The following is a 136078-nucleotide window of genomic DNA, read 5'->3' on the forward strand; positions in this document are numbered from 1 at the left end:
CCAAAGCCGGGCGTGTTCGACGTTGCCGAGCGGACGGATCGTTCCCCTCCGAAACCTCGAATCATCCTTCCTCTCACCTGCTCGCTCGTAAAACCATCCTTTTCAACGTGACTCTCGGATTAACTTTTTAAGCCTTTAACACGCTCGCAAAAAGCGAATCGGCTCTCTCTCACACTCCCTCACGGGCCCGCTGCGCGCCGCGCCATCGCCCGGCAACGCGCGCCGTGAAATCGACGGAGAACCGTCATGTGATATTCTAATTTATTTAATTGAATAACAGCGCTGTACGCGAGGCGGAGGGCGGGGTATAAATTACGGGCGATGTTGACATATACCCGTTTGCGCCGGCGGGAGAAGCTTGCCCCGCGCGCCTTACCTTTACCTGAGAGCTTTCTCTGAAAATTATCGCCACATTATATTTCGCCTTGGAAAAACAAGCCAGATCTGCCGAGGCGATACGCGTCGTAAATCTACGAGGAAGTCGACCGCTGGAAATTGTATTTCTCGATCGAAAAACCCGTTTTGCAATTCAGCGCCTCGTATTTGTTTTCCGCACTTTTCTCGCTTTGCCTTGCTCTCGCGTGACGTAACGAACGCGCGCGTAAATCTACACCGAGTCGCTTCTCTCTCTCTCTCTCTCTCTCTCTCTCTCTCTCTCTCTCTCTCTCTCTCTCTCTCTCTCCCTCTCTCTCTCTCTCATCCTCATCCTCTCGATATTCTTCTCCGTCTCTCAACTTGTGCTCCAACGTTTGCTGATGAGTTTTCGACTTATCGTTTGCGCGACATCGCCGATACTACACGCCTGCGTTTTCCGTTTAATCTCCTCTACCTCGACCAACCGTCCGCGGGTAACCACGTTATATTCCACTCACGCTAATGCGTTGCATCCCTTCCCCCCTTCTCTCTCTCTCTCTCTCTCTCTCTCTCTCTCTCTCTCTCCCCCCCTCCGCCGAGCATTTTTATCTTTCGTATTTCCTCTCCTCGCGCGCTCGAGAATGTCTTCTCCCGGCACGCGGAATAAATATATCCATCCGTCAATCTACCTCTCCCGCTCCCCCCCCCCTGGCCGCGATTACTCTCGGCAAAGGAATCGAATCGCATTCCCGCGGGGAACCGCGCGTTTCGACACGAGAAAAGCGGCCGCGCGTTACGCAAAGAGCGCCTTAGCGCCGACTTGTTAATATGCGTGTCGTACACGCGCGTGTCTCGTTGCTCTCTTTCTCCCCTCGCTGCGCCGCCAGACTCATTAATAATGCCTACTTAACTAATTCCCCGTCACGCCCCGCTGCTCCGGGGCCGCGGCCGGCGCTTGGCCCCCGCCGGCTTGAGGCTCTTGCAAACGCGCGCGCGCGCGCGCGCGGCCGCCGTTTATTTCCACCTCCTCGCTTTTTTATCCTCACCGCGCGGCTGTGGTCAATCGGAACGAAATGTCTCTTATCCTTATAGAGCCGCCGCCAGTACCGTTCGCGCAATTGCTACTTTCGCGCGCTCGCGCGATCTGTGTTCTCCTGACGCGTGATTCTGCTCCCCTCCCCCTTTCCCATCCTCCCTCGCGGAGGCTCGTTTTTCAGAAGATTCACGTAACATATTTGAATTTCGTCGCGGAAGCACCGGTAACGCCGACCGATACCGAGGGGAATCCCTCCACTCGCTCCACTCCCCCCTCCCTCCCCCAATGGGCGCATCGCCAACGCGCAATTGGCAGCGTGCAAACGCGAAACGGGAGCTCCTGTTTGTCGGCGTCAGTATCAATTAATTAGCCGATACGACTACGGGAACGCGCCACATTGTCAATTATCCCGCTAATTACGATCGTCCTAATTAACCATCCGAGATATCCGTTATCCGGACGACGGACGGACGGGCGGATGTTATCGTCGCGCGGCCGCGCGGTCGTTTTCTCGAAAATAACGCTCTGTGTGAGCGCGATCCGCGAAGATCCTCAAGCGTCGCGACTACCGGCGAAGCCGCTCCTCCGCGCCCGCGGAGGAGTCCGCGAGAACGCCCTCGTAAGTCCCCGGTGAGCTCCGTCATCCGTCAAGAGCCGTCCCGGCCGTTTGCGCCGCAGGGCCGCGCGTTTGATCACGTTTCAAAGCCGCGTCGCGGACCTTTGATAAAGAACGACGAACCGGCGTCGTCATGGAGAATGTTATTTCCGGTACACGACGACGACGACGACGGCGACGACGACGACGACGACGACGACGACGACGACGACGACGACGACGACGACGACGACGACGACGACGACGATGACGACGACGGCGACGACGACGACGACGACGATGACGACGACGGCGACGACGACGACGACGACGGTGACGACGACGACGCCGTCGTCGTTAAGCCGCGATCCTGACCTCGGCGGCGCGCCTCGACCGACGTTTTCATTCCCGGCCCTCTGCCGCGCACGGAAACGGCGTAACCAAGCGCAATACGATCGAGATGAAGACGAAGCATACTCGTAAAGACCGTATCACACTAGCGACTCGCGACTGCGATAGCGATTTCTTCTTTTCCAATCACACTTGCGATTGGCGATCGCGGCTGCGGCTAAATGCTGCCAATACATACAATCCCACACCGAAAAAATTATATTCTTAATATAAGAGAATTTTATACTTTTTAAGCTTTCTTAACAGATATTCTTAATCTATAAGAATATTTTCTTCTTTTTATCGATATGTCTAGAATACATACTAAAATTAAGAATATACTTTTTTAGAATAACTGCCTAGGGAAGAAACAAGTCGTCGATCGGTCATTAAGAATTGTTAAAAAAAAAAGGCATAATACACAATAAGGAAAGGAACCAATCAGAATCCTCATTTTTATTGCCACGTTTGAAATGAAAGACTGATTAGTTCATTTCCTTATGCGTTGTGCATTATGCCTTTATGCAAAAGTCAGTGCTTCTTTTTTTATCTCAAAAACAGCTTTCGCAGTATAATTATATGCAAAAGATTAAAGGCAAATAAAAATCAACATTGAAATCGGATTGCAACTTTAAAATTGCATTAAAAAATGTAGCATTACAAGAGGATTAATAGTGCAAGAGGTTAATTAATTAAATATTACAAATTGGGAATTAGAATCAGTTCGACGCAGAAAGTGTATACACTTTCCGCGTCGAACAGACTCTGATTCCTAATTTTTAATATTGAATTAATTAACCCCCTTTAATTTTTTACGACACTATATTTTTTAATTTCATTTTGAAGTTGCGATCTGATAACAGCGTTGGCTTTTACTTACTTTCATCTATCGTATATGGTTGTATTAATATTTATATACATTAAGAATATCCGTTAAGATTATTTCTTAAGAATATCTAGTACCAACACATTCTTGAAAAGATTCTCCTCTTAAGCTAAGAAAATGTTCCTGGTGCCTATTTTAGAAGAAATTATCCTAAACACAAGTGGGAAATTCTTAAAATGAAAATACAATTTTTTCGGTGTGCAGAGAAAACGGGTTTACGATTCTACGAGATTTACTAAATAACAATCTGTCTCCTTATTAAATTGTTTTGACATTAAACAAAAAAATATGTAACACATAATACAACACTAGACATAACCTTATTCTAATGATCACCGACTTCTACGTACTATTAAATAAAAAAGCTGCGACTCGAAAAATGGACAGCCGTCCAAACGACAGTCGTGAGTCGCAGCCGCGAGTCGCTGCTTTCTGATTGGTCGAGGAAGAATCGCAGTCGCTAGTCGCTGATACACGCATAAGCGGAAGTGTTTTACGTAGCTGGCAGCGAGCGCGTTCTTGGCGCGAAACGAGTGTCAAACGCGTAAAGAGGCAACGCGCGAAATGCACTCGTAAAGCCCCGGATTCTCCGTCTGTTTCTCTCCCTCTCGCGCTCTCTTGTCTTCCCGACGAGCGACGGTAGTTTCGCGCGTCGCGCGAATCTGGACGAGCTGACGGCACCGTTAAACACACGGACGCGACGAGGAGCCGACACCGAGTCCGAGTCACCGGCGATAAAACCGCCCATCCCGGCGTCGCACTCGCGAGAGCTGTCTATCGATAAGCGAATATTTACTTTTGACAGGACACTCGCGCGCCCCGCCTCGCCCCGCCCCACCCCATCCCACCCCGCTCCCGCAGACGGAGGAATTGTTTGAACGGGACGTTTGACGTGGATTGTATCGGGCCTGGTAAATCCCGTTAGCGTAATTCATGCTTTTCCTTCGCGCGAGCGTGAAATGCTATTTTACGTACGCGCACACAGCGAGCTGGAGATAGTTTGGCATCTTGCCTTCTCCGCGAGAATAAAGTGGGAAGAACGAAAATGTCGAGATGTGTATATATATATATATATATATATTTCTCCGTGAAGACTGGTCCGACGCCTTCGTTTGCCTTTTTTATTCCCGCCTGACATTGGCAAACTGTCAAGCCTCTCTACATCTCGGAGATAAAGAATTCACACTTTCCCAGCGAAAGATATTCAGTGTCGTATTCGGCTGGCTGGCTGGCAGGCTGGCTGTTTGAAAACGACGAGTGTTTCGAGTCGAAAGGCGACACACGGCGAACATTGGCACAAGCTGCGACGTTTTTCCCGGCGCATCCATCACGCCCGCGAGCTCTCTCGCGCGACGAGATCGGCCAAACGCAATCCGGCGAACGGAAGTCTCATAACGCTCTCTCGACGTCTCGCTTCGCTCAGCCGCCGATGGCCGAGATCCGGCCGGAGTGTTTGCCTTCGATCGCGATCGCGGGCAGGCGAGTCTGCTCTCAGCGGGCTCGGTAATAATCGCTAAATAATAACCTCCGCTTGGTGATTCGGGCTAGTCGCGAATAATAGTCGCGAGAAATAAAAGTGATTTAATTCTCCTCTAGTTACTATAGCGTACAATAGAAGTTTGCAACGCCGAAGAGGCGCTCTCCTACCCTCAATAGAGCCCGAGACAAAAGGACCATTTTATAATTACATCTCCGCGCAGCAAAGAATGGCGAATGCTTCTATTCATTAAAATCCAACTTCAAATCCCTCGGAAGCCGACTCTCTCTTCCTCCCTCCCTCCCTCCCTCCCCCTCTCTCTCTCTCTCTCTCTCTCTCTCTCTCGTCCAGGCAGCCGGCAGGTAACCGCAGGAGAGAGATCCGACTTCTCAATCAACATAACTCTATTCGCGACTCCCGACGGGAACAATCGTCGGAGCAGTTCCTCAAGTTTGCGCACCGCTGTTTCAACCGGATCGCGCGCTCGCACGGGCCGAAGATTCGAAATAATTCCACGTCTCTCGTGCTTTTTCCTCGCCCGTAATTAATCTTCTTACCAAGTTTCGACGCCGGCGCATCTGCGGCTAATCCGGATATAACTCCCCCTCCCCAGCCTGGGAGTCCTGCCGTCAAACACAAAATTACATACTCATCGAAAGAATCGCGACGACGACCCTCCCCCCTCCAAGAGGACGACTCTCCTCTCGCGACGTCAGGACAGGACGCGAAACGCCGTCCGCGCGCACGCGAACCTACGAGCGATCCCGCTAATCAATCAATCAGTCGATCGTCGATATATTTACAAGCCTGCCGTGAAGACACGTAGCCACTGTTTATTCAGCATCCGAGCTGCGGCTTTGAGACCAACTGACTCGCCCGGTTACCACGAATTCCCATTTCCATTACCGGGGACTCGCTCCGCCATGGCGCGCACTCCACGCTCTCTCTCTCTCTTCCTACGCGGGGGTGGCGGGCCGCGTCTATCCAGACGACGTAGAACCGACGAGTAGAAATTCGTGTACCGCGGAGGACCCTTAATACCGGCGTTTCCCAAATTTACTCAGGTGACGAGGGCCGCTGCGAGAGACTGAGGGGAGGGGGCGGGGGACAGGACGGGATGGCGAACGGCAGCCGGAGGTAAGCAGATAGGTAAGGGTTGCGCTTGGATCTCTCACTCGATCCATCGATCCGTAGAGAAACCGACTCCCAACCCCTCCTCCTCCTCTCTCTCTCTCTCTCTCTCTCTCCCCCTTCGTGACTCTCCGTGGACCGCGTCGCGACATCTGCGTCATTGACGACAACGACGACGACGACGACGACGACGACGACGACGACGACGACATTCAAAGGCTGCTCCGGCAGGGACGCCGATGTCGACAGTGTGCGGAGCAGCGGCAAGAATACTTGAATGGTAAAACCATTGCCGTCAGCGGCGAACGATCATCGAGGGTGAGACGCGAACCAGTATTTTGCCCACTTTGTCGATCATCGATCGCGACGTGCGCGCGTGACAGGCAGCGGCGTCAGAGAGACAGAGAGAGAGACAGAGAGACAGAGAGAGAGAGAGAGAGAGAGAGAGAGAGAGAGAGAGAGAGAGAGAGAGGAGGAGGAGGGAGAAAAGGAGGGCTTTATGGATCGATTACCCGCGTCTGCCTCGCCCACCTCCTCGTTCTTGGTTTATCGAACCCTTTCGGCATACATATGTACGCACGCAGGCACGCACGCAGGCGGGCAGGAAGAGTTGTTCGTCGGGCGTTCTCGCTTTCTCGATTCATCGCAATTCGAATAATTGGTAGCCGTGGCGGTCCGTCAGTACGGCATCGTTTTAATCATCAAACGATATAGCCCGCCGCGCTCGCGATGATGGCGATGTATTCGGTTACGATATTCATTTGAATAATATAATGCAGCTGGTTTGTACGGCTGCGACAATTACGATATTACAGATAATGATGTGTCCGACGCGCGAGATGCAGGAATTATCGTAATCATGTTATATTAGTGTAATTACAATGTACACTCGCGTTGCGATAGTTGGGCGAGCCGCGTTATACATATACCGGTTCTTCCGGGGTCTTTCGGAAAGGAAAAATTGTGAAGATTAATCAGATTAAACTGAGAAGAATAGTCGAGTACCATTTTGCAGAAATCGCAATAGTTATTAATGATTGGAGATTACCAAGATCTAGAAGCTCTTTTAATTGATAACTCGAAAATTTACTTATTTGCAAAATAAGCATTTGCGCACGTATTTGCAAAATGGCAAAGGACTTTTTCGTTCAGAATGACCTAATCTATAATTATACGACGGCTATTGTACCTAGTGACAGGTTCAAGATTCAGGGTTCAAAGTTCAACATACTCTTCCCAGTTTCGTCTGATTAATGTTCACATTTTTCGTTTCTAAAAGATCCCAGCCACCCTGTATATATACATAAATTTCTTACCGCTCTTCCTTTATTCTTTGTGTATCAAGAGGATATCATTTCTTGTAAATAAATAAATAAATAAATATATATATTTCTTTGATTTGTTTATTTATTTACGAGAAATGGCATCCTTTGATGTATTGGGTTGGCAACTAAGTGATTGCGGATTTTGTCGACAGATGGATTTTACACTTTCTTTTGTTCCGTTAACGTGTTCAAAGTACCTAACCTATATTTTTTTCTTATTGTTTGGACTTCTACCTTTCATTTAGTACAAGAATTATATCGATTAGTTGTTTAGTTTTGTTTTTATCCCAATTAAAAAATGGAAGAGCAAGACGTGCACTTCAGACATATTTTATTGTATTATTTCCGAAAAGGCAAGAACGCATCGCAAGCACACAAGAAGTTATGTGCCGTATATGGGAATGAAGCCTTGAAAGAAAGGCAGTGTCAAAATTGGTTTGCCAGATTTCGTTCTGGTGATTTTTCATTGAAAAATGCTCAACGATCTGGCCGTCCAGTTGAAGTCGATGAGACTCATATCAAGGCCATTATCGATTCAGATCGTCATAGCACAACACGTGATATTGCAGAGAAGCTCAATGTATCGCATACATGCATTGAAAAAAATTTAAAAAAGCAAATTAAAAATTTTGAATTTTCATTCTTATTTAAAATCCGCAATCACTTAGTTGCCAACCCAATAGAATAAAGAATAAAGAATAAAGGAAGGACGGTAAGAAATCTTTTTAGAGATGTTGGCTAAGTATACAAAGAAAAGAGAAATAATCACAACAGTTGCGACAAGATGTCAAGATGGCCGCGTCTAAAGGCACAGACTGACTGATTAAACATCTGTGTCTGTAAATTCAGAGTGCTCATTAACTAATATACAAATCCACTTGATTGAATTAAATGCGTCGTTCCATGAAATTCAGCGTGGGGAAACATTATTTTTGCGCAAGCTGCTCTTGGTGGCGTACGAAAGCTGAAACCCTGTTATCACATCAATATTATGTACATTACATAATTGCAATATATATCATATGATAAACTACATACGCGCGCGCGCGCCATATGCGCAATATGTAAACAGAGCGAAATCGAGAAATCGAGTCCGTTCGTTCTTTCTTTGCGCCCTGCCGAGCGTTATATCTGTTTCGAGCGATACACAAGGGCGCTCTCTGTACTTGTTGTCGCGCACGTGTTCTTCCAGGCGATAAATATCTTTTCAGTTTTCCGCAGCGTCGCGCGAGCATGTTCCCGGGTATGTCGAGCGCGCCGCAACAGCGGCGACCGCGTGCGCACCGGCTCTGTTCCCGGTGACTTCGATTTTCGTTCTCACGATCTTAACGACGCGAACGGCGACGCACCGCGTGGCGGACGATTTTAATTAAAACCCGCTGGGTTTTGTCGACGGCGCATTAACCGTTGATTAACAGCGCGACTCCTCCACCTCGTTTCCTCTCGCGGTGTCCCTCTCTTCTCTCTCTCTACTCGGAGCGCGAGTTTTTCTCCATGAGAAAAGCAAGTGCCGAGCCACTTAAACGATACCGATGACCCGAGGAGAGAGAGAGAGAGAGAGAGTACAGCCCCCCGGCTTTACCTCGGGAGATTTTAAAACAACATCTGCGAACGAGGCGGCTTTCGAAAGAGAAATAAGAAAGACGGCACGTAGCGCTTTATACGTGCCATTAACTTTGTTTTACATCGGGAGGACGAGGTCGAAGAAGGGTACTGAATTATTCATAACAAATGTGATAAATTATACGGAATGATAAATTGTGAATTACACAATCCGCGCGCATTGCAACGTCCTCGGCCGATAGCACGCGCGCGCGCTCGGGCTTCGAAAGGAATTTCGGGACGAGAGAAAGAGAGAGACGGAGAGAGGGGCGATTAATTAGCGAGTAATTGAGATTGATGCCGCGCGCCGTGTCGCCGCGGCGCGACGCGGCGGGGAAAAAGAAAAAAAGTAATTTCGCTCGTGTTTAACGGGCCTCCTCGGACAATCGCGGCCGCGCACGCGCGCGCGCAACGCACGCACACACGCACACACAAACGCGCGACGCACACACACACACTCATCGGCGGAGGGTGTAAAGCGCGCGAAATAGGTGCCTCATGCGCGTGTTTAAAAAGCGAGATGCAAGAGCGCGCGACATGAAAGAGGATCAATAGCCGCATTAACGTTCTCTGACGGGTAATTAGCGGAGATGCGAGCTGAATTACCGTATAGATGTTGGCAGGTACCAAGTAGCTTTTCGAACGGCCGCCCGGTGTAAAAGCTTTCAACGAGCAGCTACAAGAGGCAAAGCAAACATCGGTTACAAATGGAGGTGCGTGTTGCTATTTTTCCTTTCTACCTCTCTCTCTCTCTCTCTCTCTCTCTCTCGCTTCCACCTCGCGCGTCCTCCGTCCCTCCATCTATCTCCTCTCCACACACACACACACATACACACACAACACACACGCGCGCGCGCGCGCACTTTCTCGCATCTCGCGCCGCACTCCACGTTGCTTTATTTCCTCCGCTTCTGTCCGCCCTTCCGAACCTTCGTCTCTTCCTGAAACTGCGGAGAGGGCACGCGCAACCACGATGGGGCGTCTTCCGCATAAGGGAGACCGTCAGCGCGCTTCCAACGATCGCCTTCCCTTTTTTCCTCTTTCTCTCCTTTTCCCGGAGCGTTCGGCCACGCGCGGACGAATGGAGAACGATCTTGACGACAATTTCATTTCCTCTTATTGCCGGCACGTGTCGGCGATTCGCTTATCCGCCGTTCGTGCGTGCGTGCGTGCGTGCGTGTGTGTGTGTGTGTGTGTGTGTGTGTGTCCATCGAGAACGCGCGCTCTCGGCAGCCGCCGCGCGCTTCGCACGTTGCCGCGGGAGTGTATTAATCTCCGGCGAGACGCGCGAGACAGAACTGTCGATATGTTTCTCGATAACACTTCTTGTCGGCCTCCGGAAAAGTCGCCGCTATCGAAACGCGCCGCTGGGCGCGCGTTATTCGCGCCTCGACTCGCGCTCTTGGCGCGCCTCGACGCCTGAATGATGCGACTTTTCGCGCGAGTCCGGACCTCGCAGCCTAGTCAGGACGCAATTACGTCCGATGTCGAATTTAGGACTAATCCGAAACGTTAGGCGGTAATTGAGTATCCGCGCTGATTGCCCCGTGTAATACCTTCCGCTTCCGTCGGCTTCCCCGCCATGATCGAGCCCGGCATACCCAATTCGCCAAATATATCGCCGTGGTGTATCAAAGTTTGGTTATGCCGGCAGACTTCAATGGAGTTTCCATATCCGCGCGCAGATCGAGCGCTTTGATTTTATCGCCGCTCCTCGCTGTGTGTGTGTGTGTGTGTGAAGTTGGCATATCATTTTGCGGAAAGTCACAAATTATTGACAGTTCTGCCTTCTCTTTTGATATAGTTGTAGAATTCTTGATAAATCAAACAAATAGTTCCGCTCATTAACGCAAACAAAAAAATGGCTCCGGGCAAACTGATCGGCCAAGTTCATCGGCACGCTGCGTATCACTTTGTCCTACATGATTTCTGCGCACATGCATTGTCAGATTTCGCAAAATATGTAGCTCTAAAGAGTTCTGCTCTATAAAAGCAAAAAAGAATGATTACAATTAAGTAAAGATTAGCAATAATACAGTGATAAGCGTACCGACTTGAGATGCTATCAAAATCTCAGAATTCTGGCCTTTCCAAAAGAGTCTTCTCAAATAGTTATGAGCATAAAAAAGCATCTTCTACTTCTGAGCGCTAGCAACGTTGTATGATTTTGAAATAAATTAATATTGCCGGAGCGCCTCGTATTTTGAGAGAATATGGTGAGACGCTAGCCGAAATTTTGTACTTCTCTTCCATCTAAAATATATCTCGTATAGCTCTCAACATACTCACACGAAACATTTTCTAAAGAGTTCTGGGCACTCGCAACGTTGTACGATTTTTAAATAAATAAATTAGAACTCGAGAACTAGAAGATTTCGTCTATCGTCTCGCTCTATTCTCTCAAAGTACAACGCGCTCGAGTAGTCTTAACTTATTTAAAAATTATACAACGTTACGAATACCCAGAACCCTTTAAAAAATGTTGTAGTATGTTGAGAAATATACAAAGTATTTTAGACGGAAGAAAACTACAAGATTTCGGCTAGGGTCTCACCCTATTCTCACGAAATATGATGCGCTCGGGCAGTATTAATTTATTTAAAAATCGTACAACGTTACTAACGCTCAGAACTCTTTAGAAAATGTCTTTTATGCTCATAACTACTTGAGAACTCTTTTGGAAAGGCCAAAACTCTTTTTTGATTTTGATAGCATCTCCTCAAGTCGGTACGCTTATTACTGTATTATTGCTAATCTTTACTTAATTATAATCATTCCTTCTTGCTTTTATAGAGCAGAACATTTTACAGAACTATTTTAAAACTATATATTTAGCGAAATCTGACAATGTATGTGCGCGGAAATCATGTAGGACAAAGTAAGTGATACGCAGCGTGAACTTGGCAAATCAAATCAGGCATTGTCCGGAGTCATTTTTTTTTTTGCGTTAATGAACGAAACTACTTGTTTAACTAAACAAGAACTCTATAACTATTAAAAAAGAATACAGAACTCTCAATAATTTGTGATTTTCCGCCAACTTCACACACATCTCTTCGCTCGCGCATAAAATCGACTCGTGTAAGCGCGTGAACATTGTTTAACTAATAATTCGCAGCGTTCCGCGAGCGATTGAGCTCTTGAACATTTATCCGGCCAAAACTCGTTAACCCTTCTAAGCCGTTTGTACCGTGCCCGAATACGCGTACATTATTATTATAAAAAAATATTATTTCATCATTATTGAAGGAGAAATCGGAGCAAGTCGAAGCGGAGCAAGAATTGTACATGGCCAACTAATTGTTCCGATTATCTCAGCACTATTCTCTCGTGTCCTCTTAATCTTTTGTTTGTGTAAAGCAGACTGAGTTTAATTGGGCTTAAGGCGATTGTAGAGGGCTGACTCAACACATCGCCGATGGTACATTTGCCGTCTGATTTGTTGAACTCTTCGGCGGAAATGGAATTACACTCGTATTATCCAGTTAGATAAACTTGTCGGTAGTCGAAGGAACATTTGGACCGTGAAGTAAATGTCCTGCAGTAGCCGGATGTTTAAGCGTAGGTCGTCACAAAAAATACAATATGCGATATTAAGAATAGTTGATTTGATATAAATATTTGCATTCATTCGAGAGCTTAAGATTCCCTTAAGTAGAGAAAAATGATTTAAATCAATATATATATATTAATTATTATTAATATTTTTCACAAGTAATAACACGCATTAATGCTCCAGTGACCGCGGACAGTTGAAATAGGTTATTGCCCAATATTCGGGCATATAATTTATCCTAATGTCTGACCGCAATTAGAAAATTAGTATGTGCCAACGGGAAACAATATAAATATCGATGTTATCACTTAATGAATTTATTAACGATTGACTATTATTTTGCCGAACCATAGGTGCATACTTATTTGATTAATTTTTATTTTAGTACAAAATATCGAATACAAGCGTCAAATTGGGTATATATTTTCCTACTAACTAATCGTCAAATACTGGAATCTTTTTTACAATGATTATTACATTCACTTATATTATTGTTAAAATAAATAATAAATATTGTTTTCCAAAGCGGTCGGGTACTGGGACATGTGCGGCCATCGGGACGTTTACCTTACATGGAATTGCGTTTCAGTTTCGTTAACATTTGACTGTGCGCTCACACACAATTTCGTAGTACCAATCCCTGCGTTGACTCATTGGTCCGAATTGATTCTCGTTCGAGTTGTCGCTCGACTTATTCGATATTGCGCACAATCATCTCCTCCCATGACCCGATCTATCCGCGGTGTACACACGATGAATGAATATCCCCGACTACTCTGTCATTCGAGGAACTTGACACACCGCATTCTACTTGGAGGCACGATGTGGGAGCGGTCGAGGGAACTAGTGACTTTTCGTCCGGTGGCTTCGTTGAACCTCGCGCGCGCGCGCGCGCGCGCGTCGTAATTCATCCGCTTCTTAAAAAGCCCAGCGTCTAGAGCAAGCCGCTCTATCCGGAGCCGAACAAAAGCGGCCGGGGTGATTTATCCGCGGGCACGCGGCGGCGCGGCGAGCCGATTTCGCAAAACAGCCGCCGCGCGATTCCCATCTCCTCTCGTGGCCGCGTGCCACTGGATGATGCACGGCGTTGCGTATAATTGCGACGCATCGCGATATATACGCGAGGAGGATCCGGAGAGGATTTTCATGTTCGCCGCGAAACGACCGAGCCGGGCCGGGCCGGGCGGCGGCGGCAATGCTGGCGAAACGGAATCGCGGCGAGAATCGGCGGCGCGGCCACTTAAGAGGGCCGCGCGCGCCGAACACGCGCGGCAACGCGCGCGCGGTAAACGTATTATAAACGGACGATAAATCGAGAGGCTCCCGTAGATTATCCCTGTACACGCGGGCCCCCCCCCCTCCCCTCCCCTTTCGCCCTCGCCCCGGCCCCGGCTTCGGCCCCGGGAGAACTTCATTACCGCTTCGTTCGGTCTTGCATAAACCATTTAACTCGAACCTCCGCGGTTTCTAGGCGGAGTCGACGCCTCGTACTAAATCTGCCGCTAAGCGAGTTCCGGTTCCAGCGCGGAGATTTACGTACTCCGGAGGCAAGCGCCGCTCTGTACGTTACTTACTCACTCGCCGTGTTCCGCGGCGAACCTCCTCCGCGCGACGTGTACTCATCGCTCCTATCCTCCACGTCGAGGGGGAAAGGCGAGCCTTTCTCCTCCTCCTCTCTCTCTCTCTCTCTCTCTCTCTCTCTCTCTCTCTCTCTCTCTGTCTCTCCTTTCGCCGTTCGCCAGCGAGCGACTGACGCCAATCTCGCGCGCGGCGATTTACTTAGGGAACGGCCAGCGCGCCGGCTAATTTGTAGCGCGGAGTGCGAGCTTGTACTGCCTCCTCCCGAGATGACCCGAGGCGCTGATGGCTGATAACGCACCGACGCGATGATTGAACATTGTCGCGCCGCGTTAGCCACGTGTGTTGCTGTCTCCCGCGAGGACGATGTCTTTGGTGGTTCGCGCGAGTGGCGGCTCTCGCCCACGACGTTCCCGGCGAGTAATTCCGCACGGAGGAAACGGATCGGCTGAACTCTAACGAAGGCGACGCTGAACGAAGGAAGCGTTGCGTTGCGTTGCGTTGCGTTGCGGAGAGAGACGGAACTCCCGCTAACAAGTAAACCTCGGGAAACGTCAGACGCCGATTTGTTTCCGATTTTTTGTAGTTACTTTTTATGTCAAAATATGAAGAAATCTGTTGTCATTTTTAGCCCAAATTAATTTTTTCAATTTTTCTTTCGAAATTCCTGAAGTTTTCTGTTCATTTCCTGCTCATTTCTTATCAGATTTTGACGTTAAAATGAGCTTGTTTGCTGGATAAGTGAGCCGAAAGTTTTACCCAACGTCGAATGTAGCGTAAAACTGAACACTTTTTCAACAATGACGTCAGCCATATTAGATTAGTCCGCCATTTTGAATTTTACAAAATGGTTCTGATTCATAATCGGCGACATGTGTGTGCAAGTTTCAACAAGTCAGATATATATATATATATATTTTTTTTTTTAAGAAATATTGTTTTAAATGTGTATAAAATAGTGTACTTGTGCAAAACTTGAGAAATTTCGAGAGAAAAATTGAAAGAATTGATTCAAGCTAAAAATGACAACAGATTTCTTCATATTTTGACGTAAAAAATAACTAAAAAAAATTGGAAACAAATCGGCGTCTGACGTTACCCGAGGTTTACTCGTAAGAGGCAAAAATCCCGCCCTCTTCTCCGCTCTTTGCGAAAACGCAAGAGCGTCGATCGCGCGCGGCTGCAATTGTTTGGCCGTTTGCAGACAACTGCCTTGCGAAACGAGCGTGTCATCATCGTCGAAAAATCATCGTCGAAAAATCTCACGGTGGCTCACGGCCGCGCTTTATCACGCCCTCCTCTCCATTTCCCTGCCGCGACTGCCGACTACGTCCTTAAATACGACGCGGTCGGCGCGACCTCGCGGGACGCCGACGACGTCCAATTTCGTAGATCGACCCTACGAAACGACCTCATATTACTCGAAGCGTGAAACGGACTAAGCGGGCCAGAGATATTGGCTGTGCTCGGGTCCGAAAGGGTTTGCCGCCTGTATCACGGTTTGTTACTCGCGCCAGAGACTCGAGAGGAAATGAGCGCTTTCAGTCAGCCGCTTCCTCCCTCTCCGTCTTCCCGCCGGAAGGAACGGAAAGCACTCGTGCGGACAGCTCGCTCTAATTTTTGCCGTGTGTCCCCCCCTCCCCCCCCCAGAAGCGAGCTCGTTCGAGGATGCGCCTGATGCGATAACGCGAGAAACTGCGAGAATGAGGATTGGATTTAGAGTCGCGGAGTGGATCTTTTTTTCACCGCGGTCAACGACATGGCCGAGTAAATTATGAAAGCGAGAGCGAGCCGAGTGGCATGACAGACACAATTTTCCCCAATCTCCAGAAAATAATGGATTCCTGCGGGCGCCAGTATAGAGAGCGGCGGGGCGGGGCGGGGCGGGGTTGGGATTGCAGTTTCTAATTTCAGAAAACGAATACACCGTCACATGGCGATCGAGCGTATTTAATTTCTGTCTCGGGGCGGAATATCCAGTTTCTCGGTAAGCCGTAACGCATCGTCGGCGTCGCCGACGTCAGTCGTCCTCCTTCTTGTCCTCGTCGTCGTCGTCGTCTTGTTCTTCTTCTTCGTGTTCGCCGTCGTCTTCGCCGTCGTCGTGGACGACGGGGGTAGTCACAGCATGTTTACACAATGTCAGCAGCCGTGTTTGCCCTCGACGCCTTGAATTCCTCACTCTCCCCCTCCCTGTCCCGATTCGACAAAACGAGTCCCTTCGACCTCGTGTTCGCGGGCTGAAAATGGATTTCAGATGCGCCGATTGTTAACACCCCGACGACGGATCGATGGCCGGTCGCGCGCGCTGCTTTTACGACGAGTCGGAAAACGCGCGACTGCGTCTGCTTCCCATCCTCCGCGACGAGGCAACACCGTCGTACGACTATTAAAGCCCCATCGTGGCCGCGAGAGTCTCCTCGAGGCGGCCACGATCGAGAGCACGCCGGATTCTCTCGCGCTTTATCTTATCCTCAATCTATTCACACTCGGCTCGCTTCATAAACGCGTCTTAATCCGCTCTCGCTCGCGCGAGTCCGATTTATCATTCCGCGCTCGTCCGCTCTCCCTCCTTCCCTCCCTCCTCCTCTTTGCTCCCCCCGCGACTCGCGTCTCCCGGCGCGGAGAGGATCCGGAATTCACGCGGACGGGACAGACGACGCCCTCCCCGGCTTATCGTCCCGTCGCTGGGTAGACGTTATCAGGCACTGGTTATCCTTGAAAATCCGCGGAATAGACTCCGTCTGTAAGCCAGACTCGTACACCTAGCCGTGGCCTCCATAACCTTAACGGAAAATCGAAGATGCTTACCATAAAGTCCCCCCTGAAGCTCCAAATCCTACGCGTCCTGTCGCCTTCGCCTCGGTCCGCGGGATTGAAATAGCGCTGTATAGAGAGAGTCTCCCGTGTCCGAGAGAAAAAGGAAGAGCGTCGGAGTGAAAAGAGCGAGAGAAAGGGAGCAGCAGCAGCAGCGACCCGGCGTCCCCTCCCCTTCCTCCCGCGAAATATTACAGAGCGAAACTGCGCTTCGCCGGTGAATCCGAAATCTATCGCATATTTCTAATGGATAAAAGGAATCATCCAGAATCTCCTCCGTTTCCGTGTGTGTGTGTGTGTGTGTGTGTGTGCCAAGCGTTTCTCGTACGACAAGGGCCCAGGCTGCCATTCGCGTGTACATTACCGTAATCTTCAAAGAGAAGTCTTCAAAATGGAAGGTCCTATTGAGACGGCTTAATCTGCCGCAACTCGCGCGATTTTCCAATGCACAAAGATTCGCGCTCGGTCTGTGAGACGATTTCTTTTTTCTTTCTTTTTTTCTGTATCTTTGAATAACTAATTATCTCTTCGCGTCGCCTTGGAAAAGTCACATCAATGAGCGAAAATTCACCCGATGGTGATTTTTTAACTGTTGCCACTAAACAGCAGTACACATTACGCAACGATGTCCTGCTAGGATTTATAATGTTCATAGATATTTATAGTCCATGCCCACTAAAAAAACAAAAAAAAATAAAAAGTTATGGGTGAAAATTCAGTCGTCCTAGTGAGTGAAGGTAACAAGAGCATCCTAGGCTTAACCCTTTGAGGCACGTATTTTTCAGAAAATCTGAATCACATGAAAATTTATATACGGGGGTTTCTGGGGTCGAATGCTGATGACGAATCCGTTATCAGATTTTCGAAATTCAAGATGGCGGATCCAAGATGGCGGTCGCAAAGATTAAAAATCGCAATAATTTCGGTGACAATGGGTATTGTGGGGTTTTTGGGGTCGCTGATTACGAATCCGTTATCAGATTTTCGAAATTAAAGGTAACAAATTCAAGCTGGTGGCAAATTTTAGAATGTGGACCTCAGATTCGTAACCAGGGACCTCAACCAGAGTACAATTTTAACTAATTTAATAAAAATTCTACGACCCGCCAACTTGAATCCGCCATTTTGGGAAATTAATTTTGGAATTTGGACTCTCAGATTCGTAATCAACGACCCGAAAACCCTCTAAATCTTGATTTTGAGCAAAAAGTTCACTCATAGTCCGTGGAAGATGATTTTTTCTGTAAAAATGTATATTTTTCACACTTTGTTTATTTATAATAAATGGACAACTTATGCAAAACACTTTTCAACCTTTCATGTATGTCCCATATCATATAAGAAGCTAAAAAACGCGAGAAACCCGACAAGAATCCCTCAAATATGAAATATTTCATGAAAATGTGAGAATAAATAGGTGATTAACATCAATAGTTAACGTATCGGACGGATATGACGCCCGACGAGGGGAGGGTTACTAGAAATGGAAATGGAATGTATTAAAGGTTAATTTCTCGTATAAACTTTGGGTGTCCAGTTAGTGTGCTCGCGCGAGAGTGACGTTTGCGGAAGTTCCGGAAGAACATCGATTTTGTGTCTGGCCGGTCCGCGAGGGCGATACGCGAGTCGAGAGAAATTAAGCTCGGGCGGTTCTGCAAAATTGAGCCATTTTATCATTTCATACATCCGTCCGTCTCGATGGCGCGCGGCCTTTCGAGCTTTTTGAACACTGATATCTTTATAAAATATGATGGCCCCGTGCTCTCTCTCTCTCTCTCTCTCTCTCGTCGTACGAACGCCTCATTTATATCCGCGGTGAAAAATACAATACAGCAGAAGCAACGACACGCGCGGCCGGAAAAAAGGGAGGAATGTCACGTGTATCCTCTCTCTCTCTCTCGAATTTGAAAAGATTAATTGCGGGCGCAATCGCAATTGCGCATTCGCCCTCGTCCGTCGCGCTTGTTCCAGCCGGCGAAGTAATCGAGTTCGCTCTCTAACGGTCTAGTCGAAATCCATCCACGGCAACTTTGTACAACCGTCAGTGAGAGAGGAAGAGGGGGGGGGGAGACAACGTAACGGAGAGAACACATCTCCCTACACGTAGCTGTACGGCGCGTAGTTACTTCACGAGCGCGATGCGAGTTGCCGGTAGTCTATGCTCGGTAAACCCGAGGCACGCTTGAATACCCAAAGTATCAAAGTCAGTAACTCCGAAACTCCGCAAAAAAGTCGAGTAAAATCGCGCACGTGCTCCACATGTGAAACGGGGAAAACGTTCGCGCCGAGCGGGACGGGGGGCGGGGGGTGGCAAAAGTGCGAAAAAAGTTGCGTGTTATCTCGATCCCGCTCGCGCGGAGGAAAAAAACAAGGGGAAAAAAGGGACGAATGTTCCAAAATATGCGAGCGAGAGAGTGAGGGGGGGGAGGGAGGACTCGCGCTAACTGAACAAGTCGGAACTTGGCGTAAAGGTGCGTACATAACGGAATGCCATCGAACACACGCGGCGCGCGGTCGCGTGCGCTCGAGTGCCACCCGCGATTAATTCGGCTCGCGTCTCTCACGGTCGCGTGGCCGTAATCGCGTTACCTCGCGATTATTAATTTACTTTCGTCCCGATTGCTCGCGCGCGCAATCGATGACTCGCGCTGGTCGCGGAGCAGGGCGCGCGTGCGCGTCTGGTGTTTTCCAATTTGACGAGCTCGTCTAATTTCGGCGCACATCTGCGGCGGTTTAGATCCTCGACAGGGGGGCGGCGGGAAGGGGAGAGCACCCCGCTTCTTTTCGCGGGTAATGAAAGAGGAGAGACGGGGGTCTCTCGAGGAGGGTGCGAGCGCGCCTCCTCACGCGTGCACGGAATAATCCCCCTTGGCGTAAAAAATACTCGAGAGAGATTTACGTTGGGCGCGTACAACTGTCACGAGAGAGAGAGAGAGAGAGAGAGAGAGAGTTTCGAGAGTGCTCGCGCGCTCTCATCGAATGGAAGAGAAAGAGAAAGAGAGGGAAAGTCTCTCGCTCTCTTTTGTAGCGGTCTGACTGGAGCGCCTCTCTTAACAATGATACAGTCGATCGTACATAGTCCGGATATCGACACCTCGACGAGGCCGCTGCCTTTTCCAGCGGGCAAACAATCTTTGTATATCCAACGCGACCATTATCGATTCTCTTTCGAGAGCCATAGGAGGCCCTCGAGGGTTGAATGGACGGCGGACGAGCGAGAAGAAGGAAGGAGCGGCAGGAGGAGGAGGAGGAGGAGGAGGACGAGGACGAGGACGAGGACGAGGACGTTGAGTTCATAACGTTTAGCAAATATGAAGGTGGTACAGACCGGAGGGTGGCTGTTTACGGATGCTAATTCGCTGCCGGTGGATGAATGATTTAATAGGGTTGTCAAGGCGGATATCCTGAGCCGTCGCGCGTCGCGTCGCGTCCGTCGCGCTCATGCCTGCGTCCCGTTAGCCGGGGCGCCTTACTGCACATCGCCTCGGATATTAAGCCCTAAGTTGTACATTTTGTCACTGTGTACACGGGGATTTGGTCCGACTTGCCGAGCAAACACAGCCGCCCCAGCCACGCGACGCGACGCCGCAGGGAAAGAGCCCGCGCGTTTCTCACGCGACGCGCGCTGACACGACTTGCCAACGTGCGATGGACCGGCGCAACTTCCACCGTCGGAAAACTACCAACACCCACCCTCGTCGATTCCCGGACACGCAAACGCGTCGCTACGCTGAAATCACGCGCGACGGCGTCCGCAGCCGCCGCGCGCGCGCGCGCGCGATTCCAGTCTCATCGATCCGTGAATAGCCGCTGCAGACGCGCTCGCTGGAAACTGCTCTTCCGGGACAACAAAAACGCCCGTAGCGAGCGAGCGGCCAGGATCGCGAAGACGGAAGCACGCGCGTTCGCTGCCGCCGAGTTATAGCCGTATCACACTATATAGCGACTCTCGCGACTATCGTTTGGACGGCTGTCGATTTTTCGAGTCGCAGCCGCAGTCGCAACCAATCACAGAACTCCGTATAATCACGTGACGCGCTCGTCATAATCGTCACATTTATTTAACAGTAGAAGTCGGTGATCATTAGAATAAGGTTATATCTAGTGTTGTTTTACGTGTTACATATTTTTTCATCAAACGTCAAAACAATGTAATGAGGAGATAGACTATTATTTAGTAGATCTCGTAGAGTGTAAACCCCTTCTCTGGGATTGTACGTGTGTTAACAGTATTTATCGCGCAGCCGCGATCGCCAATCGCAAGTGTCATTGGGAAAGAAGAAATCGCAGCCGCGAGTCGCTAGTGTGATACGGTCTTTACGCGTCTACCGTCTCACGTGTCCGCGTGCGTTTGCGGCTACGCACGCCAAGTGGCTAGCTCACGCATGCACGCACGCACGCACTTACGCACTCACGCACGCGTGATTACCTACGTAGGTATGGACACACGATGTAGCCGCGCGCCGCCCGCCGCCGCGTGCGCGGTGTGTATTACAGCCAGGTGTGGAGCGGGAACACGCTGCTCGTGTTCCTGACGGCCACGGCTCCCCCTGTGACGCGTGTTCCGCCGGGTAGGTAGGTAGGTAGGTAGGTTGGTAGGTAGATAGGTAGGTAGGTAGGTAGGTAGTGGCTGCAGCCGGGAGTCCGCTTCACCTCTGAGCGTGACAAGGCCGCCCCGCGCGCGCGGTTTGTCTCGATGTCATGGGAAAGTCTACGCGCGCGAGCAGCGTACCCAGATCTGCCGAGGGCAGGGGCGAGGGGGAGGGGGCATTATCGAGCGCGAGGATAGCGGCGGGGCGTCCGTCGACGCGGATGTCGGACTAATTGCGAGTCGTGCCTCGTCCGACATCGACGAGGCATCGACGGCATCGGCGGCATCGGCAGCGCACGCGAGCCCCGCGTGCGTTCCCTTTGAAGCGTAAAACCCGGCGGACTTGGCGCCGCCGTCACCGTGGAAAACCCGTGTAACGAGGCAGCGAGAGAACGAGAACGAGGGAGAGGACGCGGAAGGGAGGGAGAGAGAGAGAGAGGGGGGGAGCCGGCTGTTTATAACGACCCGCACATACGCGACCTCGCTTAATCAAAGGGATTCGGATAGGAAGTTCCAATGATTTTTTAGCGATACTCCTCGCCGGAAGTGCGCCGCGGCCCGTCCTCTTCATTATCCCTCGCGAAGGACGCGAGCGCGGAGGCGTTTTTCAACGACACTTGGACGTCGTTATCGCGCTCCGGCGCGTAACGAGCGAGAGGCCGGCCTATCGCGAATTCGTGTACACGCGTCGTTAGAAATAATCGTATCGGCGCCGGGAGATCGGCGCAGGAGTCGTCGCGTCGTCGTCGTCGCAGGGGGTGCCTCGAGATGCCCGGCTCGAGTCAGGAAGAGAGGGTTGCTCCGTGAGATTTGCACGGAGACAGCAGATATTGTCGCTCGTAGTCTCGTTTCCTTCCGCAAACGTCGAGATTTTCGTTGTCGAGCGAGCGGAACCTCGACCCTCTTCCCCCCACCTCCCCCTCCCTCCCTCTCGCCTCTTCCGCCACCCCCTCCGTCGCCAGCCCTCTCGCAATCGCACTCGGGGCTCCCCGGCGGCAGCCACGACGAGAGACACCCTCGCTTCTCGCGTCCCGATATTCATTACGAATTCACACGAACCACCAGTCAACATTTCAAGCCGTCGGAAAGTCGTGTGCCGTCTTTGTCCCCGTCCGTGTTTCCACGGCCGGCACAATCGCGTCGACGCGAGCGAGGCGGCGCAAACACGGCGCATAGAGGTGGATAGAGAAGGAGCGAAGGGACGAGAGAGAGAGAGAGAGAGAAGAAGCGCGCGGCAGACAATCGAATTTCAATTTAGATCCGTCGAAGCGCTACTTCCCGTTACACGCTTGAACAAGCAATCCTTTCTATTAATGCGACAATGGCGCCGCGCTCTCTCACGTATTTACGCGCGCGGAATGACGCCCGTCTCGGCGGCGAGACGCGCGCGCGCGCCGTCATCTATTTTCCATAAGTACCAGCAGCAGCCTACCACCTCCCCCCCTCCACCCTGCGCTGCCGTTCTACTTCGTCCTTGCGCTTCTTCTTCCAGGATGTCGCGCGCGGCTCACCGGCGCGGCGGGAACGCCTCGCGCCTCGCGCGTTCTCTCGATTCTCCGGCACGCGCTGCGCGATATATGTCACTCTGCATAATGCAGAAGCTCTTTCCTTCCGGCGCGATTCCGAAGACCCGCGCCGTCGCCGCCGCAGCCGTCTCCATCCCCCCCTCTCTTTTCGTCTTTTCCCCGCGCGTCGCGGAGATCCATCCTCCGTATATCGCAACGTTTCCTGCTCCTTGGCGGAGCACTCTGTAAACATGACACCGGCGGATATGACATGTAATATGTAAAACGCGGCTACGTGTACATATGTAACGCGTAGCGAATAAGATACGTCGGTGCGCCGCGCGATAGCGACCAGACACGCGAGATTCGATCCGATTAGAACGCTCGAGATTTAATGACGCTGTCGATACGCGGCCGTCGTCTCCCCCTCCCCCCTCTCTCTCTTTTGGCTTTTATTTACTTTTATTTTATATATAAATACATTTTTTTTTTTTTTATATTAATTTCTTCATTTTGTACATCAGTTTTAATTATTTATCTTTCTTGTAAACTACACTGAGAAAAATATCCGAAATATCCGATTGTTAATTTCGTCATCCGGTTAAATATCCGGTGTATTTAATCGGATCTTCGATCGCATAACAAAATTAACAATCGGATATTTCTGATATTTTTCTCCGTGTGTATTTTTAATTTTCTTTTATTTCGTAATTTCTGCCTTCGCGCTTGAGCGAACTTTGAGGCTCCTAGAGCGTTCAATAAATGACGTTTCTCTCCTTCTCCCTTTCTCTCTCTCTCTCTCTCTCTCTCGGCTGCACCGCTCGGTACGTTCAAAATCGAGTCATCGCGCGCGCGCGCGCATGCGCGCACGACTCAATTTCCGCAAAAATACAATTAAACGGCCGGGGCATTGCCGGCGCTTTCGCGGCGATTATTCTAACCCGAGTAACGAGATGGCTGCAGTTTCCGCGCCGGTACGAGCCGCGCTCTCGGAGAACGTATCAGAACCGAAGCGGAGACGCGGCGGCGGCCGGGGGCGGCGCGCGGGCGAATGGAATCTACATATTCATCGGATCTTAACGGAACAGCCCTCGAGGTGTATGTACCACGGGCGAACTTCCTCGCCGTGGGACATAGACAAAACAGGTTCCAGCATACGCCCTAACGGCGCGCACATAATGCCGCCCCGATCCTGCGCGCGCTCGCGCCTCCTCCGCCGCTGAAAAATCGGAGGAAGACGGGCGAGCGCGCACGTCGCATCGGCGACATCGGGAGAGAGGCGAAATTTCTTCGGCCGAAGTGGTGGACCTAGATGCGTCGCGTCGCGTCGCGTCGCGTCGCATCGCGTCGTGATGCGATGGAGCGCGTTAAAAATGCAAAGAATTTTTTCTCGAAGCTGCGCGACTTGACGCGCGCGCGCGAACGCGGCTCTCCCTTATTTGGTCGAGCGAGCGTCGCCGAGAACGCCGGCGAAAGCGGAGGAGAACGAGAGAGAGAGAGAGAGAGAGAGAGAGAGAGAGAGAGAGAGAGAGAGAGAGAGAGAGAGAGAGAAGGAAGAGGGGGATAGAGATAGGTGTAGAGGCAGAAAGAAAGGCCCATCTGCATATTCATCGGCTCCTAGGCGCGCCGCCCTCGAGACATGCACGTTGCGCGAACGGCCCTTTTATGTGAGCGCTGCTTTCCGGAACTGAACGAAGGCGCAACGCACGCGGCCGACGCGTGCACGTGTACACGATAGCGCGTCAGAGAGAGAGAGAGAGAGAGAGAGAGAGAGAGAGAGCGAGCGATGGAGGGGGAGAGGGGAGGGCAAGAGAGCCTGGACCGGAGATAGCCGTGCGCACGGCGTCTTAATTAATTCCCGCAATTTCCTTTCGCATTACCGGTGGTATTACGCAAAAAGTTAATTACGTTATGGCGGGCTGCACTCGCGGCGGAATAGAGCGTTCGGAGTTCGGAGCGCGTCGCGGACGCGAGAGGGGTGGCCGGTCGGCCGGCAGGCAGGCAGGCAGGCAGGGAGGGAGGGAGGGAAGGGAAGGGGTTGGAGGACGCGCTCGCGAGGGTATTTTTCAGGCATATCCGCGTGTCAATTAAAGCCCGATTATCGCGCGGCCGCGCGATTCCCATGGCGCGTGATTAATGTATCGCCCGCATCTCTCTGCCGCGGGATATCGCGGGTCCTTTCGCCCTCTCCTCGCTCGCCGGTCGTCCGTCGCCACGTCGCGCTCGAAAACGCGCGCTTGTCGCTGAGACCGTCTCCTCCGTCAGCCAGCCTGATGATCGACACGCCGCGTCTACATGCGAAGTCCGTCGACGTCCGTCGGCCGTCGGCCGCGGTGTCGTCGAGGCTCGCGCGATGGCCGACGAAGAAGGGGAAGCCGGAGAGAGGATCGACGTGTGTCACGATGGGGTTGCTCGAGTGGCGTGAAAAAACAATTCTCCAGCGGCTTTTTCAACGATTTCTCTTCTCTTTCTCCCTCCCCCTCTCTCTCTCTCTCTCTCTCTCTCCCCCTCGCTCTGTCCATGTCGCGACTGCTCGTCCGGATCCGGAGCCGTTGCCGGTCATCAGTACGAAGCGGAGAACAGTCGTCGAGGGAGACAGAGATGCGACAGCGGGGAGTAGACAAAGAGAGAGAGAGAGAGGGAGGGAGGGAGGGAGGGAGAGAGAACGCGACCAGGGGAGTCGCGCGGAAGCATTATTTATTATTAACGATATTCATGCGCTTGTCAATAGCAGAGATTTCCACTCGGTGCGATGATATCGACTGACACGCGGTTAAACCGAGTGACATGCGGCTGCGGACTCCAACGCCGGCGTCGGGCCGCCGTGTGTGTGTCGTCCTTTCTCGCTTTCTCCCCCCCCCTCCTCCTCTACCCTCCATCCTCTTCCCTACATTGTAAACGTTTGACGGTTTATTTACACACGCGCTACACCCCTGGCCGCGCTCGCAAATCGCACGCGCCATCGATTTCGATCAGCCCGTGTCCCCGACGGGATTGCCTTGCCCTGTCGAGACAAGTCGAACGAGAAAGATGGAGAGAGAGAGAGGGAGAGAGAGAAAAGTAGAAAGGGACGGAGAAACGAGCGGAGAGAGAGACAGGGTGAGAGGGAAGTGAGTGTCGGCTCCCAAGCCGCCCGAAATCGGCTTTGCGTCGCTTCGCAGCTCAGACCTCGCTCCGACGGGGATATCGGCCGATTAACTCGAAACGCGGCTCGATTAACCGCCGGAATGGACAAAGCGCAAAATAAACCGGATATAGAGGTGTATCGAGTTTTATCGCCGCGAAAATGGAGAGTCCGCGTCGGAGTCACGCTCGAGCGGGCGATCGCGTTCTCGAGTGATCGCGTTGGCGGTGGAGGCGTCTCTCCCCCCCCTCTCCCCTCTCTCTCTCTCTCTCTCTCTCTTCCGGACTTGCTCGTCGACTCGGAGCGGGGAACGACAATTACGAGCGAGGCGATCGCGAGTGTCGATAATCCGGGCGAGTCATTGTCGCATTTTTTCCCGGGAGCGGAATCGAGACACGTGACGTGTGTCGGGCGATTAAAAATACCTCGCGAGGACGAAGGCACGAATGAGGCGAGCGAGGGAGGAGGAGTGGTCACACATAATACGCGGTGTGTGATTGTGTCAAGCCTCGTTTATAATTCACCGGGCGATTACGGAGCGACACGTGTAGTCGCGAGTAATGGCCGGGCAAAAACTCGCCGGCTTATCAGAGGCGGGCAATTATAAATCATTTGGGTGAACCGCGCGCGCGCGCGCGCGAGTTCTCTCGAAGCGCGCGACTCTCGACGAAAATCCGGCCGTTTTTGCCGCGAGCGCGCGAGTTCGAGCCCGCCGCGATCTCTCGCGGATGGAATTAACTGCACTACATTACGGTCGTTAGCCCGTCGAGTGCGAGAGCAAAGAGAATAACGTCGATTGTATAAAGGAGGGCTCTCCACGCGGAATCGATCCGGAAGTTCTCGCCGATACCGAGTTTAGTCCGCGCCGGAATTGGTTTCGGACTTCCCGCCGGCGAGCGTGCCTTTCTCTCCCTGTTTCTCCCTCTCTTTCCTCTTTTTTCCCCGTTTCGCTCCCTCTCCCCCTCCCCTCCGCCCCATCCGCGTTTCCTTTCCTTTTTTATTATTACCGTTCGCGTTTCGATTTTCTACGCCGCGCTTCCTGCCTGCCTGCCTGCCTGCCGGGCAGAACGGCGAATAAACGCTAACAATCGTTAAGGCCGATAATTACGCGCGAACCTCCGGAGAGACTTTATTCCGATGGTCGTCGGAACGCGCGCGCTCCTCGTTCGTATTTAATGGCAAAACCAACCGAATACAGCCGGGCCCATTTCACGAGCGGCCAGAGATGTCACGTAATGACATTCGTCACAAATCGAGAAAGCCGCACGTAGCCGAGTCGACCCGGCAAATTCCGTCGGAATTGCGGAATTGATCGATGGAGAATCTCGAACTGCGTGATATCGTTCTACCTTGATATTGCTGCCACTGCTTATACTCGCTGTCTTTTTTCACGCTTATCATCTCGGAGATCGTATCGATATTTTATCTCTCGTCTTAATCTTTACTCTCAACTGCAGTCGGCAACGCGTTAATTAAGCACGAGTGGGGTACGCGTGTCGGGTAAGCAAATATCAAACAGCACGAATAAATCAACGAGATCAACGAGAAAAACAATTGGATTAATACGAGAAAATGTGACCGCACTGTGATTTCTTTATTCATAAACCTTTTATTTTTTTTTTTTTTTTTATTGAAATTGCAAATTTCGGCAGGAATTGGGAACAAACCGCAGGTTCGGGAGGGCTGAGAAGGGGAGAAGGCGCAAAGGGGTGTCACAGTCGCGCGTCCAATAACGCTGCGCATAAATAAAAATTTTATTTTAACTTGCCGCTGCAACGAGGCATCGAACAGAAGTGCCAAGTGCCTCGCGTCATGGAAGCGTTGTCAAACGCAACAATGCAAATCGACACGCACAGTTGCAAATTATTCGCAGCCATCGATCGAGGCCGTAATTAACCACAGGTTTGTACTTGCAAGCCGCTGCTCCACTTTCCGGAATGCAGCTGCGCGGCTCGTCGACCAGAGAATAATCCAGAGACTCACGAAGCTATGACAAGTCAAGTTATAATTTAACAAACGGTGAATATCCGCGTACGCCGCCGTCTCTTCGTTACCGGCGAGCGAGCTCGTCAAACGTCCGTTGGAATCGGGAAGCCTCCGTATGATAAATTATTCTGCGCACCTGAAAATATTCGATTCACCGTTGAACGCTCGGGTTCCGCCCCGTCCTGATTTCCCGACGCGGAATCCCGCTCGCGACATTGCTCCGGGTACTCGCTCGTGACAGTGACAGTGATGACGCCGACATTCGCGCAGATACGATTCGACCGGAGAAACACGTGTTAATTAACGCGACGTCGACGAGACGGCAGATTCGACGCTGAAGAGAAAGAGAGAGAGAGAGAGAGAGAGAGCTGGCGGAATATTTTAATCGTCCGACAGGAATAATCATTCAAGCGTCGACATTCCGCAGCCGCTCGCCGCGCCGGCTCGAAGCCGGCATGGAAGCTCACTTGGCGAAGTACGTGACGCTCCAAGTGCGTCAAGTGCGACCGCTTTGAAGGGTCCGGAACGCGTATCGATCGTTAAGACGTCGCACTTTCTTTTCATTCCGAATTTCGTTCTCTTACGAGCGTCGCGTATCACGTTGTTCCAGCTGGAGCATCAGAAAGGCGCATCTAGCGGTCGCGTAGCCTAAAAAAAGTAATTTCGGAACAAGCGGATTTTAGAGCAATTTTAGAGCAATTTTAGAGGATTTTACTCTTATATATGACTTCAAGAAGATTCCTCTAAAATTAAGAGGAGAATATTATAAACACACTATTCTTAAAGTTCATATATATATATATATATAACATAAAATTCCTCTAACTTTAAGAATAATATGTTTATAATATTTTTCTCTTAATTTTCGAGGAATCCTCTTGAGGCTATATATAAGAGTAAAATCCTTAAAAATTTAGATGATTTTGCATCTTCTGAAATTACCTTTTTTTTGGGTGTTGTTTTCAATCGAGGAGCCGGAGAGGCACGCGCTCAGCGCGTGTTCGTTGTCTAAGATATTTGAAGGATACGGGATTGTTATGATACGTGTTGATTGTTGTGATCTCCCGCGACCGTTGCGAGACAGCGCTGGCCTTTTCGTCCATTGTTGATTTGATACTCGCGAGCGTCGCGTCTCCGTACTCGGTCAGTAATTCCCGTCTCGGATGTGATCAAAACGTTCCGCCGACTCTTGAAATATTCAATCGGACACTCGTCGGCGTCGCGTTAGTTAGCGCGCGTTTCTCGTCGCCTCGGTCGTATTTACGCGCGCGTGTGTGTGTGTGTGTGTGTGTCGGTGTCAGTGTCAGTGTCGGTGTCAGCACCACGTATGAGTATTCAGCACGAGGGAGCAGCCAAGAGCTCAGGATGAGGAAGTCAGGGCGCCGAGACGCGAAAAGCGGTGCATCACGCACTCGCAGGTACGTCAAATTGCTTGTTGCTGATTTGAACGAACGTTTCGATGGATTTGGGGAGGGGAGTGGAGGTGAGGAGGCGCCCCGAGTCGGAATTCGGACACGTTCATAGCCGGTTGATTACCGATGAATAATTACAGCTGCATGAATCTCTGATTGGTCTCACCAATTTGTACTTGTTTTATGTGGCACGCTAGGAATATTAATTCCCCGGTCACCGAACGACGGTTCGTGCCTGCTAATCTGCAGTTTATTATATCCTCGATCGCTTGTCGCGAGTAATTTATAACCGTGAACGCCCGCTTCTTAGAATCCAGCGACAGTCTCGCGAGCGTGTTAACTTTTACGTCCGATATTGCTCCATCGACCGCGACTCCCCCTCTTGCTTATCCTTGTTGTCGAGCAACGAGTCTAAAATTAAATCCGTCGAAGCGCTGCGTTGCTGAGGTGCGCAATTATTGACTTGCATAATTCTCATTCTTCATTCCTGCTGAATCTTCTCACGTCTTGTCGTAATGTATTCCCAACGGCGAGAACGACGATAAAATTACGAATTTTCAGACGTTCCATTTCGTGTTCCATTTCGCGTCACATACTTTTATTAATTATTCGGTGTACTCGTTTATATCTCACGCGTTTTATTAAGGCGAAATATCAAGACGAGCAAATTGAGTGCTTATTTAAAGAATTGGAAGGTTAAAACTAAAGGTCAAGGAGGTCGGTGTGTAAACAATATTGAAAGTAGTACATCAATAATCCCCGAAGAAGCGCTTCTTCGAGTCTCAACGTGATGAGATCGCTAGGAAGCAAATACCCAAAGAAAAGTAATTACAGAATAAACGGTGTCATCTAAATTTTAGAGGATTTTACTCTTATATACGGCCTCAAGAGAATTCCTTTAAGATTAAGAGGAAAATATAAACACATTATATTCTTAAAGTTGGAGGAAACTTATATGTTACATATATAATGCAAATCTTATCGATTTTAGTGTAAATTTCCTCTTATACACAGATTATTTTTCTTTTTTTGAAAAGATTATTATTTACTCTTACTGTATTTTATTCTTATTGGTTATACGTTCCTTTATAAGGAGAGAAGAGAAAATTATTATGAAACTGATCCGGAAAAAATTCGAGTTAAATTTTTTTGACTTTCTGCTGAAAAAGTAAGAAAAAACATAAATTTGTAATTTTAAATACTCTAAATGGTATTTAATGTAGTGTGCAACGCGATGTGATAAATGGATATGTGTACGTATTTACGCTGAAATGTGGACCAGTATGACTTCAAGTTAATTTTCTCCAAAAATTCTTAAACTTCATTCATGACGAAACAACCGGGAAAATCAACACCAACTGAATAACGATCTCTCTTCTTTTTTCCTTTGCTCCAGATGTTGTCCATAAAATAAATGTGGCGACGATTGTCGCACAGAGAGAGAGAGTGTGTGTCTCTGTGTGAGCAGATGTAAGAGGAAAAATGCCGACAAGCGTTCTTCTTGATGTAAGAGGAAAATTAATTGATACAAGAGACAATCTTCTTGAAATAAGAGGAAAACAGAATATCTAATATCTAATAAATTTTAGTTGAATGGTTCACCACTATAATCGCTTTAGCGCAAGAGAAATCCTTTTCATGTAAAAGGCTTCGCTTAGAATATGAGACTGTGAGAAAAATCATTGTACAAATAGGATACTTTTTTCCGCGGAGGAGGGAGGGGGAGGGAATATTCACATTCCAGGTGAAACAACAGAGTGTAACCGTGTAACGGTGTATCCGCGGATCTTCCATCGGTCGGCGGGCTCCTTCGGAAGCCCGACGGAGTTCGCAGGGTTCACCGCGGAAGGAAAATTTCGGGGTTTGCCGGTAATTGTTTGCCGCGGAAGTTTTGCACCTGTCGCGCGGCGCGCGAGCGCGGCAAAATCCCGGCTCACGCATCTGCTCTCTCGCGAGTTGCTTTCGAGTAGTTTCGCAATAACGTCGCCCATTACTGCGTGTACCGGCGGAAATTGGTAGATTTCGTGATTACGGCCGGGGCCACTCCGAGGAGGGTGGAGCGATCGGCGGATTAGCGGATCGGACCAGGGTGCTCCGTAGGGGAAGTTCAGTTCAATGTCCCGATGATGCCTTTATCGGACGCTGACAATTACCGCGGAAGGCACGGAGGCCAATCGTAAAGTTCCGATTAACGAAGCGGGAATTCCCGCGGTCGGCGACTGCGACTGCGACTGCGGATATATCCCCGTGAACAAACACGATCGCGACGCGAGGAAATCGTCCCCTCCCCTCGCCCTGCCGCATTGCTGATCCAAATTCCTCGGCTTTTATTAACATTCTTCGAGCTGTAAGCCGATTTCTACTACTGCCGTCTCGAACTTTATCCCGCTCTCGTCTCGTCGCGCCGTGCCCATGATTATCGCGTTAGGCGAAAACCCGAAAACATTCGCAGCTGGTAAATTTCGCGGCTCTGAAATTTCTCCCTCGGATAAAAGTGCGCGTTTAATAAACGTTGCCCCGAAGATAGCGCGCGCTCTCGCGCGAAAGCGTCTTCCATTCCGCAATTCTTCGGCATGTCGGCGATTCGCCGTGGAAGCTCGCTGGAAGGATCGACGGAGATGGCAGGAGAGAGAGAGAGAGAGAGAGAGAGAGAGGGAGAGAGAGAGAGAGTGAGTGAAGAGTGGAATTTCCCGCGAAGGAGATCGTAATTCCCACGCGATGAAGGAAATTATTCGCGACGCGTATACGCGAGTCCTTGGCGAGCGCGCGCAGCTCGTACAACACGTCGAATCAATGCGAGTCGTCGCCTTTGGGTGTATTCGTGTATGCGTATGTATGTGTGTGTGCGTGTGTGTGTGTGTGTGTGTGTACGCCGCATCGCCGGGATCGTTTCGGGCGATAATACGTTAACGGACGATTTAACGCTCACCCACACATTATTTACCGCATACATACGCCGCGGTAATGCGGCGCGCCAAGCGGGCGAGGGAAGGGGGGGGAATACGAGGAAACTTTAGATCTCCGTCTCATTTCTCATAGAGACACGGGGGGGGGAGAGAGAGAGAGAGAGAGAGAGAGAGACGATAGAATGTCCCATTCCCCGGCGCCTCGATAAATCCCGTATCTCGATTCTAAGTCGCCGGATTTTACGACGGTTACCACCGATCGGATTATACCGTCCTGAAATCCGCGCCAACTCGCTCGCCCGCTCGTTCGTTTCGGCTAGCGGAGGAAAGCTCGAGTTTCCATGAGAAAATAATAATGAGCGCGGGCGAAATAGGTCAAGCCATTTGCTCGGAGCGGCGACGCGACGCGGCGCACGAGGGGTCACACGGAATCAATAGGACTTTAATAAAGGCCCCGGCGGTCCTTAACAAAGCACCATTGTGCCGCGTTGCTATCGCGTAACGCGATATCGTATCCTTTCAGAAAGATCCGGACACGCTTTTCTTCCCACCTCCCGCCGCGCCGCCGGGACTCTTCCGTCGCTCCGCAACGCGACGCGACGCGACCCGACATGAAACGCGACGGACGCGAGCTCGCGGATCGAGTTTTACCTCCCGAACGCGTCCAATGCGCGACCCGTGAATGAGATCGCCGGGCTCCCCTCCCCCACCCTTTCCCCACCTGGTCGATCCGCAAAAACGCGGAGCGATCCAATGTCCAATTCGCGACACAACTCGCGGATTCACAGTCGGTCGGACAACCTCGTTACCGTTAGCGCGAAAATAGCCCAAGGCCGAAATCGTGTCGCGCGCAATCGGCGAATAAAAGTTGATCTACAGAAAGGGTACATGCGCGTGCACGCGTGTGTGTCAGCTGGCTCGACATTGACGAGCGGCCGTGCGGAACCGGAAAATATTAGTCTCTCGTATTACGAGCGAAGGACCGCCGAACGAATACCGCCGATGATAATTCCCGGAGTACCGCGGGCTGAAATCGAGCTTAAAAAATGAACGCGACCGATACCGAGGGAGGTCATGCGTGTACACACACACACACACACACACACACACACACGCGCGCGCGCGCGCGCGCGCGTGACTCGGTGGTCGTGCCGAATATAACGATCGTCGCGAAATTGCAGCGCCCCGTTCTACTTGCACGCGAACGACCGCGGGCACCGCAAAACCATAACACGACACCGTATAAAATACAGTACGATGCCGCCGCAGGCCGTCATCTGCCTGTGACGGCAACAACCTCTTCAAGCCGCCACCCCCGAAGCTGATTAATTGCTACACGTGTCCGTCGAGAGCGCGTGTTATTTTTCAGGGCGGCGAAACACCCCCATTTCCGAAGCCTCCGAGAGAGCCGTTCGATCATACCGAGAGAGAGAGAGAGAGAGAGAGGTCGTCGCTGGAGATAACCGGCCGAGCTTTAGGCGCTTAATATCCGCGAATGCCGCGCGCTGCGAGCTTTTACGCTTTCTCATTCGCATCGCGATGTTTACGCCGGGAGTGGTCCGGCGATTAACTCGCTCGCTCGGCCAAAGAACGACCCCCGTATTAAAGAGTTTATCCTCCGATTGTTGGGCAGCGCGCGATGCAAAGAGGGCTTTTATTTCTCAAACCGAACGATTTTGTAACTGAGACTTCCGCGCGCTATGGAAGAAGGTGTGATTTAGCATTTCTTTTCTTTTGGACACAAATCCGCGAGAGACCGGGAAGCCACCAGAGCAAAAAATTGTTAGAGCAAAAATTGTTAGAGCCCATCCTCATGAAGCATAAGGCTCCGATAAGGCTGAAAGTAGGATGCCCTAAAAATGGATGTCTCATTATTACCGCATCAGGCCTCGAGATGGATCTTTTGGGGATGCCTTAGATTTTACGAAATCACGCTTTAACGTGGGAAATTGATGTGGGACTTGGAAGGATCTTTTAAGAGGAAGCTTTAGAGATACAAAATCAAGTTTTGTTAGGTATTGAAAATTAATAAGATCTGAAGCGTGTAATAAAATTATCATAAGTTAGTATTGTTTTAGTAGGTACGCTCTACCTGGTTGTTTTAAAGATTTTTTAATTCTACCGCAATTAGAAACAAATTTTATTAGTTTCATTAGTTGCTATATTCATTAGTCTCTTCCAAGGACTTTTCTAGTGTTGCCTTCGTTTTAAAACGCAGCAAACTTTCATCAAAACAGTAGCAGGATTTTTATGTGTAAAGAATGCTATCTTTCATTGTGTAAAGTATGTTATATTTTTAAAATAAAACATTCTTGTTATATACTAACAAGGTTATAAATAAACAAAGAAATTACAGTCCAAATTTCTTGGAATGAAAAGAACGGATATTTTTACCGAAGCAACAATAAAAATATTTTCTTATAAGGCCCTATTAATATTATCTTATAAGGATCAGTCATACCATTTGTTACACATCTTGTAGAGCCCCCTTATCTCTTTATCCCTACTAAGGCCCTTATTAATGTTAGAGAAAAATAATCAGGCCCTTGTTATCAGAGCCTTATTAATTTTTCTACTCTGGCAAGTAAAGCAGGCAATATTTTTATTCTTTGACATATGTATATATATTAAATATTTACCATTTACACACACAGTTAAAAACATTTTGTACTTTTGTTGAAATTATTTGTGTGTAGAAAGTTTTGTGTTAAATTTTTTACACAGTCGTGTGTTAATTTAACATATCGTTGTTGTGTTACCTAGACTTTCTTGCGTTAAATTAAGATTATCTATTTTCAAGTGTTAAAGTGACATTTCCAAGTATGAAAATAACACAATTTACATGTAAATGCATGAATTCTTGCTATGACATATTTTATATGTTGAACTCAACACCTAAAATGCGTCACTTCCCTCATTATAATAGTTATCATGTGTTAAATATATAATGTTAACATTTCTGGTACGTGAAGATTGAATTTTTAACACATAGATTATGTCAATCTAACATTTTCGCTTCATCAAATCATAGATCATTACTTTTCCCAAATGTTGAAGTAACATTCATTGTGTGTAAATTTAACACAAACTGTGATTCTTGACGGCATTCAAATGTTAAATTTTTGTGTTAATTTTTTACTACGTATTATGTGTATTATTTTTTAACATATTTGCTGTATGTTAAATTAACACATAAATGAGAGTGGATGATTTGAGACGCATGAAATATGTTAAATTTAACACATCATCTCTTATAGTGCACACACACTAATTACAAAAATTTATCGGGCTCATATGCTGCGAAAAGTCATCGTTTCATTTACGATTAATCATTACGATTTCACGGGCACCGGTGCTCTGCAAATCCAAGCGTGTTACTTTCTCCACGTGCAAGCGTCTAAAAATAATTTGCCCGATAATTTGTCCGCTTACACGTTTAATCGTGTCGGTCATTCCACTGCGCGCTCAAAGGGTTAAATAATCACCCTTGGAATTTCCCGGAACGACAAGCGTGCGTGCGTGCGCGCGCTGCAATTCTCGCAGCCGCGTCCACGAACGACCGCAAGTAGTCATAAAAATCCGAAGTATTGTACATTCGATCTCTCTCTCTCTCTCTCTCTCTCTCTATCTATCTCGTTGAATCTTTCGAGAGTCAAGCGCTAATTTGCGAGTGCAAACACCGAGACCTTCGACCCCGCTGACTTTACGCTCCGCGTTTCCCCTTGTTTCTGGCAACGGCGCGAAAGGGTCGAACACGAGAAGGCGGCGCGTCGTGACTACCGAAAAGGGCGTCTTCCAGGCCTGGCTTCGCGCGCGTTTATCGGCATCGACGGCCTCTCCCCTCCCTCGAAAATCGCCCCGACGCTGCAAGCTGCGTCCGTCGCGCGTTTCCTCCGCGTGGAAACGCCGAGAGCCCGATAACGTCACGAGAGCGGAAGGCGTCTCCTCGCCGCCCTCGGTGACGGCCAGCCGTACGCTTTGTTATTTCTCCTGTCATCTCCTTTTTTTACTTCCTCCTCCTCCGTGAAAAATATTACGGGCTCGACTGCATCGACGGTAGCTGCGCCGTCGCCGCCGCCGCCGCCGCCGCCGCCGCCGCTCGGGGGTGCATAAATTTAAGGAAATTGTTTCTAGCGGGTAGCGCGGCAACGTGGATGAGCGAGCGAGCGAGCAAATGGGGGCGGGTGGGTGAGTGAGTGCCGGCAACTAATACGCGAGCCGTGTCCTTGCGGTCGCCGAGCTTGTCTTAACGGCTGGCAGGTCTCGAAAATTGGATCCGCCTCGATCGGGCGCTCGTAATCACGAAATCTCGTCGGTCCCCGCCGCTATCTCTCTCTCTCTCGCTCTCTCTCTCTCTCTCTCTCTCTCTTTCTCTCTGTTATTCTCGTTCGAGCGAAATTGCACGAACGAGCCGGTTACGCTTTCGCAATGTTGACTATTTATGTCTCCCCCAACCTCCTCCTCGCAGCCTCCCATCGGATGTGATTAGACGTACGCGGGTATAATAAGCCGCCCGTGTTTCGCGATACGCCGAGCTCGCCTTGATAAGCGCGTTTTACGCGAATCGTCCATCTCCAGCTTGTTTCTCTCTCTCCTCCCGCCCCGTCCCGCCGTCTGTCTCTCCGCCGCGCGTTATCGCGTCGCGCTCGCCTGTGACATTATGAGTATTACAGCGAGAGAAGCTCTCGCTGGAACACGCGAGAGACTTTGGCGCGTTTCCGCTTTATCTCGCCGCGGACGCGAGAGTCAGAATCATCCCCTTGAAGCCCCGATATCAAACGCGAGCCATCTGCGGCCCGCCTCGACGTCGTCTTCCGCCGAATTGCACGCGCGGATCGCCAGGTAGACGGACAGATGGAATGGCTCTGTGTGAGAGAGACAGAGAAAGAGAGAGAGAGAGAGAGAGAGAGAGAGAGAGCGTGATGAACGACGCAAGCCATGTGAAAGGTCCGGCCAACCCTTGCGCCTCCGTGGACAGCCGTCAGGTCCTTCGACGCCGCGCCGCGGGGTCATCACGGCGACGTCGATCGCCCGGTAATTTCCTTCGCGCGATCTGCTTACCGTGCAATCGAGTCGGTCAAAGGCGATGCCCATCGGCCGCCAATATAATTACTGGCCGCGTCGTGCACCGCGCCATGCCGCGCCATGCCGCGCCGCGCCGCGCTGCGCTTCGCTTAACTTCGCCTCGCCTATCGCATGCGCCTTCGCATACGTGCTCGCCGCACGCTGCGTTTGAAGTCCGCCCGGGATTGCCATTAGCCCCGACCGGTACAAGGGATCCCACCCCGTCGTAAAGAGAGACTCGACCGACCGACCGACCGGTCGAACGAACGAACGAACGGCCGTTCGGTCGCTCGGTCGGTCGGGGTGGCCGTGAAAGCCGGTTATTGAAATTCTAAAATGATTTTATAGCGAGTGACAGGTAATAACCGCCGCTTCACGGGCGACCTGCGAGCGAGTGAGCGGTAACGATGTGAATATTTAATCCCGCGGGAGCCGGCCGCTTTCCTTTTAGCGCAACTTGCTCGATCGAGCGCGTCCCGAGGCATTGACGAGCCTGAAAGATGGGCATTAACGAGCATTAACGACGAACGGTTCTCTCCCGCCTCTGCGTTGCCGGTGAAGTCATATTTTTGAAGGCGGCGCGCGCACGTGAAGAGCCCGTCGACGGAGTCGAGGGAGTGAGATTGTCGCGAACTGCCGATTACCTAGGATATTTATCGCCGAATTACACCGGCCGATTCGCGGGGCGATCGGCATCTCTGAACTGCGGTTATTGCGGCGCTGTGTTGCAGCGACATCCTAAATAGAAAAATTAATTGGCCTCTGCTAAAGGCCTGGTTATTTTTCCCTGACATTAATCGGGAACATTAGTAGGGATTGAAAGACAAGGGCTCTACAGTAAAGTAACAAAGTGTAACAAAGATGTCTAACGAGTCCTTATAAGGCAACATTATAAGGGCCTTATAAGACAATATCAACAGGGTCCTATATAGAGCAATATTGATAGGACTTTATAAGGAAATATTTTTATTATTGCTAAGAAATTTAGACTCATTTCTTTATTTTTTTTACAACCTCGTTAGTGTACAAGAATTTTTTATTTTAAAAGTGTAGCATACTTTATACAATAAAATATAGCATATTCTTTATACATAAAAATCCTGCTACTGTTTTTGCTTGAAGTTTGCTGCATTTCAAAACGAAGGAAATACTAGAAAAATCCTTGAAAAAGACTAATGAATATGGCAACTAATAAAACTAATAAAATTTGTTTTTAATTGCGGTACAATTAAAAAATCTTTGAAAGAACCAGACAGAGGGTACCTACTAAAACAGTACTAAACTATGACAATCTTATTAATTTTCTATAACAAAACTTGATTTTGTACGTTTAAAGCATCCTTAAAAGATCCTTCTAAGGTCCACATCAGTTTTCCATGTTAAAGTGTTATTTTGTAAAATTTAAGGCATCCCTAAGAAATCCTTCTAAGGCTCTTCTCAATTTTCCCTATCAAAATCTTATTTATTAAATCTAAGGCATCCGCAATAAATCCATCTAAGGCCTTCATTAGTAGTTTTCTTTATCAAAACCTTATTTCGTAAAATCTAAGTTATCTCTAAAAGATCCATTTCGGAGTCTGATATCGCAATAAGAAGGCATCACTTTTTAGGACATCCTACTTTCAATCTTATCGGAGCCTAATGCTTCATGAGGATGGTCCTACTAATTTTTTGCTCGAAATAGTGTAGACGAAATGCGCCTCTCTCTCTCTGTCTCTCTTTCTCCCTGCGAATAAGTCGAATGCCGGGAAGATACTTTTCCTCGTCTCACGTGGAATCTGCGCGATTCACGGCGCAGTTTCCGCACACACACACACACACACACACACACACACGAGATCTCTCGGACGAGAGAGACAGAGGCCGGGAGAGTTGAAAGTTGCACAGGCCGCTCGTCGAGATGGTATAATGCGAGCGCGGCGCGGCGCTCCCATGTTTGACGTATAAACACAGGCATCTCCCTCGAATCGACTTAATTAACTGTTACCGCAGTTACCGACATGCCGCATTGTGTCACTTATCATACAGATAATGCGGATACGCGCGCGCGCGCGCGCGCTTGCGAGTACGTGCACGCGCGGCGTAATAGGACCGCCGTCTCCCCGGGCTGCGCGCGGACGAGATAAAAGCCGCCTCTGCATTTTCTAATTACCGGAGCGACAGTGTAAACGCCAAATCGGCGGCCGCGCCGGGACCCCGCCGCCGGTTTAATCGCCGCGTCGAAATCTAGCCCGCGTACGCGGGGCGATACCGCTTTCTCTTTTTCTCTCCTCTCTCTCTCTCTCTCTCTCGCATTATCTTCATACACGCTCCAGAGAAGGTGGGGAGAACAGAGGGAAAGAAGCGAACAAAAACGGAGAGACGGCGGAGGGGTGGCGGACGAATAGCGGATGATACGCCGCGCGTATCCAGCGACCCGTCAAAAATGTGGGACAGAGTTCGCCCCGCGGTCCCTCTTTATTCCTCCCTCCTCCTCCTCCTCTCGCTTTTTTTTTCCACTGCAAATAGCCCGCATGCATCACGCGGATCCCGGGCTCCCGTTTACAAGGGAGCCAGAGTTCTGGAAATGATGGCCTCCGCGCGGCGAAGAAGAAAGGCAGGAGCGCGCGCGCGCGCGCGCGACGTGTATCGCGGAGGGATATGCGCGTATATAACGCTATTTATCCTCTCGTCTCTGTCCACGGGAGCGTTCTCTCCCCATTCTTCACCCTTCCCGCCCCGCGAGAGAGAATCTCGCTTTTCCCCGTCGAGGGGAAGAAAAAACACTCACCTCTTTTTCTTCGCTTCTCCTCCGCTCCCGTCGTTGCGCCTCTTCTCTGCTCCTCCTCGTCCTCTCTCTCTCTCTCTCTCCCTCTCCCTCCTTTGAGCATACCCGCGGTATATATCAACGAGGTCTCGTCACCCTGACCCAGAAATACACTTGGAGATGCCTCCGAAGTCGCCTCGGAGAAGGAAGTCGCCTACCTCGGGGGGTTGCTGAGGCCGCGCGGGCGACGCTCCTCCGCATAAATTCTCGGCGAGAGAGAGAGAGAGAGAGAGAGAGAGAGAGAGAGAGAGAGAGAGAGAGAGAGAGAGAGAGAGAGGAGGCCGGGAAAAGAAAAACGAGGAGCCCCGTCGGTGGGGAAACCTCTTTTAACGCTTCTTCAAGTCATAATAACGTCGGCCGACGGCGAGTTACCGTCAAGTCGCCTGAATCGCGCGCTCTCACCGTGAGAGACGTTTTACGTAGGGTCGCGATTTACGCGTTGTCATCGCGTCTCGTCTCGTCTCCTCTCATCTTGTCTCGTCTCAGCAACGCGAAAGCACCGCGAAACCGCTGCGAGGCGACCGACTCGCGTGAACGTGAGTCCTCGTCGAGATTGTATTAATAACCGCGTCCGCAAGCCGATAGGGAATCTGTGATCGGAGTCAGGTCGACATCGTGTGGGAAGCAACGATCGATTTGATGCTTCTGAAAGGATAAGCAATCAGGAAATATCAGCCGCGACTAATCTAGTGCCAAAAATATTCGAATAAAATTTTCTAACAATATTCCACTACTCTCTCAGAATTATCTGTACAATATAATTGCATGTTTATATGGTAACAAATTAATTATATCTGTTCCAAACTAATCCAGCTGCAATGTAGTCGCTTTATCTTCTAATTTTAAACATGTACGTAAAAAAAAGATTAAGTTACCAGATTATTGATCATCATGCAGATCAGGAATATAAGCAAAAATTAGAGCAGCTCATAAATATTAAATTATAATTTTACTCTTAGAAATTATATGTATGTACCTGTTAGTCTATTTCGCTATTTTTTTTTTTGCCAACATTGTCTCTCCTCTGAATAGCTGTATTCAGATTGATGAGCGCATGAATTTGACGCACTTTTTCAAAAATGTTATTTTGTATTTTTTTTTTTGTTTCTTTACAAGACAATTCGTTTCACCTGCTCGCCTGACTAATTTCAATCCTAATCGAAATCGCGTTCCTTATTGTAGATTGATATTTAACTTTAAATCAAAATTACTCGAATACAATTTCACCTTTTCAAGATATTTTGTTTTACATCGCTACATTTTTTCCACGGTAAGATGAAACGAACGTTGAATACTTTGACAGGGACGTAGTTACAATGTTGCGCGACGCCCGAGGCGCCATGTTACCAGCGAATAGCATCGATCCACGTCCGTGGATCACTTGTCGCTTGTTGTGCTAGGTCAGTGCTGCCCGCTTAAACCGGCGTGCGCGTCAAACTTCCTTCGCAACTCTGCTTTGCTTAAGAGGGACTGGAGGAGGGCTCAGATTGCTGAAAAATCGTGCTTGTTTTTCATAATATTACGAACTGAATAAATGTGCAAGAATGAAAATTTTAGGTACATAGTTATACAACATATGAAGAGTAGAAAAATTTTGCTTATTAATAAATACTCGTATAAATATACGATATATATAGTTGAAATATACTCTCCTTTTTTTTTTCTTTTTTTTTTTAAAGTTATCGTTTTTGCAGTAATATCTCGGCTCTCGGTGGTCCGATCAGAGCTAGCTAGAATTTTAGCTACAAATCTTGAGGAGGCTTATCATTATCCGGCGAACCATTAGAAAAAAAAATCGAACAAAATTAACAAAATGGCAGCCATTATTAGGCTAAAATTCAAATTTTTAAGTTCTTTTACGATAAAAAAATTAATATCTCGAAATGAAATACTTTGACGGAGTTGTCCATGGTTCACCTGAGAGCCACGTGAACAAATATTATTGCTTCAAAATTTCAAATCGATACGAAGCACAGTTTCGGAGAAATTACTGCAAAAAGCTGAACAATAAATCTTCGAGAATAACGCGTTTAAAATTTAAGTCACAAAATCATTATCAAAAACAAGCACGATTTTTCAGTAATCTGACCCTCCAATCCCCTTAAAGCTGTGTCCATAAGTCCCTGAGGAAAATTATTGTATAGTTACTTATGTTACACCAGATTAAATTTTCATCAGTTATCCGATGTATAATTGCGAGTGTTTCAAATCAAAACTGCCTGCCTGTATTTGTCGAATATCGAAAATCCGGCAACTGCTAATGGGCTACAAGACCGATCGTGAAGCTCTACACGGGGCGGAGACACGTTCCAGCACTTTAAGAATTGTTTGCTCGAGACTCCGTCGCGGGGCATAAATTTTAATTCCCCGCCGGGGTGGATATTGCTATGGGAAAACTTCGCTCCCGCCCTACCTACTCTGATTGTAATGTCGTTTCCGGTAAAATTGTTTGGAGAAGCCGTCTCTTTACGGCCTCCCTTAATGCCTGGAATCATTTTCGTATTTACGACCATTTCTCGGAGCGTCTTGTCGCTTTTACGCCCGAAAAGTTTTTACTGTTTGTCAGCGCGCGCTGCTCTTACGCCGTTACACTCGCGCAACAATAACACAAGCGCAGAGAGAAAGAGAGAGAGAGAGAGAGAGAGAGAGAGATCGTTATTATCCTATTTTAAAAAGACATGTTTTTCAATGTTATCTCGTTCTGCGACGTTGTTTGGCCTTCTTTTTTGCAAAGGAGTTAATATATAATACGTTAATATTAATAGGGAACGTTGAGCTGACGAATAGATAGCGTAAACGATCAGAACAGTCCTCGACGCGAGATTAAGCGCGTGACGTTGAATTTTCCCGAATCTGTCAAAGGATGCGCGCGTTACCTCGCTCTCGTACAGTCATCGTGTTAGGATAATTCTCAAAGCCTGGAATTCCAAGCGCGATTCTTAGTTTTTATCAGTTCGAGACACAAATACACAGTCTCGGCTTTCCGCATTCCTAATGTGTACTTGGACCTTGCGGTCTAACTAACCGGAAAACTTGCCTTTTGTTTCAGAAGAGAACCCGTCAGCACTTGCGGTGACTGCGACACCCGGAAGATGCAGTTTCGGTGGATGCGACCGCTGCACCGGAGGATCCGGTTCGGGCCCAGCAGGGTCGGCTCGAAGGTGAGTTTAGAAAGAAGATTTCCAGATTTTTAAACTCCAGATCTTTTGTATTTCTGTACACGATATAAAACTTTGTATAAAATATTAATATTGAAATATTAATTAAAATATTAATCGAAAGGTTTTAGCCGTCGTTCATTGTTTATTGGAAAGTTATTGACAAAAAAAGTTGTAGGAATGTAACGTAATTTTTCGAAACAATATACATTAAACAATGTTAAAGAGTACTTATAAGCGGCAGAGAGGCTGCGCCTTTCCCTCGCACCCCCTCTCCGAACAAATCCTAACCTAACCTACAACTTATTGGATCTTTATATATTTTTGGACATTGTTGAACAAGTTCTCTTAAGATCTATCACCTAACCCAAAAATATTTTTGCTTCCAGAACCGTAAGCGGAACGCGGCCGACCCTGAGTTCCCGCTAATTGGTGAGTCAGAAGCAAAGATTTTGGTGATGGGTTTACATTAATCCTGGCGTCAACCTTAAAAACGACCACCGCGTGAAAGTCGCGTATCTTGACAACGAGAAATCGCTAGAAAGCATCCAGCGATTAATGGACGATAGCACGCACGTATCTCCTCCTCCGTGCTGTGTCCAGCCATTTCGAAATAAAGCTGCTATTTTAATCACTTTCTAGTTGAAACGTCAAACTTCCAATTTCAAGGTCGACTCGATCCACCGACCATCAGTCGATCTCGCGTTTCAAATAAACATCAGATCCTGCGCCCGCGGAATAGCCGCGACCGCGCTGCGTGCATCCCGCCGTTACACACATCGGTTTATGTACGAAAGGTGTTAAGAAGCGCGAAAGGGCGCCATCAGCCTCTCCTCTCGCTCACTTTAACGCTGAGACGCGCGAGAAGAGCACGGGCGTGCTTTCCCCGCGGGAACGACTTTTCGCACTTCGTCGACGACGTCGGGGACGACGCTGATGACATCGGTCGACATCGTCATCGCCGACGCGGTCGGAAGAAACGTCGCCTCGGCGCGCGGGAGCAAACGTAAACACGGCCCTCTTATCGTCGCAATTCAAAACACCGCGGGAAACGACACTTCGCCGCAGTCGAGAGTTCTCCACGACTCGCACGGGGGCAAAAATAACGTCGGAATAGGGGAAGGAGGGGGGGGGAGTTTGGTTTCCGAAGTTGAATAGAAGGACAGGAGGGAGGACAGGGGGCAGAATTACGAGAGAGACGACACCCGGCGAGCGACGACGCTCCTCCGATCGAAAATATTTCTCCAAGCTCCTCTAAATTATTCGCGCACCCATGCCGAGAGGATTTTTCTATGGGACTCGTTATTTCGGGCAGATTGCCGGCGCCTAGGGAGAAGGCGGGAGGGCGGAGAACCGAGAGAGCGGGCGGGCGGGGGGGGGAGAATAAGAAAAAAGAAAGATGGGCGAAGGGGGCAACGAACGGCGAGAAAAAGCGACTCAGGTGGAGCTCGGAGGGATTAATAGTTGATTCTCGCGCGCGAACGCGATTGAGGACCGGGGAATCCGACGAAAGTTCGCCGCCGACACCTGCGACAAAGCCCGTCCATTCGTCGCCGACGCCGGCGACGCCGTGCGTCGTCGCCGGGAGCGCTCTCTTAAGCGCGATGGGAACTTTCTCAATCGAGTTACCGGCGAGAGTATCGCCCGATATCCCCATCAACGTCCGCATCTCTCAACGTACTTCGCCCTTATCCCTCACCCCCCACCCCCTCCCCTCCGCTCTCCGCGCAACCACCATATTTTTAATAGCCATTGTGCGACGCTAAAGTAGACTCGGCGAGCGAGCGAGCTTTCTTCCGCGACGGGGCGAGAGCTCGTATCGGAATAATTAATCCTCGAGACCTCGAACGGCGCGGCGCGGCGCCGGGAAGAAGAAGCGGCGGCGGCGGCGGAGTGCTATCGAGCATGGCCGCCATAGAGAAAACAAATTCAATTTAATACTGAGTGCAGAGTGCTACCCGCGCGCGCCGGCATCTCGCCGAGAGATCTACGGCGAGACTCGCTCCGTGAGACGCGCTCCGGATCCGCGGCGGCCGGGGGTGTTGCTAGAAAGGGGGACAGAGCGAGAGAGAATGAGCCGGGGGCGGAGGGGGGAGCCGCGAAAACGCGCGAAGATATTGATTTTCCATTTCTTAGGCTTATAGACCATCGCGGCGCGGTGCGTGCGGCTAGGAAAAAAAGAAGGCCCGCCGACACCCACTCTTGGCCCCGTGTCTGCCCGCCCCCTACCCCCCTGCCGCCGCACGGGCCATTACTCGGCTGTAACCCTTCTTTAAGCGCGGCTCGCCTGCAGACCCCCAGACTCGGTCACGCCCAGCGCTATCTTAACGTCCGTTTTCGGGCTTTCGGTATTTTTAGCGCCACGAATACGCGCGGATAATATACCTGAGGTGCAAGAGCAAGCGAAAGAGAAAGGGAGAAAGCGAAAGGGAGGGGGCGCGCGCGCGCGCGGTCTCCGGCTGATCTATGGCTGCTTCGGGGAACGAGATGGGGCGGCGAGGGAGGAGAGGAGGAGGATTCCACTAACGGTGGAATCGCCGGACGAGGACTCCGACTCCCCGGTATAAAGATAGTCATCTCTCGCGCAAGTCGGCAGCCTTAACGGCGGCGCTGCGTTATGCGCGGCACGCAGCGCGCTCTTAACGGCGAATGGACCTCGTCGCCGTAACGCTGCGCTCGACCTCCCCCGCAGAATTTCCTGCTGGTAACGCCGACATGGCGGCTCGCGCGAGACACGCGTTGCTCCGCTAAGTATATGTTCCGCGTCGCGTGCCGAAATCATGGCTTTGCTCGCCGCGATCGCGGCCCGATAAGCCGCGCGCGGCTATTCGCACGTGCTCGCGAGACGACGCGACGCGACGCGAGACCCGCATTAACTCGAATGAAAAAATTAATGGGCTCTGGTAAGGGCCTGCTTTTTTTCCCCCTAACATTAATCGGGCCCTGCGAGATGCGTAACAAATGGTTGAGCGGGTCCTTATAAGGCAATATTATGAGAGCTTTATAAAGCAATATCAATCAAGGGCCTTGTAAGATCAGAGTCAGATTAATTAAGGGGCCTTATAGGGAAATATTTTTATTATTGCTTGAGCAAAAATATTCGTTCTTTTCATTCCAAGAAATTTAGACTGCAATTTTTTACTTCTTTACAACCTTGTTACAACCAGAATTTTTTTATTTTAAAAATACAGCATACTTTACACGATAAAATATAGCATTCTTTACACACAAAAATCCTGCTACTGTTTTGATGAAAATTTGCTGCATCTCGAAACGAAGGCAATACTAGAAAAATCCTTGGAAGCGACCAATGAATACGGCAGCAAATAAAACTAGTAAATTTTGCTTTTAATTATTAGGCATAATTGGAAGATCTTTAAAAGAACCAGATAGAGCGTACCTACTAAAACAATACTAACTTATGATAATTTTATTACACGCTTCAGATCTTATTAATTTTCAATACCTAACAAAACTTGATTTTGTATCTCCAAAGCTTCCTGTTAAAAGATCCTTCCAAGTCCTACATCAATTTTCCACGTTAAAACGTTTCGTATTATCGTATTTCGTAAAATCTAAGGTATTTCTAAAAGATCCATCTCGGGGCCTGATGTGATAATAATGAGGCATCCCTTTTTAGGACCTATCCTACTTTCAGTCTTATGCTACGGGGCCTTATGCTTCTTCATGAGGATGGCCCTAATAATTTTCTGCTCGGATAGTAGCACGGGAATTTTATTTAAAAAAATATCACAGAGTAAGTTTGTTTTATTCTTCTAATATTTCACAAAGTGGGATGAAAAAATTGGGATGAAAAATCGTTAGCTCTTTCCTTCAGCAGCCGACTAAGAGAGAGAAGGAGGAGCAGGGAAATAAAGATGGAATCAGCGGGAAGGCCGACGCGGTGCGAAAGTAAGATGAAACTCGGTCGCGGTAGAAGAAAAGGAGCACCTGAAGCGCGCTTCCGCGCGAGAGAGTCCACAAGTTCCGGTCGCCCGAGTGGGTTTTCGCGTCGTATTTGGTTCGCATCAGTCGGACGTGTTTTTCCTCGTTTCGCGCGCGCATCGGGGCAGGGGGGAGGCGCTTGATCGTTTGAAGGATTTTTCAGCGATAGATCGGCGCCCGTCGAATGGAGAACGCACAGCCCATATGTGTCGCTCGTTCGCTCTCGTTGCCGTACACCGCGTGCAGCCGCTTTTAAACGCCCCGGCACAGAGCGCGCGTGTTCCCGCGCGTATCGCAAACACGCCCGATTTCCGCGTACGCGAATTTTTCCCCCGGGACCCCCTCCCCCCCCCCGCTCGACGAAACGGCTTCGCCCGCCTGCGCTCTGGGCGAGCTCCGGGAACAGCCGAAACACCGCCGCGCGCCGTCACTCCGCGGTGCACGCTAAAAGCCGCCCGTATGAATTATCGCGCGCATATTGTTCCCGCCTGGCGACGCGCGGCGCGACGCGCGAGCACTCAAAGGAAACGCGTCGCGCAAAGTCTGTGACGAACCGTCGCTCGGACGCCCGCGACGTCGTTGTCGTCGGTGTGGACAATACGGGCAGCGGCGGAGGTCCTTTGCCCCGGGACAAGACAACAGAATCGAGCCGTAAAACGCGACTGCGAGCGTGCTCTGCAGTCTCCAACACCGCGAGAGACAGAGAGAGAGAGAGAGAGAGAGATCAGTTTATTTACGGAGCTTTGCCCCTTAAAGAACTAACCAGGTTACGTTACATTATATAGAAATAAAATATTAACAAATAACAACAAAAATATATATATATATATATAAAAATACATAAAATGCATGAAGAGAGAGGGAGAGAGAGAGAGAGAGAGAGAGATATCAATTTATTCGTCCTAGGGCTATGCCGGTAAAACGCTAACCAAATTACATTACATTATGCATTGTTATAAATAAAATATCAACAAGTGACAAAAATATACGTGAAAATAGATACACAGAGAGAGAGAGAGAGAGAGAGAGAGAGAGAGAGAGAGAGAGAGAGAGCGAGATGGGGAGGGGAGGCTGCCTCGCGCCTCCGTCGCTCTTTCTCGGAGCGCGTTGCCGCGCGGTGACGATCGCGCCGCGAGAAATCGCGGCAACAAACGCGAGCAGCCACTTGGGTGATTTACGAGGGCGCTGAGCGTGCCGGGCTGGTAATGGGCCGATAGAGCCCCAGACCCCGGCCGGGCTGGCTCAAAGTCTGGCGTCGCGCGACCGTGAAACGCCTGCGACGGAGCCGCTTGAAAAACCGCCGCGAAGGAGCACATCGCTATCGGTCTTGGCACGCTCGAACGAGCCCGCGCGCGCATCCTGCTTCGCCCGCACGTGGGAGCGAGCGGGCTGCCGTAAAAGAGGCGTGCCGCCGCGAGTTTCCATCGCCGACGCGATTTTGGGTCCGCTATCTTTGGCCGAGGTACACGCGGCCGGCGGCTTTGATTCCTGAGTCGAAACCTTAAGCGCTCGATCGTCTCACGCAGAAATGGAAATCGGGCAAATCGGAGTCGTGCGCCGCCGCGGGGAAAAAGATCCCCCCGGATCGGAATCGAGAGATCAAGTTGGAGGAGGTCGATCAAACGCTTCGCTTCCGCGCAACGCGCTCGTGCACTCTTTTGATATCTTGTTCGCGCGCGAAGCTTTTAGTCGAAAGAAGCGACTACACTGATAGGAAAATATAGTTGAATAAATTATAATCTCACTATATTTTATAGTTCATTTTGGCGTCAACCATATTTTTATAGTTGGTGGAACCTGCAAATTTATAGTAGAATAAACACAGATATATAGTCAATGATTGTCTGAAATAATTGTTTAGTTACTTTTACCACATATATGGCAATTTCCCATTCACAAATATAGTGAGATTTAATATTCATGTAGTTACATCTGTCGTCATTTAACAAATATTCTGGTAATATTGTAATACTATATATATAAAAGAGTTACTTTACCTATCATTTTATATTTGTATCCATACAATAATTTTAGTTCAACTTACTATAATTCTTAGTAAAAATATTATATGCTTGGTTATACTATATACTATATCGTAATTATTACCGATATTATCGTAATACTTACTATAAATATAACATTTCGGACTATAATTTAGTTATTATATCTTTATAGTTCCAAATATCATATACTTTTCTCTCAGTGTATAAAGCCGCCGTATTATCCATCGTATGGTTGATTTAACATCCCCGCCGAATACGGAATCGTATCGTGCAATTTAAATTAATCTTCTTCACAGTCGAAGGAATATCCATATCGCACAATGATTTCGTTTCATTTTTTATTATCGAGCATTGTTATTCTGCGGTAGAAATTTCTGCGTCAACTGATCGTCAATTATCTTCTTTCTTTTTCAATCTTCTTTCCGGCGTACATAAAATTCTACACTCAAAAAAAAGTAATTTCAGAATAAGAGGAATCATCTAGATTTTAGAGGATTTTACTCTTATATGGCCTCAAGAGGATTCCTCTAATTAAGAGGAAAATATTATGAGTACATTATTCTTAAAATTAGAGAAATTATATGTATAAAGCAAATTTTATTGATTTTAATATAAACTTTCTCTTATACGCAGATTATTTAATCTTTTTTAAGAGGGCTATCATTTATTCTTACTATACTTTATTCTTATCGGTTATAGTGGTTTAATTTAAAAAAGTTATTATGTAAAAAAAATTATAATGTATAGCGAAAGGTAATATATATATAGATGTATTTTCGGCTCCGGTTTTACAATAAATAGCTACAAATGAAATAAGATTATCATAACAAATAAATTTTCAATCAGTTTTGTCATGGACTTTATAGCTACAAAGATGTTCAACCAATTACAAAGATTACAACCAATTGTAGGAAACATAGTTAAAAGAAAGAATATATTATTCACACTGAAAAGAAATTGTATTAAAATTAAAACAAATATTTGTTCGAATACGACTGTGAATACGTTTATTCAAATTAAGCGACTAATTTCTAAAATGAAATACAGAGGTTCTCTGAATATAAACTTTTTTCTGGAATTTTAGAAGACACTTGCTTAATTTAAATAAATATATTCACAGTCATATTCGAACAAATATTTGTTTAATTTTTGTATAATTGTTTCTCAGTGGCAATGCTTCTTGCAATAGATTATAAACTATATTTGACCAAAGCCGATATTCAAATCAACCCTCTTTACATTTATTCCTCTTTACATAAGAGAAAAATTAATCGATATAAGGGAAAATCTTCTTGAAATAAGAGGAAAACAGTTAGAATAATATCTAATCATAAATTTTAGATGAAGGGTGCATTTTAATCACTTTACCGAAATGAGGAATCCTTTTCTCGTAAAAGGCTTCGCTTAGAACACGAGACTATGGAAAAAATCACTTTACAAATAAGATACTTGTTTTTGGGTGTAGCGAACTTGACGCTTATTAGGCCGAGACTCAGTCTAGGCTTTCGTCGTTCTCATTGCCCGAGATGTAATACGGAGAGAACGACAAATCAGCCGAACCTGCGATTAAAACTAGCGAGTTTCGGCGCGACGAGCATCTAAGAAAATTCAGGGGCTCGCTGAATAATCACAAGCGGAATAAACATTTTCTCGCGACTCGTGAGCATGTTCCCCTCAGCACGGGATAGGTGTGGTAATAACAATATTTAGTCGTACGAAGTACGTGACGCGCCGGGAGAGCCGATAAAGTTCTTGGCGCGCGCGGGCGGCTCTCGATCATTATAGCGCTCGGTACTTCATTTAACTCGCGCCCCGCTATTACACGTAATTCGAGAGTTAGCAGTAACCCTTTGCGAATTGCGTAAAAGTCGTTATTGCGATAGCGATTGCCGCGGCGGCGGCGGCGGCGGCGGCGGCGGCGGCGCGTAACAAAAGGAGGAATCGCGTAATTACCATTCCAGGAAAGGAATTCCCTACTATGAACTCCGATCGATCTTAGGTTCACGCTCGAACGCATCCGTGCGCGTATCATCCTCCCCCCTCCTCCTTCCCCGCTCTCGCTCCATTCCTGCGTACGGCAGCGGCGAAATATCGCGGATAAAACCGCGATAATTAATAACGCGGAGGAGCGCGGCGCATCATCGATGGGGGAAGTAATAAATAATATCATTCCGCTTCGGCGACTGTTTGTTACGGCCCTGGTGACTCTTTATTGCCTACGCCGGCCGATTGCACATTGTTCGCGCATTCCTATTGTCTACGTCGCCCCATACCCTGTCGGAAGTCCGCCGAGCGTAAAAATATAACGTCCGTTTCCTTGTCGCGCGCGTTTCTTTGAAGTCGCTCCATAATTGACGGTCGTTACCGCGCAATCTCGCTGCTCTTGTCGTGTCGAGCGCGCCTCGATAAAAACATGAGAAACACACACAGCAAGGGGAGGGAGAAGAGAAGCAAAGAGAGAAAGGGGGAAAATCGACAAAATTCTGCGTCCTCACGAGTGTCCTCGAGCGCGCGCCGCGTGCCGAAGCGCGCCAAGAGGAAAAAAGCGTCCCGCCGGACAGAGGAACGTCGACCCGGCGATTACGGCGATTACGAATCGTTTCCGCGCCGCTTCCTCGCAACGATCGGCGAGCCCCGCGGATGTGATACGTAGAATGTGATTAATCTATCGGCATTGTGAAAACGCACGCGCGCGCTTAGTCTTCCGAGAATCCTTCCGCGGCGAGACGAGCGTCGAGGCGGAGAGGCGAAGAGGACGGGCGGGGGGGAGGGGGGAGGGGAGAAGGCAAAGCGAAAACTTTATTGGCGATAAATTACACTGCTGGAGAGAATATCCTCGCCGTTATATCCGCGGCTGATATCAAAGATGCGAGGAAATCAATAGCGAATAGCGACGAGTATAAAGCGCAGCGGCGGCGGAAAGACGTCGGAGGAGAAGAAGAAGAAGAAGAAGAAGAAGAAGAGGGACGAGGGACGAGGGAGGGGAGGCGGAGCGAGCTCGCGGCTTTCAGCGCTTAATTCGTCCCGCCGGGGAAAATCTTCAATCACGATATTGCGAAGTCAACGGCGGCGACGTTGTCGTCGCAGGGAAATGCCTCCGCGCTTCCAACTCCGCCGTTCATATCGACGCACGCTGAGCGAGAGAGGGGGGAGGGGGGCAGTCCCATGAATATTCTTACTTTCGTTCTCCCGCGCCGCGGATGCGCGACTTCTTGGTGCTCCGTCAGGGATTACGCGAGTTGCACCTGACGCAGGAAGGCCCGCGAAGGACGATCTCGTTACCGGATCGATAATCGCCGTTCACGGAGGAGCATCGCGGCGCAAAGAGCGCGCGAGGTCGCCGTGATCCTCCTCCTGGAAGGAGGATCATACACTTCTCTTACGCTCCGCCATCGTTTCTTCCTTGCCTGTCCTCCTCCTCCCGAGTGCCCGTTCATTAAAAATAACGAAGGTCGACTGCCGTCGGGAAGCGGACGCAATAATTGAATTTCCAATACCTATTTACCTTTGCCGGGCGGCCGATGAGGCCGGCTACAAAAGAGCGAGAGAGGGCGCGAGAGAAGGAGAAAGAGGGATGGACGGAAGACGAAGGAAACAGAGAGAAAGGGGAGGGGGGAAACTTATCCCCCGCGCGACGTTCTCGCTCCGTCGCTCACGGAGGCTCCGTTGTACGCAATTTACTCGCTACGGCTGGAAATGGAAGCGGACGAGCCGGAACTCGCGTGGCCGGACGCGCGCGAATTGAAAGGTCCTCCTCCTCCTCCTCTCGGAGATAACGAAAGCTCCGAGAACGTATCGCCGCCTTCCTGCGGCGCACGAGCTGCGAGAGCTTCTTCCGCAGGGCACTTAACGGAAAACTCGTCGGGCCGCGCCGGGAAGGGAAAAAGAGAGAGAGAGAGAGAGAGAGAGAGGCTGAGCGAGAGGGCGAGAGAGGGCGCCTAAGCACCGCGTATATTTTTCTCCGCGTCGTCCAGGAGTAAAGAGGCCCGTTGCGGCCCCCGGAACCACCCCTCGTTTAAGGGTCGCGCGACAGGCAGACGGGCCATCGGGAGCGGAGCGGGAAGAAGAAGGGCCGCGCCGGAGTGTGTTGCGGGAAAGAAGTAGCGCGCGGGGAGCCGTAAGGGTGGACGTTGAACCGAGAGGCGTCTCGCCCCCGATGGGTGGAATTTAATTTCGACGTTTTAAGAGGACCCCTCGGCGCGCGCTCGCTCGCTCTTGTCGATCGGCGAGAAGAAGAAGAAGTTTATTGACCTGTCCGCAAGAAACCCCGCGAAAAGTAGCCCCTCCTCCCTGCAACCCTCGCGTCACCTATCGCTCTTCCCCTCTCCCTTCTAAGCATCCCCTGTCGCCCATCTCGAGCGTATCACGACCCACTCACTCTCTCTCTCTCTCTCTCTCTCCTCGACCGGATGACTCAGGCGCGGCGTCCAAGGCAGGCTCGAAGTCCAATCGATTAATGAAGGTAAATTAGCTCATCCGATCCATTAGCATTCGTTATCGTCAATCGACCGACTTGCCCATTCCGTCAGTCCGTCCGTCCGTCTGTCCATCCGTTTGTCCGTCGCTCAACCCGCATGACGTGTAACCCGAGATCGTTGGGAACCTTCGGCGAAGCTACGTCGAGGAAGAGAGAATAAAAGACAGAGAGAGAGAGAGAGAGAGGGGGGGGGAGGGAGGGGAGGCGAAACAGAGACAGAAGACATAAAGGGAGAGCCGCGCGCGATTCTTTTCGAATTACATCTATATAATATTATCGCGACACACACATATAACCCCGCGCATATGCAATACGGCCGCTGCGTAGCGCGGGAGCCGCTCGGTTTCAATAGCCTCGCCGCTGAGGGCCCCTTTCAGAGGATGTCATTCTCTCCCTACCCACCTCCCGCCCTCCCGCGCCCGTCCTTCCTTCCTCCGTCGCTCGCTCGCTCGTTCTCGCTCGTTCTCGCTCGTTCTCGCTCCCTCGTGCCGTGCCGTGCACAATCGTGCCCTCGGGATCGAACCTGCCGCCTCCATTGTCGGAGGTGGTCACCAGCAGCGGCTTTCGCGCCGCGCACAGGTCGGGATTGACAAAGAGCCGGCGAGCAAAATAGCGCGGCCACTCCGCCGGCGGTCCCTTCATCTTGACTCCGCCGCGCCGCTCTGAGGGCTTCGACGAGATCTAATTCTCAGCCGAGGCCCGTCTTAGCCGGCCGAGCTTATCTCCTTTCGGATTTTCCAATGACGTGCGGGAAGAGAGGGGCAGGGGGGAGGGAATGGAGTATGTTTCGCTGCAAGTTTTCAAGTACACGGTAAGGTTCGCGAACGCCGGCCGGCGCGCGTCGGCCGACTCGGAGAGGAAACTGCGAACTTTACTTAGGCGCGAGGGGCGCGGGGGGATGTTGAATGATGAAGGCGCGTCGATTAAGGCATTAAAGGGTTTCGCGCGTGACTTAAAAGGATCGGGCTAAGGCTGCCTTGCTTAATAATTCATCGGCACTCTTGTAGCTGCGTTAGCCAGCCGGCAATCCGTCCGTCACGCCGCTAATGTCTCCGGATAAAGATCCCTCCCTCCTTCGGCGGGAGGACAGGAGGGATCGCGCTCTCTCGCGCAAAGTCGAATGATGGTATTCAGGTATTTTTCTGCAACTTTGCGCGCGCGCGCGCGCACTCTGACGGCTCTCCGAGAGCCGAGAGAGCGGATTATATGCAGCGTCAATCGCACGCAAATGGCTGAATTACAGAGGGAAGGAAACAAAAACCGGAAGGTGGCTGGGGGGGGGGGCGCAGGGGTGAAAGTTTCGAAGGCGCGAGGAAGGCGAGCCGTAAATCGAGGAAAGGGCGTATTATTGCATCCGAAAGAACTGTAAATTCGCGCAGTATCGGCAGCTTGTATGTAAGCGTTTTCCGATACAAACGAGTCGAGCTCGTCACACAGAGCGATAAAAATGACGTAACACGCGCGCGCGCGCGCGCGGTCAGGGGGAAGCGGCCCGTCGAAAAATAAAATTTCGGAGTCGCGCGGGTCTGTGTGTGGCACGCAGAAAAAGAAACACGAAACAGACGCGCGAGTGATTCGCGATTCATAGCGCCGCTCGGAACCTGGCGGGGAAAATAAGTCCACGTTGCCTTCGCGCGGTCACGTGCGCGCGTGTACGATGTGCGTGCGTGCGTGCGTGTGTGCGTGTGCGTGTACGCGCGCGCGCCTGGGAAATCAACGTGTCCGGGATCCGGGCTAAGGAATTTCACCCATAAACCACAGGCTTTATCACGCCGTTTCTGGAAAAACGATCGCGCACGCTGAATACTGACTCGCCGAAATCGGCCGGTATCGAGGAGGGCAGAGAGCGGCTGAAAGAAAGGGGACGAAAAAATCTCGGGACACTTTTCTTCTCAACGCGGGAGTCAGAGCGATAGGGAGTCAGAGAGGAGGGGGGGGGGAGCGAGGGAGAAAGCGAGAGCGTGTGGAAACGAAAAGGAAACGCTGGCGGGGGCCGAACGAGAGAAGGGAAGCACGAATAAACGGAGACGCTACCGGCAAGGAAAGGAGAAAGGGAGCGAGGCAGAGAGAGAGAGAGAGAGAGAGTGAGTGAGTGAGAGAGAGAGAGAAAAGTCTTTAATCGAAGGCACGTCGAATCGATTGGCAACCGGCGGCGGAGGCGGCAAGGTTCGCGCGGGGCGCGGAAAAGAGGAACCACGGCAGCGGCGGCGGAGGCAGAACTCGTCGTCGAAGGGAGATCCGGTTACAGATGGCATAAAACGACTGGCAGCTTTGCATTAGCTTCGGTAATGGCGTACGTGACCGCGAGCTTAATATCGTCCAGAGACGATCGGTGCCCTCCGCGCTTCGTTCCTCGGCACTCCCTTAACCGCTATCACGTTCTCCTACCCTCTGCGAAATCTGGATTTTTGTCACTTTCGTTGTTTTACGCCCACACTCTCCTGATCCTCCCTCCCTCTCGGCGTTATCGACCGCGCGATCATCCTCCGAATCCAACGAGAGGAACTAAAGAGGAGCCTCATGAACGAGATGCGCGTCCCGGTTTCCGACCGAGCGCGAACGAATTATGCGCTTACGTTGTATCGCCCGTTGTACGTCGAAGCGTACTTGAAACACACGCGGGTTACAACATCTCGAGGGCGAATCAACGAGTAGAATTCACTCACTGCTCAGATATCAACCCACTTGTGAAAGCCCACACGTGATCTCTCAGCGCGCAGCGAGACACGCTCATGAAACAAAGCGAGCTGCGCAAGAAGAGGCCGCGAACTTTGATCATTCCGACGCGACTTCCGAGACTCCCGAGAGTCTCGGTTTAGCCGAGTTTGGTAGGAAGCACGTTTAAAATACAAAAGAAACATGTTTTTTTGATTAAAACTGTTCTTTATGTTTTGGACATGTTTTAAACTAACGTAGAAAAGCCTGTTTTATTTAACACATGTGCATTTGATTTCTAGTGGTTTAAACGTTTGGCTTTTCGGAGTGTAATCGGCGGTTTAACGTAAGAAAACTTTTTGAATCATTTCATTTCAATAAAAAAAAATTGAAACTATGAAATATACAGGATGAGTCATTTTAAGTGTGTGTGTGTGTGTGTGTGTCATTCACCCTAATAATTTTCTTATTTTTGATTGTAGAAACAGATGTTTCAGACAAAAGTTGTATGGTTTCAAGGCGGACGTGAAACAACCATGTCAGTTTGTTTACAGATGGCGCTACTTTCGAGATATTCACTGATCGTTACTTTTCTTAAATGGAAACCCCTTTTTTATTGTATCATCTTTTCCTACCAATTAATTTGAACAACTTTTGTCTGAAACATGTTTTCATTTACCTAATATTTTTTTAGATATTTAAGGAAAACTTGGTAACTTTTTCAATATTTAACTTGCGATATCTCGCCAACTGTTTGTCGAAAGAAAAAATGGTATTAGACTTTGTTACTCTACTTGATCTCAAGAATATATTGTTACAATAGCGCCCCGGCTTTTATTAATTTGTTAATTTGATAATTTTGAAATTTCCAAAACTCGACAAAAATTAACAAAAGTTAAGGCACTACAACAATATATTGTTGAGACCAGATAGAGTAAAAAAGTCTAATACCACCTCACCAGTCTGAAACATTTGTTTCTACAATCAGCAACAGCAAGAAAGTTATTGGAGTGGGTAACACCACGCTTGAAACGACTCACCCTGTATATATACAAGATATGAGTTATTAAGTAAATATATACATGTATATGCAATAGTAATTCTTTAATAATCGCGCAGTAATGTAACACGCAAGAATGTGAAAAAATAGATACTTTGTGAAAAGGACAGTTTATATCGCCGATAATTCCACGTCCAGAATTTATGCGAAACACCTAAAAAGAGAGAGAGCGTGCTTAGCAAAGAGAAACGTATGCTGAAAATTTCGGAAACGTTCAACACTTTTTTTCTTAACAAAAACCCTGAAACACGCCCCAGCCGTGTGTTTAACGCGCTCTTTGGGAGCGAATAAATCACGCGTATCTCGCCGTTGTTTATCCGAATTCGCGACTGTACGTCAGCAAGGCGTGAAATCAACGTTGAAGCGGACATGAATTAACGTCTCCTCAGAGACGTGCCATCGCGCGGCCCGAATCCGTCCGCAGCAGCGCCCACCCCTTTCGGGAGACGGGGGTAAAAATTACACGTCGGAAATTTTTTCACCCCATCTCACATTCGCGGCTTTTCATTGCGCGTCACGGCCGGGTTGGTGGGAAATCGGGCCGATATCCGCCACCGCCGCCGCCGCCACCACCTCCGCTCTGACGGTGGTCGGTCTGTCGGCGGCGGCGGCGGCGGTGGCGATGGCGGTGTATCGCGATACGAATTTATATTCGTGTAAAATTAAATCACATAGGTGAACGGCGGAGCAGCGCGGTGAGCCGACCGCCGCGCTCATATGCATAAAGAACCGATATTGTTGGCCCGCTCCTATCTGCCGTTCTGCAACATTAGCGGCCGCCGCGCGCGCGCGCAATCCAGTTGATTATCTTTTAATTAAATGTTTGCGTTTTATCGGCACAACCAACCGCGGAATTACGCGCGGCAGCTGCAACCGGCTGAATCTCCATCGTCGTCGCGGAACACAAACCGACCGTTCGCGCCTCTCCCCGTCGCCTCTCCGCCGCCGCCGCCGCCCAGCGGCCAGGAAGGGGTGGCGCACGACGTGTCGTCACACGGCTAACTCAATTATACTCGCTGGCGAGGGTGAGCGACGGCGCCCGCTAGGGTGCGCGAGGAATATTTGCGCGCGCGCGTTCTCTCTCTCTCTCTCTCTCTCTCTCTCGCGCGCGCATCGCGATTTTAATCGCGCGACGCGGGGAAACGAGTTCAGCTGCGCTCGGCCGGGCTGATAAATGCTTATCTGCGAACGCGGCATTTTGATCACCGAGAAGCGCGCTCTAATTGGTCGGTATAAAATATTCGACGTTCTCGCGCTCGCGCCAAGTGATCGCGCGCGCGCGCGAGACTGCGGCGTTTAATCGAATGCTCGCCATTTCGCGACATTTCGCGAGCGCGAATGGAATTTATGAATATGAAACAACGGATTCACCCTGCCTCCTCCTCCTCCCCCGCGCGTTCGAATGATGTAACAAACATGTGTGCGCGTGTGTACGCACACACACACACGTTAACGCGCACGACGCGTTAACGGATTAAAATGCGCCGCGCGGGGGGCGTCGGAAACGAACTTTCGAGCGCCCGTGCGTGGAAATTTCGCCGAATTTTCGGCCACATACGGCCCGTCGATTCCGCTTAGAATCCGCGAGTTTGTCCTTGGACTGGTTATCCGATCGCGACATACCAGCCGGGAAAATCCCATTCTTATCGCGGACTTCTCGTTTAGTGAAGATCTCGAGTTTCTCTTTCAGTAACGTTGCTTCACGTTTTTAAATTCCATTTTCATATCAACCAACCATCGTATTTGACGCAATATTTGCCAGGATCTACTTGGCATTCGCTCTGACTTTCCAGAAGAAAATACGACGAATCCCAATTGGGAAATGTACGAGGATATTCGTATTAAAAACGTTCCAAAAGTGGGAAACGCAAACCCAAATCCCATTAAAATCCCAGCCGGACGCGTTTCCCCGAAGTGTCCTTCTCTCGGTTGAAATTGGGTGAGCGGAAAAATTTGGATGGGGATCTCGCAGCAGAGGGAAAAATGGTTGATTTGATTAAAAACCAAGCATATAACAGCCGTATTTTTCATATATTTACCGCCACAAAACTAACTGATCGGTCTCGCGAGAAGAAACCCGTCGGAACTTTCACCCTCAGGCGCTGTCACCCCTTGAAAGCTACCACCAAATAACATCCCGAGCTCACCCAAAGCTCACCTTGTTATTGTTTATAGCAAAGTATACGCCAGGATTGATCTGTTTTGTCATGTCACTCTACTGCACCCAAAAAAGAAATTCGATTTGTAAAGTAATTTTTTCCATAGTTTCGTATTCTAAGCAGAGTCTTTTACGAGAAGAGGATTCCTCCTTCGATAAAGTGATTAAAATGAACCATTCATCTAAAATCTATCAGATATTATTCTAACTGCTTTTCTCTCATTTCAAGAGAATTTCCTCTTATAACAATTAATTTTCCTCTCGTATAAAGAGGAATATGTTGATTTGAATATGTCGGCTTCTTTTGTTCGGTCATGCTCTACCTCCAAACATGAACGAAAAAATAACCATGTGCTCATGGATATTTGGGACGCTATTTAAAGAAAAGTAAATGTGTTGCTGTAACATATAACGAAGATAATTTACTCATATTTGATGAAATACAGTTTATAATCTACTGCAAGAAATTGAATAATATATTCTTTCTTTTAACTATGCTTCATACGATTGGTTATGATGAACATTTTTGTTGTTTCTATGAAGTCCACAACAAAATTGATTGGAAAAGTTATTTGTTATGACGATCTTATTTCATTGTGCCTACTTGTTATATCGTAGAACTGGAGCCAGAAGTGCATCTCTATATATTACATTTTGCTGTACATTATAAAAATTTTCTCAAATTGACTAGCATAACCAGTAAGAATAAATAACAATCCTCTTGAGAAAAGATTAAATAATCTGTATACAAGAGGAAATTTATATTAAGATCAATAAGATTTGCATTATACATATAACATATAATCCCTCTAACTTTAAGAATCATGTGTTTATAATTTTTTCCTTTTAATCTCAGAGGAATCCTCTTGAGGCCGTATATAAGAATAAAATCCTCTAAAATTTAGATTCCGCTTGTTCTGAAATTACTTTTCTTTTGGGTGCATGATAGTGTGAATAAATACCTATAAAATTAGTATTGTCGGTGTGGTTGCGTTTCGCCGTAAGACCCAAAATTACCCAAAAACGGGGTAAAACTCCACCCATGACAGCCCTTAAGGGGGTGAATTCGCGCATCCGAAGCATAACACGCCGAAGCGTCGAAACTGCCGTTTCGATCCCAAGAATATCAACGGACACAGTCCGGCGCCAATGTAAACCGCGAGAGCGGACGGCGGAGTTGATGGCCCCCGCCGATGACCAAGCGAAACGACATCGGGATTCACGAGGAGGCGCCTTTTGAAGCGTGGTGCCTTGGGCCGATCGCATAAATTTCGCGATAAACAGCGCTCGCTCGCTCGCTCGCTCACGAGCGCGGCAGGAAGCCGCCTCTCTCACCGCCTGCTCTCTCGCCGCGACAATGCTATCTATCTTCCGCACAGTAACATTCCGCTCGATCCAGCGAATCCATTGTCTCGCGCACGGGCCATAACGGCATCGCGTAATCTGAATCGCGTCGGGATTTCGCGAAAGGGCGGAAGCTCGCGCGGGCGCCACGCCGGGCCGACGCACACACGAGGCGTTCTCGCCGTTTCGAGCTCGGCACTGCTCCTTCCTTCTCCTCCTCCTCCTCCTCCTCCACCATTTCGTCCTCGTCCTCGTCGACAGCGACACGGTGAGACGCGCGCGCGCGCGCGCGCTCACTCTCGGTGCCGGTGCGTCTCTCGTAAAGTTCGTAAGAAAGACATAAAGTTAGTCCGCCGGCGTCGTAAACACGTCGTAGGAAGATCGGAATTGATACTTTATGCCTGAACCGCGAGCAATAAACGTACGTACGTGCCGGCCGCACGAAAATTCCTCCCGAGGGGCCACGGGGCTTCCCCGTCAACGACCGGCCCGCGTCGATGTCCTTTAATTGTCTCTTCGCCCTGTGGCTCTCTCTCTCTCTCTCTCTCTCTCTCTCTCTCTGCGGCATCCTGACAGCGACGTTTCTCCATCGATGAGTGTCGTGAAAAAGGAAGCTTCGTGTTTCGCGAGAGAGAAAGAGAGAGAGAGAGAGAGAGAGAGAGAGAGAGAGAGAGAGAGGAGTGAAGGAAAGAGGGGGAGGGGATTTTCGATGGGAGGCCAGGAGAAGAAAGGCTTTAATTTATAACACGTCGTGTAATGAAGGTAATGAAGCCGGAGGTGTATTAACTCGTCGGTTTCGGCGTGTTCCGCGATTCGATCTCGCCTCGCTCCGCGCGCACGAATAATTCAGCGTATCGCCGTCGTTGATTGATTCGCAGTTTAATTTCAAAGCCCCACCCGGTCCCGGTAATTAAGCCGTAAAATTGAACTTCGGCAGAGAATTTAACGCGTAATACTCTTGATACACGTAACACGCTATGCGTGAAATTTTTCATCGTCGAATTTATTCTCCCCTCGCCCCCTCTCCCCTCCCATCTCTCCTCTCGTTTTTGAAACACCGATGTACAGGTGTGTGTGTGTGTGTGTGTGTGTGCACGCGTGGCTTTTCCCCGGCGCGTTCGTTTCGCGCGCGCAACGCCATAAAAATAAATTAATTAAAGCGAAGTATGCGGGCGCCCGGCGGGGCGGGAGGGGGGCGATGATCCCGCGGATCGCGAAGACGGGGACGCGGGTTCCGCGACGGGAGTCCCGGAATCGAATCGTCCCGTCGCGCAGAGAGAGAGAGAGAGAGGGAGGAGTGGGAGGGAGGGAGGGAGGAGGGAAGAATAATCGCGCCGTGAAAGTGCGGCTTTGTTTCCTAAACGAAAGTAATGATCGCGCGCATTTCTCGCGGCATGTGAGTTCCTCCCGCATGCGGCGCACGCTGGGAAGAAGGATACGCTCCTTTCTCCGGATAACCCGCGCCATTGGATTCCTATGGGCAGTAATGACTCGATAAATAGCCTGGCGATATTTCTTCTCTACTTTACGAGCCACCATTTCCTGGGGGCGGCCGCGGCGGCACGGAATCTCGTGGGGAACCTGAAAACAAGGCGGCTCCGAATCCGGGACTGTGTGTCGCTTTGGGAAGCCGCTTGTAATTATCTCGAGGATGCTGTCTCCTTCCTTCATTTCATTCCGCGCTTCGTCAGGACTCGGCGATAGTTTATTGCGGCACGCCGCTTTACGGTCACTCGTACGACCTCATAACGCGCGAGTCGTAGTCGACGTCGACGTTGTCGTCGTCGTCGTCGTCGTCACGGTTATAGTCATAGTTATAGTCGTCTCGTAGTCATCGTCCCCCTCGGCGGACCAGGCAAAAATTACTCGCCGGGAGAATCACGGCGAGTCGCGAGGAGGAGAAAGCTAGTCAGCCGGAGCGCGAAAGAAAAGCACCAACGCAGGACACGTAGACGCAGGAGGAAGATCGGGGTCGAGTCAACGTGGCCCGAATGAACAGATCGAGAACGTATTTCGCCCGAAGGGAAGAAAATTCCCACTTGGAACGGCCAAACAAATTCGCTCGTACGAATTCCGCAAATTCGGTCTCCTCCGGCGAAAGCGCGAGTTTCGCCGTCGCGTTAATTCAACGTTCTTATTGTTTCGTGTATCCGCTCAAATATCTCGGAAACACTGCGTTGAATTAAAAAGTGTGTCGGACAAAAGTTATACAGTTTCGAAGGGGACGTAAAACAACTGTATCAGTTTGTTTACAGATGGCGCCACTTGCGAGATATTCACCGATCATTACTTTTCTTAAATGGAAACCCCAATTCTTTATCGCGCTATCTTTTCCCACCAATTAATTGCAACAACTTTTGTCTGAAACACTTTTTTATTTGCCTAATATTTCTTGAGGTATTTAGAGAAAACTTGGTTATTTAACTTGTGATATTTCCGTTTGCCGGAAAAGAAGAACAATACTAGACCTTCTTACTCTATCCGGTCCCAAGAATATATTGCTGCAATAGCGCCCTAACTTTTGTTAACTTACCGACCTTTGGAAATTTCAAAATCATCAAATTGAATTAAGTTTTGAAATCTAAAGAAATCAAGTTTAAATATTTGTGTTTCTCAAGGCCGAAATAACGAGAAGGTTCGACACGGAGGATGGAGCTTTTACGTTACACGTGTACCTCGATTCCGCCTTGTCTCCTTTGATCCTTTCGAAACGACGTTGTCGATTTTACTATCCGGCTTTCGGCGGACTTTGAAGCGCAAGAGAGCTGTTCCCTGAGCGCCTGACCGGGGCCGGTCGTTTATGGGACTCTCTCGTGGAACGCGCGAATTCGCCGCCGCCGCCGTCGTTCGGAGCCTGTTTCTCGCAGAGACGGACGACACTCGAGGACGTGTGTCTCCAGCCTCCCAGCTGGAGACAGGAGCACATTTTAATACGATCCAGCCGGCATCGCGGCATTCCCTATCGGCCAACAGCTTTTTCATCTCCTTTCGCCGGCGACGAGGCGAAACGTGTGCGCGAGCGAGAACAGGGCAGACAGACAGACAGACAGACAGACACAGAGAGAGAGAGGAGGGAGGACGGGAGAGAGAGAGAGAGAGAGAGAGAGAGAAACGGCCGATTACTCGTCAAAGAACAGACGGAACAGAAGCGGAACAGAATGGCAAGGCGCGCGTGAGCGCGCCTGCACGCGGACACGATGAGGCCAGGCTCCCCCGATGAATTATTAAACGAGAACCCTCGCTTCTAATGAAGCTATAAAACGACCAGAGAGCCACGGCAAAAGGCACAATGGTGGAACGACGAGCGAACTACGGGCGGGGGCGAATGAAAAAGGAAAAATGTCCTGGTTCTCGAGCGAGACGCGGCTAAATTAGCGGCTTCTCGCGCGCGAGTCTCGCCGATCCGAGCCGCCGACGACGACGACGACGACGACGACGACGACGTGGACTTTTCCGCGGAAGAACGAAGCAAATTATCACGGTGACGAATCGCGCGAGGAACAGAAGAGAACCGCCGCAGCCGCAGCCGCAGCCGCTTCATTTACACGCGTGCGTGCGCGCGACTCGTTAGTGCCGAGCGGCTGCTCGCGCGAGCCTGAGTGTGTCCTCGCGCTTTCCAAGCTCTCCGTTCGCCGATGAAGTCAGCTCCGCAAGCTTGCTTCAAGCAAGTGAGCAGTCAGGCAACCGCAGCCGATTATTCTTCTTATGGTCCGTGAATAAACGGCTGTGATTGGTTAATTTGTTACTGCTTACGTCTCAAAGCGAGAGCCGAGAGAGTCGTCGTCGTCGTCGTTGCCGCTACGCGCAGCCGCCATTGTTGCAGCACGCTAATTGACGCGCGCGATGCAAACCTCTCGCGAGAAACCGCGCGAAATTGCGCGTGCCACCCTCACGTCGTTTGCTCCTTTCTGGTTCCCCCCGCGGTCTACGTGTTTTGTTCGGAGATCGTTGATCGGCCGCGGAGGTCTCTCTCTCTCTCTCTCTCTCTCTCTCTCTGTCTGTTTGTCTTTCTCTCGTCTGCTTCGATGAATTCTGGCAGAAATTTCTTTCATTGTCAGTTGGGCTGACAACTCAAATTGAACGAATTCAACTTCAGGGTTGCATCCGGCGAGTTGGCCGTTATGATTCCTTCAGCGAGCTTTCGATTGGTTTTTAATCCTTTGAAAATTATTTATGCTTATCGCTTCATCTCAGTTTCTAATTTCTGTATCTGTATCGAACCGAGCGCGTCTAATTCAATCGCAGGCAGTCGCAGAGCTGGTGCCTGTGAAGTTAGCACGACGTTTTAAGAATTATTAAAAAACAATGTTAGTTCCAGTAGCATTTCTCATAGTTTTATAGTTACTAATAAAAATAAAAAAAAGTTTCGTATTCGTAATACCAAAAGATCGAAATTGAAAAGTGTCGTGCTAACTTCAAGTTCCAGCACGACACAGTCTGCTCTAAAGCACAAGAAGCCGGTGAATAATACGTTTTTGTATGAGAGTTCCCGTTAGCTCTAGGCTAGTTCTATAACTATGAAGCAGTTCAGAACAAAACCAACCACCACCAACAATTAACAATTCTGCACAATTTTAAATATTGACGGCCAGCACGACACCCGGCAAAAACACATGTCGTGCCGTCGACTTCTTGTACTTCTAACGATAGTTCTAGCTTGTTCTACTCGCGTTTCATACAATTCAACCATTTGCACTGTCATTGTTCCTATTCTTAAACTATAATTCAACTATTTTTAAGTTAATTTTAACTTTTGGCGCCAGCACGACACTCGCTAAAAATGTGTCGTGCTGTCGACTTTCTGCATTTCTGACGGTAGTTCCAGCTTGTTCTACTCGAGTTTCGTACAATTCAACCATTTGCAGTCATTGTTCCGCCGTACAACTGTTCTTAAATTAATTTTAACTTTTGGCGCTAGCACGACACTCGGTGAAAACGTGTCGTGGCGCCGATTTCTGTGCTTCTGCATTAACCCTCTTGCGGTTTTATTTACTGGCAGAAATTAGTATCAAAATGGTTAAATTTTGTCTGCGTAGGAAAATATTTACTTTAATGTTTTATGATACTCTTCGAACGTGCTGATTTCAAATTTGAGGTTATTGTCGCAAAATTCCAGCAATGGCGGACCTGAAAGTAGTAAATCTTACCCCGAGACTCGGGTCTAACCATAAGCCGGTTAAGTCGACACGACACGACACACTTTCATCGAGTGTCGTGCTGGCGTCGAAAGTTAAAATTAATTAAAAACTAGTTATACGGCGGAACAATGACTGCAAATGATTCGATTGTACGGAACTCGAGTAGAACAAGCTAGAACCATCGTCAGAAGTACAAGAAGTCGACGGCACGACATTTCGCCAAGTGTGTCGTGCTGGCCGCCAATATTTAAAATTGTACAGAATTGTTAATTGTTGAAGTTTTCTTCTGAATTGCTTCATTCAGTTATAGAACTAGCTTGGAACTAACGGGAACTCTCGTTAAAGAGCATATTATTCATCGGCTTCTTGTACTTTAGAGGGGAAGACTACTGTGTCGTGCTGGAACTTGAAGTTAACATATTTTTTCAATTTCGATTTTTTGGTATTAAGAATACAGAACTTTTTTTATCTTTATTTAGAAATTATAGAACTATGAAAAATGCTAGGTTGGAACTAACATTGGGTTTTTCATAATTTTTGAAACATGCTATCTTCACAGACACGCAGAGTTGAGCTTGTCGCGCTGATTTGTTTATTAACCTTTCCCACCGGAGGTCGGATTATTCGTATTAAGCGATATTAAATCGAGCTTTTGTCAATTGAAAGAAACATTCATGCGTACACAAGTACGAGTTCGAGTCTCGTTAGCTTCTTACCGCGTCGGCTAGATTTCGCGCTTGAAATTTCCAAAATCAATTCGTCGATCTGCCTCGACTTCCAGCTTACACGACCAAACGTGCGTAACTTGCTTCTCTCCGGAGAAGAAGCAAACAAGTCATTTAATAGTCAAGGAGAAAAAGATATTGCGAGCATTCGATCAATCATTACAGTTTGATGATATTATATCCGCGGCTAATTGCGTCGGCTCTTACCGGCTTGCTCGATCCTCTCTCTCGATCGCGTATTTCCGGTAGCCCCGTCGCTTTTGCAGCTCTTTTTGCGCCATTTTCCCAACATGCACTACAGAGAGCCGATAACATCGCGTCATCGGACGTTCTTCGATACCGTCGCAGCGGCCGAGCGTATTACATCGAATATTGCGGCCATTGCTGTATATCGGATTACGCGCGTATCAAACAATTATTCGAACAAATCTTATTACGGAAAAAGTATCGCGCTGGCTAGAACAGCCGGCTTGCTGTGTGCGCACGTCGTTATCATAGCACGATTTCGCGATCAATAAGTCTTAGTCTTTCTCTTTTCAGCCCTCTAATATAATCATTTTAAAGTGAGATATTTTCCCGCCGTTTTGTGCTTTTGTAAGATTGCCATTGAACTTTCTAAAACGCCGTTCTAACATTCGTTGATACACATAACCTTTCGCGTATGATTCTGCCACTGAGTCTGAGGTCTGCCACCCAGGAATGCTCGCGTTTAGGATTATCACACATAATCCACTTTTCATCGCCAATAACACAATTTTCGACAAAGAAAGCGCTTTTTTGCGCTGTCCGAAAAGCAACGAAACTCTATGTACTCAATCGGTGAATAATATTTTGCAACAATTTATGCGGCAGGTATTTTCCGAGCTTCTTTTCCATTTCATGCAGTCGCCTTGAAATTGTTGCTCGATCAATTACGAGCTGCTCTGCAAGTTCTACCTGCGTTTGGGACAGATTCTCGTTCAACAACGCTTCCAAATTGTCGATTAGTTGGGAAAGGGTATACCCAATTTGATACTTTTGTATCAAAATAAAAATAAAAATAATAATAATTAAATGAGCATGCACCTATGGTTTGGCAAAATAATGGTCAATCGTTGATAAATTCATTAAGAGATAGCATCTATATTTACCTAAATTATTTCTACTACTTTTCTAATTAGCGGTTTAGACACTGGGACAAATCATATTCCGAATATTGGGCCATAACTTATTTCAACTGTCCGGCCACTGGTGCATTAATGCGCTTCATTATTTGTGCAAATATTTAATTAAAAATAGATATATATATACATTTAAGGCTCAGTTGCACCAACATTATCGTAGTTTTAAGTGAGACTTAAACATAAGTCTATCTTTATCTTTCTTACTAAATAAATAAAGACAGAGATATATTTAAGTCTCGCTTAAAACCAAAATAATTCATTTTCCCACTAGCCTAAGTCATTTTTCTCTACTTGAGGGAATCTCGAAAAATCGCGAAAAATTTCGAATAAATGCAAATATTTATATCAAAACTATTCTTAATATTATATATTGTATTTTTTTGTGAGGACCTACGCTTAAACGTCCGGTTACGGGAACATTTACTACTGTGATCCAAAAAGTATCCGAACTTTATTTTTTAAAAATCGCGGGTAAAGTGTGAATCAAATCCGTTTGCTTTCTTAAGTTGGTACACAAGTTGTCCTTCACATTTGGTGAAAAAATCATGGCGTTCCTTCAAGCCGTTTGAAAGTGGCAGTTGTTTATGTTATTCGGTGAAGATTGTTGTGCACGGCGATTTTTATCGATGTCGAGAAACATGGAGCAAAGAATTTATTTGAAATTTTGTGTCGCGAACGAAATTTCGTTCACAAAAACGCACGCAAAATGTTGCAAGAAGCTTATGGCGATGATTGTTTGTCGAAAACAAGTGCGTTTGAGTGATTTAAGAAGTTTCAAGAAGGATGAGAATTCGTCGAAGACGACCCACGCTCTCTCTCTCTCTCTCTCTCTCTCTGGAAGACCAGATCAACGTCAACGGATGACGCTCACATTGAGAAAGCGAAAGAATTGGTGCTGCAAAATCGTCGATTGACTGTGCGAGAGATAGCAGATGAAGTTGGAATATCATTTGGATCCCGTGCCAGCACACAATCCGTAAGAAACCACCGGAATTGTGGGAAAACAATTGGTGGCTTTTGCATCGCGACAACGCGCGCACCATCGCGTACCTCGACACTTGTGCGTGAATTTCTGACAAAAAAAAAACCCAACGAATGTCGCTCCGCCAAGCACCGTATTCACCAGACACGGCCCCCTGCGACTTTTTCCTCTTCCCTCTACTGAAGAAATCACTTTTCGCGGACAGCGTTTCGAATCGATCGAGGACATGAAAGAAAAATCGCTGCGTGAATTAAAGGCTATACCGTCTGCCATGCCGCGTATGAGCGACGTCTCCAGGACTGGATACGTGCAAACGCTGGCATACGTGCGTTGCAAGCAACGGGGACTACTTCGAAGGAGACTGTAAGAATTTTCATGATTGAATTGTAATTTCGATTTTTCAAACTAAAGTTCGGACACTTTTTCATCACAGTAGTAGCACACCTTACTTGGAAATAATAGCGTTCAGGTGAACATAATTTTGATTCTCGCGCGAGCGACGGGCACCCCTGCGAGGTATCGCCGCGCGGCTCCCACGAGTGTTCCCCGAAACGCACGAGTTTCCGGCGGAATTGATTCCGCCGGAGCGGCCGGCAACGAGAGAGAAAGAGAGAGAGAGAGAGAGAGAGAGAACTTGTCATCGTCGCGCGAGAGGCAGCGTAAACGCCGCCATAGAGATGAAATAGCACGGAGGCGTCGGGACAGTAAATTCATGTAATTTGATTCGGTCAAGTTAACGAACCGTGTCGCTCGCGCAACATTCGTAGTTCAAGTTGGCCAAACAAAGGGCCATTAAGTATGCTAATGTCCGGCCGGACGAGCTCGTGAACGCGTTCACGAGACATAAGCGCGGCCGCGAGGCAACGCGCCGCTGAGGAGGATCCCAGCGAGAGCAGTCGGCCGTGTCTCGCTTCGCGAGGAAGTCGTCGTCGTCGTCGTCGTCGTCGTCGTCGTGTTCGACGCGTTCGACGCGTTTGATCGCGGAGAAGAAAAGAGAGAGAAGCCTCGCTTGACTTCGCGCCACTCGCGCCATTCCCCCGCCGTTCATACCGCGACAATCGGACTCTCTCGCTGCGCTCTCAACCGCTCGACGTCGATTTCCGCACGGGGAAGAGTCGATGAAACTGAAATGATATTATCATCATTGCGCGACGGGGGGAGGGGGGAGGGGGGGAGGAGGCGAGACGTCATCCGGCACGCTCGACTCTCCGTCGGCGATACGATCGATTTTTCCGACGCGATTGAACGTCCCTCACTCGCGCTTAGCCGGTCGCTTCGGCCTGCCGAGCGTTCGGTTACGTTTAATTAACAATCGCCCGTGTATAATGAATCGCGTCCATAGAAATCGATTCGCCGGGATCTGCCGCTCAACGGGGCCGCGGCAGGCACCGCTCGGGGATTACGCTTCTCCGGCTTTCCTGCGATCATTCAGCGATCGCGATCCTCGCGATTCGCACGATCGGCGGATCCGCGAAACAGCGGATCGACGCGACGGGGAGCGGCTCCGGGACGGCCGGAGCGACGCGACGAGGTTCCGTCGACGTCGCTTGCGCTTCGTTTGCACACTCCCGTCCGTGAGTGACGCCCGCGGCAATATCGCGGAAATCGATCGGCACTTATCTCGCGAACATCCGCCGCGGCCGTCCGTCAGCCGCGCGGATCCGCGAGCACCCACCTACCTAGCCTGCCTACGCGCTCGAGGACGCGCGCATTAACATAAACGCGCCGTATCTCGCGAGCGAGTGATCGCGGCATTAATTCATCCCACTCTCTCTCTCTCTCTCTCTCTCTCTTTCTGTGTGTGTTCGCTCTCTCGCTGCAGCGAACGCGTATCTGCGATCGGGAAACGTCACTCGGACGGAACACGGTAGCGCGCCATCGACTTCTCCCTATCGTCGATCGTGCTCTCTCTCTCTCTCTCTCTCTCTCGCTCTCTCTCTCTGTCTCTCTCTCGTCTCGGGGATGCACTTCTCAGATATAAATCTTTGATTACCGGCAGGAAGGGCCCGGCAGAATGGCGGACGTATATCTCTCCGCGCGCAGAGAGACGGAGACGTCGCGCAGAGTCTGCTTTCCAGCTCCTCCAGCTTCCCCTCCTCCTCCCCCATCTCCTGCTGCTGCTGCTGCTTCCTTTCCGCGGCTGCTGGCTTCCTCTTTGAGGAGCCGCGCGCGGCTCTCCGCTGATGCCTCCCGCGCTACGATAATGCGATGCGACTCTTGCCATCGGCCACCGACAGAGGGGAGGGGGGGGGCTCCGACTTCTGCACGTCTCAGCGTGGGTCGTTATCGATTTCAAATCATCGCGGCATTAAGCGCAACGCTGCGAGGATCCTCCTTCGCCCTGCGGGAAGGAATAATGTTAATTTTTCAGAGACTCCCCTTTTCGTTCCTTCGTTCGTTCATCTTTTACTCCCTCTATCTGTCCCGCTCCCTCCCACTCGCTCGCCCTCCGCCGCGCGAGCGAGCTAGATCGCCCTGCGGGCGCTGCAGAGCCAAGGGTACTTTCAATTGTTCGCCATTATCCGTAGAATAATTCATCTCCTCTTCCTGCCATTGACGTGACGAGGAATTATGTGGCGAAACGAAACGCACGCCACGAGCCCGGGATGGAGAACTCCTCCCCGGGCGGCGGTCGGCAGTCACGAAATAGCGTCGGAGTAGGTCAGAGAAATACCCTTTTCCCCTCCCTCCCTCCCCCCTCGTCCGTGGCGCGGAAATTTTCCCGGAATTTTCCGGAGCAGAGTCCACGTGGCGCGCTCACGGCAGGCAGAGCGAGCGAAAAAAAAAGAGAGAGAAGAGGGGAGAAGAAAAGAGAGAGAGAGAGAGAGAGGAGATGGGGCCCTCGAGAATGAACTCTCGAGGATACCTCGACGGAAAACGGTCATCTATTTGTGTTGCGAGTCGGCTCGGCTCGCTGGCGAGGTCAGTGTCCTGATACACGGCGCGGAGAGTGGCGTCGACAATTGGTCCGCGGGGAAAATTGCTTTAAGCAAATTCGCCGGCGAAACTTGGCGAACAGACGGCTTATTGCAATGCGAAGAACCGCGACGAATTAATTTCGAGGAACTTGTTAGACCCGTCGCACGCGTTACCGAGCAACCGCCGCGAATTTAATTATGCGACGCACGTAAGCGAGGAAACTTTGCTGCCGTATTTTATAATTATCTTACAATTATAATTATCTCTCTCTCTCTCTCTCTCTCTCTCTCTCTCTCACATTGACTCTCCCCTTCCGTCTCATAATCCCGTCCTCTTATCGCTGCCGCGATTTTAATCGAAAACTTAGTCCGCTCCCCCGCCCCGTCGCCGCGATTCCTCGCGATCCTTCGTCCCTTCCGGCGCGCATCTTTCGCTCGCTCGAGGACGCGACCGTCGCGTCTTACTCCTGGTCATCGCGCTGATCGCCGTTGGCGGCGATCGTCGTGGAAAGTTCGGCCGCGCGCGCAGCCGGGAAAATCTGCGCTTCTTCAAACGACCGTACTTTCTCGCCGGTGTTGTTCCCTCCGCGGGAAACTGAGAGCAGGAGAGAAAGAGACGAGAACGTTCGCTTCGTAACGAACAAACTAGATTTACCCCCTCCCCACCCCGCACCCCCCGGCGGTAATTTTACACACCGCGCGAGTCGGGACTCCAAATTACGATGCTGCCGATTGATTCGATTCTCGTCGCAATCCGACGCCCTGCACTTGGTATCTCTCTCTCTCTCTTTTTTTCTCTCCCTCTCCTTCTTTCTTTCCCTCACTGGCTGCGCCACTTTGCGCGAAAAAGGAGCCGCTCGCGAAGCGAAACCACCCTCCGCGTGACTCATTCGTCATCTAGTGATCTGGTCCCCCGAGTCGTCGCCTTCGGAGACTCGCGATGGCGTCCGCGGGAAATTCGCCCCCGATAAGACCTTCACGTCTGGTTTCTCTTTCGCTTTTTGCAGCGTCAAGCGTTATTATCCCTCGGCGGTTGGGGATTTACCACGAATATCTCGTGGTCGGCTCTGCAATCGCCTGAGCGCTGTGATTTCTCTCTCTCTCTCTCTCTCTCTCTCTCTCTCTCTCTCTCTCTTTTTATTCCTTTCCTTTATAACGTCACACTCGGAAATTGTCGGTATCGATTTTTTTCCCTGCCAAGCTCGTATTGGTTCGCGCCACATCGCACAGGTGCTCTTACGCGCTGAAAGTCGGCGCGTTGAAATGAACCGGAACGTTGTCGTCAACACACGACGAGGACGATAAATAATTTCAAAGCCGACATCTCGAGTTGTCCAGTTGACGCGCAAAGCTCCGCCTGATAAAAACGTCGCGCGTGCACTCTTCAAATTGCGAAATGCCAAACGTGTACACGTTTTCACGCCGCTCGTGAAAATTTCACAAAGAGCGCCGCTCTATCTTCGCAGCCTGAACCTGAAAAACAAGCTTAAAGATACACGCAATAGCGAAAATAAAAGCTTTTGCGGAAAGTTTTCCGCACACGCGTACGTATGCGGTTAGAAATGTTCCCTCTCGTAAAAACCAGCAAGATAGAAAAAAAAAAAACCACGAAAAGACTGAAACACGATCGTGTCAACGTTTACTCGACGTAGCTCGTTGCTCGACCGCTTCCGTTTATTTCGCCGACCAACCTGACATCCCTCGACGCGCGCAAATCAAGGAGAAGATCGAAAACGAAAGTGAGATCCCGGCGAAAAGTGTAACGCAAAGCAAAAGGGCCACCCTCACCGCCGGGCCAGCTGCCGGAAAAACGAGATAAAGTATTCGCTGCGAGTTCGCGGGCTGTTTGCCCTGCGCTTCTTATTTTCCTTGGCGGCCCGCGGCGTCGCCGCGCCGCGATGCAAACGAGTCGGCCAGACTTTCCTTCCGCGAGAACTCGCGAAAAAGCGGAAGAGCGATGTATGCAAAGTGGCGCGGCCGACCTTGAAGGAAACCGAAGTTGGACGATAAATTTTCATGCGACGCCGCTGCAGTCGCGCGGGGCCAAAGGGGATCGTCCCGGTGTAACTTTCTCGAGCACGTTGATTATAATTGTGATTTATGCTGGGGACTTTGCTCTTTCTCTCTCTCTCTCTCCTCTCCTCTCTTCTCTTCTCCTTTCTCTCTCTCCCTCTCTGCCTCTCCTTCTGTCACTCTCACCCTCTCTGTTCGTACTCTGCTCGTTCCAGCGTGACGTTCTCGCGTACGCTCGTCCCTCCCCCCCTTCCCAGCTCCTCTAGCCCTCCGCAGCGTCCGTTCTTCCGCTTCTTCCGCCTCTTCGCCGGAGTATCGCCGACGACGCTCGCCGACGACGCTCGATGATAGAACACGCATTAAGAGGGTGTTATTGCGGCTCAGCGTATTGCTGAAGTTCGAGGAGCGCGCTTCCGGGAGGAAGACAGGGAGAGCGGTCTCTCGCGGCTCGCGCCGAGTTGGGGTTCTTTGGACGCATTGTCCGGCGACAATTGGCGCGCGACGCAGTCGGGCAAGAGCGGGCTTTGCAAGAATCTGCATAAGAGCGAGTGATCCGAGTGGCTCTCGCTGTTTAACAGCGGAATTCTGGAGCGTGTTGCGCGACTGCAAGGGCGACTGCAAGGGCCACGAGGGGAGGGGAGGGGGGCGCAAGGTCCCTCTAAACGTCCCGCCTAATTCCGCGCGAGCGTGTATTTTATCGGAGGCGAGCGGAATGCAAAACAAGCGGAGATTAGCGGGGTTCACGCGGCGGGAAGCAACAGGAAGCCGGCGGCGACCGCGAGAGCGCGCTTTCAATTTGGAACGATGGAAATGCTCGCATTTGAATTTCTACTTTTCGCAGCGCGCCGGCGAGTCGCGTTTTCCATGCATGACAATCCGTTTGCGTTGTCCTTGAACCACCGACGACGACGACGACGACGAGGACGAGGACGACGATAGCCCTCGGAATTCCGCGCTCTGGAATTCCCGCGCGCTCGAAGAATTCCTCGAGCGGAGGGTACTTTCGACAGCCGCGCGCGACCGGATTTCCGGGGAGACTCGCCGGGAAAAGCTCTCGGCGCCGTCGTTACGCGTTATTCTTCGAGGCTCGCGAACGCGACACCGACGCTGCGGTGAAGTCGAGTGAGAGTCTTCGAGGAGTCAGCTAGACCTTAGTCTTTGTCAGTGTGACACCTTGAGCAACTTGGGACGAGATCGACGAGTGGGTTTCGCGGTGGGGAAATGAAATGATCTCTCGCTAGAAACGACCTCCGGTCACACTCCGCAAAGCAAACGCCATTGTTTCCTATTATCCTCGATGTACATCACACATTTTTTACACTTGTAAATTCCACCGTGAAACTCGATCAGTCACATCTCAGACAAACCCATCGAGGCCTCTGCACACTACTCACCCTGTATATCCGGACGTCCGAGCGAGAAGAGGGAGGAGAGTCAAGTGCGAGGGAAGTGTATCTGATACGGACAGAGCTAACATTTCGCTACAATCCGATATCCTGAAGGCTTGCTCTGCAAAGCCAAGTGTGTTATCCTCGCACGCATAAGCGCCTGCGATTCGCCTGAAGCGTCTCTCTCCGACGTTTCTCGCCGTCCGAAATCACGTCGCGCGGCAGATTTAACACATCTTCTAAACGTAACGTGCCGAGAGTGACGTGACTTGAAGCGGCAAGTTAGCGTTTCATTGCTTTTCAGACGGCGCGAGAAAGATTTTTTGCTCGAAAATTCTTACCGGCGATGAAAAGTGGATTATGTATGATAATCGCAAACGCAGGCATTCCTGGATGGAGCCCGGACAGCCTTCTCCATCAGCGGCAAAACCAAATGCAGTATCAAGTATAAAGTTTCTCGTTGCTTATTGTATCAGCTGTTATATTCAAAGTTTTGTGTACTTACTATACTAGTGGAGATACCAGCACATTTATTTTATACTTTGAATATTCATGAACGAACACTGTGAAAATTTCAAGTCCGTTGATCTTACTGTTTCTGTTAAAAAAAAATTCGTAAAAATAGCCTCGAAAACAGCTTTCCGCGTGTACGTAATTCCCCCCCTTTAAGGTTACGCGCACCAATGAATCATAGTGACTAGCGCTTTAGGAAGTTCAATAGCAACTTTACAAAACGGCGGGAAAATATTTCAATTTGAGGCAATGATATTAGAGGGCTGAAAGAAAAGGGCTAAAATTTTTGCATATATTTTATAAACGCGCGAGCATGTAATTGGCTGAAGCTTTCCTCGTGCGTTTCTCGTCGTCTTAAAAATCACGTTATTTAACCCTTGAGTACTGGAATCTTTTGTTACTTTTTATCACTAGGAGAGGTGAATTTTCACCCTCCTTTTTTTTTCTTTTCTGCTTTCTAGCGCATCATAAATATTTGTGAACATTATAAATTCTAACGGGACCCCGCTGTGCAATGTGCTGCTATCCAGTGGCAACAATTAAAAAATATCGGGTGAATTTTCAGCCATCCTAGTGCTTAAGGGTTGATTCGTTTAGACATCATTTAACACGTACAAGTGCCTTGAAGGGTCCTCCGCTGTTCTGCGGGGCTCGCCGCTTGCGACGAGCGCGTCGTCGGCACGGCGAATCTCTCGTGTGTCACCGAATCGTTCCGCTCGCTGGCGAGCGAACGAACGCGTGACGGACGGCTTTCTTCATGTTTATTTAATCGGGATTCACCGACGAGTGTCACGATGATGCTCGCTCGAGGAGGGGCTCCCCTCCTCCCGGTGTCACGCGACTTGTGATGTCCCTTCACGGTGCCGCGCGCGCGCGCGCGCGCGCCATCCCTATATTCCCCTTTTATCAGTCTCGCGCGAAGGAGGGGCGAGGGTGCGTTGTCGAATTTCTGCGGGGCTCGTGGTGACTTTTTGAGCGCGTCTCTCGCGCCGCCAATTGCCGGCGGCGCATCCTTTTCGGCGATCTCCCGAGCGCTGCCGGGAACGCGCGCAGCCGCGCCTCCAACGATCGCTTAATGACGCGCGCTAATTGCTTCGCGGCACGTGATTACGTAGCGAGATATTCGGCGTTTCTAAGGTAACGCTCCGGCGCGCGAGGGTCCGAGCGAGCAAATATACGTTCCTGCGTTTCATCCGTTCGGCAAACGTCAACCCCTCCGGCCGCGCTGTCTATCACTGCGCAGACATCGGGGGTGCCAAACAACGAGCGAGCGAGCGAGCGAGCGAAAGAGTGTGCGGCTGAGAGGGAGAGGGAGGGAGATAGCGAGAGAGAAACAGAGAACAAACGGGGGGTCGCGGGAGGAGCCAGGATGTAGGTATTGTCTGCAGGAAATGGAACGAGGGTTGCGCGAGAGGAGAGCGAGAAAGGAACGAATGAGCGAGCGAGCGAGCAGCTGATAATCCCGAGAAAGAACGGCTTAGCGGCTAAGTTGCCGGGCTTATCTTGCGCTTTTTGCTCCCGCTGGAAGCCGCGGCTGGTGGAGCTAAGACATCGCCGGCGCTCCTTCGCCTGCTCTTTCGTCTCTCCGAGGCGCCCCTCGCAGGTGCGTTTCCGAACGGAACGTCAGAGGGCTGTTAGGACGCTGTCGCGAGTTGCCGTGCAGGCGAGGAGGAAAGAACCTCCGCAAAGAGTGCCCCTTTTTGCAGTCGCCGATTTTTTAATTAAATTTTATGCGAAATGATAGCTCATGATAAGACATTAGTCACAAAGAAGTTTTACATTGAGCGATTTACGATTGGTTTCAGAGATATAGAAAGTAGTAGTCAAAGTAGTCGCTACCTACTAAGGAAGTTTGACACTAATAACGTTTTATCGCACGAATTTTTGCAAAATTCACTATTTGTAGGTTCTCTGAGTTGCTTATTACGAATTCGATGTCAGATTAAAAAAATTCAAGATGGCGGATGTAATATAGCGGACGCGCAAATAGTGAAGCAATCATTTACTTTTATTGGAACTGTTATGTTGTGGTTTTTTCGGCTAGCTGATTGCGAATTTTCTGTCAGATTTACATTTACCTTCAGTGTTCAGTTTGAGTCTTGATAAAGAATGTAGTGATGCGGTAGAAATGTAGTTTTCCTCTAATTATGGTACTCAATACTTAAAAATCGATAACTTCAGAACTGAATTTTTAGATAACTTTTATATTATTGGATATAATGATAAAGAGTCGCGGAAACTACAATGAAAAAGCTTCTAAATATAACAAATAAAACTATCACGTAATCCTTTATGCCATGTCATGTAACGTATCAATTTTAATTTGATATTTCCTTTTTATGAAAAAAAATAATAAAAAAATACTTTTCCCACTCAAAAATTGTCGTTGAAAAGATTACTTTCGAAAACTTAATAGAAAATTCGCAATCAGCTAGCCAAAAAAACCACAACATAACAGTTCCAATAAAAGTAAAAAATGATTGTTTCACTATGTGTGTCCGCCATGTTGCCACCTGCCATCTTGAATTTTTAAAATCTGCCATCAGATTCATAATCAGCAACTCGAAGAACCCGTAGATACCGAATTTTGCAAAAATTCGTGCGATAAAGCGTTATTAGTGTCATACTTTCTTAGTAGGTAGTGACCCTCTTTGACCCTCTACATCTTTGAAACCAGTCGTATGCTCAACGTAAAACTTTTCTGTAATTAATGTCTCATCACTATCTTTTGGCATAAAATTCGATTCCAAGATCAAGGACTGAAAAACGGGCAAAAAATCGACTCTTTCTGCGAAGATTCTTTGCGACGAGAGGCTGCGCGATCGCTCTCTCTCTCTCTCTCTCTCTCTCTCTCTCTCTCTCTCTCTCTCTCTCTCTCTCTCTCTCTCTCTCGGTTGCATCCGTTCGCCGTGTTATTTCTTCGACCGGGCGCCACGTTTATCGTGAAATCGTTCTCGCCTGTCTATTGTCGGTAGCTTCCAAGAGCTCGGTTGGACTGTGTTTGGAGAAACGAGCGTACCTTGTCGAGCGCGAATTTCTTCGCAAATCCGTCTTGTACACACGAAAAACGGTCGCCGCTGCGAACCGATGGAATTGGTGTCGACAGCGCCGTAATTGGAGTAAATCTTGTTGACTCTGCAGCAATATTATCGGAGGTAAGTCGTCTCATGCATTGTGTGTGTGTGTGTGTGTTTTGGTAACTCTAGTTTCGGTGCAGGATCAAGATTGGCTTCAATGATGACACAGTAGTATTTTTTGCGTATAACATTACAATTACAGGCCGTTTTTTTTTAACTCTCTAATATAATTGCTTCAAATTAAAATGTTTTTCCGCCGTTTTCTGTTTTCGTAAGGTTAATATTGAACTTTCTGAAACGCCATTCCGTACTTCGTTGATATACGTATTACATAACCTTCCATCCACCCACGAATGTCTGCGTTTAGAATTATCGTACATAATCCACTCTTCATCGCCGGTAAGAATTTTCGACCAAAAAATCTTTTTCAATGAAACGCACGTACTCAACCGACGGATAATGCTGCTGTCTTGCGACGATTCATGCGGCAGCCATTTTCCGAGCTTCTGAATTTTTCCTATTTCATGCAGCTGCTTTGAAATTGTTACTCGATCAACTCCGAGCTATTCTGCAAGTTTTACTTGCGATTGGGACGGGTATCTATCCGGCAATGCTTCCAAATTGTCGGCCTCAAGCTCTCGTGGCATTCGTGGAACGTTCACGTCAAAATCGCCATCTTTAAAGCGACGAAACCAATATTTGCGCGTATTGTGGGACGCAATATTTTCCCCAAGAACAGAGCAAATGGATTCACACGCTTTAGCAGCATTTTTTCCTTACTGGAATTCATATCGAATGCAATGCCGAATTTTTCGTCGCTCATTGCATCAACTATAATATTTTTAAGGTTATGTGCATTATGAGTCATATAATGAACGGCGTTTTAAAAAATTTAATACCTTGCAAACCTTGCAACCCTGCAAAAACACAATAAAAACACGGCGATAAAATGTTTCAATTTAATAAAATATTTCAATTACTTAATAAATTATTGAATATATAAATTATTTGATATTTCAATTTAATAAAATATTTCAATTTAATTAAATAATTAGCGGGCTGAAAAAAATAAACTTTTGCATACATCTAATACAACCTCAGAATCGATCGAAATGGAATAACACGATCAATATTATAATCTCCACCGCGTCTCATTAATCCTTCGTGATAATTGCATCTAAAAATTGCTTGTGCGATCATCAGCAGGAGGCCGTTAAAACGGGATAAAAAACGCCCTTGAAATGATATTTTTCTATTGCCTTGAATAACGCGACCAATGAAGCGTTTGTGTAATTATTGGAAACGTTAATTATCGCGCCAAACGCCGAGGTGTATTTCTCTCCCCGTCGACGAGATTCAACGGGAAAGAGAGAGAGAGAGAGAGAACGCGCGTTTCTTTCACGCGTCCTCCGAGGGTTGCGAGGAAACTTGGCTCGTTCGGCTCTCCAATTTGTGTTGATAAACTCTCGCGTGACGCAGTCACTCCCGCTTACAGCCTCGACACCCTTTACGGATACACTTCTCTAATCGAATTATTCCCCTTTTCGTCTAATACGCTGGATTGGAACGAGTGTCGTAGTCTCTCGACCGCCGCGGCTCATCTCATTCGTCAACCGAGCCAATCCGGCGGAATCACCGCGAGCCGCTGCGAGTCGAAGTGACGTGAAGTGAAGCGAAGTGAAGTGAAGTGAGAAAAAGGATCGAACGGAGCGAGAAGAAATAATGCCGCGGTTTCGCCGTGTAAAAACGCGCTACGTGAAGCAGCCGTCGCCCGCCAGACAATTCCGATACGACTCCGTACGCGTGTATATTTTTTCCGCGAATGCTCGCAGAGAGAGAGAGAGAGGGGGGGGGGGAAGCGGAGAGGAATATATTCTCCGCTGCGTTGTCCCGACGTCAAACACTCCCGCGACGATACGCTCCTTCAAATAACCGTACCGCGCCATTATATCGAGTACAATGTCTCCGCAGTCAGGCACTCGTCCAATATTGCCTACGCCCGACATATTGTCTCAATGCGGAATTTCATATCGCGCGCTCGCGGCATGGGAGGAGAGAAGGAGACGGGAGAGAGTTCGGTCCGAAGACACGGAGAGACAAATCACCGATCGTCGTCGACGAGACTTTTTCCTCCTTCTTCTCCTCCTCCCCCCTCGCTCTCTTTGCTAGCTCTGCTCTGCGCGATTGGATACCTCGCGGCGCATTATTGCTCCGCGGATTGTCGGTCGGCGCGTCGCGTCGCGTCGCGAAAAAAAGTGGCATCAATGAGAAATATCCCGGCGGTGGAAGGCGACCGCGAGAGGGGCCGAGGGAGAGAGAGGGAGAGGAGATGGAAGAGATCGTGGTGCGCGGCTGACAACGAGAGCGAGTCTCCGCTTGCATTTTTCAACGTCGAAACTTCTTCCACGTCGGCCCTCCCGCGGGACGTTAAACGCGCGAGGATCGGAAAGAAAGTCGCGGCGAAAAGAAACTCCGTCTCCCTCGGCTACGTCTCGTCCCGTCCCGTCCCCGGATGGACATTTACAAAGATCTCAAATCAAAAGTCTAAAACACCTCGCGCGAGTTGTCCCCCGCGCGCGCTCCTATGAAAAATGGCGGGGAGGGGGGGAGCAAGAAAACGTCCTCCCGCGCTGCTGCACCTAACGATACCTAACCTAACCTAACCGGACGAGCGATCGAGGCAGCCGGCGGGCGGCGGTGGCGAAGTTTTGTTAATTCTTTATCGAGGGTGAGAGAGAGAGAGAGAGAGCCGTCGGGGAGGTTTTGCGCCCCCTATGAGACCCGTGTCACGGCGCCGTCGGACTTTGAGGTCGTTAACATCGACAGGCAATTACCAGGACGTCAAGAGCGGCGCGCGCGCGCGTTTGTGCTTGATAAAATATCCATACCTAAGAGAGAGAGAGAGAGAGAGAGAACAGGGGAAGGAGAGGGGGACGCCGGAAAACGCTCCGTCGGAGACTTGCGCGCGGATAAGCCCAAGCTCGATCCGCGGCAGGAAAAGCGCGATCGCCCAGCCGGATGTGTAAAAAACCGTCGCGGCAAACCGCGCTATTTTCCGCAGCGCACGGGAAGCCAATATCGAGTCCACCCACCCGAGTCCTCCTTCCTTCCCTCCCCCTCCCGCGCTCGGCCTCCAGCCGAGTACAATTTCCATACCTCAAGTATACGTTCCATTCAGAGCCGGAGCCGGCGCTTTTTCGAGCACGTCGCTCGCTCGTTGCACGCGAGAGCGCGCTCCTCGCGGACGAACATTAAAGGGGATGAAGCGGAGCGCGCGTGACACAGATTTAGATAAACGACGACGAGCTACAAGGCTCACACGCGCGCGCGCGCGCGCGCCCGCCCCGCGTGCGTGTGGGGCGGGCTTAAGCCGTGGAATTATAGAATTAGAATCGACGATCGCGGGCGCGGACGCGATATCCCTTTATCGTGCGACGGCCACTGCGCGGACCCCGGGCGCTCTCGAGGGGTTATCTCTCCCTCCCCGGCCGCCGCGCCACCCTGATCGCCCACCGTCGCGCCGGCAGCATCCCCCTTCGGGCCCGGCGACGGCGGCAGAAAGAGAAGCGGAATGAGCGCGGTGGACGGCCGTGTGCGCGACCGAACGCTCCATGTTCCGGCTGCCGAGGAATAAATCCGCTCGACGTACACGCGGCGGCGGCGGCGGTTAGCGCGTACACTCGCGGGATTTCCATAATTTGAATTGTAAAAGTATTGGGGCGCCAATTGCAGCCCCCCTCGAATTTATGCAGGCCGCTCGGTCCCGCCACGCCTCGGCCGACGCGAGCGAGCGTCCTTTCGAGGACAGGGGGGAAGAGAGAGAGAGAGAGAGAGAGAGAGAGAGAGAGAGAGAGAGAGAGAGAGAGACTGACCCTAAGGCGGACTCGACGCGTCGGGAAATATCGACGTTGCACGCCGCGCTCGTCGTTGTCATCGCTGCTCGCGAGCTCGCGAGTGCCAGCGAGCCGGCAGCGAGAGAACGCAACCCCCGAATTAAGCTCTTTTACGGCGAAACGGGATTATCGCGGGTCGCTCGTTGAAAGTTAATTATGCCGCGCGCGGCGGCCGAGACGAGTCGATGGCGCCGCCGCCGCCGCCGCCGCCGCCCACTTTTCGGAGTAATTGCACGGCGCGCCGTGGAAAAGTTTTCGCGATCCGCCGGCGATCGTTCTCGCGCCGGGCGGAAAAGTGTTTCGCATTAATTAGCCGTGCGACGACTCTCGAAATTACGAAGCGGCCACCGCGCGGCGGCGCGCTTGGAAATATAATTAGCGCTGTATTCTCGATCGGGAGAGCCTCCTCTCGGCTCGTCGCCGGGATGAGAATTTATGTGGGCGCCGCCCGGCTGCATCTTCGGCAACCCGCTACGAGGTTTGCGTATGAAAGACGAAAGAGAAAAAGACAGAGAGAGAGAGAGAGAGAGAAAGAGAGAGAGAGAGAGAAGAGCGAATCGGCCGCGAATGAAAAACGACGTCGGGGCCGCCGCGATGACGATGCGGGAGCAACAGCGAAGGCGCAAGGATGCGGGTCGAGGATCGAGCAGCGCAGCGCGCAGCGGGCGCGCCCGACTTTCGAATCGCCGGCTGTCCGAGGGACAGGTGGGCCCTCTCGGCCGCCAGGACGCGATGAACCGCGCGAGAATGAGACGCAGGAATGAGAAACAAGACCCCCGACGGCAGGCCGACGCGCAATGAGCTAATGACTCGGCGGAGGGCCGGCGCGCGCCTTTGTGCGGGACGAATCAATTCCGCGCTGATCGAGGAATTCGCGGAGGAAACTCGGCAGGAAAATTCGAGCCAACGAGGAAAATAGGCGAGTGTGTGCGTGTGCGCGCGTGCGAACTCGGCTCTTCTCTGGCGGAGTCTCTCGTTCTTCTCTCTCTCTCTCTCTCTCCCTCTCTCTCTCGCTCGCTCGCTCGCTCGCTCGCTCTCTGGCTCTCCCCGGTATCACTTTCGCGCGCATTGATCATGCACGCGAGTTACGCCGCGGCTCCGACGCGCATAATGAGCCGGTGTCCGGCGGGCAGAACGAGTTAATTAATCCTCCGGAGACGGCGCGCATTATGCGCGCCGCTCGATAATTACGCGCGCAAGTGCTCCCGCGATCGCGATCGCACCGCCGCGCCGTCGCGGAGCCGAGCCTCTCGCGAGCCGCGCCGGTCGTTATGCGAGAGTGACTTTTTGTAGACGGCCGCTCTCAGGCAGCCTCTTGTTCTCTCTCCTTGCGCAAGAACGCGCTCTGGGAGGAAAGCGAGAACTTGGGGGGGTGTCTCGTCTCCTTGAAAATCGCCTCCTCGCTTTTCGCGCAGATAACGTAACGTTTGCTCTCCGGGTTCCCTCTCGTTCGGGACGAGTGACGGTTCGGGCGACAGCAGGAGTGTCGCGATTCGAAATCGTGAGGATGTTGAAGGTTGTGAGATGAATCGCAAGGGATGAGAACGGAGACCGACTCGACGCGACGTGGACGGTCTCGGTCTAGAGCGAATCGGGATTCAATGCGCAGGATTCGCTCTGTACAGGTGAAAGGTCGCTCGTGAAGCCGAATGACTGGTCTGTCATTTTTCCAGCCCTCGCCTTCTGCTCACTCGACTTTTCGAGCGAGGACCGAAGCGACGGTAAAGATAAAGCGAGTACTTCACCCAAAAGTTCTGCGAGAAGCACGTGAAACTCGCTGTGCAATCTCGACTGACAATAAAGCGACTCGTCCTGTTTTTCGTATAAAATTTCGCTCGAAGAAGTCCGGAGAGTACTTCGCTATCCGAGGACCGCAGTCGCGCTGATATAAATTTTTACTTCGGAAACGCACCAAAAGAGGATGAGAATATCACGCTAGTAGAAAAAATTAAGGACTCTGGTTAGGGCCTGATTATTTTTCCCTAACATTAACCGGATCCTAGTAAGGATAGAAAGACAAGGGTCCTACAAGTTGTAGTAACAAGTGATCTAACGGGTCCTTATAAGGCAATATTAATAGGATCTTATAAGGAAATATTTTTATTATTGCTTGAGTAAAAATATTCGTTCTTTTTATTCTAAAAAATTTAGACTGCAATTTCTTCATTTCTTTATAAACTTGTTAGTATACAATAAGAATATTTTATTTCAACAATATAGCATACTTTACAATAAAATGTAGCATTCTTTACGCATAAAAATCCTGCTACTGTTTTTACATAAAGTTTGCTGCATTTCAAAATGAAGACAATACTAGAAAAATCCTTGGAAGAGACTAATGAATATGGTAACTAATGAAACTAATAAAATTTATTTTTAACTGCGGTACGATTAAAAAATCTTTAAAAGAACCAGGTAGAGCGTACCTACTAAAACTTTTATTACACGCTTCGGGTCTTATTAATTTTCTATAACAAAATTTAATTTTGTATATCTAAGGCATCCCTAAACAATTCTTCTAAAGCCCTTCTTAGCTTTCCCTACCAAAGTGTTATTTATTAAATCCAAGACACTCCTAATAAATCCTTCTAAGAAAGCTTCATCAGTTTTCTTTATCAAAAGCTTATTTCGTAAAATGTAAGGTATCCCTAAAAGATCCATCTCAGGGCCTGATATATAATAATGAGGCACCCCCTTTTAAGACATCCTACTTTCAGCCTTATCGAGTCCTTACGCTTCATGAGGATGGCTCTAACAATTTTTTGCTTGGGTATTTTCAATCCGCACGCTTCTCTCTACTCTCCGCTGCTCTCGAAACGGAACGTCCGCCAACGAGACGCATCGTCCGTCGTCATCGTCGTCGCGGGATTACGAGTGCTCTTGAATAAAAGAGATCAACCAAGAGCGCCCTTCGGTGAGAAGGATTCCGTCTAATCGGGCTCATTAACGAGCGCTATTGCCGGCGGCTGTGAGGAAGGTGCGGGAAATGGAGTTCCGCGGGCTGCGCGCGCGCTAACCGGGCGAAAAGAACGGCAGGAAATTCAATTCGGCTCGGGGCTCCGCGCGGAGAGAGAGAGAGAGAGAGAAATTCGCTTGTCGTAAGAAATGTTAATTTAGTATATATCCCGGGAAAAAATGTCTTGATATTCGCCACTGAAACACGACACCGGAACCCGCCAATTGCGGCCCAGATTGCGGTGCGTTCAGTGCAATAAGCGCCGCCGCCGCCGCCGCCGCCGCCGCCTCCGCCTCCGCGCCGCCGGAGCTTTTACGCGGCGGAACGACATCCCGACTGCGGCCTCGATAACGCAATAAACGTAATTACGATCGGCAAAGAGGAATATCGCCGTGTCGCCGCTCGTGTTACTCGTCCCCGCCGCAGCGTTGAAACCATGCCACGTAAAATCGTACGGCGGCCGGGGGAGGGGGGGCGCTTTAATATCGCTAATTACCCGGCGGATTGAAAGTACGCTCACGTGAGAACGAGTGAGAAAACGCGGAGTCAAGCTCGGAGTCTCCCGAGACGAAACACGGACGCGCGACCTCGCGATTGCATCAACACCCCGAAGAGAGAGAAAAGTCGGAGAGCTAAATAGGGGCAGGGAGAGAGAGGGAGATGCGCGGGGGTTGCTTCTTACGCATACAATTTATTCGCGCGTAATTTCCGACGTATTAGCGCCTGAGAAAAGTGGCGCGCGAGCGCGAGCTTTACGAGCGCCTTAACCCGCGCGTAATTAATAAGGGTGGAAAACACGTCGATGGGAACTCTCTCTCTCTCTCTGTGTCGGAGCGCCTGGCCCTTCCCGCGATATTAACATCCGAGCGAAATACGAGCGGTGGCCAAAGGTTAACGCGCAGCGCAGAGCAACGGCGCGTCGACGCGCCGAGAGGCAATTACCCTCGTCTAATTCCAGCGTCAAGAGAAAGAGAATGTATTCGGTAACGAACCTGTCGCGCTCGTTCCCGGACACCGCGTCCCCTCCCCCCGCCCCGCCCCGCCGGGCCGCGAGACGTCGTCGCCGTCGCGTTCTCCGCTATTTTTTCCCTCGCCTCTTCTCGTCGCGAGGCTCGCTCTCGATCACCGGCGCGACGTCGCGGAGGAGCCGAACGAGCGAGAGAGAGAGAGAGAGAGAGAGAGAGAGAGAGAGACGCGGCACGGAGTGTAATTATCCTCGAAACGGAAGCGCGCACCCTAATCCTCGGGGCCCTCCGTTGGCCGACTGGTGGTCCCAGCGAGCGCACATTAACGGCATGTGTGCCGAGTGCGTGCGACGTGATTGATTCGCTCGGCGTGTGGCTAACTCGAATCAGCCGCGGTACCCACGAGTGCCTCGCTCGTTCCCTCCCTCCTTCTCCCTCCCCTTCACTCTCTCGATCTCTCTCTCTCTCTCTCTCGATCTCTTTCCCGCTGGCTCTCGCGCGACGCCATATGTACGCGATCCGGATACTTGTCGGCTTATATCAACGCGCAGAAAGCGAGAAAGAGGGAACGCGAGGGAGGGTGAAAGCCCTTTTCGATCCTCCTCGAGAGAAGAATCGGACCACCGTCGCGTCGCCGGCCGTGGGCCCTTCGCATTGCGCTCCGCCACAAAGAGGTGTTTTGTAGCGCGAGCGACTCTCGAAGAGAACCCTTCGGCGCGCTCCGCGACTGCCGCGTTAAAAGCGTCGCGATTAATGGATTCCTCTGGCGACGGCACGCCCGCGGTAAAACTTGCGTCCGTGTACGCGTCGGGCTTCGTCGGTCTTCCCGTCGGCAGAAAAGCGTCCCTGAGGAAGGCTGGTCACGTGTCGGGAAAACGTGGCGTGTTCTTGTTCCTTGGGCTTCATTGGGCAGAGTAGCAACTGTGGGAGCAGCCGAGGGTGAAAATCAAACGTTGAGATCATACTGGTCGATCAGCGCGAGCTGTGTTTCGTCGACGGATCGGGACGTAAAATCGAGGAAAGTATCAAATGAAAAAAATAAATAACAAAAAATGAAACAACGATAACGAAATCGTTTAACATCGTCGTCCCATCCGAGAAGTCTATCGACAGATCGAAACGTGGAAATCAGGGAAACGAACCATGGAAAAGTCAACGGTAACGAAATCGTTTAACGCCAGCTCGAGAAATCTGCCCGGCGGCGACAGATCGAAACGTAAAATCAAACGAGGAGAGTGTCCGGTGAAAAAGCGACGCGACGGAATTTCTCGACGTCTCCTCTCGCGAGAAATTTATTTGCCGTCGAAACGTAAAATCAAACGAAGGAAACATCCGACGAAAGAAAGGAAAAACCGACACTACGAGATTCGTCCACGTGCCTCTCGCGAGGCAACAAAGACAGACCAAAGGCGTGCCGCCGTTTCGAGTCGCGAGGACGAGCGCATATCTGAGCAAAAAATTGTTAGGGCCATCCTCGTAAAGCATAAGGCCCCGATAAGGCTGAAAGTAGGATGCCCTAAAAAGGGATGCCTTATTATATTTATCACATCAGATGGATCTTTTAAGAAACTAGATTTTACCTTAGATTTTACGAAATAAGGTTTTGATAAGGAGAACTGATGACGGGCTTAGAAAGATTTATTAGGGGTGTCTCAGATTTAATAAATAAAGCTTTGATAGGGAAAGCTGAGAAGGGCCTTAGAAGAAAGAAAGAATTTTTTAAGGATGACTTAGATTCTACGAAATAACACTTTAACAAAACTTGGAAAACTAATGCGGGCCTTAGAAGGAACATCATAGGGATGCTTTAGATATACAAAATTAAATTTTGTTATAGAAAATTAATAAGACCCGAAGCGTGTAATAAAAGTTTAGTAGGTGTTTTAGTAGGTACGCTCTATCTGGTTCTTTTAATTAAAAATAAATTTTATTAGTTTTATTAGTTGCCATATTCATTAGTCTTTTCCAAGGATTTTTCTAGTATTGCCTTCGTTTTGAAACGCAGCAAACTTTAATAAAAACAGCAGCAGGATTTTTATGCGTAAAGAATGCTACATTTTATTGTAAAGTATGCTATATTTTTGAAATAAAAAATTCTTATTGTATACTAACAAGGTTATAAAGAAATGAAGAAAATACGGTCTAAATTTCTTCGAATGAAAAGAAGGAATATTTTCACTCAAGCGATAATAAAAATATTTTCTTACAAGACCCTCATAATATTCCTCTTATAAGGACTCATTATAAACCATTTGTTACGCATCTTGTAGGGCCGTTGTCTTTCTATCCCTACTAGAGCCCGATTGATGTCAGGGGAAAATAATCAGGGCCCTTGGCAGTGCCCTATTAATTTTTCTACTCGGATATTTTCATACTCGCGAGCGATCGGTCGGCAGAGAGCGTGTGTACTCGCGTTGGGCTAATAAGCGTTATTACTCAGACGCGCCGCCAGGCTGCTTTATGAGTTGCATATGATCCCGCAGCACGTGTGCGATTCCTCCGCCGCGTCTTCCAGCCGGCGAGGAACGTCCTCCCCGGTGTGTGTCAGAAATATGAAGCTCCGAGAAAAATACGGCATGTGGCCTCGGCGTGTAAGGTCTCTTTGTACAAGCAAACATCTCATACACCCAGCCGGAATAGCGAGCAGCCCAGGGAGAGAGAGAGAGAGAGAGGCGACTCCTGCGGGGAGTCCGGGCTGCGCTCACGGCGCAGCGGCCGTTGGAGCGTCGCGAACTTCTCGCGCAACTCTCGCGATGCTCCGCAAGCCGGCGAACGCGCCGTATTTAATCGCCGCGACACCGCTTTTCCTTGTTTTTCCCTCGCGCTTCCCTGTTAAGCTTCAGTTCAGCAACTCGTCGCTCGAATCATCTCCGTCGGGTGTAATCCATCGTGGATGTAATAATTAAGTATTGTGTCAGGCAGTTAATTCTTCCCGGTGAGGTTTGCATAGCTCAGCGAAATTTGAAATTGAAATATTCTCTCGCTCTTTTGCGACTTTAAGGTTGCCGACATTTAACTTTTCGAAATGATGATTTTTTTGGCGCTCAATACTCGCACATAATCTCGAATAATGTTCACTCGAGTAGTGTTCACGATGGCTATCGACAAAGAATATATTCGATGCGCGATGCATTTCGCATTTCGTTTAAACAAAAATGCTTCTGAAGCGGCCAAAATGATTAATTTGCTGCTTACAGTGAAAATGCTGTGGTTGATGATCGCCTATGCCGAAATTGGGATTTGAACGTTTTTAAAGATTTTGATCTTCACGACTAACCACGCCTCGATCAGCCAAAAAGATCGGAAGATGAGGAGTTGCAAAATCTATTGAATGGAAATACAGCACAGACGCAACGAGAGCTTGCGGAAAAGTTGGGAGTAAGCCAGAGAAAGCTATTTGCGATCGTTTACATCGTATGGAAAAATACAGAAAGAAGAAAAGTGGGTTCCGCACGAGCTAACCGTTGACAACAAAAATCGCCGATTGCCTTACCAGACTCGCCAGACAACAAAAAATTTTTGTGCATAAAATCGTAAGTGGTGACGATGGATGGATTACATATGAAAATCCTAAACGCAAAAAATCATAGGTAGATCTTGGTCAACATCGACCACATCGACAGCAAGTCGCCCAAACGTTTCGGAAAAAAGTTCTTCTCCGTCTGTGGTGAACCAGAAGGGTGTGCTGTACTATGAGCTCTTGGAACCGAGTAAAACCGTTAAAGCAAAGGTTTTGCCAAAAACAATTGATACGGTTTAAGCGATGCAATTGAGGAAAAAAGACCATTTACTAGACAAGACAGCCGTAAAGTCATCCTGCTACACAATCTGGTCTAAACCACATACAACAGCAGAGGCCACAAAGGAAACCATCTTACACTTGGGTTGGGAAGTTGCCCCACACGCGGCGTATTCTCCAAGCTTGGCTCCATCAGATTTCCACTTGTTTCGATCGATGCAACGCGCACCGTGCGATACACATTTATCGACAGTCGACGACGTACGAAATTTCATCGATGACTTTACAGCCGCAAAGCTACCGAGTTTCCATCGCCGTGGGATTCGACAACTGGCTCGATAAATGGCGTCATCGATGACAACGGAGAATATTTCAGTGATTAATCTTGTTCTATTGATTTTTATACAAAGGTTGAAGACTGTCGGAAATCCGAAAGAATTCATTACTGGACCTTACACATCGTACGAAATGTCAAGCTGTAGAAATGACATATTAGCCGAATAATCCAACAGTCACAGTCCGGCGGACAATTAGAAGCAAAAAGAAAGAAAGAGAGAGAGAGAGAGAGAGAGAGAGAGAGAAAAGAGTAGCGAGTTGCTGCCAGGTAAATGTTGAGGTCTCATTAAAACTTAGCGCGAAACACGGAAGAAAAAAGTCATGAGAGAGAGAGAGAGAGAGAGAGAGAGCGACAAAGTTATCGATTAAACATCACGTTCGAAATTGCCGAGCGCCGCGCAAGTCGCCAAGTTGCAGGAAAAGGTCGGAGCGCACGTCAGAGAGGCCCGTCGCGCAACTTAATCGTCGCGCAGTTAATTAAATTAATCATTCACGAATCAAGCAGCCCGTTCTCTCCCTCTTTCTCCCTTCACTCTCATTCGCCGAAGGCTTCCCGCGAGGGTTCATTGTCCCCGCGGAAATTCCGCTCGCGCGCGCGGCCGGGCGACTCGCGTGTCGCCTCCTCGGCTTCACCTCGTCAGCCTCCTCGCCTCCTCGGCCGACGAAAGCTCTGCGCCGCTTTCGCGTTTCCAAAGAGTCTCGCCGGCCGTGTCGGCCGGGCGTTATTAACGCGAGCGCGTTTACGACGGCCGAATCCATAAAACCCGCGCGGCCGGCTCCGCGCACGTGCGATTCGCGCGCGCGCGCGCGCGCGCGAGACGCTGTTTCAAGCGTGTCCCCCGCGCTTTTGCAAAACGCTCTCGCCGAGAGACGTTTGTGCGAGCCGAGTCGGGTTCTCTTTGTGCGGACGCGCGCGATCACGCTCTCCTCCCTCGTCTTCGGCGACCCTCCCGGAAGCCCGCGCCAGCGAGCGTAATTGAACGTTTAATTAATTAACGTCACCTGCTGTCCGACGGCAAGTCGCAACCGCGTTGACCTGCGCAGGTCGGGGAAGCAGAAGGTGGGTAATTAATACCCCCCGCTGAATTCGCGAGACGCTTGGCCGGTATCGGCCCGAGTAATCGAGGCACGAGGCTCTTTCGCGCCGCCGCCGCCGGCGCCGGCGAGTCCCCGAATTCGCGGAGGCTAAGAGCGGGAATAATTGATCGGTTTTTTGCGCGCGCGTAATGAATTATCGCCGTCAATTAATATGTCGCAGACCGCACCGCTGCGGCGACGGCCAGCGGGGGGGATGTTTCTCGGAAACGCGCGGGATTCGGCGGCCCGGACGAAGAGCTCCGCGCTATTTCGCCAAACGGTCGTGGTAAGGAGTGAAATGTTAATAGCAACCCCAATATGGGATGTCGGACGATATGGAAATGGGGCTGATTAGTGGAGGTTAATTGCCAAGTGAGCGAGCGTGACGGCGGTGGCACGCGTGCTTTGGGACGCGGACTTCCGTTCGGATAAGAATTCAAAGCGCGCAATATATCGAAAGAAAATAATTTCACAACAAGCAGAATCGTTTAAATTTTAACAGATTTTATTCTCATATACGGCCTCGAGAGGATTTTCCTCTAAGATTAAGAGAAAAATATTATAAATATATTATTGTTAAAGTTAGAGGGATTATATGTTATATGTATTAATGCAGATCTTATTGATTTTAATATAAATTTCCTTTTATATATAGATTATTTGATCCTTTTTTAAGAGGATTATTATTTATTCTTACTGGTTATTCTTACTGGTCAATTTGAAAAAATTATTATAACGTATGGCGAAGAGTAACTGGCTCCAGTTCTACAGTAAGTAGGCACGAATAAAATAAGATCATCATAACAAATAAATTTCCAATCAATTTTGTTATAGACTTTATAGCTACAAAAATGTTCATCATAACCAATTGTATGAAACGTAATTAAAAGAGAGAATTTTATTATTCTTGCAATAGATTATAAAACTGTATTTCACCAAATATGAGTAAATTATCTCCGTTATATGTTGCAGCAACACACATATCTTTTCCAAAAAACATTCCATATATTCTGATCCATAAACATATGATTGTTTTTTCGTCCGTGTCTGGAGGTAGAGCATGACTGAACAAAAGAAAATTAATTGATACAAGAGAAAATCCTCTTGAAATCAGAAGAAAACAGAATAATATCTAATAGATTTTAGACGAATAGTTCACTTGGATCTTTGTCGAAAGCTTCATCGAAAGAGGAATCCTTTTCCTATGAAAGGTTTCGCTTAGAATATGAAACTATGGGAAGAATCACTTTACAAATAGAATACTTTTTTGGAGCGTAAGTCTCGCAGATACGAATGATTATTATTATTAATGTAACGTGAACGCGACGAAGAGTGTCACATGCCGCAAACGTTTCGGCTTGATTTCGACTCGTCCTCTAAATCGGGCCGTCCGTGATTTGGTGATATTTTAGCAGTTCGACTCGCGCGCGTTGTAATTACTCATCTTTTCATAATTTACTCACTGGTGGAGCTTGCGCTCGGCTGTTACAAGTCCTCGAAACCGAATCGCGTCTTACCCGGAACTTCCCTCGGTCTCGTTAATTCTCGTTAATTGTCGCATCAGCTGTCCGCTAAACGATCCTTCCTGTTTTCGCTCAGTTTGCCGACCTCTGCGCGAGCAGCGCGGACGAGTTATTCCGTTAGTCCGACAGTTTCGTTTGCAGCTCGACGCGCTTTCGCGCCCGTGCAGGACCTCTCATTTACTTTTTGCTTCCGGGATATTTCTGAATCCGCGGGGGCGAGGGGAGGGGGGAGCGCGAAATTTATGATCGGGGAGTCAAGTAGCGAAATGGGAGTAAATCCGCCGCGCGTGCGCGACGCTGGCATACCGCGTTTAATTAAAGCGCGCGCGCGCGGCGACGACTCGAGGATAAAACGCCGCCGCGGCTTTCCGTTCTCGCGACGATTCCGCCCGGCTAAGATAAAGCGGAAACGTCGCTGCCCGCCGTGTGTAATGATCGGAAGAAGAAGGTCTCTCTCGTTAAGTCTCGCTACGCTTCCGCTTCCGCTCCTTGCGGTCGCGCTCCTGCCTTTTGTCTTCCCCCAGCTAATTGCCTTCCGCCGGCGCAATTTAATTTGCCCCGCGCCCTCTCAAGTGACTCTGACGACTCCTCCTCCGCTGGAATCAGCCGCACGAAACGCATTCCGGAGGTTGTTGCCGCGGAGCAGAGACATCGGCCGGACGAACGTGCGCGTTTCGGCCCTTCGCAGGGGGAGGGAGAGGAGGCATTTAAATTTCACCGTTGCAACGCTGAGCTGCGCGCGCGCGCGCGCGCATTCGCAGGATTCTTCCTTCCCGCCGTCCCTCCTCGCCCGCGAAAATTCATCGACTCCGCATATCGCGACGCGTGATATTCTTGGATGAAGGAAGCGAAAACGCGTAAACTGTAACGAGCTCGACTTTGCGGTAATTCCCCGCCGCGCTTAATGCCGCGAGCAAACGGCTGTTGTTATCGCGCGGCTGACTTGTTGCCGTTGTTAGTTGAAATAACGAAACATTGGACGTTGCACGCGCGCGCGCGCGCGCAAAATTTAGTTCGCCCGAAACGGCATTCCCGGCGCAATTAGAGCCGCGCGCGAGGGATGTGAAAAGTCTCGAAGAACGGTACGAAGGCGTACAGCTCTTGCCATCTGGTTGCCGCGCGGCTCGGCGAAGGTTGCCTCGGCTGCCTATATTACCCGCAGCTGACAGAGAGAGGAGGCACACGGTATCGTTAACAATAAAGTAGAAAATAACCGATACATTGCTCACGTGTGTTAACAAGCGCGCGTTTAGCTGCGCTCTCCGCGCAGGTTTTCACACTGCGAGCTTCTTTTGACTCGCGGACTTATCGGCGACGTTAGCGAGATAAGCTTATGTAAATTATCGTTCGACCATTTTATTCCGCGAGGCTGCCATAAATAGTTGAAATTTTTCTCTCCTTTTTTTTCTCTCTTATTTTTTTCTTTTTTTTGTCATTCTTCCTTTTTCTTTTCTTTTTTTTCCTTTTCTATTTTTTTTTTTTTTTTCTTTTTATTTTCTTTCCCTATTTATTGTATGAGAATCTTCTTACTCGTTATATTATTGCCTCAACTACTGTACACCAAAGGGAGATCAGACCGGTATATTATTAATAAATAAATAACTAAATAAATCGCCGAAAGTGCACCGGCCGGTTTTCTACCGACGTCGTCCGCTTTCAAAAAATTATTTCATTTCCTGCGCTAACAATCTTTGATTTCACTTTAGAACAGCTGCTCTTTATATCATCTTCGACTTGAGGAAAAATTTTTATATTCAGGGACGAGGAAGGGTTAGGGATCAAGCAAGAGACCTCTCCGCTTTTCTTGATCTTAATTTTTTATGACGCAATCAACAATGTCCGCATATTATCGCGGCACTCGAGAGAGTCCTTTCCCGAAAATAGCTGCTTGATATCGTATAATCGTTATCATTTTAACAGGCTTTGAAGAATCTTCCTCAATAGGAATAGGCGCGATTCACCGAATAATTTATTCGAGTCGCTAGGAAGCTCCCCCTCTCGCGCTCCTTGAGGATCTTCGTTTTTCTTTGTACTGCCGAAGAATAAGAGCCGATTCTCGAAAATGAAAAAAAAGAGACCCTCCGATCGTCGGTAAGCCGTGCCACTCGAAAGTAAAGCGTCCTTTGATCCGACGTTAAATCGTACTATTCAAAGACAAAGGCAAGTTGCTTCTTCCTCGCTTCGCTTCGCAGCTTGAAAAATGAAGTCCCGAAAGCCAAGTGTCCCCATTGCTCGAGGACGAAAACTTCGCCTTGCAGGACGATTTCGGATTTCTCCTGACCCACTCGAGTGATTAATCCCTCCGTCGTTTTTTTACGTGTTTTTCCTCCTGACGAAATGAAACGCCGCTAAACCGACCGCCTGGCGCAACCTGGCGGACTATCGACAGCAGGCAGCAGGAGCGCGCGTGGTTTGAGTCCTGGCTGAGCGATCCTCCGGTCTCGACGAAGCAAAGTGCCTCGCTTTCGTCAGCTCTGAAGTCGGCTCCGAAATCATCGGTACGGATATGGACAACGATTCACGATAAATCGTCCCCGCTCTTTGCTCCCCATCTTTGCTCCCCGCCCCCATCGTAATCCATCCGTAAGGTGAGAATCGCGATAAGCGTGGGAAGTCTCGATGCCGTTCGCCGAAGGAAAATACTTTAATTAACAGAGAGATCCTCTCTTGTCAACTCCCTTGGCACGAAACGAACGGCTGCTTTTTTTCTCCTCCTCCTCCTCCGCCCCCCTCCTCTAACCCTTCTTTCTTTCCTTCTTTTTTCTCCTCCTTGACCGAAGTCAGCGCACCGTGGAGAGGAAGGGTACTTAGGAAATCAGCGTTACGGAGTAAAAGCAACGGAGCATGAACGGGGAGTCCTACGACACAGGATGTACTCTCCTACCTTCCGTGTCTTTTTCTCTCTCTCTCTCTCTCTCTCTCTCTCTCTCTCTCTCTCTCTCTCTCTCTCTCTCTCTCTCTCCGTGGGCTCCAAGACCACCTACCGGAATATTGTCTATTCGTGGAAAGAGATACCGACGATGTCGCTCGCGAAACAATGGCACTGGGCTACGTGCGAACTGCGAGATGAGCGCGAATGAGAGGACACGCGACTCCGCGGGAAAGAGCTAATCACTCTCTGGGACCGCGTCACTTCAGAACAGAGAGAGGTGGGGAGAAGGGAGAGGGAAAGGGTCATGCGGGAAAGTCAGAAAAAATAAAGATAATTGCTCATTATTATCACGGTAATGTAGCACGACGACGATAATAAGAGTTTCCGAAACATCTCCCGCGCTCGTAATAACGAGATCGAGATCCTCGCCGCGAGATAAGGGCGAATCTCTTTTCGCTCAGCGAGGACCGAAGCTGCGGGGACGAGTAACGAGGGATGAATCGCGCAATTAACGGATTACAATAAATCCCGTGGGAGACGGCGCGATTCGTATCTCCTCGTCGTCGCGCCGATAATCCCGCCTCTTTTCGCAATCGCGTGCGCTGATGAGCCGCTTTCGCGGACGAAGAAGGCGGCGCGCGCACGCGCGTTTCGGAAAATAATGATAAGAGGAAAATCAGCGCGCGGCGCGCTGCTGCTCGGCCGCGCAATTCTTTTGTTCGCGACTCTCTCGCGCCCCGCGGCCCCGCGCTCCGTATCTTCCTTCTCTCGGACGACACGGTTTCCTGAGTCATGTTGCCGGAAACGCTAAATTATTTCCCCTTAAATCACGCAGGCGCGAGAGAAGCCGCTAATGCCGAGGAGGATCAGGGACGGCTTAGTTAAAAATGTAAGATAAACGTCCCAATGGCCCCGGTTTCCACGTCCCGGTATCCCATCTTTGGAAACAAATATTTACCAATTATTTTAACAACAATGAATGAAAGTAATAATTATTGTAAAGAAAAAACTGCAATTTTTTGACGATTATTTGGAAAGAAATATACTCAATTTGATACTTTTGTATTAAAATAAAAATCGATTACACACGTATGCCCCTATGATTTGGCAAAATAATGATCAATCGTTAACAGATTCATCCGAGAAATAGCATTTATATTTATATTATTTCCCGTTAGCACATACTAATTTTCTAATTCCCCGTCAGACACTGGGGACAAATTATATCCGAACATTGGCCACAATCTATTTCAACTGTCCGGTCACTGGTACATTAATGTCACTTGTGTAAATATTTCGTCAATAATAGATATACACATTGCTTTAAATAATTTTTCTCTACTTAAGAGGATCTGAAGTTTTCGAATAAATGCAAATATTTATATCAAAATTATTTTCAATATTATACATTGTATTTTTCGTGACGACCTACGCTACTAAACGTGTGGTTACTGGGTTACATTTATCTTACAAACCACTCTCGCGGCCGCGCCAGCTGAGATATCTACGAACCGAACGTTATCAGTTACATTATCAGGCTCTTCGCTCGCTCGGACGCGCCTATTTTGACAGACCTGTCGGGCACTCGCCGCGAGATCGCGCGCGATACCGCCGACTTTACAGCGTTGAGAAACGCGCGCGCGCGCGCGCGCGCCGAATGCAGTTTCCCGCAGAGCGAGGCGGAGCGAATCCATCTCGCGGACACATCGATACATCGGAGCTACAAACAAGCTACACTCGATTATCCGCGATTATCCTTCCTCGCGCGCGGATAATCGAGACGTTAAAAAAGGGAGGCGTACGTTCCCAAACAGATCAATTATCCGGCGGTGCGACTTTTACAGCCTCCTCCGTCGCGTCGTCGGTCGCGAGTGCGTACGCGCTCGCGTTGGACGAGGAAAAAACGAGAAAAAGAAGAGAGGAAGAAAGGAAAAGAAGAAAAAAAAGTCGCAAACGAAGGTACACGCGGCGGCGCGCGCGATCCCGGAGCGGAGAAGCCGCCTCAGAAGAGGAGCTGCGGCGCGATTCGCCACGGCCCCCAAATCCGCCCCTGGGGAGAAACGTGCCGTGACAGAGTGCCGTGCTCGAGGCACGAGCTATCGCGCGTCGCTTCGATTCCTCCGGGTAGCTACGCGTGAAGCGACGAAGAAGAAGCGGAGACGACGAGCGTAAAGGCGAGCAGACGGGACGGAAAGAGGCAGAGGCGAAGAGCGAGAGAGAAAGAGCGAGAGCGAGAGAGAGAGAGAGAGAGGGGGAGAGAGAAAGCGGTCGCAGGGACGCGCAGAGACGCGGAAAGGAACAATGACTCGGTGGCGGTGCGTTTACAGGCTACGTACAGCCGGTATGTCGGTGGGGCGAGCTCGTAATTAGTCATAGTGCGATGCGCTAACAGCGGCACTCTGCAAGAGTGAGCCTCGCTCGTTCTCTCGCGCTGCCGCGCGAGCGCGATGCGGTGCGATGCGATGCGATGCGATGCGATGCGATGTGCCGGCGGCTCTCGTCGGGGCGAACTTGAAAAGCACTCGGCTTGATCCTCTCTACCGGGTGATGCGCGGAATTTACGAGCGAAGGAGGCAGGTCGGGGAGCAAGACAGAGAAGGAGAGAGCGAGAAACGCGGCTTCGGTGCGCTGCATTTTTAAAGGGACGCGCGGGTCCCTTTAATGCAGCCTCGATTCGCTCCGAGCTGAATCCACTGACGTAGCTTCCTGCGAGGAATGCTTTTTACCTTTTTGTTGTTATAATTGTCAATATATATCGTGGACCGACGGAGGGGGCAGCTGACGGGATCGATGAAATCGACGGTGCACGCTCGGACGTTGAACGCTCGTTCGAAGGCAGGAAGGATGTCCGTGGTTTCCTTGCGTGAGTGAATCTTGGAGACGAATCCGGCTCGTCCGATGGGAAGATTCTCTCGTTAGGAGAGCGATTCTCTCCCATTGGACTGGACGGATATGTCGAAAGTGACGCAGGAAATTACGGACGACGACTTACGGAATTTTTTGCTCCCGAGCAAAAAATTATTAGGACCATCCTCATGAAGCATAAAGCCTCGGTAAGGCTGATGAAAGTAGGATACCTAACCTAAAAAAGAATGTCTCGTTATTACCATATCAGGCCCCGAGATGGATCTTTTAGGAATATCTTAAATTTTACGAAATAAAGCTTTGATAAGGGAAGGGAAGCTCTGATAACGGCTTTAGAAGGATTGATTAGGGGTACCTTAGATTTAATAAATAAAGCTCTGATAGGGAAAGCTGAGAAGGGCCTTGGAAGGATTTTTTAGGCATGCCTTAGATTTTACGAAATAACGCTTTAACATGGAAAACTGGATAAGTAAGCTGATAAGTAAGCCTTAGAAGGATCGTTTAAAAAAAAAAGATGCTTTAGATATGCAAAATTAAGTTTTGTTATAGAAAATTAATAAGATCTGAAACGTGTAACAGGATTTTTATAGTTTAGTATTAGTTTTAGTAGATACGCACTATCTGGTTCTTTTAAAGATTTTTAAATTATTATTATTACACCGCAATTTTTAATTTAATTATACCGCGATTAAAAACAAATTTTATTAGTTTTATTAGTTGCCATATGCAGTAGTCTTTTCCACGGATTTTTCTAGTATTGCCTTCGTTTTGAAATGCAGCAAACTTTAATAGAAACAGTAGTAGGGTTTTTATGTGTAAAGTATGCTATATTTTTAAAATAAATTCTTGTTGTATGCTAACAAGGTTATAAAAAAATAAAGAAATTACAGTCTAAATTTCTTGAAATGAAAAGAACGAATATTTTTACTCAAGCAATAATAAAGATATTTCCTTATAAGGCCCTAATAATATTGCCTTATAAGGTACTGTTGATATTACCTTATAAGGTTTTCATAATATTGCCTTACAAGGATTAAACCATTTGTTATACATCTTGTAGGAGCCGATTAATGTTAGAGAAAAATAATCAGGCCCTTATCAGAGAGCCCTATTAATTTTTCTACTCGGGTTGTCGGCTACCGATCATTCGAAGACAAGCTTCTTAAATGTAAGATTCGACTACACAAGCTCTGTCCTTAGTCCTTAATTACCGCATAGTCGGTTGCGGATCTTCTTGTTTTATGTTTGATCTACGATCTACGCGTTTGTACTGATGGCGTTTTTTCCGCCTCTCGAGACATTCTCCGTCCGCAGTTTCGGGCATCCCTTTGATCGCAGTCGCAGGGAGACTTCCGGGCCGTACGCGAGTTCTCATCCTCCGAGAGCTGACGCATTTATTTTCAAGCAGCGCTCTCTCGCTCAATGAACGCGCATAACGGAGCCGAGACACTTGCATACAAAGTTCCACCGCGAGCTGATCTACGTGGACGGGAGTAACGGATCATCGTACATCTCGTAATTAAGCTGGCAGGAGCGAGGTTCACGAATCATCGCCCTCGACTTGCGTCTTAATTAGTTCGACCTCGGCCTACGTGATGTGCGCGCGCGCGAGAGAGAAAGAGAGAGAGAGAGAGAGAGAGAGAGAGAGAGAGAGAGAGAGAGAGACTCGAAGGCTTTTCCCGATCTGTCAGTACGAAATTATACGCGACCATCTGTCGCGGATTGCGGCGCGATAATTTATCGGTCGCTGACGCTGCAAATGGCGACAGCCAACTTGAGAGAGAGAGAGAGAGAGAGAGAGAGAGAGAGAGAGAGAGAGAGAGAGAGAGAGAGAGAGAGAGAGAGAGAGAGAGAGAGAGAGAGAGAGAGAGAAGTCAATTTTATCATTCGAGACGTCGCGCACGTCTGCAGCATTTATCAGCGCCTCGGCCGGCAAGACATGAGAGCGACGAAAGTCACACCGCGGCACCGGAATGCAACAACGCCTCGGGCCAGCGCAAAAATCAAGAACCACCCACTCCTCCTCCGCTACTTCGAGGACACCGCGTAGACATGCACCTGTAGCGAGAACGCGCCACCGCCTCGGCGTCGCGCAACAGGTAAGAAGGGTTGCAACGCGGTGCCGCGGTCGCGGCGAAGTTTCGGAGCGGAGCGAAGACGCGCTACGGCTCTCCGAGTGAAGAGAGGAGAGAGAGAGAGAGAGAGAGCGAGGGAGAGGGAGAGGGAGAGAAACACACACACAGAGAGAGAGAGAGAGAGAGAGAGGAGAAACGAGCGGCTCTCTCGGAGAGGAGGAGAGACGGAAAGCGGCAGAGCGAAGCCACAGGCGGCCAGCCGTGTCTCCGGCAAACTCGGTCGTCGGCAGGCAAGCCAGCCAGCCAGCCAGCCAGCAAGCGAGCAAACCGGCAAGCGGGCAAGCTCCTTGCCAGTCCGCGGCGTTTCCACTTCTGTGCGCGTTTCACGCGACTCGAGCCACCACTTACCTGTCGTGCACGCATCGCACGCGACGTGTGTTCTACCGGCGAGGCAAGCGAGCGAGCGAGCCAGCAAGCAAGCAAGCAAGCAAGCAAGCAAGCAATCCGCCGCGGTGCGCTGACCTTTTTGCCGACGAAGAGAGCCGCGACGCGTGGAAAAATCGCGTGCTCGCTTCGTTGCTCTCGCGACGCGACGCGAACGGCCGCGGCGCGGCGCAAAACGCGGGCGAGCGAAACACGCGCGCGCGGAAAATAATCGCGACGTCGTCGTCGTCATCGTTGACGTTACATGTCGAGGATTATCGGCGCGACCAGGTGCTACTTTTTCAACGATGCTATATATGTGCGCGAGCGTTTTTCAGCGAGCGGCAGCTCGGTAATCGCCGGCGCGTCGCTCGCTCGCTCGCAGGCGCACGCATCGCCGGGAAAACCGCTACGCGCGCCTCTCTCTCTCCTCTCTCTCTCTCCTCTCTCTCTCTCTCTCTCGCGGTGATTCGGTTCCGCGCGCTGAATTAGAAAATACTCGGGTTCCTCCGCGGGTTCCTATTAGCGTGTGCACGCCGCTTTTTCCACGACTTAGATTCCCGGTTGCCGACTAATAGGCCGGCGCGATATTAAACGAAGATGCGCGCAGCTCGAGCGCGTCGAGCGCGGCAGCGATTCTGCCGTTCCTTTGTACAAATCCTCGCGATATTGCGAGATATCGCGAGTGGAAGAAACTGGGGAGAAAAGTGCGCCGTGCGAAAGCGCGGTCGTTGTACACGCGGCTGGATAAATTACGCGCGAAACGACGGAGGGGGGGGCTATGATGGGACATTTAGTGGCACTCAAACGGGGGATCGATCTGATTCCTCGGAAAATTGTGGGCTCCTGCTGGGAGTTTTGCGCAGACTCAGGCTAGAAGAGCAAGCTCTAAGTGGGATACTTGAGCAGATGCCGTGTTTCTTCTGCTCCCGTGTGGACGTTTTCCCGCGGACTTTCCTCTTCCAGTTGTCGCTTCCGATTAAGATACGACGAAATATGACGCCTTTGAAGCACTTTTCAAGCGTCCAGTTTTCAAGTCTGGACGTGTGAGAAATATGAGTACACTGATAGAAAAATATAATTGAATTAACTATAATCTCACTATATTTTATAGTTCATTTTGGCATCAACCATATTTTTATAGTTGGTGAAACCTGCAAAATATAGTGGAATAAACACAAATATATAGCCAATGATTGTCTGAAATAATTGTTTAGTTACTTTAGTTACCACATATATGGTAATTTCTCATTCATAAATATAGTGAGATTTAATATTCATATCGGTTATATCGGTCATCATTTAGCAAATATTCTTTGTATCCATACGATAATCTTAGTTTAACTTACTATAATTCTTAGTAAAAATATTCTATGGTTGATTATACTATACCTATATCGTAATTACTACCGATATTATGATAATACTTACTATAAATATTATATTTTGGACTATAATTTAGTTACTATATCATTATCGTTCCAAATGTCATATACTTTTAACTCTCAGTGTACGTTCGACGATGAGCGCGTTTGAAGCACTTCTCACGATTTTCATCTCCATCTTGTAGAATTCAACAGTTGGTAAACTGGATTCCCCGTTTGATTTCAAGGTACAGGGTTCACTCGTCGTAGGAAAGCGCGAGCCGCCGCGTTATTCCTTGGTTTGGATTCCAAGCAGAAAAGTCACGAGGAAAACGTCGAGATATTTCTGTGCGGCCTGTTATCGGGACTCGATTTATTATTAGCTGTCCGAAGTTCAGCGTTACAGCTGAGAAATATTCGCCGTCCGTCGGCGAATGATGTTTTAGCACACGTGCACGATTAGATATATCCGGGAATAGCTGCCACTTTCTTAGCTACCCGTGCTAAAGTGCGCTTTTAATTCAGCTCATAAATTCTCACCTCGCGGTGAATACATTTCACCTGTAATAACCAGCTCTTAGCTGCCAGCGATGTCAGCGAAACAATTAACCCCCCTCGCGAGAGCTGAGGTTCGAATCAGCTACCGAGAGATTCCGGCCGATAACACCGAGTTATTTATTATTTACGCGCGACTCGTACAGTTCCTCCAGTCGTACCAATTCGATATAATCGATTAGACATCGCTTGAGAACGCGCACTGTTTCGTGCAATCAGCAATACCGTGTCATTTCGGCGCAGGACAAGCCGTGCGCTCACCCAGGCGTCGAAGTCTCCGCGATTTGGTGCCCGCGCCTCGCCATGACACCTACGTCGCGGTGTAACGCCATGGGAATTATCGCCGAGCAATATCGGTATCGAGCCCTGAAATCTCGCGAACGATATCGCGATGTAAAGGGTCTCTCTCTCTCTCTCTCTCTCTCTCTCTCCCTCTGCCCCTCTCTCTTTCTCGCTCTTTAACCCCCGCCGTGGAGGAAACGCTGCTGCAGCTAGGTGGAGGCCGGTCGGACTGGCTTTAGATTACTTCAGCGCGGCTGTACTATCAGCGGGCATCTCTAGGATCATCAATCGAAGGGTCCGAGAGGCGCGGAGCCGGTTTACCGACAAGATTAAGATATGCCGCGGCCCAGGGCGTCATTATTTGTAAGAGGCAGCACCGCGCGCGGCTATTTAAAGCGCAACGGCCGGAAGAGACGCCGGCGTCGTCTCTCCCCCCCAGAGCGAGGAGGAGACGAGGCGACGACACCCCCGCGACGACGACGACGACGACTGGATCGCCGCGAGGAACGCGAGGAGCGGAGAGCCGCGACCGGCAGCAGCAACGCGCACGCAAATTACGCGCGCATTATGCTTCCTGCGTGCGAGCGAGCGCGCTTTCCTCATTCGACGGAAATCTCCGTCCGTGAGATTTCCAGAAGAAAGACGCAGTCCCGGGACCGTTTCGCCAGATGACTCCGTGTCAAAATAAAGCGATTTCTCTCGCTTACCCCGCCGCCCCCCTGTCCCCCCCTCCCCGTCCCGTCCTCCCTGCCGCCGCGCTTCAATTTGCAGCTGCAGGCTGCTTCACCTGCGAAACAGTTTGTTGCGTCCGAAGCACCGGCCACTCTGCGCGAGCCTCAACTGTTGAAGCGAGCCGAGTAACGCGCCATCATCCAACACCTGTTACACAAAGGTTGCTGCGAGCTAGCTATACCGCGGCGACTATCGGGTGACGGTCGTTGACGTCGGAATATGCTACGCGTAACTCTCCGTAATTAGTTCGGTCGCGCAGCTCGTGGCCGACTGCGAGAGGCTGCGTTCCTCGATAGATCGGCACCGTGAATTCTTCGAGAAAATTCGATGACGAATATGCAGGATGTCCTTCTGGGGACGAGAAATTGTGAGGATTAATCGGATTAGACTAAAAAGGGGAGTCATGTAGCGTTTTGCAAAGATTGCAAAACAGTAATTGAGTTATTAATGATTGAAAATGGCCACATCTAAAGGCTTGTTTGATTGATAACTTGGAAATTTGCGTATATATTTGTAAAGTGGTAAAGGACCTTTTTGTTCAGAATGATCTGATCTACAATTGTATTACGGCTATAGTGCCTAACGACAGGTTCAAAATTCAGAGTTCAAAGTTCAATGTACTCATATTTATCGCTAGATAGGTCATCGCTCTGAATAAAAAAGTCCTTTACCATTTTGCAAATAAATACGCAAATCTCCAAGTTATCGATTATAAAAGAGCTTCTAGATGTGGTCATTTTCAACTTCATAACTATTGCGATTTTTGCGATATAGGATGTCCGGGATCTTCTGGGAGCGAAAAATTGTGAAGATTAATCGGATGAAACTGAGAAGAAAAGTCGAGTACCATTTTGCAAAAATCGTAGTAGTTATTAAAATTATTAATAATTGAAAATGACCACATTTAGATTCTTCGGAACACTAATAATAATATTTTGTAAAACAAATGGTTGAAAAATCTGCTCTTTTTGATTGTTAAGTATACCTGAAAAAAATAAAAAGAATATTTAAAGAGCGTTTATTAAAAATCGTTTAATAATTCGTTTGTTTTTCTTTTTCTTTAATTAAAAGCTAATGATTCGTGTTATTTATTTTTCATATGTTACTGGATTCGTACGAATCTTTTTAATTGATAACTTGAAAATTTGCGTACTTATTTGCAAAATGGTAAAAGACTTTTTTGTTCAGAATGACCTAATCCACAATTATAAGACTACTGCATCTAGTAGTAGTAATAGTAATGAGTATATTGAACTTTGAACCTTGAATCTTGAATTTGTCGCTGACACAATAGCCGTTATATAATTGTAGATTAGGTCATTCCGAGCTAAAAAGTTATTTACCATCTTGCAAATAAATATGCAAATTTTCAAGTTATCAACTTCTCTAGATGTAGTCATTTTCAACAAATAACTATTGCGATTTTTGCAAAATGGTGCTTGACTTTTCTCCTCAGTTTGATCTGACTAATTTTCACAATTTTCCATTTCCAAAAAATCCCGATCTATATCATTGCGGGACGATAATAAGATAATTGTTGCACCATCGTGGATCGTCGTTTGTGGCCGCGACGGGCGAGACAAAGAGGCAGTCGGCCTGAAAAATTGCTCAACCATCTTCTGTGTTGCAGTTTCTTTCTCAAACGTGTGTTATTTTTTTTGTCGCTCGTTATGTATCTTTTCAACGCATTCTCGTTGGAATCTATCTTAAGCCAGGTCGCACCAACATTATTTTGGTTTTAAGCGAGACTTGGACGTAAGTCTACTTTTATCTCTCTTTCTAAAGAAATGAAGATAAACACACGTTTAATCTTTAGAGGACCGGGGTGGCTCCTATAGAAGCCACATATAAATCGGCATTCAGTGTTTTCTTAAAGGTTATATTACAGTTATTTATGCATTTATGTCGATGTTTATGTGCTCTAAAAATATATTTGCATATGTGTCGTGTGATTTTTATCTTACTTGTAAATAAACATTTATTAACAAGTACACATTTTAACTGCATAGTAATTTGCATCTCAGTACGGTTTTATTTATAATAGACTCACTCTCTCACTCTCTCTCTCTCTCTCTCTCTCTCTCTCTCTCTCTCTCTCTCTCTCTCTCTCTCTCTCTCAGAATTATATAAAATCAGCACACATCACTGTTAGAGTTTCGATTGCGCACAGTACGTGATAACAATGACTCTAAAAGTAACAAATAAGTATAAAAAAATACAGAAAAATAGTTTTTGAAATAAAATAATGTTCATTATTTTTTAAAAGCAAAATTTAAAAAATTATAAAGACGTAAAGAAATTTTTCTAATTTTTAAATGACAAAAAATCTAAAAAAACAAAGGAGCTACATAACTTTCTACGCCTATGTCGTTAGCTCTGGGTTATGCTAAAGGAAAGTTTTATTACCATATGAGATTACTTATAGTAATATAGACTTATTTTAGATAAATAATTGCCTGTCTTTGTAAAATGTCGATAATCTGATATCAAAATGATGATCTGCGATATAAAAAAAAAACCCTAAAAATGCCAAGATCCAAATTTTGAAAATTTTTTATTTTGGCCGTTCGGTTCCGGACCGGGATGGCTCCTATAAGAGCCACTAACGCTAACTCGAAAACTCTACACGACATGGTAGTTACATATATATATATATATAAATTTTCCGCGAAAAAAATTGCAAATTTTAAAGGAAAAATGCTGGTCCTCTAAAGGTTAAGTCTCGCTTAAAGCCAAAATGATATTGGTGCAACCGGGCCTTAACCCTCAAAGCCTGCCATCAAATCTCGAGCTAACTTTCCTCGTTACTCGTTTGCAGCAAAGTATATACGCAGGAATTTCATCATAATGTTGTCACTACTGAGAGCGCGAACAAATACCCATAAAATTAGTGCCTTCAACGTGGCTTTTTATTCTTTCTTTAATATAAATAAAAATTCCCATGGGGTGTAATTTCACTCTTGAAGAGTCAAATCGAGACGTATGTCCCGATGTTTTCTCTGGTACCATGCGTTCCTTTTGCTCGACCCAAGCGTGTGTTGCAAACGTCGATAGCAAGAAAAAGAGAGAGAGAGAGAGAGAGAGAGAGAGAGAGAGAGAGAGAGAGAGAGAGAGAGAGAGGAAAAAGCTTGATGCCTCCAAGCTCGAGCAACGCGAACGAAACAAGAACTGTTACGCGTTACGAAATAACATTTTGTCCTGACGTGAAACGCGCGCTCGGCGCGTTACACGCGCGACGGGGACAATTCCCCGTGTTCGTTTCGGTAGAGCTCAGCTGTCGTCGTCGTGTCGGGGCTTCTCTTGGCGCGCTGACGAACGGTTCTCCGGTTCGTGCATGGCGCATTTAATAATCCGTCATTGCCGTTATGCAGATTTAACGAATCCACTAATTTCGTGAAGGAGACTCGAGCCCGCTCGAGCGCGCGCGCGCGATAACTTCGTGCTGGTTAAACACGGAATGTTTATCGCGTGTGTATCCCGGGAGCGGGGCGGGCGGGCGGATGGGGGAGGGGAGAATACACGCGCGTAGGGTCAGGGCCGGGGAACCAGCACGATAGCCGACTTCCGTCAGCCCGTAGAGAGTCGACAAAGAGGAATTCGTAATGCGGCGGAAATGTTATTCTCGCAGGGGTGAGAGAGCCGCGAAGAGGCAACCGTCACGTAGACGGAGGGAAATATTGCTGAAACAAGCCGAAGAATCGCGCCTTGCCTCGCTTCGCCTCGCTCGGAGGACACCGTCGCGCGCGCGCGCGCGCGTGTCCTGCGAGATCCCGACGGCGCAACGGCGACGGCATGCAATATTTTCTTTGGGGCCAAAAGACGTTGGAATTGTTTGTCGACTTTTCCCGTCATTTCACGGAGAATCTTTCACGGGGGAAATCTCGCTCGAGCGGAGATTCGCTCGAAGCGAATAAAATCGATCGAAGCTCAAAGAAGCTCAAGTGTGCGTCATACGATGGCAAAATGGCCGGGACAGAGGATAAAACGCCGATTTCCCGGCCGGCTGCTTCGTTTATTCCTCATTTGGAGGCAACCCGGCGAACGAAGCGACGACCTGAGCCCCCGAGATAACGATATCGCGGCGAATGTCCGGAGCGAAGCAAATGTCCAGAATGCAAAGCGCGATTCGACCGCGCGACGCGCGACACGCGGTCGTGCGTGTGTTGTGTTACCTGGACGAGAGCCGCCTCGCGGCGGAGGATTTTGAGATCCGGCGCGGTGAAAGGGCTCGGGGGAACCCGAGGTCAGTCCTAGCGTCACGAGCGTGACGAGTTCCCGGCGGCGGGAGTTTTCGGCGCGCTCGCGCCGCGCGGCGTTAGATGCCGAGATAGCAGTTAGACGCTCTTAGGTCTCTCGCCGGCCGCGGTGCGGCGCGGCGCGGGGAAACCAGTTTTTCGTGTGTAACGACCGCCACGGGCGAATGGTAACGAGTGCGCGAGGTGACGTGAACCGGCGACAGGAGAGAGAGAGAGAGAGAGAGAGAGAGAGAGAGAGAGAGAGAGAGACCGGCCGCGTCTCCGCTTTTCTCCCTTTCCGCGTCTCGTCCGGAGCCGCTCTGCGGACGAGTAACGCGCCGCGACCGCTCTCCTCTCTCTCTCTCTCTCTCTCTCTCGGCCGGCTCGCCGCGACTTCTTCGGCTCTCATGCGGCCGCACGGGACTACTGATTAACGGCTCTCGATTTATAAACGCGGAGGGAGGGCCGGCCTGCGACAACGAGAGATAGAGATTGGAACGGTTTCGCGACGCGCGCGGACGGGACGCCGCTCGTCAACGCGTCGCGATAAGCTGCGCGACTCCCGGGGATTTACGTTTTCTGCGAGCGCCGGCGAGCGCTATCAGTACCCACATGCTTGGGCCTGCCGGTTATAGCACGCTGCGGGAAATGAATACGGATAAGAGCCGCCGACGGACCGGCCAAGTTTTCCGTAACGGTGCTCGCCGTAAAAGTGACCCTTCCGTGAGCGACGTCGTGAAAAAGTTTCTTTCAAGCGCGCGCGTCGCAGAAACCCGTCTCTCGCGCGATTTGCATAGACCCGTTTTGAAATCTGTTTTGGGAAACTGCGGTTTTCATAAGGTAGTCCATAAGGTTGCCTAGGTCTTAGATATGTCCCGTAATTGATCAGTTGATCGCGCTTGGATCGCGCTTGGTTCTGCTTACAAACTTGGTTCAGCTATTAAGGGGACTGGAGGGCTCAGATTGCTGAAAAATCGTGCTTGTTTTTCATAATATTTTGTGACGAACTGAATAAATGTGCAAGAATGAAAACTTTAGGTATAGTTATACAACATATGAAGAGTAGAAAAGTTTTGTTTATTAACAAATACTCGTATAAATATACGATATATTTAGCTGAAACATACTCTCCTTTTTTTTTTCAAGTTATAGTCTCAAGTTACAGTAATATCTCGGCTCTCGGTGGTCCGATCAGAGCGAATTTCAGCTAGAAATCTTGAGGAGGCCGGATATCATAATCCGGCAAACCACTGGAAAAAAAGTCGAACAAAATTAACAAAATGGCAGCTATTATTGGGAAAAAATTTAAACTTTTCCGTTCATTTACAATAAACAAATTAATATCTCGAAATGAAATACTTTGACGGAGTTGTCCATGGTTCACCTGAGAGCCACATGAACAAATATTATCGCTTTAAAATTTCAAATCGATACGAAGCTCAGTTTCGGAGAAATCAAGCTGCAAAAAGTTGAACAATAAATTTTCGAGAAAATCGCGTTTAAAATTTAAATGGACGTATATTTATATGAGTATTTGTTTAAAAACAAAATTTTTCTACTCTTCATATGTTGTATAAATATATGTAAAATTATCATTCTTGCACATTTATTCAGTCCGTCACAAAATCATTGTGAAAAACAAGCACGATTTTTCAATAATCTAACCCTCCAGTCCCCTTAATCTCTCTCCCCTTAATATTAGATAGAGGAATGGATGGATTTTTTATTACTTGTTATCTTGATGATTGATCGGCTGGCCAGTTGATTTAGAGTCTACCAAAGTTTCCGAAACCGATTTCAAAAGGCCGGAGCTCCCGATTGATCGGTGACTGGGCTGGGCGATCGCCACGGCGTTAAGCTGAAGAAGCGTACGAATGTTATTTTGCGAAAATAAACACACGAATACGTCGAACGATGTGGATAAATGTTGAAGCCGTTCGCTGGATCGAGGGGGAGGGGGAGGACGTTTGTTGCTTCGCAAAATTTTATTTCTATATTACAGCTACGGGATTTGTATGTTGATCTCCTTTCACTACTAATACATAGCAACAATATACAACTAATATATAGCATTTTGATGGTGTTGAACAAACTGCGACAACATCTCGATACAAATTTTGAAAAGGAAGCCTGCGCTGCAACGGTGTTGCGTCCTAAAAGAAATTTCGTTCCTCACGGCAAGTCGCTACAACGACGTGTAGACGCCCCGAATAAATGAACCCTTTGTATCCTGAATTAATTGACCCAAGACCCCGTGAGATTTTTAAGTGTAATTATTGAGGGTACCGGAAAGTGTCTTTTCGTACTTTAAAGCCTTCAATTTCCCCGTGCTTATAGTACGGATTCTTAACTTCAATCCAGGATCAGTTTAAATTCCAGGTTAACTGGTTAACCACATTTCTTTATTGCGCATGATGTCAATTTTCATTAAGATCGAACTTAATATTTCATTAATTCCATGCAAAGTTTTATAATAAAGACGAACAGACTCCCCTAATAAATAGCCTTCGGCGTATTATAAACATAAGGAATAGGAAAGTGAATTTTACAACCATTTCATCAGAGTAAGATAGAAAACAGAAAACTCGAAAACATGAGCGTTTATACAGAGCGATGTCTTCAAGTGCCATTAGGATATAAAGGGCCAAAGGGCTCTCTCTCTCTCTCTCTCTCTCTCTCTCTCTCTCTCTCTCTCGGGCACGAATAAGGCTCGACTGAGAGAACGTCAATGTTGCTTTCGGAAGCTTAGCCGTCACGCGTGGCCATCGGGTGACCAGAAGATAACGCCCAGATAAGATAAGATGACGTCATAACAGGCAAACGTTCTCCGCGAGTAAGGTGCGCGCGTATTGAGCAAAATTAGAGCCGCTCTTGACTCATGCGCGCGATCTGCTGAGTTTTTGAATGATTGAGTCGAAAGAGTTTCACACACTGAGAGAAAAGTATATGACATTTGGAACTATAATGATACAGTAACTAAATTATAGTCCGAAATATCATATTTATAGTAAGTGTTGCCATAATATCGGTAATAATCACGATATAGGCACAGTATAACCAACCATGCAATATTTTTACTAAGAATTATAGTAAGTTAAACTAAAATTATTGTACGGATACAAATATAAAATGGTAGGTAAAGTAACTCTTTTGTATAGTCAATATTACCAGAATATTTGCTAAATGATGACAGATGTGGCTGTATGAATATTAAATCTCACTATATTTGTGAATGACCATATGAAATTACCATATATGTGGTGAAAGTAACTAAACAATTATTTAAGACAATCATTGATTACATATTTGTGTTTATTCTACTATATTTTGCAGGTTCTGCGAACTATAAAAATATGGTTGACGCCAAAATGCGCTATAAAATATAGTGAGATTATAGTTAATTCAACGATATTTTTCTATCAGTGCAGGGACGCGGGTTGGAAGCGGGCTCGTATCGGGGAGACGGGAAGATTAATAACATCGAAGAACGCGGGGGAACGGTGTTTTATTCCTCCGTAGCGCGCGCGTCCCCGGCGAGAGATGTCCCCGCGTCATCGCCGACCTTCGTGCGCGCGCGCGAGAACGCCGTTTCAAGAGCACACACGTACTCTCTCGGCTCCGCGGTCGCCTCCGGCGGCCGCTTTCGCTTCGCTCTCCGGGTGTATTCCGAGACGTCGCCTCGAGGCCTCGCGCGCTCCCGATCTCGCACTCGCGGGATTTTATTTATAACGTCGCACCGCCGAAAGTCGTGCGAAAGGCACGACGTCGCGCAGAAGCATCTGGCCGGATCAGTCTCAGCGAGAGCCGGCGAGGCCCGTCACGGCTCGCACCTGTCGGAGCCTGCCGGTAACCTGCCGCCGCCTCGTGCACTGCGCGCTTCCTGCATTGGCGCGTCGCCAGAGCGCTCGTCGCCGTCGCCGTCGCCGTCGCCGTCGCCGTCGACGTTGTCGGCCGAATCGTCGATAGAGGCAGTCGGTGTCGCGTGCCCGAGCCGAATGTCTCCGTGTAACACACGCGCTGCACATCCGACGATAATTGGACGACAACGACGACGACGACGACGACGACGACTAAATGTGTCGCGATCTGACACTCGTCTCGTGTTCGCGCGATCATCCGCGCTCTCACGGATGAGCGACGATTCGGACGCGAAATGACGCGCGAGCCCGCCGCGTGAATGACGGCCACCTGTGCGAAATGCGGGGGGTTACGAGAATAATGGATAACTTTGTATCGCCCGCGCGATAAGAGCAACGTCTCCCGCGTTGAGGGGGGGAATTGGATGCGGAGCTGTTTTTAGGAATTTTTTTAACAGACGCGGTAGGATTGATAGGCTTGAAATTCTCGCGGTGTGTTCGTTAATGTTCAAAGTATAAAATAAATGTGTTGCTACACTACACTAGGAAAAAGAATTTAGTGTCTCTAACAAGACTGTTCGGTTGAGGCATTTTTTAGATAGCAACCAAATATCTTGTTTTATATAACAAAATATTTAGTTGTCTCGACTAAATATATTTTTCTGCTTTGTTCTCTGGACCAAATGATTTTGTTCTTAGACTTCATGTATAAAAATTACGCATTTTAGTTTTTTTATCCGTAATAATTACATAATAACGAAATATTATTTTACATTAACTAAAATAATGCCCAATGGGTACTATTTTGTCTTTCTGTGCACTAAAATTTAGATTTTATATATTAAGAAAAAATTATAGTATTTTTAACAAAATTCATATAGTTTAAGCTTTTTCGTTGCTGTAACGAAAGTATTACGTTATACGAACAAACCGTAATCAAACGAGATATTTGCTTACAGGAACTAAACAGTTTTGTTGGGCATATTTTAACCAAATTATTTTGTTGTTACAACAAAATTTTGATACACGCAACAATACATTTTTCCTAGTGCATATATGGAAAGTACACACAAAACTTTGAACGCGTTTATCTGGAAACACCGTTTTCTTAAACTATCGATACGATTACGCTAAAACTATACTGAACCGAATAAATTGAAATTTTTACAGTAGACATTTTTACAGTAGTATATTTTTGTAATATATACAGTAGACACGTAGTTTTCGCCCCTACCTCGAACACAGTTATATCTTATTTTATTCATTTTTTTTAAACACGATTACAAGTTGAAAAAGGTTTCACATTCGATACTTTTTTTTTGCACAGTTATTATTTTTCCAAACTTGGCTTCATTGCCTTCGTTTTGGTACGAGCTATAATGGCAACCATATATTTCAAAAATCTTTCTCAGTTTTTGGTTTCAGAATAGTGAGAGAGAGAGAGAGAGAGAGAGAGAGGCTCGGAATTGTGTCGACAGCAAACATAGAACTCGCAAACGGATGACTGCATTTTTATCTATAATTACAAATCGGATCGGTTCTTGTGATTCGATAAAATTTCTTTTATACTTTGAACACATGAATGAATACACAGTGAAAATTTCAAGTCCATTGATCTTACCGTTTCTGTTAAAACAAAATTCGTAAGAATAGCCTTGAAAGCGGCCGCCCGCATGTAATTCTCCCTCTAATTGAGTCGCGTCGTGGCAGAACGCGACAAAGACGCGGCGAGGCAGCGATAATAAAAACATCACAGGAAGAAACTACAACTGCAACACAAAGTAATAACAAGTAATAACTATATCCAAGTAATAACAAAGTAATAACAGGAAAAAACTGTAACAAAGCCGAAATATCGAGAATATATCCAGACCAAGTTCCGAGAATGTTTACCCTGAAGGGCGCGGTGACAGCTAACACGTGTTAAACGCCTGCGATCAGACCTGGCCGAAAGATTTCAAGCACCTGCGGAGAGTCTCAGACGGGAATTAAGGCGTCATGTCCGCTTGACCTTGCCAATACATCGAGACGGCACTCGGCGAAATGAAACGATTCGCCAAGCGAGTGATCGCCGGCTTTTCGGAGGCGCTCGTCGGCAACCTCCAGCGCCGAAGAAGAAGGCCGAACGTTACCGGCTCGCAAGATCCAACCGTGAACCGCGCTCGTCCACGTCTCCTAAAGCTGAAGCTGACGATTGGAGGAGCTGGCCGCGAGGCGACTCGCGCGCGACGCTCCTCTCAAAATTCGCGCGCGTCGATGTCGAAAAAGCCAAGTCGCGCGCGCGCGCGGGCCTCGACCTCGGCCGAAAGAGAGACAGCCGCTCTCGCAGGAGAGGGCGAGAGCCGAGGATCGCGAAAGCACCCGATGATGGTCCGGCCAGTCGTCGGAGTCCGCGTGGGCGCTGCGCTCCGAGCGTCTGGTGGTATTAACGTACGGATACGCGCATGGCAGGGACTTTAGCGCACGCTGCTAACGACGCTGATCTTAGGTCATGGTCAAAAGTAGCCTTACGATCGCGCTGGGTTGGTCGCTTTCGTCGAAGGCGCACCGTAGAAAGGCGCGCTCACTCGCTCGCTCGCGCTGCTCGCCGACGCCGATTCGTAAGATCCGCGTGGGCGGCATTGTTGGATTGTTCTCATGGAAACGTGGTAAACGCGATAATGATCCGCAGAGTCCCTAGAGCGGCTAGGAGCGCCGGAGAGAGCGAGGTTCTCTCTCTCTCTCTCTCTCTCCCTCTCTCTCTCTCTCTCTCTCTCTCTCTCTCTCTCGGCAGGGCCGCGTTTTCAGCACTCCGGGAAACCGCGGCGTGGTCTCGCGGTACCGCTAAATCGCCCGGCGCAAATACAAAGGCGCTGCGGATAGCGTGGAATCGTACACCGGCGTGGAAACACGAGAGGGAGAGACCGAAGAAGCGGAGCGGGGCGAACACACCCTCCCGCGCCGTCCCTTTGTCCGCGTTGATTCCGAAAGAGCGTCTCTCCGGGCCGGACGTTCGTCTCCCCTGCGATTATCAGTCCCGGGTGAGAGAGAGAGAGAGAGAGAGAGAGAGAGAGAGAGAGAGAGAGAGAGAGAGAGAGAGAGCGCGGAGGGTAGCATTCCTCCACGAAGAGGAGACGACCGCATCGTCCATCGCGCTCTCTCTCTCTCTCTCTCTCTTTCTCCCCCCTCTCTCTCTCTCTCTCTGTCTCGCCTCTAGATTTAAACGACGCGGTTTCGAACGGGCCGCCGTAGGAATTCGAGTCCCAGGCATCTACTCCGACAGCGCGGACTCTAGTGGTTAGATGCTGCTACCTCTCTTTCCCGTCCACGGGGCCGGCGTTACGGTGCTGAATGTCCGGTTAATGCACCTGCGTGGTCCGCGGCTCTCTCGCGAGAGCGGAACACCGTGAAGCGAAGCGGCAGGGCGCGCGAAGGAAGAAGGGAGGGCGCGCGCGAGGGACAATCATGGCGCGGAGGAGCTCTCGGCGTCGGGCTACCGATGACGAGAGGATGAAACTGCGGACGATGGTGGGACGGCAACACGACGACGACGACGACGAAGTCGACCACGTGCATCGGTCATCGCGGGCGAGGGGGTGGGGGAACGCGTCGCGCAAATATCGGCAATTTCTCTCCATCTCGGCGGCGCCGCCGCCGCACCGACGGCATCGGGGTCGCTTCGTCGTTCGTCGTTCGTCGTTGTCGATCTCTCGTGCGTCAGCCGACGCGAGCGATTAGAAAAACGTCCGATCTCTCTGGCGATGCCTCTGGCCAGGAGCGCGAGGGAACGTGGCTTTGTATCGGAACGGTGAAACAAAATCTGGCGAGAAGGCGAAGTGGCAGCGAAAGACTAACAACAGGTGGCGGAATTGACGTTCGAGTTAGCAGCTTCGCACCGGCTTTTCTTCGCCATCTCTCACTCAGCATCTCACGACGGAGTCTTTGACAACTGAGAACCAACTCTGGTCTCTCTCTCTCTCTCTCTCTCTCCCTCTCTCTTTCGTATATTTAATCGGACAACGAGATTAAAGGGAAATTGCATGCGGAGCAGGCCGTTCTCGAGGCTATTTATTTTTAACAGAAACGGTGGAATCGATGGACTTGAAATTTTCGCAGTGTATTTATTCATCAATGTTCAGAGTATAAAATAAATTTGTTACCATCTATATGAAAAGTACGCACAAAACTTTAAAAACGCGTTTATCTGAAAACATCATTTTCTTAAACTGTCGACACGATTATGCAAAAACTACTGAGCCGAATAACTCGAAATTTTTACACAATATACAGTGGACATGTAGTTTTCGCGCCCCATACCTCGAACACAGTTATATTTTAGTTTATTTTTCTTTTAAACATGATTACAAGTTGAAAAAAAATTTCATTTTCGGTATTTCCTTTTTTTGTATAGTCATTATTTTTCGAAACACTGCCTTCATTTTGATACGGTCTGTGATGGCATATTTTAATAAATAAATATTTTAAAAATCTTTCTCATTTTTTGATTTCAGAGTAGTGAAATTAGCCAGCCCGGAATGATTTCGACAGCAAACATGGAGCTCGCAAACGGATCGCTGCATTTTTATCTATAATTACAAATTGGATCGGTTCTTGTGGTTCGATAAAATTTATTTTATACTTTGAACATTAATGAATATAATGTGAAAATTTCAAGTCCATTGATCTTACTATTTCTGTTGAAAAAATTCGTAAAAATAGCCTTAAAAACGGCCTTACGCATATAATTTCTCCCTTAACAATCGGATATTTCTGGGATTCTTTTCAGCACAGGTTTTGTTGCGCAAAACCGCGATACGGACTGAAATCGGGCAAGAATCGAGCGAGGTCTCAACGACCTAACATGAGAAATTCCATTAGAAAATGTATAACGCGAATAACCTTATCTCTGATTGAGTGATAAAACACGTCGGATGATGAATACGGTCGATGATGCGTCGGGGCCAGCTTTATCATCGCTGTGTCGGAGCAAATTTTCAATTCGAAACAATAAAGATCGAGCAACATGAAAATCCCGCTGAAAGGATCGGCACAGTTTAGTGTGCCGCCGTGTGCGATCGAGAAGTTGAGTTTAGTTCGAGTTCGATTCTCAGGTCGCTTCGGCCATTCTCCCTTTTCATAGCACGCGAATGACGACGAGCGGCGCGACGATTAGCGCAGATTATGCCGGCCCCTCGTATTCGTGGCGTTGAACTCACCGAATCTCGCGTCGCGGAGCGCCTCACGACGCGAGAGTGAAAAAGCGAAGCGAAAACGCGGCCGCGCAGCCGGCCGTTTCCGGAAAAGCGGCGGGAAATCCTGGCCGATGAAGGAAGCACCGCGCTGCCTCGGGCAGAAAGATGCACCCGATAGCGCCGTTTCGATCCTCCTTTCGTAGCCGGCCGGAGAGACTAGGATGCTCTCCTCTTTTTAATTCCGCTCTCCTCTCTCTCTCTCTCTGTCTGTCTCTCCCTCCACCGCTTCCACGCTCCTCTTCCTCCCGCCGTGTATTCCAACGTGCACCAATTCATAAAATCCCTGGAGCGAGCCTAAGCGCTCCACTAACTCCGCCGACGAGTCGCTGACCTCAGGACTCAGCCGTGCGCATCAGCTGCATTTCTCCGTGCACATAGACCAGTTGCGGCGCGATGGTCATGGTTATCCGGAGGAACCCATGGCGCACACCGACGGCGGCCACTAGACGAGGAAATGCGTGCGCGCGCGAGCGAGCGAGCGAGCGAGCGAGCGAAGTCCATGTGCCGAGGAACGCATCCAGGAATATATTATCAAATACTTTGCGAAGTCGCAAGAGGAGCAGCTCTCACATGTGGACATGTGCGGGATGAAGCGAAGCCGCTCGCCGGCGCGGCGATGTGAGTCGCCCGGCGAAATTCTATGGCATTACGGAGGGCGGAGGACGACGCGCACGTAACGAGACGCCGAGCGAGGAAAACGGCTGCTCCGCGAGGACTCGCCAGAGCGCGTCGATCGAAAACGCACGATTGCGCACGCGCACGCGCATTAAGATATGTCCTCGATATATTAATTAAAATCCTCGGCGCGCGCGCGCGCATTACGTCTTATCGGAATCGCCGTGTATTACATGCATTTCGGTGCTCCTTCGTGTTCCCGCGCGCGGAGAATCCGCGATATCTCGTGCCCGCGCGTATAAAGCGACCGTCGCTCTTCAGACCGTTCCGCCCCCCTCTTTCCTCCCCGCCGATGTCCTCCAGTCCTGCACTCGCCGTCGTCGTCGTCGTCGTCGTCGAAGGAGACCGCGGTTACGACGCAGGGCGTCCCTGAGGCGCGACGCGTTCCTCTACGCCGCCCCATTGCGCCGGCCGGCCGACGAGCACAACACAGGCGAACGGCAATTACGCGAGCGGTAATTATCGCCGATACTAATTTAGTGAAATTCACCGTCGCGTCGGACGAATCGCCGCGCGACGTTGTCTCGCGGCTTTGTCCGCGCGAAGAATAGGAAAGAAAGAGCGCGACTTCGTCGCTAATGACGATCTTTTTCAATGAAATAATGCCCCCCCCCTCCTCCTCCCTCCCGCCGCCGCCACGCAACGGCGTCCGCAGCGTTCGCGAAAATAAATGAGCTGAGAAGTCCGTTTTGGGAGGAACAGAGCGCGGTGGGAGAAATGAGGAATTAGCCGTCGTAATTCGCGTCCATTATGGTCGCCCGTTTCGTACGGGATGGCGGGGAGGGGAAGGGGATTCTCCTCGGCTCTCAGGAGCCGCCGTGTAAATTCTATCAAAGTCTATCTCGCGCGCTCGGCACACCGGGGAATACGGTCGTACCCCACTCTGGCGCAACTACACGTGAAAAGTCACGCTCTGCTGGATTCAAGTATAGCTAGTATCCGATATACCGGGTGACTCGCTGCTCTCTGTCTGTTTCGCCTGCCCTCTCCTTCTCTCCTTCTCCCTCGCGACCGAGAGCGATTTCTGTTCGATCAGCCGGCGAGCCGTTTGACCGAGAATCCAGAAGCCGCTCTCGGCGCTCGGAATGGGGATCGGCGGGAGGCTTTTTCTCGCGCGAGAGACAAGAGGATCCTCCGGATCTCGCGCGCTCGCGAGAGGCGCGCGTCGACGCGGCGCGCGGCGGAGAGACGGCGGAGAGGAACGGTCGTCGACGACGACGACGACGACGAGCATTGTCGATTTCCGCGGGTGTTAAACCGCGAGGAAAAATCGGCCGCGCCCGGTCGCGCTCTGGCGCAAGCGGCTCTCGCGGGGTGAATGTTATTGAAATAAACCGTGGCGGCTGATTCCCATGACGTACGCGTAATCGGCGTGAAAACCGCACGTCGCGACTGAGCGCGCGTATAAAATGAGCGAGCGGAGCGGACCGCGGCAAATGATTCGCGTTATTAATATAACCGTGAACGCGACACTAATAAAGCTCCACACAGGCCGGCCGGCCGGCCGGAAATCGAGAATCATCCCCGCTGCTCTCGCGCGCGCATTTCTGCCTTCCCGGCGCGGCGCCTCTCCGTTCTTCCGCTCCTTCGCCGCTCTCCGCGTCCTCGCGGATCGCGCGCGAGCAAAGCGCGAAAGCAAAGCAAAGCAAAGCGAAGCAAGCAAGTCCCGCGTCGCCGGCGAATCTCGGCGCGCGTATCTCCATCGTCATTCCGCGCGCGGAGGATCATCACATCCCGATCAGATGAACGCGCTCGCCGGCAATTACGTAAGCCTCGCCGGCGCGCACCGTTAACGATTACGCCATTGGCGGCGGCGGCGGCGGCGGCGAAGGAACGCGCGAAACTCCCGATCGCAGGCCGACGCGGGCGGGCGGACGTTGCCGGAAAAAGCGACGACGGGGGCACGCCGTCACTTCTGGATCACTCTGTATGTGTGTATCCCGTGCATACACAGCGCGCGCGCGCGGCGTAGCCTTTGCTACGGCTGTTGGCCTATTCGCTCATTCCGCGAGCTGAGTCACACGCAACGCGCACACACCGGGTCTCTCCTTGTCTCTCCCACCATTCCTCCTCGACCCCTCCACGCGCCGCACTCGGTGGGCTCCCTCCGGGCCCCTCGATGAGGCCCCTGCGCCCCCTTCTCCCCTTATCTCTTTCCCCTCCTCGCTGCCGTCCCACGCTCCCTCTTCGTCCCAGCGCGTCTTTCCTGCGGCCCCTGCGGCCGCAGGCTGACTCCCCAGGTCGGCTGACCGAGCTGACTGTCTCTACGGCTGGCTGGCTGGCTAGCTGGCTGGATGGCTGGCTGGCTGGCTGACTGGATGGCTGGATGGCTGGCTGGCTGGCTGGCTGGCTGGCGGGCTAGCTGGCTGGCTGGCTGGCTCGCCGGCGAAGCCAGCCACCCAGCCGACCACCTTCCTTCTCCCGCGTGTGTGCCGCCAGTCGACTGGGGTTTACCTGGCGTTACCTGCCAGGCTGTAGCCTCAGTTCACTCACGTCACTTCGAGCAACCGGTTCGGAGTCCTCTCGGCCGCGCTCGCACTCGACTTTAAAAGCCTTTCCTTTCGTGCCTGCCTCCTCTTGCCTGCCTGCCTGCCTGCCTGCCTGCCTGCCTGCCTGCGTGCGCGTGTAACCGCGTAACTCTTCCTCGTCTTCGGCTTCGTCTTCTTCTTCTTCTTCTTCTTCTTCTTCTTCTTCTTCTTCTTCTTCGTAATCGTCTTCGGTCCGGCTTTTTCACTGCCTTCTTCTTGTTCTCGTTCTTGTCTCGTTCTTTTCTGCTGCTTCTTTTCTCTTCCACGTGCGTCTCTCTCTCTCTCTCTCTCTCTCTCCGCCGTGACGACTCGTGTCGGTCTCTCGGCCGACGTTGATAATATTTGACTCTGGTGCGCGAGCGGGTCTCCCACCGAAGGAAGCGATCGATCGGTCGCGTCGAGAATTCTCGCTGAAATCGCGCTTCACCGCGCGCTCGTCGCCGGGATGGAGAGACTCTTATGTGCACGGCCAAGTCCGCGGGCGACAGTGAAGTTTTCACGGATCTCTCGACGACGGCGGCCCCGCGTCGATCCGCGAGGGAGACGAAGAAGACGGACGGATGAGCGAGCGTGGACGAAGCCAGGAGAGGATTGCGAGGAGAGGTCGTTACCGATAACGATCGCTATCAGGTATATACTTCGCACGGTACGGCGAGAGCGAGGCGAGAATAATCGGCGGACGGATATTGCCGAGAGACGAGAGAGAAACGAGAGAATTGATTCAATCTGATCGACACCTTTATCCCCTCGCGATCGGAACCGGTCGCGACCGAGCGGTCGCTCGGGAGTAACGTCGTGGCCGCCAGCGCGAGTCGAGTCGAGTCGAGTCGAGTCGAGTGATTGAGGAAACGAATTCGAGTCCGCCGGCTTCGACTTCCGCGATTCTCGCGTCTCTCCGGCGAATATATTCAACGCGAGCGAGCGTCGAGCGGCGTGAAACGCGCGCGCGCGCGCGGCCGCCGCGCCGGAGGCTACAAGCGATCGCATCCTGCTTAAATGTCGCGCGCGCGCGAATGTTTTTTATCAGCGCTGACGATCGCCGGTGAAATCTATTTCTTCGGAGCGCGCCGCGCGGGCGCGCGCGGACGGCCACGTTCCCAACGGTTTCTCTTTCTTGCGTATCAGGGATTTTCATCGGGTCAGTGTCCTCGCCGGGCGGCGCGCGGCGTACCGGCGACCGTTATTCCCCGGCTCCGACCTCGGCACGAAAAAACGAGCGACGTGCGGAGAAACCGCGGAATAAGAATGGAGACACAGCCGCGCACCGCGATCCGAATCGCCCTCCGCGTCGAGCGCGGAAAACGCGCGGGGTCGAGAGAGAGCCTCGCGGCGGCCGCGGCCGAGCGAGAGAGAGAGATAGAGAGAGAGAGAGAGAGAGAGAGAGAGAGAGACAGAGTGACGTTTCGCGTTTCTCACGAAGACGAATGCGGACGCGGGGAACAGCGCGCGCTTACCTGTCGTGAATCGCGGACGGGCCTCTCGTGAGGCGCACCGCGGCGATAATCTCGCGAGGCTCCGCCGTAACGGAAAGAGCCCGGCCGAGCTGGGTCGTTGGGAATTACATAACAAGGCTCGCGCGGGAACGCGCGGTGTGTGAGAATGCGCGCCGCGTAAAATCATACAATCGCGAGTTTTCTGGCATTTTCCAGTCCGTCGCGCGCGTATCCTCCCGGTGCTCTCGCGCGAATATGCAAATGCCGCGCGCGCGAACGAGCGAGCGAGTCGATTTATCGTCCCGCGAGAGAGGACTCACTCGCTCGCTGGAGAACGCTCCGCGACGTCCCTAACGGCGCGCGCGCGCGCGCGCGACTCGCTGTCGTGATTTAATAAGATTTCGAAAGTCACGAGGAGCGCGCCTCGGCCCGACCGTTGTCTGGCCTGTTTGGTATTTTATTGTTTTCGAGCGATCCCTCCTCTCGCCGCCAATTATCCCATCCTCCCTCTCTCTCTCTCTCTCTCTCTCTCTCTCTCTCTCTCTCTCTCTCTCTCTCCGATTCATTTATTCTCTCGTCCTAGATATCGTTGCGTCACCGTGAAATCCTTTCGTCACGGCACCGAGGCGCTGCCGCCGTTGCTCTCTTTCCATCTCCCTCTCCTCCCTTCTCCCTCCCCCCCCTCTCTCTCTCTCTCTCTCTCTCTCTCTTTCTAATCCAAGGAGGCGCTTTTTCCCCGCTCCCTCGAATTGTAACGTTTTTTGTCCGCAGCTCTCGAGACGCCCAATAACGATGCTTATTGCGCATCGCGCATGGATTCTCGCGGGGCTCGGCGAGCGGCTTTTTTGCGGCGCTCTCATACCTTAAAAACGCGCCGACGGACGGCGTAAAATCGCTCGCGATCGGAGGATCGGGAAAAACGCGACGGAACTGGAAAGCGCGCGCGGTTTCCAGCGCGAGCGTCGACGGCAGCAGGAGCGGACTGTTTTTCTTTTTTTTTCTCTTTTTCTTTCTTTCTTTTTTGCCGTTAGCGGTGATTAATTTCGCATAATCGAACACGACGATGCAACTCACGCGACGCCGAGCAGTCGGCGAATAAGGATGAGCGAGGTCGCCCGGCGAGGAGGAACCTCGCGGCGGAGAGCGCGTTACGCCGTCGTCCTCCCTTCGATCGCGCGCGCGCGCGCGCCTTCGATACGGATCCGCCGGCTGACTAATCGCGACGGAAACACGGAAGAGCGCGAGCGCGGCGCGGCGGATCGTTGCACGGAGAGGCAGGCAGGCAGGCAGGCAGGAGCGGACATTCCAACGAGAAGAGAAGTCGAGGTCACACGAAACCTGTTCGCCGGAGTTACGAGACCGGGGCGAAACGGGGGCTCGAGCGGACGGACGGACACGCGCTCGCTCGCGCGTCCGCGTTTTCGCAGTCACATTGTGAATCTCGATCCACACAAATCAACAAGCGACCCGGCCCGCGCGTCACGTCTCAATCTCTCCGCGGGCCGACATAAATTCCGCGCGACCGCGCGCGATACAGAGAGAGAGAGAGAGAGAGAGAGAGAGGCGGACGTTTGCATACGTCACGAGGGCGTATCTGCGCCGATCTTCCGGCGATCGCGCGGCGGAAACGGTACTCGCGCGCTTGTATCGATTTATCGCGCTCGCTATTGCCATTTATCCGCCCGCGGATTTATCGGACGGAGCGCAATTACGCGCAACGAGACCGAGGCGGATTTCATCGCGGAGAGAAATATGAAAGCGAAAGAGAGGCGGGAGGGAGGGGAAAAAGCGACACGGGAACGATCGTAAAAATCAATTAGCCGCGCAACACCTCTCGCAATAATCGATCGCAACGCTGCCGGTCGACTCGCAGAGGCAGAAGCGGCCACGTCCGCGCGTCGATTCCGCGCTGATTCGTCGGAATATTCCCCAAGGAGGGGGGAGGAGGGATCCTCGAGCCGCGATTTCCAGGCCGGAGATACGGATCTGCTGCGCTTTTTTATCCGCCGGCGATCTGACGAAAATCATTAGCGATGCGGGCGTGTTTCCGGAGTCTCCTAATGATCGGCGCTCGGCCGGGCTAATTAAAACGCACCCTGCCGGGCTAACCACTCGCCGCGCTACTTGTTACTCAAAACGGAACGAGATTTATGAGACCAATGCTAATGCGTCCGCGTCGCCTCGCCTCGCCGGTGTGTGGGGGCTTGTCGAAAGGTAGAAGAAAACAGAGGAGGGGAGGGAGAAGAAAGAGGGCCCCGTCGCGGAAAGAAGAAGCGCGACGCGCGGAAAGTCTCACGCAGATAAATCGCTTCCCGAACGAGAGCGCGGGGGCACTTTTCGCCGGGATACCCGACGAACGACTCCGTGACACACTTTACGTCTCTTTTTACGACCGCGGCGAGCTTGATAAGCCGCAGCGGCGAGCTGCGAGAGCCCGGCAGAAATCGGGCCGGGCGCGGCCTGCGCGCTCAAACAGACGAGAACGTGAGCGGATTGTTTCCGCTGCGCGATTGCGCGTTTCGACGCCGCGCTATCAAGACACGACGACGACGACGACGACGACGACGACGTTCCGCGAAGACGGCCATTATTTCCGCGCCGCCGTATTTCTCGATGTTCGAACGAGCCGTGAGAACCGGAATGATGGCATGACCGGAAGAGTGGCTTGAGAACTGAGAGAAAGAGAGAGAGAGAGAGAGAGAGAGACTCGCAGATACAGTCGGCGTAGAATCTCGCAAGTATATACGGCGCGCACTCTGAGAAGATCCGAATCGTGAGAACCAGACGAAGAAAACTCTCCTCGGCGAGAGGAGAGCTCCTCGCTCCGCGCCGCTCTCCTCTCCTCTCCTCTCCTTCGTCGGCGGCGGAGGGACCGGCGCGGCTCTTTCTCCGCCGCAAATGAATCATTTCTCGTCGCGTTATGTTGCGAAATCGATTGCCCCGTGAACTTCAGCGCGCGATAACCGAGCGCCTCCGACTCGCTCGATTTCGCCTTGATCGGCATGAAACGAACGAAGTGAAGCAGCGTCGTCGCGCCGTAACCGCTCGACCATGTGACTCATTAGAAGCGGCAAGAAACGGATTTCCCCGGCCCGACTCTCTCTCGCGCGCGCGAGCAAGGGGGATCGTTAGCGTGTGCGTTTTATCAGCGCGCCCTTGGCCGGGGGCCGGTAATCGATTACCGTAAGCGGTGCTAAACGGCTAAGCGGAGTAATCGTCGTCGTCGTCGTCGTCTCGTCCTCGCCGTTCGCCGGTCGCCGTGATGTAACCGTGGGAAATTAACGTAACGCTCGGCGGCGCGGCGGCGCGATTTTCGATACGCGGCGCGATAACGCGCGGGGAGTCGCTCCACACGCTGTTGCACTCGTATTATAATTGCGGAAGAGGGCGATGCTCCGCGCCGTTGAAATTCATTAATTCGTCGCTGGGGAAAGGCGGACTCGTGAAACTCGAAAATCAGCCAGGAGTTGCGCCATTTCCAGGACATTGCGCGCTCGTTTTCGTTCGCGAGTTGCAGGAGAAAGAGAGAGAGAGAGAGAGAGAGAGGGAGAGGGAGAGAGAGAGAGAGAGAGAGATCCGCGCCGAGATCTCCGTGTCCTCTCCGCGTCCGAGCGAGTTTCTTCGCGACGATGAAAACACGGCGTGATCCCGATTCCCGATTGGACGGCACTTTTGGAATCCTTTGTCTTTCGCGTTTGTATTATTTAGGGCTGCTTAGGGAACGGTCTTTTCGTTCTCTCGACCCCTTTGATTAGCGCGATTATAATATTGCTACATTGATAGAACGAAATTTAATTACGATTCTAAATTAATCAGCAATATTTCTTTACAGTACATATGAATTTTCATCACGATCAAACTTAGAAAATGGCAGCCTTCGATGGCGCTGCCTGCATTGTCAGAGGGAGAAACAGAGAGAGACGCGCGCGCGCGCGGTCGCGGTCGCCTCGCTCGTGCGTGCGCGCAGACACGCGCGTCCCTTCGATTCCGAAGTTGGGACGAATTTGGGACTCGTGACGTTCGTCCAGGTGGAATCGGAAAGGAGCATTAGCGCTCTCGCTGCACGCCCAGAACAAGGCGAAGCCGGCCAGGTGCGAGAGCGGCGAAGCGGCGGGCATGCGCGCCGGAAAGTCGGTCAATTAGAACTTTCGGCTGTAACGGCGAACGCGGACGTGTAACAACAACGGTCAAATGAAACGAGTCGTGTCGAATTATTCCGAGAAGAGGTCCGAGCCTTTCTCGCGGCCGAGAGGGGGAGAGAGAGAGAGAGAGAGAGAGAGAGGGAGAGCACCGCGCGCGCAGATCTAACGCGCTCGGCCGCGAAGCCCCAAGTCGCTCGCTCGTCGATGATTCCTCGCCGGTGTCGGAGAGCCGCCCTCCTCCTCGCAGGCTCAGTCTGTGAATTTTGTGCCGTTGAACTCTGTCGTTCTATCACAGATACGGTACGTAAATACATTGTTTGCTTCACAAAAGAGCGGTACACTCTGTGTGTGTGTGTGTGTGTGTGTCTCGCCCCGTATCCTCCTCTGTCTGCGTCTCGCGCATGCGAGTCCGCTCGCGCATCCTTCGGCGCGAACGCGGATATACGTGGGGAAAGAGAGGAACGGATAGATGGGAGACCTCGCTAGATTATAGTCTACGCGAAGACGAAGAGGACAGGAGGCGCATCCCGACAACGTGGAGGAGCCGACATCGCGGCGTTGCTCGAACCTGAAGAATCGGTGGGAACGATTTCGCGGGTGGGAGCGAGCAAATCGAGAACCGAGCCAAACCGGAGGAAGGGAGAGAGTTAGAGAGAGAGAGAGAGAGAGAGAGAGAGAGAGAGAGAGAGAGAGGCTCGAGGAGGAGTTTGAAGGACGAGCGTGGAGAACGCCCGGAGAACAAATCATGGCGCTCCGCGAGAGATCTAGCAGACACGGCTTCCGGGAAGAGTCATCGATCCGTGACGGAAGAGCAAGAAGGGGGGAAAAAGAAACAGTCGACAGGGTTTAAACTACCTTCGAGGTCTCCGCGATTCTTCCATTCTCTGACTCGATTTTCTTTTTTTTTTTTCTCTTTTTTTTCCGTTTTCTCTCTATTTTTCTCTCTTTTCTCTCTCTCTCTCTCTCTCTCTCTCTCTCTTCCCCCTCCTCTCTTTCTTTCTCTCTTTAATCCCGCGGCGACAAGTCGAGCGTCGGTTCGGCCGTTCGACTCGCGACTCGAAATTCTCCGGCTAATCTTTGACACCGCCGGCCCATTAATATCGGCATCTATTTCCGCTGTCGTAATTGTGCTGCGAGATTAATGATTTCCCACCCCCTTCTCTCTCTCTCTCTCTCTCTCTCTCTCTCTCTCTCTCTCTCTCTCTCTCTCTCTCCTCTATATGTGTGTACATGATTCTCGGTTACAGTCGTTCGCGGTCTCTATCGCTCGGCTAGATCGCCGTTCGCTCGTTCGCTCGTCGCCTCGATTTATTCAGCAATTCATACTCCTCTCTCTCTCTCTCTCTCTCTCTCTCCATTCTTTTGCGCGTGCAACACGTCGAATCGACAATAGCCGGCGCGCACGGTAGCGGGCGAGGGGAACTCGCGATATTGAGCAAATATTTATAACAGGTCTCGCAAATACACGCAGCTTCAGCGATGCGGAGCGGACGCGGTATCGATCGCGCATACGTAGCCGTTCGATTCCGACGACAACGGTTGTTCCTCCTCGTCGAAGGCCGCCTTGGACAGTGATTATTACCTTGAGAGAGAGAGAGAGAGAGAGAGAGAGAGTCTCTCCCGCCGGAGTTTTGCAGCGGCGACACGCCGCGCGAGGAAAATACGCGCGGTCAGCCAGAAATTTTGCCGGACGCAGACGCGACTTCCCGCAGGCGAGGAGACGGCTTTCCTCCGCGCTGCTTGGATTCGGCTTGGATTCTGTAAATGGCACTGGAAGAATTCACGGGGGATTTTTAAGGGGCCCGTGGAGCTCCCGTGTCATACACAGCGTCCGGCCTTACGGCGCCGATAAGCCCAGGAAATCATTCTCTTCGGCTCGCGCGTATCCACGCCGCTAAAACGACCCGACATCCGCCGACGCCGACGCTATCAGTTTATAAACGTCAAATACGTACGTATGTGTATGTGTGTATGTGTGTGTGTGTGTATGTGTGTGTGTGTGTGTGTGTGTGCATTGGAGAAACGTCGTGCGATCGAAGCGAAACGCTCGAGCGCGCGCGATATCGATTAGCCGCAACGAGAGAGCTCGGGATGAAAATCGCAACGTGCGATGAAGCAAGGGGAGAGAAAAGGAGAGGAGAGAAGAGAGAGAGAGAAAGAGAGAGAGAGAGAGAGAGAGAGAGACCGTCGCGGAAATCGATCGCGAACGGGTCGCCGCGGAATCGCCGGTGTCGTTAGCGCGGCCTTTACGGGAGGATTCATAGCGCTCGAGGGGGTTGGGAGGAGGGGGGGGGAGATTTCTTTCCGCCGACGCTCTCGATGATTTATCGACTCGCCGCGACTAATCCGTGAACCGCCGAACAAAATAGAGATCTAAGGCGGCTCGGTGTTTTTCAGGCTCCCCTCCGGGGAGCCGCTTTCCCCCCCCCCCGAGGTTTTTGCGGCGGCGCGTCCTCCTCTCGTGTAATCCGCGCGCTGGCTGACGCGCTGGCTGCAGCGAGCTGAAATTCCTCTTCGCGCGAGCGCGCGCGCGCGCGCGCGACTATTACCGGCCCCGATTCTTTCTCCTCGCCGCGAGTCGCGGAGGCGCCGTCGCGCGTACACGTGGCGGCTACGCCGAGCGCTTGGCAACGAGCAACGACCTCCTCCTGTGCAAGAACGTACCGCAAAGCGTACGTCGTCGTCGTCGTCGTCGCTCGACGAGAGAGTCACGGCGAGGCGCATTTGTCGAGAGCGCGGAGTGGCCGCGCTTCGTCGCGCCGCGCTTCGGGGACGACGCGACGAGAGGAGCGGAACGGAGACACGCGGGGGGGTTTCCAAGCGGAAACGGAGCTGCGGACGCAGCAGCGGCAGAAGAAGAAAATGCCCGCGGGAAAAAAGGCCGCGTCAAGGTCCTCAAGGCAGATTCGCGACGCGGCTTCAGTCGTGTCACACACCACCTGTCGCGCGGCGCGGTAAATGCACGCTCCTCCTCGTCATCGCGACTCGAGTTCTCCTCGCCGCCGAGGAAGCCGGCCGCGAGCGAGCGATTCCGCAGGAGCCGGGGGGGAGGGGGCAGGCGATTCCTCGCGGTGCGCCTCGACGTGCGCGGAATCGCTCGGCTTTTCAGCGGCCTCTTCCGCGGAGCTCAACTGGGCCGCGCGCGCATGCCTGGCCGTTTATTTTCAGGGAAACAGCCGTGCGATCTAGCGATGATGAGGAGAGAAGGGACAAAGTTCCTCGGTAACGGTAGTCGAGCTGAGAAGAACCGGGCCGGGAGGCGGAGGGCAGAGAGAGAGATTGGCTGACGACTCGGTGTGACGACTAATGATGGGCGAGACTCGGTCTTCGGAGAATCGATCCTCTTCTCCGAAAAATGGGTCTTCAAGTCGATTCTTCTCCGCCCGATTTTCCTGCAAATCGATTCCTTTCAGCGGAGAATCGATCCTCGATCCGTTGATATACATTCACCAATGTTGCTTCGTTTAATGAAGAATTCAACCGGATCAGCGCACGAAAGAATCGAGTTGCTGTACGAAACTCGAGCAGAAAGCAATCGATTTTGGGGGGGGGGAGATCGATTTTCTGGAAATCGAATTCATCAGAGTCGTCTTCGTCGTCTAAGATGAGACTACGACGGTTCGCTGGGAGTCCTCGCACTGAGAGAAAAGTATATGATATTTGGAACTATAATGATATAGTAACTAAATTATAGTCCGAAATATCATATTTATAGTAAGTATTGCCATAATATCGGTAATAATTACGATATAGGCATAGTATAACCAAGCGTATAATATTTTTACTAAGAATTACAGTAAGTTGAACTAAAATTATTGTACGAATACAAATATAAAATGGTAGGTAAAGTAACTCTTTTATGTAGTCAATATTACCAGAATATTTGCTAAACGATGACAGATGTGACTATACGAATATTAAATCTCACTTTGTGAATGAGAAATTACCATATATGTGGTAAAAGTAACTAAACAATTATTTCAGACAATCATCGACTATATGTTTGTGTTTATTCTACTATATTCTGCAAGTTCCACGAACTATAAAAATATGGTTGACGCCAAAATGCACTATAAAATATAGTGAGATTATAGTTAATTCAACGATGTTTTTCTATCAGTGGCACGGACGGACGTCTCCACCATTCGCGAAGACTCGACGAGCGCATTCTGCGCCTATCGTAGATGTGTTCGCGACGCACACGTGCACGCTATTGTCTGCGACGGTGAGTAAAGGCGAGGTCTTCCCGGACAAATTATACTTTTCGGTGAATTTCTGTTCAAGCCGAGGCGGAACTCTGCGTTGCACAGCGCATGCCCGTCCACGACGAGAGCTGCATTCGGCCAGCAGAAACTCAAAAGCAAGTGACGAGATCCCAAATCGCAGGCCAGCGGAGAGAAAGAGAGAGAGGGAGAGGGAGAGAGAGAGAGAGAGAGAGAGAGAGACAATTGGTGGATTCGCGCCGAGGAGAGCAAGTCGTGAGACCGACGTTTGATTACCTGTTGCGTCACACCTGTTGCTGCACACGTCCGCCGCGTGACGACGGCGACCGTGAAAAGATTTTCCCGGTTGTTTCGGCGCTGCGCAGTGTCATGACGTCCACGTGTCACGTATGGAAATATCGATTATTGCGGCGACACCCGTTATCGATTACGATTCACCCGCGGTGGATAATTCGAAAATTTTCCAAGCTTTCCCCCGGCAAGCTTTACAGCCGCTTTCTCGTCTCGGTCCGACATTCCTCGTGCCAGAATTTTGCCTTTCGCGCTCAAAGCGGCGATTCAAAGTGCGCGTGACAATTGTTCACTCGATTATAATAGTCGCGTCGAACATTTCACTCTGTTCGCTGTGCCTTTAAAAAAAAAAAGAAAAAAAGAAATGGTTTCCGTTCTGTTATTTAAAGCTTCGCTCGCGCGCCGGCTGTGCTCGAAGTGCTCGAGGCGAACTTTCGGAAATGCCAGGTTCGCGATCGCGGTCGAGTCGTTGGAGGCGCGTCGATAACGAGACAAAAAGCGGATTCGGGATTTCCTGCGCGGAGCGAAAAGTTTTATCGCGCTTTCCGCGAACGCTTTTTTAACAACGCGACGAGCGCGCGCGACGAGAGCCAGCGCGAAGGAAACGAGAGAAAGAGAGAGAGAGAGAGAGAGAGAGTAAGAGAGGAATGCTGTTGTAAACGCAAACTTATGCAACTGGACGTGACGTTTCAATTCGTAGGGGTCTCCAGCCGGAGAAATGAATATTTTCGATCTCCGCTGTCGATAAAACACCTCGCAGTTCGATCGTGCTCACGTCCTCCCAGGAATCTCCCGATCTCATTGTTCGTGGGCAGCAGGGCAGAAAGCGGCGCTTCCGGTTTCAGGTTGAGTTGCACGACGGTCAGACGAGCGGACAGGCCTGGCTGCGTCCTGACTCCCCAGGTAAGTAAGCACCTGCGCCACGCCGGCCGTATAAACGGCCTGACTCGAAAGAAAAACACGGTAACGTCTCATTTTTTCTGCGTCGAATCTACGGCTCGTTCGCGGCCTCTCTCTCTCTCTCTCTCTCTCTCTCCTCCCCTCGCGCATCCTCCTTCTCTTCCTCCTCCTCCTCCTCCTCCTCCTCCTCCTCCTCCTCCTCGTCCTCCTCCTCCTCGTCCTCCTCCTCGTCCTCCTCCTCCTCGTCCTTCGCCGTGCCGCGGCACGCACACGGCTCCTAAACAAACACTCGTTAAGATATTTTCGTCCGATTGTGCCCCTCCCGCCGCCGCCGCCGTCCGCGCGAAAACTCTCTCCCGGGTCGCGCGTTCATTCATAATTCATAACGCGGCGAGATCTCGCCGGGGATTAATTAATGCGGCCTGCATAATGAACAAAATGGACGGTGAACGGCGGAATTCGCGCGCGAGTGAGCGAGCAACAGCGCCGAGATAGCGCGTCGTTATTTTCCCGTAGCTGTTTTTCTCGCTCCTCCCCTCTGCCTCTCTCTCTCTCTCTCTCTCTCTCTCTCTCTCTCTCTCTTGTTTTAGCGCCGACGTACACCCGCCGGGAGCCGGCGGAAAATTGTCCCGGCAACGGGAAGTCGCCGCGCGGAACCGGAAGTCGCCGTGGGATCTCTTGGAAACACCGGGCGAAACCTTCGCGCTACCTGGGAACCGCCGATTAGCCACACGCGCCTGTATACTTTTCGCCTGTCTCCCGGCGACTCGTATGTGTGCGTACGTGCGTGCGTGCGTGTGTGTGTGTGTGTTTGTGTCTACGTGCGTAGTCATCACGCGGCACACACGGCGACGGCTGCCGGAGCCGCAGCACGCGAGGAGGCGCAGACGCGCGCTGTGTACGTACAACTACGCAGAAGCTCGTTGAATCGTGAGAAAATAAAAATGACGTTCGCAGAAGAGGCCCATTGAAAAGCATCTTGTAATTCTGGGTGGAAAAAACGCGGGAACGGGAATCGGCCGAATCATTGTGTTGTTGCTGCGCACTCCGCGCGAGGCCCGCGCGGAGAGACGGGTAATAAAAGACTCGCACGCGCGCGTGTATGTATGTGTACGTGTATATGTGTGTGTGTGTGTGTGTGTGTGTGTGTCCTGCGTGTGCACATGCGAACTCAGCCACCACTGCGAGGCGGGTCGATGACTCATGCTAATCATTGTTACTCCGTGGAAAATGTCGGCTTCGCTCGAGCGTCGAGGGAGCGTCGGGGAGAACTCGCGCGTCCGATCCGCGTCTCCGCTAGCTTCCGCGACGGACGTAATGAAGTGATCGGCGGGCGGAATGAAGCGGCGAGACGTCAAACCCGATTAAGCGAGCGGATTAACGGCGCGTCGGCGGACGCGACGCTCTCGGAAGACTCGAACACCGCTCGCAATTAGGCGACGCGCGCGCTCGGCGAAAGTAGTCGGAGGATCGAGATACATCGGTCAGAGAGCGAGAGAGAGAGAGAGAAAGAGAGAGAGACGCGGGGGGGGAAGCGACTTGTCTATTCATCTCTCGGTTTCTAGGTCTACCGACACGACTTTGATCTACGTCCAGAAATCTGTCGTGGGCAACGCGCTGACGTCACGCTGACCAATGACTTCTTCGGCCGAGTGAGGTCCTTGGAGGATAGATATGGCCACTTCCGCGACGGCGGTTTCACGACTTACAGCCGTTCGCCGTTCCGATCGCCGCCAGGGACACGTGACGCCCGCGTGATCGCTGCCCGAAGAATATCATTGTGTATGCGCGCGCTGAAAAAGCGAAAACATGATAGGCCGATAAGAGGGCGAGGCAAAGGCTGTATAGGGTGTTTGCAAAAGAGGGTTCAGGATGCTCTGAGGACGGATAGATAGTACTCGCGAAACGAAGAGAAAAGTTCTGACAAGATGAGTCGAAAATTGATGTTGTCGGAGTTGCGAATAATTATTTATGTTAATCAAAGCAAGCGACCTGCTCGCTCCTGGCGGACGGCCGTGAAATGCGTTCCGCCATTTCTTCATTAGCGTGTGTGTGTGTGTGCAAATGACAAGGAAATAGACGCTTGTTGTTTACGTTCCGTGCAGGAGCGAAGAGACTTTGTTTTAGGGATTTCTTAAAGCCTGGCACTCTCTTCGCCGATAAATTAAGGCTAGAGAAATTAATAGATAAAAAATTAATAAATAAGTGGCTAGAGAAATGGATGGAGGAACAAATTACAGAACAGGGAATGCACAAAAGCACCAGAAGCAAGCAAGTCGCTTGCTTCAATTCAAACAAATAATTGCTCATAATTTGGACAATACTAATTTTTCGACCCATGTTCATTAAGACTTTTTCCTTCCATCTTGTGAGCACTATTTGCTCTTAAAGTCCTGAATCCTTTTCTCAAACACCCTGTATAGTTGGCGAAGCTTTACAAGAAGAACCGGCGGCGTACTTGTTGAAAGATTTGCCTCGGCACGCGAGCGAGGCGATACGATTGCGAGGAAGGCGGGCGAAATTTCGAAGCGTCGAAACGCCGGTGACTCTCCTCGGCGGCAGAATAAATCCATTTAATGTCTCTTTCGACACGTATCTCCCAGCATCTCGCCGACTGGCAAACTCCACCTTCCTCAGGTGGCGCACATGCGCCGTGTTTCCGTCAATCTCCGGGAGCGTCATCAGGAACGCAAATATTGACTTACAGGTCGGAATCGGGACTCCGCGAGAGTATATCGATCGCGGCGAGCTCCCCGAACGCGGGGGCGTGTTTGTTTCCCGAGCAGCGCGCCATTAGCCGATATACAGGGTGTCTCAAAACACACGGTTGTCCTTTGGGCGTGTGAAAAAGAGTGAAATCTTGAGTCGAAAGTTCCTCTTCCATTTTTTCCTCCGACCATTAAAAATGAAGTTATTAACGAGGAAAGTCGACCAATGGCGTGGCGTGCACGACTGTCGCGCAGTGCCGTACACTGGCACGGGACTGCGCCCTACGCTGCCGCCGAATGTCTTTATCTGATGATATTAAATAGCTCATTTATCATCCATTTGATGAGCTAATTGATTTATTATCATTTTTAATCAACAAAAACAAAAAATCGATTGAAAACAAGTTTAAAGATAGAAATTTTATTAGATGTTATTTTAAATGATAAAGACCAATGGTTTTTCAGTGGTCTTGAAAAAGATCGATTTTTTAGAGCGCCTGTTGAAAACGTTGTTCGCAGAAACTACGTAATGTGTGCGGTTCCGTGTATTCTTTTATAACGTGTTAATTCATCACAATAAATTCTCGTTTTACCTTTTGTTTTGCTTTTCCCATGTTTACGTTTCTATCTTCGGTGTCTCGCGGATTGAGAAACGGCTGACAGGACTTGTTGTTATTTCTTGCACGAGATACTTTTCAGTAGTGATTCCCCTCAATCCCCTAAACGCGACGAGATTTAAGACAAACAATAAACTGTGAAGACAAAGGCAGAAGTGAGATATTTTCCGACTTTTTAAGCTCATCAAATGGATGATAAATGAGCTATTTGATATCATCAGATGAAAACAAATTTCGGCGCCAGCGCAGGGCGCCAATGTACGGCACTGCGCGATCGGCGGTGCGCGTCGCACCGCATTGGTCGACTTTCCTCGTTAATAACTTCGTTCTTAATGATCGGACGAGAAAATGGAAGAGGAACTTTTGACTCAGAATTTCACTTTCTTTCACACCCCCAAACCGTGCGTTTTGATGAAACACTCTATATATACAACGCCGGTCACTCGATACGCGAAGTCGAAAAAATCGACGCCCTCTCCGCTCCTTCGTCGGCGGGCCGGGCGCGTGTCAGCGGCGAGTCACGAGGATCATTGCGCAACGATTGCGCGAATAAAATGTCGGCATCAGCAGCCGCGCACGCGAGAGCTCAAATCGGACGATTCGCTCATGCGACGCGTCTCCGCCGGCTGAGAAAGCGATACCTCGCCTGACTGCAGCCCTGTTCTGGGTAACTTCTTAACGACAATATTGCTAGCATGATTCGCATCCTTTCCGCCGTATATTATA

The 136078-nt window shown here is 49.9% G+C and overlaps 1 protein-coding gene across 1 annotated transcript; it reads left to right on the forward strand.

Moving 5' to 3' along the window:
- Positions 1–29074: 29074 nt before the first annotated feature.
- Positions 29075–117191, forward strand: LOC105181074 (uncharacterized). Its single transcript, XM_025302196.1, has 4 exons — positions 29075–29368; positions 43188–43299; positions 43686–43728; positions 117095–117191. The coding sequence occupies exons 1-4, from the start codon at positions 29316–29318 to the stop codon at positions 117097–117099; spliced, it is 213 nt and encodes a 70-aa protein (XP_025157981.1). The 5' UTR covers positions 29075–29315; the 3' UTR covers positions 117100–117191.
- Positions 117192–136078: the final 18887 nt, after the last annotated feature.

Source organism: Harpegnathos saltator, unplaced genomic scaffold (genome assembly GCF_003227715.2).
Source record: "Harpegnathos saltator strain DR-91 unplaced genomic scaffold, Hsal_v8.6 scaffold47, whole genome shotgun sequence".
In the NCBI taxonomy this organism is placed as follows: Eukaryota; Metazoa; Arthropoda; class Insecta; order Hymenoptera; family Formicidae; genus Harpegnathos; species Harpegnathos saltator.

What these genes read in the sequence shown, in the direction of transcription:
- LOC105181074 (XM_025302196.1), top strand. Translation starts at nt 29,316, where the DNA reads ATGAGGAAGTCAGGGCGCCGAGACGCGAAAAGCGGTGCATCACGCACT. An exon ending in GGTGCATCACGCACTCGCAG is followed by an intron (nt 29,369 to 43,187) that starts GTACGTCAAATT and finishes CTTTTGTTTCAG; the next exon opens with AAGAGAACCCGTCAGCACTT. An exon ending in CCAGCAGGGTCGGCTCGAAG is followed by an intron (nt 43,300 to 43,685) that starts GTGAGTTTAGAA and finishes TTTTGCTTCCAG; the next exon opens with AACCGTAAGCGGAACGCGGC.